Source organism: Kogia breviceps, chromosome 2, assembly GCF_026419965.1.
Source record: "Kogia breviceps isolate mKogBre1 chromosome 2, mKogBre1 haplotype 1, whole genome shotgun sequence".
In the NCBI taxonomy this organism is placed as follows: Eukaryota; Metazoa; Chordata; class Mammalia; order Artiodactyla; family Physeteridae; genus Kogia; species Kogia breviceps.
In genome coordinates this window covers 37,748,859-37,856,734 of record NC_081311.1, presented here as the reverse complement: position 1 = coordinate 37,856,734, position 107,876 = coordinate 37,748,859, and the positions used below count along the sequence as shown (strand labels likewise).

General features: G+C 40.7%; 2 protein-coding genes across 5 annotated transcripts; one reads left to right on the top strand and one right to left on the bottom strand.

Annotated features, from left to right (window-relative positions):
- Positions 1-4,523: 4,523 nt before the first annotated feature.
- STAMBPL1 (STAM binding protein like 1) lies at positions 4,524-50,564 on the top strand. Of its 4 annotated transcripts, XM_067025090.1 has the most exons (12): positions 4,785-5,224; positions 26,683-26,765; positions 27,006-27,064; positions 29,348-29,565; positions 31,872-31,947; positions 33,662-33,757; positions 36,110-36,467; positions 37,529-37,653; positions 39,602-39,739; positions 45,284-45,396; positions 46,891-46,990; positions 48,224-48,546. In XM_067025090.1, exons 4-12 carry the CDS (start codon positions 29,363-29,365, stop codon positions 48,278-48,280), a joined length of 1,266 nt encoding a protein of 421 aa, XP_066881191.1. In that variant the 5' UTR covers positions 4,785-5,224; positions 26,683-26,765; positions 27,006-27,064; positions 29,348-29,362; the 3' UTR covers positions 48,281-48,546. The 4 variants fall into 4 exon arrangements, with proteins under 4 accessions (XP_066881190.1, XP_058909276.1, XP_066881191.1 ...); XM_067025089.1 differs by lacking the exons at positions 27,006-27,064; positions 48,224-48,546 and adding an exon at positions 50,417-50,564 and having other exon boundaries at positions 4,524-5,224; XM_059053293.2 differs by lacking the exon at positions 27,006-27,064 and having other exon boundaries at positions 4,524-5,224.
- A 7,381-nt stretch (positions 50,565-57,945) lies between these two features.
- ACTA2 (actin alpha 2, smooth muscle) lies at positions 57,946-74,813 on the bottom strand. The gene is made up of 9 exons (XM_059054585.2): positions 74,524-74,813; positions 70,231-70,385; positions 68,378-68,506; positions 66,532-66,642; positions 64,398-64,482; positions 63,854-64,015; positions 62,200-62,391; positions 60,863-61,044; positions 57,946-58,234 (listed from the first exon to the last, which is right to left on the bottom strand). Exons 2-9 carry the CDS (start codon positions 70,357-70,359, stop codon positions 58,091-58,093), a joined length of 1,134 nt encoding a protein of 377 aa, XP_058910568.1. The 5' UTR covers positions 70,360-70,385; positions 74,524-74,813; the 3' UTR covers positions 57,946-58,090.
- Between the last annotated feature and the right edge of the window lie 33,063 nt (positions 74,814-107,876).

The following is a 107,876-nucleotide window of genomic DNA, read 5'->3' as shown; positions in this document are numbered from 1 at the left end:
TTTAATTTATTTTTTATTGAAGTATAGTTGATTTACAATGTTGTGTTAGTTTCAGGTGTGTATCTATACAGTCTTAATCTTAAAAACTATCACGGACTCTAGAGAGCTTTCATTTAAGTGAGTTATATCTATCCATTTTTTTACTATACTAGAAAATAATATAGAGAAACTCAAAATATTTATCAATCTATTAAAAATAATAAACTGATTACACATTAAACTAAACATCTCATTTTCATTACAATATAATGATATTTTTCCCAAACACAACAAAAACTAGTGAGAAAATTGGCACTGTTTTATATTATTACAAATCTCTTTCACATCTGGCTTCATAAGAGATGACTGGATTCTCACATTTGCATCTGCATTCTAGCTGTGGTGATATCATCCATGTAGCTCTGGAAAACTCCACTGCAAACTCATGAGAGAATGAAAAAAAAAGTCAAAGAATGGATTTGTGTTTTCATGAAAATAGTTTTGACCTTGCTGAGTAGACTGGATAGTTTTGACTGTCTGAAAAGATTTCAAGGGTCACTTCCATACTTTGAGAATTATCGGTATAAACAAAAGCAAACCCCAGAGTTTTAAGAACACATGTTTTTAAGAATATAGTAATTTCTGAGGCACATGCTTTTAAGTACACAACCTATGAGATGAATTTTTCTTCTAATAGAATGAGTTGGGTATTTTAATTCATTTTTCCCCTTGATTTTAAAGATAATCCAGAGCCAGGAAATTCTAAATCTGTGAAACAGAGAACAAGAACTCTGGTCCATCTGGTCTCAGCAAGGACCTCCTGTAAGGGTGATTATTACCCCCAAGGAGAACCATTTTATGTGCAAATGCTAAACAATTACAGGAGGGCACAAATTAATTTCAGTTTCTCAATCAATGTAAATTCAACACTGCCCACTTTCTCCTTGTACTGTCAGTTCCAACAAATAAGATTCTCTTAGGATGTCGACTGATCGGGAGAATAAAGACTACTCCAAACTCGTGGACTTTTGGGTGCCCCAAGGACAGTGGCAGACCTCCATGTGATGGCCAGTCAGAGACAAGAGGTTGCCTCTTTTTCTTGAATACCAGCACCCTGTGCTCATCCAGCTTCTCGGAACAGATCTATCTGTGATGTTGTGGAACAGGAGAAAAATCTGAGTGCTGACTCCCTGTTACTTATACAGTGAGAAAGGTATTAATGTTTCTCCACTTATCACATTTGGGAAATACTCAAATGCAGCATTACTTAATAAAGCAATTTAGAATGTAATGTCCTGTTTCTATATGTACCATCAACTAAACAAAAGACAGGGGAGTCCCTTAATTCATCACTCTTCTTTGTGAAATAGTGTGTCCTTCATTTTTTCCTCTCTCTTCTTTATTCCTACCTTTGTCCTTATCTCAAACATTTATTATGTACCTATTTTGAATGAGGCACTGTGATAGATGCAACCTTATATTTTTCTGGCTTCCAATATTGTTTATTTTTAATTATTAAATATTTTTTTCCTTAAATAAGATGAAATCATGCCCTTTATAGGAAATTTAAATTACAGTAAAGTATAAAGAAGGCAATTATAATTGCCTATAACTAATCTCTAGAGATAATTTTTTTTTTTTTTTGCTGTACACAGGCCTCTCACTGTTGTGGCCTCTCCCATTGCGGAGCACAGGCTCTGGACGCGCAGGCTCAGCGGCCATGCCTCACGGGCCCAGCCGCTCGGCGGCACATGGGATCTTCCCGGACCGGGGCACGAACCCGTGTCTCCTGCATCGGCAGGCGGATTCTCAACCACTGTGCCACCAGGGAAGCCCAAGAGATAATTTTAATAAATTCTCCTAGATGCTTTCCCTGTGTTTTTACCTATTTGAGATTATATGTTTATGCAGTTTTGTATCGTTCTTATTTATTTAACATTGTATCATAAGCAGCTTCATCATAAACATAACTCTAATGCCCAAAGTTGGTGATAAATATCCCAGTGGAAAAATCTGATTCCTCATTTCAGATTTCCTTAGGATACATTGCTTCCTGGAAGTGGACTTACTCTGGGCAAAGGGATGTGTATATTTTACAGCTTCTGTTAACATACTGATAAATTCCTTCCCTGGCAGTGTATCCAAATTATACCACCAGATGAGGGGGCTCATTTCATTGCATCCTCACCAGTATTGATGGGCAATGTTTATTTATACACAATCTTTGTTAATATAATTGATAAAGGCAAAAAAAATTCTACTTTATTTTTTTTTTTTGGCTTCGGTACGCGGGCCTCTCACTGCTGTGGCCTCTCCCGCTGCGGAGCGCAGGCTCAGCGGCCATGGCTCACGGGCCCAGCCGCTCCGCGGCATGTGGGATCTTCCCAGACCGGAGCACGAACCTGTGTCCCCTGCATCGGCAGGCGGACTCTCAACCACTGCTCCACCAGGGAAGCCCCCAAATTCTATCTTTTAAAGGGATTTATATTGAAATAGAATCTTTAAAAGTGCAAGCAAAATTATAGAACACTTTAAAATTCTCTAAGATAAAAGATGTATAAATATTTCTGTGCCCACTTTTCACTAATTCAGTTAATGAAAGGGAGGCAGAGCTTGGATCAACCCAACCTCACCGTGTCAGAGTTCTCATGGCAAACACTAAAACCAATTCTGGTTAACTTAAGCATCAGAGAAATGTCTTGGAAGGCCATTACATAGAATACCAAAGAGACAGAAAGGTTGGAGAATCCGGCTCATGAAACAGGCAGGGCAGCTTGGTAGCTGGAATCAGAACAGGCCACACCACCCAAGCAGCCCACTTAGGACACCACTGGTATTGCCATTGGACAGTCCTACCTCTCACTACTGGCACTGCTGTCTATGGGCACGAAAGCTACTTCACAGATAATGGTATTATTTCTAAAATGTCCCTTTAAATCAGACTGCAGATTCAGAGACTTGGGTAGGAGACTCTGATTGGCTGAACTTAGGTCACATGATGCTAGCAGCTAAGGGGAGGAGACAGTGAGTGCTGAGCTATTTTGCCTTTTCTGAGAGTTTGGGATTCTAGGCAACAAGACTATGATCAATGACCACTATAAATATTTATGTGCATTCTTTGTTTCATAATACTTTTTAGCAATCTGATTAATCTTTTTTCTTTTTGGCTGCCTAGGGTCTTAGTTGTGGCACGTGGGATCTTCATTGCTGCACGTGGGACCTTTCATTGCAGCACAAGGGCTTCTCTCTAGTTGTGGTGCACAGGCTCCAGAGCCTGTGGGCTCTGTAGTTTTGCAGCACGCATTCTCTCTAGTTGAAGGCGTGCAGGCTCAGTAGTTGTGGCGTGCAGGCTTAGTTGCCCTGCGGCATGTGGGATCTTAGTTCCCTAACCAGGGATCGAACCCGCCTCCCCTGCATTGGAAGGTGGATTCTTTACCACTGGACCACTGGGGAAGTCCCTGATTAATCTTCTTAATTATCACTGAATTTTAGATTGTCTAGTAGGTCATGAGATTATCTAGTTCTGAACTACACACTCAAATGTCTACCATATCCTGTCAGGGGATGGGGCATATAGGAGTGGTGGGGACTGGGGAAAACTGAAGAGTATCTTCCCAGTCTAAAGGATACACCTACTACTTAGTTCTAGCTGATGGCTGCTAGAACCCACCATGAAGCAAAAGTTGCCAGTCCTTCCAACTTGCCAGCACATGCCCAAAGTCTGAATTTTTGTTAAAATTTAGACTCAAATTCAAAATTAGAAAAAACAATGACACCATTGCTTCTTAAAAATCAAGGCTGCAGGCTGCCTGTAATAGTCAGACCTCTCCATTTCAAAAACCAGTGTAGGGAGATGAGGCCTAAGAGGGTGAAATGCCTTAGGCCAAACAGCTCATTTGGTGACAGAACCAGGGCTAGAAGTTTGGTCTCCTGAAGAAAAGCAGGTTAGAAAAAGTTTATGTTCCATTACCTCTCTCTGCAGTCACTTCCCTCTCTTGGAAGTATCCTCCCAACCAAACTCAGGAAAAGTAAAAATATGTCTGCGTTTCACCCAGACATATATAATGTATATGTATAATGTTTACACATTCAGAGATTTACACATTAAAAGCCAATAGGAATAGCCTTTGGTGTCTGATCAGGATTTAAATCTTAACTTCTACAACTTTCTAGGTGGGTCACCTGGGACAAATTACCTTGCTCTTCTGTTCCTCAGTCATGGGAAAAGTAAGAGTGTCTTTTATAAGGACTGTGGAGAGGATGAAATAAGATTTCATGTAGAGTGTCTGGCTCCGTGCCAGGACCATACTAAAAACACTGCACATGATAATAATATAATCCAAAAGATATCATAAGAGCCTGCATTACCCCAGGACACAGAGAGGGGAGAGGGGAAGAGGACTAAACTGTTTCACGGTGGGGGTGGGTTATGGATAAATCTCAAAGTGGAATTCTTAATACGGTGTAAGTGGGATTTTCACCAAAACCCTATCCTTCCTCTGACTGCGATGCGAGTTCACGGTCAAATCCTGCTGTATCACCTCACGTGTGCACTTAAAAAGCACCCGCTCTGGTCCACCTCAGTGAAACTGATGGTGGAGCGAAATGAGAGTTCAGGTGGTTCTGGTCTGAGACGGGGACAGGCAGGGTTTCAGAAGAGAAAGTCGCACCCGATTGTTTCACATTCGCTCTAGGCCGAACCGCGGGGACCTGCTTCCACCCGCGAGCGTTTTCTGCGGAACGCGGGAGGCCGCCGCCGAGGAAGGGGCGGAGGCAGAGGCGGAGGCGGCACCTAGGGGCCGGGGCAGAGGAGGCCGGGACCATCGCAGTGACAGTTTATTTTCCTGCGGCGGTGGCATCACGGACGGCTGCTGCAGGCTCGGGATCGCCAGGCCTGAGCGTGGGTTTTCGAGGGAGCTCTCTGCGCTGGGCGCTGGGGAGCTACGGCAGCGAAGGGGAGGAGGAGGAGGAGGAGAAGGAGGAGGAGGAGAGGAACGCACAGAAGCCAAACGAGTGAGGGTAGCTAAGCTCCATCAGTCCGCAGAGAAGCGGAGGAGGGTCAGCCGAGTGAAGGGAGCGGGCGCCTGCTCGCTGGGTGCCCTATCACCCTACTGCAGTGCCTTCTAGCAAAAGCTACCGCGGCCCGGGCTGCAGCGGCCAGACGGATGCCAAGGCCACACAGCAGGCGCGGGGACAGCTGCTGCAGTCGCCATCCCACGCGGGCTCCGGACATCAGGGGCTGCTGGTGAGTAGGCGCGCTCGCGCGCGCGCGTGTGTGTGTGTGTGTGTGTGTGTGTGTGTGTGTGTGAGAGAGAGAGCGCACACCGGCACAGGCGAGTGTGCACGCCGGGCGCGTGTGCCCGGTGGCCTGGCGCGCGCCGGCCCCTCTTCCGCTGGCGACGTCCTGTCCCAGGCTTGCTCCGCGGGAGGAAAATGCGCTTTGAGGCCGCTCACTTCCTTCCTGCCAGTCCTGCGGTCGGCTGCCTCCGCCTGCGTTGCCTCTGTCCGCCCCCCAGCGGGCTCCGAGGGGTTAGTTTCACCTTGATGGGGAAAGCAGGAAGCTGTGGCTGCTTCTGGGGCCAGGGTGGGACGCCGGCAGTGATCTACCTCCACGCGGGTGTTTCTGGTTTAGGCTTGGGTCGCGGCCTCGGAGATGGTGTAGGCGTTCAGAGAGACCCCCGCATTGTCTTTGGGGGTGCGTGGTGTGGGGAGGGAGGGGGCGGCGGTTGGAAAAACAGGCGTCCTTGCAGGACCGTGTGTCATGCCTTTCTAGATGATGCTTACTGTTAGCCTTTTATGAGCTACTGTTACGCCGTTTATGAGCCACTCATAAGGCATTTTCCCTCACCTGAATAATTTGTAAGCCTTAACGGAGAGCCTTTAATGAAATGCACAAAGAAGTGGAATGTCACTAAAACATAATTTTCCAGAACTCTCTGAAACAGCCCACACCAATGATAGCCAAGAGCCTAAGGTGCTGTAATTACTGAAATTTAAAAATAAATAAATAAACAATAAGTAATTCAGGAAACAGAACCTGATCGAGAGGATTGAAGAAAAGCTTAAGTGTCTTGGTGGCTTGGGGGTGGCCTTCTGGAAGTCGGTGTTTGAATCTTTGAATCTTTCAAAGTAAGCTCCAGAGAGCACAGTGCTTTCCAAACATCCTGCTAATCACTGAGAATAAAATGAAATCCTAGGTTTTAAGGCATTTCTAAGTTTATAATGGATATCACCAGGATGCTGATTTATGATCTCATGATTCAAGGCCCTGTCAAGGTCAATATGGCAGATTTGTTTAAGCCACTATCTTCTACGCTTTTCCAGACTTTGTTTCAGTTGGCAGTCTTATGTTTGTGGGATGGATGCTAAAGGGGATGGATGCTAAATTGAACTTCAAAAAGGTACTCTGTTTTAAAATATGTATGTATAAAAAATGTACTCTGTGACTCTATTATTGTAGACATTTTATAGCTACACTGTAAATATGTTTCTTTTTAATACTGAGTCAATGCCTTTGGGAAGGCACTGGGAAGTAGGTTCCTCTTGTTTACCGTTTGCTCCATTGCATCTTCATTCAAAGGCATGAAATGTTATTAGAATCTCCCTGGAAAATGAACAGGCTGCTTGTTTTCTGTTCAAGCATATATACAGCAAATTGCTTGCTTCTTGGGAATCTGCTCTTGAATATACTACTTCACCTGTAATTTATGTATTAGCTGTTGGTTCTTGGGAATTTTAAGAAGAAACTTGTTGTCTTACACTCTTTTGTAACATAAGCACCATTTAAATCAGCAGGTAGAGAATCCAAGTCCTTTACCCATATTGTGGTCTTCAGGGCCAGTTGCTTGCATACTTTTGCTCTGTTTTATAGGACTCATTCCCATTGAAAGGCTTGGGAGGGAGAAATGAGAGCATCGTGGTCCCAAGGGTGTCCTCAGCAGAGAGGTTATTTCCTGGAGAGGAGACTGTTTTGGGGATTGGCTTCTGAGAAGGACTGATAAAAAATAAAGAATTGTTAGTAATAGTTACCTCTGTTTACTTTTGGCACAAAGGTCTTAACACAGTTCCATCACATTCCTCCGTCAAGGACTCTAAGACCCAAGCCTACTTAACAGCTTCAATCCAGAGAGCGAGGTTGCCTTTTATAGAGAAGCAAAACCTGGTAACTCTTGCTCAGGATCTGAGGGGTAGAAGAAATAGTAAATGCTGCCCAGAAAATGCCAGGTGCCTTCAGGGAGGATACATTTACCAATTAGACACACTTATAAACCACTGGATTTGTGATTCTATCTAATCCTAGCATTTTCTTCTCCCCCCTGTGAAAGATTTAGGAGTAACTTCAATTGAAACTATGAGAAATGACTCATGGTCATCCTTGAAAATATGAGTCAGTTCTCTACCCCTGAGGGCAAATGGATCTCAACTGCCCATTAAATATTTGTTAAATGAATACCAATTCTAGAATCTTCCCAACCTTACTACATCACCTCTTCTAGTATTGATTATTTTTAGCCATAACTTTATATGAATCATCAAACGTTTCATTAAATTGGAGCCAATTGATATAGTCAACTAAGACCAACTTCCTCAACTGAAGGAACAATAACGATTCCGCTAAAACAAAACAAAACCAAACAAAGAAAAAAACACTGTATTGGTACTTACTGACTTGCTTATTTCAGCTATCTGAACATGTGAATTGTCCAGTTGGATGTGTTGAGTGTACATTCAGAAATCCTGAGTTGACATCGTAATGTTCAACTCAGGAATGATCTAGATGTAGCTACATCTGGATATGCCTTTTGTCAGAAGTTAGTTGCATTTCTAAGCAAATTAGATGAACTTCTAGTACAATCCTTCATCTCCTCATGTTGAGTAGAAAAGCCAGTTAAACTTTTGGCAAATTGCTAAGTCTTCAAAGTTCATATTTGATTTTCTTTCTAAATTTTAAATTAAATCCATGTTATGTTTGTCCATTGATGTGGTTGGCTTACAGACATTAATTCTGACCACTGGCTACTTAGTAACTTGTATTTATTAAAAGCAGCCAGCCCCTTGATATAAGCACCAGTAATTCGTATGTTTTGATTAGCTCTAGCTAGCCTTTCAAAATACTCTTGGAAATGAGTGCATTGTATGATCTTGAATATGAAGAGTGTTATGCCTTCCTTTTTTTTTTTATTTTTTTAAATAGTTCTGACTTTCCTTCCCCAGTCATTGGAGGTTTACCCTATGATTCATGATCTAATTTCAGAATGAACGATTAGAAAGCTGACTGAAATTTGTCTGGATATTAACATTAAGGTGCATATAATAATGCAGATTTTTCTCTGATATTCTTTCCTTTTTGTCCTCCAATCAAGCTTGTTTCATCCTGAATAAAAATCAAATGAGATCCTTAAACATTTAAAAATGTTTTCCTGTTGGGCTGTGTCCAAAATAAACAAATTTAAAAATCGCTTATTACTGTGGTGAAGTAACACAAACACTACTGCTATTCTCTGCATACTGAAACATGGCCATTCTTATCAAGTATTCATTTGATAAGTAGGCACCTGAGCACTTGAACCAGAGTTAAAGGCATGTTCCTTCCATGTCTTATTAAGGCCCTTGAAAGCAAGGGGGTGGAATTTTGATTTAGATAAAGTAGCCAATTCAAGGTAGGTTCCTTGAAAGGAGTACGTATGAAAACAGAGCACTTTGGCAGTTGGATGGGGAGTGAGTGGGTTCACAGAAGGAAAGAGTGGAGGTGAAATCTGCTGTCAGATAATGACAGCCTGACATAAGATCCCAGAGACACTGAGATGAAGAAGGGAAAACTTCAGACAGCCAGACATCAGGATTCTTTGTTTTCTGTGGAAGAGGAATAGTAAACCTGGGGCATAGTGTGATCACACGCGTATTCCACATCCACGGAACACTTCACCAGTTGATCACAGCATTCTTTCCTGCCGAGCCCTGGTGCAACCTCAGAATCTTGCAAACGTTTGACAAATACTTATTAATAAATACTAGTTGTTAAACATGTGCTATATGCCAGGCACTGTACTCAGCCTTTACATTTGTTATCTCAAGGATGATGGAGTGGTTAGGAACATGAATTCTTTTTGCCATTTACGAGTGGTGGGGCCTTGGGTAAGTTACTAACTTCTCTGAGCTTCAGTTTCTTCATCTTTCAATTGGGATATTAGTTTGTGTCTCATAAGGTTTGGGGAAGGATTAAATGAATAAATAGGTATAAATGAAAAGTACTGAGAAGTGTCTGGCACAAGGTTAACTGCTACATGTATTAGTTGTTACCATTGTTATTAATTCATAAAACAACCTTATGGAATGGGTGCCATTTTGCAGATTAAAAAATTGAGGCACCAAAAGGCTAGGTAAATCACTCAGGGTCATAGGCTGGGATAGAGTGAGAGAGCTGGGCATCAAACCCAGACAATCCGACTCCGGTGTTTGCTTTCCTAACGTGTGTGTATCCCTGATCACATGCCAGGTGCTGGGGACACTAACTGGGGAGAGAAAAGTGGGGGCTTGTCCTAATGAGATCCGGGGCTCCAGTCATTTCCACTGCAGAGTTTGTCATCTCCTGTATAGAATTAGTACCCAGATTATTGTACAAAACTTTTGCTATTTTTCCTTGATGTTTTGGTATTTTGTAAATGTGTTTCATTAAATACTTGAAGAAGGGGTCCAATTTGTCTTTTCACATATGCTTTAAAAATAGGTTATTTTTTGGTTTTGCCTAACAGTTGACATATGCAATACATATTATATTCATTTGTAATATTTTTCCTTGTACCTAGTGATCCTTTGCAGGAGGCAGCAGGATATGTCTCCCTAATATAATGTATAATATATACATTATATGTTTTATATATATTGTGTGATGTAATATTATTTAACTATATAATATATATTAGATGCATTTTATACAGTGTATGTCATGTATACATAATATAATGTATACATTATATATAAGGTATGTATTATAAACTATATACATTATACTACATACTATATGTAATATAATATATACTGTATAACATATTATATTAGGGAGACATTTACGTTAGATGTAAAGAATCACTGGAGAAGAGAGATGTTACAAATGAGTATATGTACATTATATTATTGGAAAGGTATCAGTATTCTGAAAAACTTCTATGCCATCCACTTTTGGCCACACAGAGTCTTATATATCTCCCATTCAGAAGCCATGGTGAAGTTATAATGACATTTCATAACCATTTTTATTCAGAATATTTAATAGAGTAAAAGCAGAGTAAATTTTAGCTGTTCTTTGAATTGACATAATTACATCTAATTATAAAAGGCCAGACATTTTTATTATTGGACCTGCCATTAACATTATATTATACTTCGACTACACCTCAAATAAAAAAAAAAAATAAAGAGAGGCCAGATTTTAATTATAGGTGGGAAGACTGCTGTAGCCACAAAGAATCAAAAATTCTGAATTCTTCCAGAACTTCTTTAGCAAGGAGTATGTCATCATGGATTTCAATATTTTAACATTACATTAGTCCTTATAATTCTTTATTCTCATAAATAAATTTCAGAAATCTATAACTAGTATTGTTTTTTTCTAAGGAGGCAAAAACCTTTCTTGGTCTTGTGTAAAGTTCACGGATACTATTTAGTTGAGGAAAATTTTTTAAATCTCATTTTTAAAAATACAGTCTGCATTGTTTGATTTTACCCTTTTGTGCAAATTACATAATTATTTAACTAAAGTCCAGTTGCTTTTAAAGGAACTATTTTAAAATTTTGTGAGTTTAAACTTGATTAAGTTTGAGTTTTGGTGAATTTGGTCTTTTGTTTTGATTTTAAACTTTTGCTATACTTAGGTTTCAGTGCTTTCACAGTAACTGAACCAAAGATTCAGCCCAGGCTCATACAAGAGATAGCTGTTCAGGGACTCATCACAAATTATTCATTTTGATTGCTTGACTTGATTTGACTCTGATTTGTTGGAAACAGGAGGCCAGTGATGACTCATTTTTAACCCTTCCAGTCGCCAGTTAACGCTGCCTGCCTGTTTTGCCTTTGCAGGTACTCAGGGGGAAACTCCACTGTGGGTCTTTTTTGGGAGTGTTACATTTCAAACTTGAGTGGCTAGGACAGTAATCAACTGTGCACCTTTTCATTAAAGGCATAAAGAAAACTGCAGTCGTAATGGTGATCAAGTTTAAATTCAGCTCATCTAAGGACCCTATAATTTTATTTAACCTGTTGCTGGAGCCCTGTCTTTTAACACCGGAAGTATGCATTTCAACCACTGAGAAGAAATGTGGAGAGGCCTTTATGCCTGTGGGTTCATGCTTCAATGTGCTGATAGATTGACTTCAGTTCTTTTTCCAATCTGTTTTGTTCTTGAGAGGTTGGTTTATAAACTGTTCCACAGGATAAATTTTCTTTAACAAGAGGAACAATTGGAAGTGGTAGATGGAATGAGATTAGAAAAGAGAAGCCTGGAATAAATCCTTCATACGTTCCTGTGTTTGTAAAAATGGGGCAGAGAAACTTCTTACTGAATCAATATAGTACTTTAAGGAAAAAAAAGATGAAAATCACTTAGAATCATTGGTGGGTGTGGAACTTTTTTTTGTCCAAGTATTGAAAAGTTCAAGAAATTCAAATGTGGCTTTTGAAAGAAATGTAAATGACCATCACTTTCTTATGGCATCAAGGTTCTTTGTCTTTTGTCAAGTATAATATTATTGAAAGACTTAGAAAGGTAACTAGGGCAGTGCATCTCAAACAAGTCTCAAAAAACCAGAATGACTTCCGTGCCACCCCCGTAGATTATTATTCAGTAAGTTTGGGCGGGGCCTGAGAGCCTTCTTTTAACACCCTTTTTGGAGGATTCTGATGCAGGTGGTCAATAAACCATACTTAGAGAAAAACCTATTTAGGAGCGAAATCTAATTTTATATGCGAGTTTGTGCTTCTTTTTTTAAGCTTTATGCATTTATTCCTCTGATTCTCGTATACATTTTTATGGAATAACATATCCATCAAGGCTGCCTTGGAGTTTTTTTTTTTTTTTTTTTGCGGTACGCGGGCCTCTCACTGTCGTGACCCCTCCCGTTGCGGAGCACAGGCTCCGGACGCGCAGGCTCAGCGGCCACGGCTCACGGGCCCAGCCGCTCCGCGGCACGTGGGATCCTCCCGGACCGGGGCACGAACCCGCGTCCCCTGCATCGGCAGGCGGACTCCCAACCACTGCGCCACCAGGGAAGCCCTTGGAGTTTTTATAATGGCATCCAACACTGTGTTTAATTTTCTTATTAATACCTGTTTTCAGGTGGAAGAAATCAGAAAACCACAGAGTTTGCAGGAAGGAATGCTGCACCTCCTTCTGAAAGGCAGACGTTGGGATAGCGCAGAGAGGGTTTGATCAAAGAGAAAAGTAGGGGGAGACTTATATATTGGGAAGCAGTGGAAAGCAAAGTCTAATAATGCACAGCACTGAGGGCCAGCAAGGGTGGTTAGACCTCTTCTGGTAGACACTAGGTTATCAGTTGCTTTTTCGAGCAGGGCACTAACCTGAGGCAAACAAGCCTTACTCTTGTGCTAGGGACCCATGGTACGTGGTCCAGAAGAGAGGATTAAGGAAAGGCAGAAGGGAGCAGGGTGAGCACTTGGGGGCTTGAATTTGGCAGGACTGACTGAAGGGTTCATGCAGCGGGGTTCTCCCGTGCTGTTTTCCTGAAGCTCTATAGCCAATAAACTGCTCTCTCCAGCAGCTGCGTGTTATGGTTTGTAACACCAAGGCTGCCCAGTCATCAGGCTGGGTAGTCTCTCTGGGTTTAGAAAGCCCTTGAAATAACTGTTTCAACTACCGCTACCTTCATAACATTGTGAGGCAGGTGTCTCATGCTAGACAAGGGCAACAGACTCAGGGAGTAATTGATCAAAATCCACACATCTAGAAACTGGCAGGGCTAGACTTCCAATCTGCAACTACCTACTGACAATTTATAGGCTTTAAAAAAAAGTATAATTTGTCTGATAATGAAGTGATACATACTTGTAACAAATTGTACCGAAATGAATAAGTTAAATATGAAATCCTTCATGAGTTCATCCTTGAGAGAACAGCTGAGAAAAAATCCAGTGCATGTTGTTCAGATACCTTTCTTGCAAATGCCAACATACATTAAATACATATGTATTAGTGCTACAAGGTGGGAGTCATACGTTATGTGCTATTTTACAACTTGCTTTTTTTTTCACTTAATGCTGTAACGCGGACAACTTCCTGGTTCAGCATATATAGATGTAAGTCTTCTCTAATGGCTTCATCTCCTGCAGAGATTCTTTATTTCAAATAATCTCCTTTTGATGGCTATGTATTTTAATTTCCAAAATTGTAATATGTTTAAGCCATGCTACAGTGGGAGCAAATGTGTGTGTGAGTGTGTGTGTGTGTGTGTGTGTGTGTGTGTGTGTGTATTAGTGTATTATTTGGGCAGGACAGTCTATGGGGGAAACTTAGAATTGCTTGGTCAACAGGAATGTGTATTATTTTATTTAATTGCCAATTTTTCTTCCAGTCTTCATCAATATTAAGTATGACCAATCATGTAAATTGTATCAATCAAATAAACGGAAATACCATTTCAAATCCATAGTTTCGTACTTACTAGTGAAATTAATATTTTTCACGTGCTGCTTAGCCATTTATATTTCTCTCATGACGTGTTCATTCCGTTTGCCGATTGTTATTCAACTTTGTATCTCTTTCTTACTGTTCTGCAAATATGCCCTATAGTTTAGACATAATCCATATTGTATATGTTGCATATGATGCGAACTTTTTTCCTTTTGTTGTCATTTTACTTGTTGAGGGGATTGTTAAGGTACTAACTGAACATTTTTAAAATATTTAATTTAAAAATAATTTCAGGGACTTCCCTGGTGGCGCAGTGGTTGAGAATCCGCCTGCCGATGCAGGGGACACGGGTTTGAGCCCTGGTCTGGGAAGATACCGCATGCCGCGGAGCAACTGGGCCGTGAGCCACAATTACTGAGCCTGCGCGTCTGGAGCCTGTGCTCCGCAACAAGAGGGTCCATGATAGTGAGAGGCCCGCGCACCGCGATGAAGAGAGGAACCCGCTTGCCACAACTAGAGAAAACTCTCGCACAGAAACGAAGACCCAACACAGCCATAAATAAATTAATTAATTAAAAAATAAATAAATAAATAAAAATAATTTCAGAATTCCAGAAAATTGCAAAAATAGTACACAGAATTTCTGTATATCCTTTTTACCCATTTCCCCAAACATTAACAGCTAATATAATCACGGTAGTTATCAAAATCAGGATACTAACATTGTTACAATACTATATTGTCTAATCTACAGATCTTTTTTTTTTTCTTTTTTGCGGTACGCGGGCCTCTCACTGTTGTGGCCTCTCCCGTTGCGGAGCACAGGCTCCGGACGCGCAGGCTCAGCGGGCATGGCTCACAGGCCCAGCCGCTCCGCAGCATGTGGGATCCTCCCGGACCGGGGCACGAACCTGTGTCCCCTGCATCGGCAGGCGGACTCTCAACCACTGCGCCACCAGGGAAGCTCTAATCTACAGATCTTATTCGCATTTCACCAGGTCCTTCTTCTGGTCCAGGATCCCATACAGGATCACACATGACATTTTTTGTCATGTCTTCTGAGTCCCTTTTGATCTGAAACATTCCTTCAGTCTCTCTGTCTTTCATCATCTTGACACTTTTTAAGAACACTGGCCAGTTTTTTTTTGTAGAAAATCCCTCAGTTTGGGTTTGTATGGTATTTCTTCATGAGTATATGACCAAGAGTGTGACTTAGTTTGGAAGTGGTCGAAAATATCTGCCTGAGGAAGAGATGCTTAAACTAACACTGGAAAGATACAGAGGAAGTAGAAGTGTGAAATGAGAGTGAATAGAAGGCTGGTGAGTTGGCAGCTGGATCAGAGCCAGCTTTGTGGGACCTATTAAAGATGCATGATTTTGACAGTGATGGAAAGCTATTAAAGGGTTTTAAGTGAAGAAATGACAATATCTGAATAGCATACCTGTTGTATGTAGAATTAAACAAAGGGGAGCACGATGGAAACAAATGGACCAATTAGAAGGCTATTCTAGCGATGCAGACAGAGTAAAGGGTGACACAGATTAGGGTACTGTAAGGAAAGATGGTGAGAAAATGCAGATTTGAGAGATATCTTGGAGGGTGACTCAGCAACTATAAGTGGTAGAATGGATGTAGAGTTGAGGGAGGGAGGAGATGCATGGTGACTGTTTCCAAGTTTTGCCAGGTTGTGTGTAATTGGGTGTTGATGCCATTCACTGAGGTACAGGAGAAGTGTTCTCTGTTAAAGTCAGAAGCATCACCATCTCCACTTCCCTTAGATGCCAACATTTACAGTATCTTTGCCTACTTACGTTCCTATATCCCGGTCTGTCCACTTAACTTCCAGGTTCTATGTTTTTTTTCCCCTCAGAATCGCTCCCAATAGCTATTTATCCTTCTACATTCTTTTTACCACTCTCAGTCCAGTCCTCAAACACAGTTGCATACTTGCCTCCTCTCTGAATTGCCTATATCTCTTCTCTATGTAAGCTTATCCATCACACCCAGACTTTTATTTTTCAGCTTCATTGAGGTATAATTAACAGAGACTACTTCAATTTAATAAATATGTACTTAGTTCCTCGTTTGGGCAGATCACCTTATTGAGCAGAGTTGAGTATTAAATAAGAAGCTAAGCAAAATTGAAGAGATTCAGGGTCATTTTGCCTAATGATAAAAAGAATCGGTATCCTTGTCATACTCCTTACATAAAAATAAATTCCACACAGATCAACGGTATTTATTCAAAAATAACTAACCATAAAATTACTAGGAGAAAAGATTGGTAGACATATTTTTAAAAATTTTTTATCATCAGTCAGTTTGAAGACCTTTAAAAGAATGATGAAAAATCCAGATATCATAAAAGAAAAAAATAGATCCGTTTGACAGCCTAAAATTTTGTACAAAAAATTAAACAACCTTCAACAAGAACTCCAACTAAACTAATAAACATGGAAAGAAGGATAGAAATAGAAAATTCACCATTTTCAAACACCACAGTAATAATCACTTCAGAAAAGAATAATCTTTGGATGCTAAAATGAATGGGCAAAAGTATACTTGCATATTGGCAAAGTAATTCCCTATAAGACACTTTGTAATTACAAAAGGAAAAATTGTATCTTTACAGGGGAGAAACATGGCAGACATAACTTAGGTGATCAAAGTAAACCTCGCTGATAACAGGGCAAATCAGTGTCTCCTGATGTACCGAGAAGGACACACCACCACTTCTGAGATATTTTTGCCGAAAAATACATAACCACCTCTGTTGTATTTTGTACTTGTAGCACTTACCACAGTTTTAATGATATATTTGTGCAGTTAGTTGTTTAGTATCTTAGTACCTCTGTGCTCAACCTCCTGCCTCTAGCAGAATGTCAATTTCATAAGATCAATATCCTCTGTGTCTTTGCTCACTAGTTCCTAGCAGGAAGTAGGAGCTTCATAAATAATGTTGAATAAATGAATGAATGAATGAATTTACTTGGAGCTGATACATGTGGGAAAGATATACAGTAGTTATTAGCCTTGGAACTATTGAGTGAGAAATCACAGTCGGATCCTCTGGTGAAAGTGGATGGAGTGAAGACGCAGTGCTCAGATTAAGCCTTAAATGAAGCCTTGAAAGAAATGTGTCCCATGGAATAAAAGAATGTTAAAAGACAGAAAATTAATAGGTAAGATGCAAGGTGAGGGACGTGGGAGGAAAAAGGAAATACCTTTACTTCATTTAGAGCGAAGCAGGAGTTTGTTCCTAAGTAGGTACTGTTCACCTGATCAAGGCAGGTATTTAGGGGGTTATTTGTAACTGTCTTAGAGCAGTTTTATCTGATGCAGTGAGTCTCAAGTTTCAATGTGCATAAAGATCTCCTAGGCTGCTTGATAAAAATAGAGCTCTGTGGGGCACGCTTTGCAGAAATTCTGACTTGATGGGGCATAGAAATCTGTTTCGTATTAACAACCACCCTCCTCCTCCACTGAGTAATTATGGTGCAGGTGGCCCAGGAACCACACTCAGAGAAAACTTTACATCAGGGTAGAGGGGTGTAAGCTGCAGGGAAGGAAAATGAGAAGGAAGTGAGTGGGGTGAACAAAGAGAAACAGTGGATGGCCACTTGCTAAGGACTTTGGCAGTATAGGTAGGGGGCTCTTTAAACATTTAAAAGTAACCTGCCAGGGAAAGTTATGAAGGGACACAGCCTGTTTTGATTTTGTCCACCTCGTTGAAGAGATTGTCTAGTTCAAAACCAAAAATGTGACTGCAGCTGACTATTTTTTTTTTTTTTTTTTTTTTTTGTGATATGAGGGCCTCTCACTGTTGTGGTCTCTCCCGCTGTGGAGCACAGGCTCCGGACACGCAGGCTCAGCGGCCACAGCCCACAGGCCCAGCCGCTCCGCGGCATGTGGGATCTTCCCGGACCGGGGCACGAACCCGCGTCCCCTGCATCGGCAGGCGGACTCTCAACCACTGCGCCACCAGGGAAGCCCGCAGCTGACTATTGAAATATGTTGAACAGTTAGAATATTTCCTTTGGTTGAGGAACACTGGAGAAGCAGTGTATGAGAGGTATTCTGGGACAGCTTTTGCTTTTGAAAGTAGTGCTGGACTAAATTCATGTCTTTCAAGCACTGCCCTTAGAAAATTTATGAAAATTAAATAAAATTGATTGATAATGCCCAAGGACTGACCTCATCTCTGGGCTTCAGACATCTGGCAGGCAAGAAGATGATGTTATTTTAAAAATGTATTTCTGACTCACTATGCTTCATTGAATTAGATAACTTGTGGATAGTATTTTCTTTTTTAACATCTTTATTGGAGTATAATTGCTTTGCAATGGTGTGTTCGTTTCTGCTTTATAACAAAGTGAATCAGCTACACATATACATATATCTCCATATCTCCTCCCTCTTGCGTCCCCCTCCCATCCTCCCTATCCCACCCCTCTAGGTGGTCACAAAGCACCCTGAGAGCTGATCTCCCTGTGCTATGCGACAGCTTCCCACTAGCTATCTATTTTACATTTGGTAGTGTATATATGTCCATGCCACTCTCTCACTTCGTCCCATCTTACCCTTCCCCCTCCCCATGTTCTAAAGTACATTCTCTAACTCTGCATCTTTATTCCTGTCCTGCCCCTAGGTTCTTCAGAACCTTTTTTTTTTTTTTTAGATTCCATATATATGTGTTAGCATACAGTATTTTTCTCTTTCTGACTTACTTCACTCTGTATGACAGACTCTAGGTCCATCCACCTCACTACAAATAACTCAATTTCATTTCTCTTTATGGCTGAGTAATATTCCATTGTATATATGTGCCACATCTTCTTTATCTATTCATCTGTCAATGGACACTTAGGTTGCTTCCATGTCCTGGCTATTGTAAATAGAGCTGCAATGAACAGTGTGGTACATGACTCTTTTTGAATTATGGTTTTCTCAGGGTATGTGCCCAGTAGTGGGATTGCTGGGTCATACGGTAGTTCTATTTTTAGTTTTTTAAGGAACCTCCATACTGTTCTCCATAGTGGCTGTATCAATTTACATTCCCACCAACAGTGCAAGAGTGTTCCCTTGGCTAGTATTTTCTTAAAAGCAAATTGCAATAAAAAGGGAAATATGTTCAAGTGGATATTAGAGTTTAGTGGCTTATGGGTGGCTTATCTTTAGAATGCATAATTTCCAGGAAATTTTAGTATTTCAACAGCAAGATAACACAATTAAGCTCATATGAATCTATCTTGGCAAATTAACGGAATTTCTCACCAACACTTCAAATTCATTTTCCAAATGTTTTATGCATTTTTAATTGTTTTAGGAAGATATTAATTGAATCACCCCATTTAAAAAGCACAACAGAATCATAAATTAGTATATTTATGAGCATATGAAATGCCTTTTGAATACCAGAATTTATTTTATTTTTTTTATTGAAGTATAGTTGATTTACAATATTGTGTTAGTTTCAGGTGTGCAGCAAACTGATTCAGTTATACATGTATATATATTTTTTCCAATTCTTTTCCATTATATGTTATTACAAGTCATTGACAATAGTTCCCTGTGCTATACAGTAAATACATGTTGTTTACCTATTTTATATATAGTAGCATATATCTGTTAATCCCGTACTCCTAATTTATCCCTCTCCCCCCTTCCCCCTTCAGTAACCATAATTTTGTTTTCTATGTCTGTGAGTCTGTTTCTGTTTTATAAATAAGTTCATTTGTATTATTTTTTAGATTCCACATATAAGTGTTATCATATATTCTTTGTCTGGCTTACTTCACTCAGTATGATAATCTCTAGGTCCATCCATGTTGCTACAGAGGCAATTATTTCATTCTTTTTTATGGCCAAGTAATTTGAGTACCACAGTTTAGAATTTACATTAAAAACCAGCACATATTTTGAATTAATCGAATTCAATTCAATTGATCGAATAATTATGCATTTGAATTTCTTAACCTCATATTCCAAGTGGTCAGTCCACAGACATCGAATCACTCTGCCTAAGAAACAAGTGGAGGGAATGGATGCCCTTTTATTTCTTTGGCAGGAAGAAGACTATGAAACAGATGTAATGCTGAACTGAAGTCTCATTTCTGCAATAAATCCTATCACTCTTGTCCAAAGCCCAAGGATTTGACCTTCCCCTGATTTCACCATCAGCTACTAAATATTAATTGCCAGCATCGCTGTATGACTACGAGTATGAACTTTGGGATCTTACACACCTAATTATGAGTCCTTGCTCCACCACTCACTTAAGTTGCTTGCCTAGTCTGGGCTCAAGTTTCCTCCCCTGTAAAATGGAGATAATGGTCATTATCATTTACTGAGTGCTTCCTGACACCAAGCATCTCGCTGTTGGTTTCACAAGCATTTTCTCACTTCACCTTCTCAACAGGTCTTTCCTTAGTTACTGTTATCAACCCCACTTTGCAGTCTGGGTAGCTGTGATTCTGCAGTTATCGCTTGGAGTCAGAATTTGAACCCATGTGGTCTGACCGTGGAGGCTGCATGTCTAATCTCTAGACTCAGCTGCTTCCTATTTGATAAGGCTGTTGTGGGGGCTGAGAATGGAGGTCAATGCATTACTTCAGATAATGAGGGAAGGAAAACTTTTGGTTAGTATATAATTAGTAACCAATTACTATAATATAATTATGATATTATATTATCATAATAATATAATTATTATTATGATAGCTCTTTTGCTGAATTAAAGGAGATATACATAGTCCTACCTCACCCGCCCAGAACTCAACTTGCTCTTATGTTGAAGACAGTAGAGGAAAAAAAAGGTAAAAAAATGATTTTTGAGCAGCCAAATTAGAAATCATGTAGCAGTCACTGTAATCAGCATATAGTTTATTCACAGGAGATCCTTTCAGACCCATGTCCAGTTAAACTTTAATTTTACAAATAAATTTAAATTATTTTATCAGTAATCAAGATAGACTAAAAGGAGAGAAAGACTGAAGTCAGAGAAGTTTAGTAAAGAAGTTGTTTTTTAGGTGATTTTCTAGATGAAAGCAAATTAGAAATGGAGGGAAGCATTGCTGTTGGCAGGTACATTGAAATAAAACTGTGAATCATGAAGAAAGAGTTAAATAATATTTATATTTTAATCAAAGAAGAATATAATATCATAGAAATATTTCCTTCGAAAATTGTTAAATCTCACAAAATTCTTCTCCTTCTTCTTCTTCTTAATATTAGTATTAGTATTAGTATTCAGAATTACCACTTTCACCATTGGATTCACATAGGTAAACATTTCCTTATGTTGCCAGAGGAATCCTGTATCAATTAGGCAGCAGATTACAGAATCCTAAGAGTGCCTTAAACAATGGTACTTATGTCTTACACAGTAACAGTTCAGAGGAGAATGGTTTCAAGATAAGCTCAGCAGCTCTACAGTGTCTGCAAGGAGCCAGGCTTCCTGCACCCTCCACCTCTGCCATCCAGCTGGATCTTAGGCTTGACCCGTCTGGGTTGCAAGATGGCTGCTGCATTTCAAGTCTTACATGAAGACACATGTCCAGCTGATGAAAAGGCACATATTCTCCAGACTATCTCTTTTGTTAGAAATGAAAGTATCTCAGAGTCCTCCCAATAGATTTCTCCCTTCTGGTCCCATTGTCCAAGATTTGGTCACTTGCCAACTAGTCAAGTCCTGAGTGCCAGGGAGTCTGGAAAAGTGAATATCTCTAGGGAGGCTGAGCCCTGCTGGCAGGAAGAAGCGGGGGTGGGGAGAGTGGGCGGCTGTTGAATAGACAACTGACAGTGCCTGTCAAAGACTAATTGCAATGAAACAAGTAGTTAAACATTAGTCATCTCTGCTATGTATAATAGAAGCCTATGTCATCTTACTTTTCTAACCATTTGATGTGAAAAGGGACTGATTTTCTTTGAGTTTTCTACTGCATGCCAGGAACTGTAATAGAATTTGTGTGTGTGTTTTAATGATCTTTATTTAATTTGGTCATGCTGCATGGCATGCGGAATCTTAGTTCCCCAACTGGGGATGGAAGTGGATGCCCCCTGCAGTGGAAGCGTGGAGTCCTAACCACTGGACTGCCAGGAAATTCTCTTTTTTGTTTTTTTTTTTTTTTTAACCTCATGTAAGCTTCCACTGAGTTCTTCTGGAAGGGTGTTGTTTCCCCGCATTTAATAGATGAAGATAAAGTACACAAAAGGGTTAAATAAGACACCATAGCACTCCCACCTCACAAGTGGTAGAAGCTGGTTTCTCCTACACATATATAGCCCCAAACCCTGAGCTGCTGGGTTAAGGGTACCCAACCATCTCATCCTGGCGTCAGAATAAAAATTGTACTGCACTATGAGAAATAATTCTTTTATGGCCCAAAGTGCGACTTGATTGCCCTCAGGGTAGCCTCGACTTACCTCAAAGTAAATTAAAACATATATTAGGCATGGCGATTTATTTAATAATCTTTCCTGTAGCAACTGCATTCTTGCTGATTGATCTAATCTTAACCACACTGCTGAGGTATGTTGAACTTGGGATATCTTTCTAGGGCTAAGAGACAAATACCTGATACCTAGCAGGTACTTACATGTAGTACTTACGAGTATATAAAAAAGCCAATAAAAACTATTTCTAATATTTGGATCAAGTTTCATATTTATCCTATCAATATTTTAGTACAAATCATGTTATCATCTGGGTCACAGCCCATGATAATTGCTGATTTACAAATATTATATAAAAATAATCTCTTGAGTATAAAAAAATAATCTTCGGTTTTAATGTCTGAATCCTTCCAAATGAACAGCAAGGATGGGCTTAGGTCCTTTTTTTTTTTTTTCCTGAAGCAGGTCCCAATCTGTAAGCCTCCTGTGACTCAGGAGATGCTCCTTTCTTGCCTCTGTCATTTAAGGCGTGGCAGTGACCCTTTAACCTCCTTTGATCTAAATCAGATTAGGTCACTGCAGCCCACAGTCTAGGTTATGATCATTTCCTTTATCTCCTGCTAAGTAAATTGCACCATGTTCTTCCAGGAAAACCTGAACTCTAACCCATTGGGGAAAAGAAAGGCTGCTTTTGGCCAATTAGAAAAGAGACTACAGCATGTGGCATGAGGTGTTCTGGCCTCTCTCATCTGCCGCCCCTGCTTCTCTACTTCCCTATAGCGCTCAGCCTGAAAGGAGTGCCAGTGAGAAAACGACACGTTTGGGCGATGGTCTCATTGGCTGTCCTGTGTGCCCGGTCTCTCAGGAGACTTTCCTTCCTGGTTAGTCTTTGTATTCTGGAAAATCTGGCTCTGTGTATACAAATAAGTCAGGATTCTGAGCTTAGCCCCCCCCACCCCCACCAAAAAAAAGTATTTAAGAAAAAAAAAGAAAGAGGAGGAAAATTAAGGGAATTAATAATTAAGGCTAAAAAGGTCACAAAAGAAACACCGTGTTAACAGGTTAGATATTGTCCTCCTTTGTTCTTGGCGTTACTTGCTGCTGGTTTTAAAGGGCAGAATCATAGAGCTGCTTCCACGTTTCCTTGGGGGCAGTTGAGACATAGAGATATCCAGGCTATGTATCAACTAAAAAATTATATTTTTATGTTAGAAAAAGAGAATGGGTATTGCAGATTATATAGCAGTCTGCCACATTTGCTCTTGGGGGTCTTGGGTTCTGTGAGGTAAGGTATCTCTTATTGTGCCCTCAGTTTTCTAATTATTTTAGTGAGACCTTAGTAGTACAAATGGAAGGTGATACTTGACCATTATTTTTTCATCTTTTAGATTCTCATGGCCCACTATATTTCTGGTTAGATTGAAGTAGCATGGTGAGGTTTGGTTTTGTTTGTTTGCGTAGTTGATCTAGAGCAGCGGGTTTTCAAATTTTTTGGTCATAAGACCACTTTACACTCCTAAAAATTACTAAGGCGCTAAAAAGCTTTGTTTCTGTGGGTTTTATCTATTTATATTTACCATTTTAAAAATTGTAGCAGACATTTACAAGAAGATGCAAGTGAGCATAGCCATTAACTTGTACCCTATGGAACTCTCCACTATACAGATGGATGGTAAAAAAAAGCAAATAATGTTTTACTAATATTACAAAAATAATATTGACCTTGCAGACCCCTTGGGGACGCTGTATCACACTTTGACATCTACTGGTCTTGAGAACATAACCTGTTTATGCTGACATTGGTAATTGTTTATATTGCAGGGGATAAGTGCTAGGACTGCAGATTGCAAAATAAAGGAAATAAGGCAGGACCACTGCCACTGAGTAGTTAATGATCCAAAAAGAAGCAGTTGACTGACCAATGTATAAACTTCTTTCTTATTAGATTTGAGGGGAGTTGGTTTCTGTTTCTGAATTGTAAATAAATTTGTGTGTGGGAGTTAATAGAGTTAAAGAGAGATTTAACTATTGGTTTTCATCTATAGGAATTTAATAAATTCTGGTGTTCAAGATACATTGAATTAAGCATTTTATATGTCTAGAAGCTCATTGCGGAAAAGTTGGATTTTTGTGCGCACTTACCATTGTTTTTGGCCGCCCAGCCCTGAATCTACCTTTTCTCACCTGGCACATCCCACTTTGCCTCCTATGGAAGTGTGAAGTGCTAGATATTTACATTTTTAACCACTGTTGCAGCCTGGCTGCAAGCATGTGACCTAGGTTCTGCCAGGCAGGCACCTCCATCTCATATTTTGAAATAGAAACTAGTGACATGAAAAAATATGCGGCACCCCACAGGTGGTTTCCTGGACAGCAGCTGGTGTTGGTGATGGAAGCCGCTGGCACCCCCTCCCATCAGTGACAGGCAGCAGACCAGTGCTGCTGTGTGATTTGGGGTCGTGTTGCTGGGTATGTAGCCGCCAAGCCCAGTTTCTCTGGCCTTCTTGGAAATTTGTGACCTTTCCATTATCATTCTGTGGGTTCAAGAGTCAGTGCCTTTGCTTGCAACTAAGAATCCTGCTTGATCCATTCTCAGATGCAGTGTCTTTCAAAGCATTGTTTGGAAGTCTCCTGTATCGAAATCACCTGCACCACATCCTAGCGATGCTATTGGTGGGCTTAAAACTAGGGGATCCAGAATCCTTTTGAGTTCCAGGAATCTGCATTTTAAACAAGTCTCAGGGTTATATGATTTTAGAACTGCTGTGCTAATGTTTCCAACTTTTTAAATTATTTGTGCTCTGTTTAAGGATCTGAGTAACCCCTAAAAGAATTCATTCTTGGCTTTTAGGAGACCCTAATCAATGAGTAACTAGTATTTCCTTGTCCTCTTCTCTCCCCACCCAGCCTCAAATGCCCCATAAGCCTCTTTGTTCTGTCTCCTTAACTCTTTTAGCATCTTTTTTTCCCCGTTTTATTCTCACCAAGAAGTGGTAATTCCCCCAAAGGGATTGCCTACATTCAGTGGTCCCAGGATTAATTTGGATATTAAAACTACACTGTGACTGGGGCTCTCTGTAGGTCCTTTCTTTCTTGGGCATTTCTGCAACCTGCAGGCCTACAGCTTGATGTGTACTCCAGGGATCCCTGGAGAGGATGAAGGGGAAAGAGCATAACACAATAAGTGACTTTCCTTGGAAGGATTTTCCAGCCATGGATTCAGGTCAGAAAATAGCACGGAAGGATTGAATAATCTACTTCTGAAGTTTTCGAGAATCACAGAATGTTGTAACTTGAAAGAGTGTAGCTTAACCCCCTCATTTCATGACTGAGGAACTGAGGAGAAAATATGTGTTCAGCGTCGCATAAGTGATTAGTGGAATATAAAAGCCGACATAAATTTAGAAGTGGGAAGTGATCATGCATTGCTCGAACTAAACTAGCATACAAAGGAAGGAGACTAACATATATTGAGTGTTTATTTGAACTTGGGTACATTCACTTAACATCCCTGAGCCTCAGTTTCCTCAACTGCAAAATCAAGATTCTAATAATAGCGGACATTGATATGATATTGACTATGTGCTGGGAACTGTTCTAAGCACTTTATGTGCTAAGTCATCTAATCCTTACCACAACGACAAGACATAGGTACTATTATTTCCCCCCTTTATTCAGGTGCACAGAAAGGCTAGATATTTACCTGCAGTCACCCAGCTAGAGTATTCATTTTCTATTGCTGCATTGCAAATACCCCCCGCCCCAGCTTCATGTGTTAAGACAACATACATTTATTATCTCACAGTTTTGTGGGTCAGGAGTCTAGGCATAGCATAACTAGGTCCGCTGCTTGGGGTTTCACAAGGCAGCAATGGAGGCATCGACCAGGGTAAGGATCTGATCTGAGGCTTGGAGTCCTCTTCCAAGAGCACATCATTCTTGGCAGAATTCATCTCCCTACCGCTGTGGAACTCAGGATGGCTGAGTCTTCCAGGTCAGCAGGAGAGGTCTCCCACTCAGGATCATCTCCCTTCTGATTAATTGAACCTCAAATGATTTAGGGGCCTTAATATATCTGCCGAATCTCTTCATCTTTGCCATGTGACAGAATATAATAAACATGGGAGTAATCTCCCATCACCTTTGCTATGTTCTGCTGAGATGAGAAGCCAGTTACAGGTCTTGGCCACACTCAAGGGGAGGGGATTACATAAACCTGTGGATCCCGAGGGGTGGGAATCACAGCACCACCTTAGAATTTTACCTACCACAGCCAGTAAGACTTAGTTTAAGCCCAGATGGGCTCCAGGTCTGAGTCCATGCTCTCAATCACAATGATCTTCCTTCTCCTTTCGAAGCAAGTAAATCCACTTTATACCCTTGCATACATAGTGTTCTAAGTAAGATAACACCCAGCAGATTCATACTGGGTACTAGGCAATAACTAGTTCTCTTCACACTTCCTGTTTTAAAAGTCTGCTTCAAGAAACCTTATAACCACCTGCAGTTTTGTATTTTCAGGAAGAGATTTCCAATAGTCTCAGATTCTATAAGTTATTTCAATTTGTTCATAATTTTTCTGAGGCAGAAATAAGCCTGGCATTTGGGATTTGAGACTTGAGTTCTCAAGAAATAACCATAGCTCTGCGTTTTGTCTTTGAAACAGATGAAGTGATTGAGAAGAAACAATAAACACCATCATTTTGTAGACAGGACAACATGGATCAGCCGTTAACGGTGAATTCCCTGGTAGGTGGCACCAACTGATATGTTACATGTGGTCCGAAAACCCAAAAAGAAGAACAGAAACACACTGAATGTGAAATGAGTCACAATTACTTCAAGAAGTTGAGCACTTGCCGTTTTCATCCATCTGCGTGGTCCTCTCCTTTGAGGAAGTGATTAATAAAACCATCTTTGCTAGAATTAAAAAAAATGCCTTTTTTTCCATGAAGGTGTGAAATTTTAATTTATCTGGTTCGATTGCAGGAGTGTAGTCCTTTAGCACAACACTGGGGAAAAGAATTTCACAGATGACATTGTAGCAGGTACTTCAACTTCTTTGTGCCTCAGCTTCTTCCCAGATAAAAATTAGAGGCTTACCTTGTGTGGTAATGACCAAGGAAATAATTTTCTATTTAACACCTAGATGCTGCTTTGGGATCTTTGTGTAAATGTGTGAATACTTGAAACTCTCATCCTTTTCATCTTTTCCCCTTACAGCCAACATAGTACACACCTTCTTGAGCTACATCGTAGAAGAAATAACGTGCTGGAGAGGAAAGAACAGGAGCCTTGGGATCCCATGAGATTATTGTGTGTCCCAGATCAGTCGCTGAATGTGAATATAGGAACGTTATATAATCTCCATGGCCCTGTTTTTGTACTTTGTGCCTTACAACTTCTGGAAATCGTAGTTTTCATGTTGCCAGCCTGTCCTTGGGGCTTGCTAAAAGAAAGCTGTCATTACCCTCCCCCTCCTCCCGATGACCCTCCCAAACCCACTCACTACCCCTGTAGCCCTGGGAGCAGCGGTATACTGAATACCCTATACACACAAGGCTTAGCACCAGAACGTAAAGAAATAGAGGGCCTGGTTCTTGCTCTGAAATAGGTTAGTGTTCTCTCTCTGAGGAAAACGTCCTTCACAGATGCTCAGTTGCTTTTGAGAGTATGTTTGAGGAGCAGAAAATTGTAGGAACTTTTCATTTTCTGACCCCATATTGTCAAGGCACTGTGGGATAACAAAGGCTGACCCATTTCCACCTCTGCAGAGGAAGGAGTCATCCTTATGGAGTGCCTTGTGTGTTTTTCTAGAACATTATGTAGGAATAATTAAAATGTTAGTGGACATGTCAATGTAAAAATGAACACTAAGACTTTTCCTCTGGAAAATTTATTTACATCTAAGAAGTTCATACGCAAATGAAACACTACAGATTGATGAAGAGTTTAGGCTATTTCCCAGTTTATCTCTGAAATCAATTTTAAACTTAGGAAGGATAGCACCATTCCCATAAAGGGAAAATGAATCTTATTTTTTTTCCTTCAGATGAAAAGATAATTATAATCATGTTGCTCCCTGTCTCTCTTCCTCCTTTATTTGATACATTTATTGGTTATCATCTGTGTTGCAGGGAATATACTACATTCCAGAGGACAGAGATGAGTGTAAAATGATTCCTCTCCCTCATGGAGTTCATAAGGAGCCAAAAATACTTGTATACAAATAATTAGAATTCAGGGTAGACTGTATAGTAATAAAAAACAGACAAGTTACTTTCGTGCACACAGGAGGCTAGAAGTCTGCTTTAGAAAATGCCCTAATTTCCATAGATTTTTTTTTTCCCGGTAACTTTCTGATATCATTGAAACATTTACCTGTGGTCAAATAACAATATTTTTGGAACACAGTCAGGATTATTTGTTTACGTGGGGTTTATGGCTGCTTTCACACCAGCGGAGCTGAGTAGCTGCCATGGAGACTATATGTCCCACTGAGCCTAAGAAACTTGCTATATGGCCTTGAACAGAAAAAATTTGGCTTTTTCACCTTTGAGAAGCACTGACTTTTTGTTGAAGAATTGAATAATTATCCTGAATGTATATGTTCCATGTTTTTTCAGATGTGTTATAGATGTTGTTTTTATTAATAAAATACAAATGTATTAATATCACAGACTTTTTTTTTAGTAATTACTATTATTTTCTCAGTCAGGGAATAATTAATGGTGTAGTTACTATTATGTCGAGCTCTGAGAGTGTCTTTATGTTAAAAAAGGGGTGGGGGGAATGGCCATATGCTTGAAAAGGTTTTTCCTGGAATTATTGGTGGGGTTTTATTCACTTGGTAAAGATACAGGGAGGCCCTGAAAGCTACTTATAAAACCAGATGGGTTTTGGAATAGAATTGAATCCTGATAGTAACTTCGAATCCAAGCCATCTCTTGGAGGCCCTTCAAGTATAATGACATGATCCCTACCCTGGTAGGAATCCATCTCTTGGCTTGCTTCCGTGAGAATATAAGGGTCAATGATATTTTACCTAAAATTACCTAAACCATTTGCATACCCAGGAACTGCGACATCATTGTAGCTGAAACCTATAAGAGGTCTTAGTCCAAAAGAGTGTATGTTTACCCTGGAGATGTGTGTCTTTTTGGTGTGTAGACCACATGTTTAAGCAGAAAGACTTATTTTTATCGTATCATTAACTCTTAAGAGAACTTTCCTTAGGTATTGATGTCAGGTACTTAGTACAGAAAATACATGTATAATTTCAGTCATGTTCATTTCTTCTTATAACCAGAGATTCAAATTCGACTTTGCAGAAAAAGTTAGCTGCGATGCCGGACCACAGGGATGTTTCCCTCAGCCCGGAAGAGCGAGTCCGCGCCCTAAGCAAGCTGGGTTGTAATATCACCATCAATGAAGATATCACTCCGCGCCGCTACTTTAGATCCGGAGTAGAAATGGAAAGAATGGCGTCCGTGTATTTGGAAGAAGGAAACTTGGAAAATGCCTTTGTTCTTTATAATAAATTTATAACGTAAGTGTTTTATTTTGGAGGTCTTCGAATTGAGAAAATTGGGGGAAATATTTACATGGTATTTTGGTGAGATAGCTTAGATGCCGGCATGTTTTCATATTCAGACTGAATTTACAATCTCCCGAAGCATGAGATGTCCAGGTTTTTAAGTTACCAAGTAATGTACTCAAAGGCAGCCTTACACCATCTCTGAGGCTTAGGGGTGAATGATCAGGGATGGGGCGAAGCTCAGAGATGTCAGACACCTTTCAACAGGCCAGCGCAGTAACGAGCATGCCCCTTCCCTCTCTTCACAATAAAATTTCTTGTTTTGTGTCATTCTTCCTTCACAGGAATGCAAGCTTTATGAAAGCAGACATCATATTGTAGCTCCATCTACAACACCTGGAATGTGCCATTAACATTTTAAATATTTAATTTGATGGGTTGAGACTAGGGGATAAATTGACGATCCTAGGAAGGAACTGATTCTGGGACAGAGTGTAGTAGTTTCACATTGTAGTTAGTATTTTTTTAAGGCAATTATTTAGCTGTGTAAGAATTGTATGTACAAAAGAGCTTCCAAAATATTGTATGAAAGTGGCTCCATCAAAACAGCCATGTAAAAATATCACACTTTACATTAGATAGATATTTGTTAGTAAGATATCATAGTTTGAACTAAAAGAAATGGGATTTGGGCTTTCCATACCAATTTGCCAGCTTACTGATTGGGAGACTCTCCTGTTACCAAAAATTATTTCATCTGAGCTGAACCCCTTATTTTTGTTTTAACTGGAAATCACACATTGATTAATTGTATTAGTTTAGCTGGGGACTTGACCTGAGAACATTCGAGAAGCTGAAAAGATCAACCGTTTTAAATACTGCATCCATGATTCTTCCATGGGCGAAATTAAAGGCAGTTAATATGGTGTTCAAAGTGGGCTCTGCACTTTATTCAAGTTAATTAACTCTTGGAAATTTAGAAAATAGTTGGCAACATTCATCCTACCTGGGAAAAATCAAGTTTCTATCAAGTTAAGCAATAGCTATGAAATTGGACATTATAAACTGTCAATGATAGAACACATTTTCCATTTTAGTTTCTGAACTATAAGTTACTAATCGATAATATTTTTTTCACCTTCTTTTGGGTTTTGCACACACACACGTAAGTGTGATAAAGAGCCACTACACTCTGAGTTACTGAGTAATCAGAATATTTGAATTCTCTCCTGTCATTAACTGTATGACCATAGGTAATTCAGTTATCCTCTGTGAGTTCAGTTCCTAATCTACATAAATGAAAGACTTATGGGTGAAAATCTCTGAGGTCTCTTCTACTCTAAATGTCTATAACTTTATGCTACTTACAAAAGCCTTAGGCAACTGACACACCTTATGTAGTCTCTTTAGGCTTTAATTTTCTTATTTGAGAGATAAGAGTTATAATACCGTTCCTCTGTATTCTATAGATGAGATGATGAGTGTATGTGTGATTTGTAAACAACAGAACATCAGTAGTTATAAGGTATAACATATTCGTTGATCAAAAATAGTATTTGCTCTAAGAGCTTTTCATTCATTTAACAAATATTTATTGAACGTTCATTATGAGAGGGACACCATTCTACAGGCTAAGAATACATCAATAAGGAAAAAGCAAAAACAAAACCAGAATTTCCTACCCTTGTGGAAGCAATATCTTCACTTTACCTGGAAGCAATGTACCTGGTTTGCTGTACTGATTTCCTTTCATTTTTATTGTCCCTTGTTCCTCAAAAGGTGATGAAAAATAATTAACTCTTAATTAGCACCACCTAATCCATTAAGGATTCTGGCTGACAGTTGTCTGAGTTATGAATTTTCATTTAAGAGTTTTTAATATAGACACCATGGCACTACTGATTCATCAGTGGCCCTTTGAGTCTTTCAGTGGTGAGAAGGGGTTACATCCATCTTTCCAAACTCTTAACCTTTTCACATGATCCTCAGTGTTGCCAGCATTACACATAAGTAAAATGATGCTCAAGTGGGATATAGTGCCGAAGACCCGAGAAAAACCAAAGTGATGTGGTCTCTTCAGGGAGCATCCCAACTTTAACCCTCTTAACCTCAGTGCTTACTTTGCTGAGCTTAACTACCCTGTGATGCCAAAATCATACTTGGGCCAACCTTCGATGGAAAGGCAAATGGAAAGAATATAGGTTAAATAATGTTATTAACCATGTCCTTTTTGAAAAGGAGGCTCATTCTCAAATTAGAAGCCATCATTGAGCTTTTTCTGTCATATAATGCCAAGGACGTGTTTTCTTTTTCTGCAGTTTGTTTGTAGAAAAGCTTCCTAACCATCGAGATTACCAGCAGTGTGCAGTACCCGAAAAGCAGGATATTATGAAGGTATTGTGGGATAGACTCTCCCCCGGGGGGTTCAAATGTTCCACAAGTATCCATTATGGATTTATCCCCTTCCTCTCCTCCTCTGTCTCATCCTCTCACGAGTTTAAGCACAAAAGATTTATTCCATTAGCTATGATGTTTCGATCTCTTCCTGGACCTTTAATCATCATTACTGTGGGATGTCTACTTGAAACGAGAAAAAAAAAAGAAAAGATCAAGAATGTACTTAATCATCTTAAGACGTGAAGAAGGAATTATTTTATGATTCCTCCCAGAGATTGAGAGAATGGTTGTCTATTTCCCCATACCTATTTGAGACAGTCATTTTGACTGGTTTTGATTATTCCATACAATTCTGAACCCAAAACCTATTTGAATATCAGTGTTGATTATTAAGGCAGCCACAAAGTTCTAGCCATTCTCTTCTTATAGTACTAGCCTATGAGACAGTAAAGTGTTTAGTGAGTGGCCTGAAATATTCCAAAGGAAAAGGAAGGTTGTTGAAATGTATTTATTTACCATCAACGTTTGCTGCATATATAGTTCCAAATATCTTTAGCTAAGAATATATCCTTTTAGATAACATTTTAAAATGTTTTCCATTTATTTGTCTTAAGTAGTTTGGATTGATTTTATATGATGGAAGATAAAACAATGTATACAAAGTCAATCACAGTATGAAATTTTAAATTACTCTCAAAAAATATTTTACCACATAACAGAATAAAAGCTTTCTTACCACCTGTGTCAGGCCTGGGGGTGCCTGTAAGCAGAACACAAATTTTTGTCAAATGGTCATCTACATTTAAAAATTTCTGTACACTATCTGAAGGGTCATTCATTATCAGGCCTTTGAGTAGCATTTCCCTTCAATTCTCTTGTTCACGTAAACTCAGAAAATTCTGTATGGAAACCAAGGTTTTAGGCTGCCAAGGTGACTCTTTTACTCTAATTTAGAGTTATTCTTATTTTTACTTGTAGGGAAAGAATTCTCTAAAAGCATATACATTTTCTGTTTGTGCTTGAATAAATGGATGGATGGATGGATGGATGACAAAAGATTGGCTAGAGTTAGGAGTTTTAGTACTAATGAGGCCATTAGCTAGTTGTATGACACTGGACAAGCCTTTCAATCTCTCTAGGCCTTTGTTTCCTCATCTCTACAAAGGTGGGTCTGGTGGGTGCTTGGACTGTATCAGATTTTCCTGCATTATGAATCACTGGGAAATTGTTTGAGATCCAGATCCCAATCCCTTCTCTAAACATGTTGTCTCAGTAGGTCTTGGGTTAGGCCTGGGAATCTATATTTTTATAAAAAGTGCCTCAGCTGCTTTTTACAGTCTGTTAAACCTAGGGACCCCTACTTACGGTATTCTCTGAGGTCCCTTCTAACTATGATGCCATAAAATTTACCTACCATGGCATGTGCAGTTATAAACCCACTGCCTAAAAATGAGGTACCTACTAAACAAAATGCTTATTTAACCAGTAAAGTCAGTAAAGGTTTTACAAAGGGGATAATTTTTTCTCTTCTTTACTGAAAAGTTATATTTTATAGCCCTAGAAAAGATTGATTTTTCCACAATCATCTTTGGTTACTTGTGTCTTGATTTCTAATGCACATACCAGCTGTTTTTCTTTCAAAGCTGATGATCTGAAAGCTGACTATACTGAAAATCCCACTAATCAATATGTATGTATATATTTTTAAAAGAAACTGAAGGAGATTGCATTCCCAAGGACAGATGAATTGAAAAAGGACCTTTTAAAGAAATATAACGTAGAATACCAAGAATATTTGCAAAGTGAAGTAAGTTCAATTGGTATATTTATTGCATGACTGTTTTCTGTGCAAATATTTTTTGAATTTCATTTTAATGAGTTTTTCAAATGTCATATGCATTCAAATTAAAAATTAAAAATACAGTGATGTAAAACCCATAAAAAATTCATGTTGATATCCTGGTTAAGCATTTGCACCAAAGATGTGGTATTTTTATTTCCTGACAACATCTAATAAAGTGAAGCATTAGAAAATAGACATCTTACGTGATTTAAACAGAGCTTTTTGACCAACTCTTGCCAATGTAATCTTGAACCAGATGGCTGCTCTTCAGCAATGAAAGGAGACAGTAAGAGAGGTAGGTAGAATAGTATATGGTTTCTGATGTGTCTAATTATGTATGCCTTGGAAATGTGAATGTGATTCTTAAATATTATAATCAGTATAACATCCAGATGGATTAATGGCTAACCATATGAGTGAAATGTAATCATATCACCAAGGGGTGATGGCTCCTGGATTCTTATTAAATAGAGAGTGAAAATGAAAATGATGTCTGAGACTGAAGGGCATCAAAAGAAGAAGCTGACCAGTCAGTCTATAAGATACTCCAGTTCAACACTTGAACTCTTAATGTTTACAGCATAATGATAAAGGTTGTTTTGCTTTTTTTGTTTGGCTCTGTGTTTATGTGCTTTGGAAGTTGTCACTTTTACTGACTCTCGTCCAACCTTGTTACCTTGGAGTGTGGTCACAGGCCTTCTCTACTTCCTTTCGTATGGCTAGAAGGCAGGTTTGAGTGAGCTGTTTGCACTGAGTGACAAGGAATGTTGAAATGAGAAGATTTCCTCCCGTGTGGATACTGATGATTTGATTTGAACTATAAAAGATAAAAGTGATTTTGGCAGCTTGGACAGAACAGCAGGAAGGGATTTAACTTAACTTAACAGCCCAGTTAAGTTCCCTTCCCTACTCAGCAATGTGCATACTGGTCCCCTCAGGAGCTCTCTGGGAGGAACAGCCTCAGCAGTTGTTACCTGGTCTGCCTTTGGTGACACCAATTACTTCATAGTCCACAGTAGGATCCCAAGTATATGACATGTAGACATCTTTGGGGGACAGAATGGCAGGCTTTACGCCTGGGAGAGATGAACAGACACACTGATAAGCCTTTGCTACAGGCAACACTCACATCACCTGGGAGCCTGTTGGAATGCAGATTCTCAGGCCCCGCCCCAGACCCGCTGAAGGCCAGTCTGCTCTGTAACAAGACCCAGAGTGCATATCAAAGTGTAAGCTGATATGCTGTAAGTTTACACTGCTGTGAGCTCTGTCCCCCACCCCACCCCTGCCTTATAGTAGCTCCCAAAGTCTAGTTTTCATCAAAATTATTTGGGAAGCTTGTTAAAGATTTATTCTCTGACTTAATAATGCCTGGATATTTTTGTTAAGACTGGGGAGCTTGGGAATCTTCATTTTTAACAAAACTCCTAGTGGTTTGTTCTGATAGAGTTGATTGGACCACCTTCTGAGAACCATTGGTTAGTGATTCCCCCTTCTCCATAAAGTTGCAGCAGTATGAGTTATAGAGTCAAATGCAAAAGGTTCTAGGGTGGCACTGTCCCACAGAACTTTGTGTGATGATGGAAATGCTCTATTTGGCACTCTCTGATATGGGAGGCACTAGCCTGTGGTACTTCAAATGTGGCTAGTGAGAACCGAGGAGTTGAATTTCTAATTTCATTTCATTTTAATTAAACTTAGATAGTCACATGTAGCTAGTGGCTACTATATTGGACAGTGCAGTCCAGGGTGATATAACTATTTCTGAGGTATGGTCTGATCAGTCAGGCTGTGCAGACAATCCTGACTTTGATTTACTAATATTTAAAAGCACAGGAGGGGGCTTCCCTGGTGGCGCAGTGGTTGAGAATCCGCCTGCCGATGCAGGAGACACGGGTTCGTGCCCCGGTCCGGGAAGATCCCACATGCCGCGGAGCAACTAAGCCCGTGAGCCATGGCCGCTGGGCCTGCGCGTCCGGAGCCTGTGCTCCGCAACGGGGGAGGCCACAACAGTGAGAGGCCCGCATACCAAAAAAAAAAAAAAAAAAAAAAAGCACAGGAGGGTGGAGGGAACTTGATTGTCCTGGCCTGTCTCTGGTAAAATATGAGTGGATTTAGGCTGCTCCCGTAATCAGATTAAGGGGCTTTTGCCACGATGTTATATATTTTCCTGGCAGTCTCAGGAGTGTCCCTGTGGGCATATCGCAGTATCTAGCTGTGTCTCTCCGTCTGCTAGAAGATTGAAACTGTCTAATCCCAGTTTGATGCTTTTGCCTTGGAAACTAACCTTTTCTTCTGGCAACCACATTTTTTTAGAACAAATATAAAGCTGAAATTCTCAAAAAACTGGAGCATCAGAGATTGATAGAGGCAGAAAGGAAGCGGATCGCTCAGATGCGCCAGCAGCAGCTAGAATCGGAGCAGTTCTTGTTTTTCGAAGATCAGCTCAAGAAGCAAGAATTAGCCCGGAGTCAGATGCGAAGCCAGGAAACTCCAGCACAGTCAGAGCAGATTGATGGGAGTGCTTTGTCCTGCTTTTCCACACACCAGAACAATTCCTTGCTGAATGTATTTGCAGATCAGCCTAATAAAAGTGATGCAACCAATTACGCTGGCCACTCGCCTCCCGTAAACAGGGCCTTAAAGCCAGCTGCAACTCTAAGTGCTGTTCAGAGTAAGTGAGGAAATGCACCCCACAAGACATGGAATCCCCTCTAATGGAACCGTATTTCTGTGACATCTGGGAGGGGTCTCCTCATTTTATTGTTAGTTGTGGTAGTTCCCCTACATGATGTGATGTGAATGACAATAGCACCTGACTTTTGCTATATGTAACCTCAGAATTCAGGAAACGTGATTTACCCCCTGGTAGAACAGAGACTCCATAATAAACAGCACTGTATTTGATCGTGGTACAGAGATTTTAAGAGAGCAAAATTCCGAGCATTTTTTTTTCCTTTCATGTATTTTGACCAAGAAGCACTGAATCCTAAAGGTAAACACACTGGAGAGGAAAGAAGATGCTGGAAAACTTGTTTGTTCAGAACCTTGTTTAGTCATTAAATTTAAATATTTAGCATTTCCCTGGCCCGGGAGGATCTGTACACATGGGTGTTAACCTCCAAGGGGGTTATGTGTTTCTGCCAAAAGTTAGTGCTGCCTGGACTGCTACATCAGTGCTGGCAGCTTTCCGAAACCAAACGGGAAAATTTCCCAGCAGACACTGTTAAGTGGAATTTATATTTCCATTTATTTTGAAAGAGTTGTGATAAGCAACCATTTTATAAATTACTCTACTGCCAGTTACTTCCAAAAACATGGTGCTTTTACCTAATGATCACCAACTTTCATAAGATATAAGTAACACATGGCAAACACACAAAAAGATTTATCCTACCACTTATAGAATATGAGATGTAGTCTATGCAGCCTATGCACTTTGTGCCAAAAGAAAACACACACATACATGTAAATAGTTGATATAAGGCACAGAGGTGTAAAAGTGCTTGCACCTTCCCACTTGTGTTTGAATCATTTATATGCAAGGGGTAATTTTACCTTCCTTCTAGTCAATGTTCACTTTTACAAGTTTTAAAATGAAATACAGAAAGTGGAGCACCTGATTATTTCATTTTTGAAATTTATATTTACCTGCAGTCACTCGCTAAAAACAGTTTTGAAGGATAGGATGTAAGGTTTGTTCCTTTTGTTTTTTCTCCCTTTTCTGTTTCTTAGATTTAGTGGTTGAAGGACTGAGATACGTCGTTTTATCAAGAGATCTTTGCCACAGATTTCTGCTCCTGGCAGAATCTAATACAGTGAGAGGAATAGAAACCTGTGGAATACTCTGTGGGAAACTGGTATGGTCTTTGTTTCATATCTTCCCTGCACAGGATACTTTCAGTAGAGCTGGCTTTCTTGTGATAAGCTGAGCAGAACAAAAGCACCCTAAGTTTCGTAAACATTGTGAAATTAACCTAATATAGATTAATTTCGTAAAACTACTGTCATTATTAATGGAATTATCCTTCTAGAAAATGGATTGTAAAATTTCAGAGATACTATAAAAGTTTATTGTAAAGAACTAATCAAACCGTAAGTTAAATCTTTGTTTAGGAAAAGGGTGGCTTTCAGATTTTCAGATTTCCAGAACCATCTAGTTTTCTGGATCAAATTTCCGTTGCAATTGTTAGTTTCACATATACTCCTATAATTAACTCAACCTGCTTTTGTCTGTGGTAGGTATAATCTTGCCACCTTTTTTCAGATACATGCAGAATAAAGCTAGGGTTTTGTTGTTTTCTTTAAGGCAGCAGTTCCAACAAACTGAAATCTTATAGCACAGGTCATATTTAAGTATGGAAGATTTTATCAGAAATAAGTGATGAAAGACAATATCAGACTAGAAGGAGATAAAAGAGAGAATATACATTTAATTTCCTACTTCAAGAAAGAGGAACAGTGTTTCTTTGGAAGTGCCTTTGTACCCTCTGTGGGGTATCAGTTTGTATTTCTAAGTGCAGGCACATTTTCATCCCTAAACATTTACTTGGGAACTGTTATTTAACTGAATAAGATGTTTCATTCAACACACATTCTCCTACTGTATTCCAGTGTTGAATCATCACGTTTCCCCCAGGGCAGAAGAAACACAGGAGACAAGTAAAGGGGAATGACCTGCCATCTCCTCTCCACAGCCACCTTCTTTGCCCTGCAGGGGGCAGTATGCTATGGATGCTTCTTCCCCAAGACCACATGTTGTACTTAGTTTGATCCACTCATTCATTGATTCATTCTTCATTCATTCCTTCATCAGACAGGCATTCAGTCGCCTACAACAGCTTCAGTCTTTGCCACATGATGCTTAGAAAGAACCAGAGAGATGATTAATTATAAATGGAGCTGGGTGCTCTCAGTGGAAGTGCAGGGAATCATGGGAAGGTGTAACTGGGAAACCCTGCCTGGGAGGGTCAAGAAGGGGTTCCTTGAAAGCCGTTGTTTATACTACATACGTTTAGAATACATACAGTTAGCCATAAAAGGAGGGACTGGGATGGAGAGAAGTGTTGTAATCAAGGCCAAAGGAATAGGGCCCAGTTTGCAGAAGTGCCCTAAGACTACAGACAAGATGGTGCTGTGCAAGGATGGACAGCTCCTCACCACACAAACTTCTTTTTTCTGAGGATCCTATCACTACTTTACAACCCTCTTCCTTTCAAGTCTGATCTTTTACCTAAGGGTGGGGCAATTTGTTTTTCCTTTCTCTTTATCTGATTGCCAATCCAAAACATTACCTTAATTATGAAAAAATCCCAGTGAATTCCACCCCTCCCATAGTAGAAGAAAATCGTAAATCTTCACGCAAAATTAAATAACAATTAATAAACTAAAAACAAGACCATCAACCTTCACAAACCTTAGAAATGTCCTTCAGTCAAACCACAAAATTATTTAATTAGCATCTCCCCACCAAATAAACCTGCTGCTGTTTTGTTCTGATTTTTTCCATTGCAGATGTAATATAACACACCATTATTTATTAGCTAAACTTCCAGGGAACAGCCCAGGATGCTAATTCCTATTTATGATACATTTTATATTGTGCAAATGGGTTTCAGCCTCCAAACAACTGACTCTCAAATTTTTGGCAGATGATCCGTGTTCAAGCATGGGGCTTTGTTTTTGAATTGCGATGGGTTGGGGTGGGAGATTGATGATGTAAGCGGTCTTGTCAAAACATTATACTTCCTACTCAGGCTTTTTTTTTCTGTCAGATGCTTATTATTCTCTTTGCTATTTGTTTTTCAGACGCATAATGAATTTACTATTACCCACTTAATCGTGCCAAAACAGTCTGCGGGACCAGACTATTGCGACGTGGAGAATGTAGAAGAATTATTCAGTGTTCAGGATCAACACAATCTCCTCACTCTGGGATGGATCCATGTACGTTTCACCTTTTGGGTTTCAGTTTATTTTATTTTTTTTTTGGCGGGCTGTTTTCCTTCTGGAGGAAGTTTAGCTTAAGAAATAGTTTCTTATTTTTAAAATTTTCAAGTGTAATAAATGTCATCGTTTTAAAGCATTTTCTTCAATGTTAGGCCGTGTCTACATCTGTCAAATCCAGATTTGGAGAGGGCTATAGTATGCTTTTTCCTACCATCCCAAGTTGAAAGAGAGATGAACATTTGGAAATCAGCTGACTTGTTTTGATGATTTTATGTAGTCTAATGGAGACCTAGGCAGGTTTTTAACTAATATGATTAGACAATTATTAACATTCTCTTTCCCATGGCTGTGGGTCTAAAGTAAACTATTTTAGGAAAATTTCTGAAAAGGTCTCTTTTAAAAAGGTGTTTGTACATATCAAACAGGGACCTTACCCTCCACTTCACCTCCCCTACAGGCCAAGGATGTATGCGTCTCTGTATAAACAGCCACGGAGTAGGGCCAAAAACATTGGGTTCCAACATCCACCAGGCCACCATAGGAGCAGGAAAGGCCTTACAAATCAAAAGACATGAGTTTAAGTATCAGCTCTGCTAAGAATTCACTATAGGAATGTTGGCAAGTTATTTAAGCAATCTGAGCATCAGCTTTATCATCCATACAGTGGGGACCATAATAATGGACTTCATGTGATAGTGAGATAATGTCAGTGAATTTCTTAGCACATTTTTTCTAGGAACTCAGAGTATTGTAGCTTATGATATTTGGTGATGATATGGTACTTTTCCTATCCATGGTTTCATCTATCTGGGGACATTTTTCCATTCAGTCTCTCACATCTGGGCCTGGGGTAGGAACAAGTCATCTCACGGCATGAGGTGCTAGTCAGGGTTTCCTGGGCACATCCTAGGGACCTCCAAGGGCCTCTGAAGAGTGAGAGGGAGCCATTTCTTATTTTACTTGCTTTATAGAGAAGTATTGAGGAGGGGCAGGGCACACATCCTCACCCACACCTCAACACACACACACACACACACACACACACACACACACACACACACACACAGTCACCAAGCTTTTGGTGTTTTGTAATTCAGAGGGCAGAGGAGACTAGTCCTAGCTCCACCTGCAAATTACTGTGTGCCTGTACAGTCCTTCGATCAGGACTCCTAGCGTCCTGTTTCCAGGTTCCCTCATTGATCCAGTTAGGGCTAATGAATGCCTTCTTTCCCTCACCGATTTGTGTGAGCTATAAGCAACATACTAGATGTGAAAGCCCTTTGAAAACTATAAACCACCTCTCAAATACAAGAAATTATTTATAATGAAGACTTTGCAAAAATTTTCTGTATGTCTGTTTGTTTTCCTTACCAGTATGCACCTTACTGTTTGCTTAGAAATTGGGTAATTTTAAAGGCATTATTTAGTTTAATGTAATTTTCTGTAACAAGAATGCATTTTAAAGGAAAACAAATTGTAGCAAAGCAATTGTAACATAAACTGAGAAAGAATGACAGTTAAATTACACTTATATTGAAAAGTCAGTTTTAGTTTATCTCATAAAATATTTCCCAGATCAGAAACAAAAGATTTTCCCTTATGACATGTACATATAATGTATGCAATAATGAAGTCATTTAAATAATGAATTTAGCATAATTTTAGAATCCTAAGACTTTGCTTTTTCTTAATTTTACCATGTCAGATTGTTGTGGTTCAATGAAATCAGTAACATGTTTTATTTCTAAACTTCAGTGGTTGTAATGACTTTTTGTGATGTTTTTTATTGGCATAACAATAGCAACAAATTCCAGAGCTAACATTTTTTGGATATAAATTGGTCATAGGAAAGAAAGGTTGAATCAGAATCAGACGGATCCGGATTTCAATTTAGACATCTCAGCTTAACTAGCTCTATGCCCTTCAGCATGTTATTTACTCTTCTGCTTAGCTCAGTTTCCTCATCTGGTAAAATGGAGATAATAACAGCACTCATCTCATCTTGTAAAATTAATTCATGGAAAAGTGATTAGTTCAGTGCCTGCAGGTTATTCAATTGTGATAAATGGCATCAGCTGCTGATGTTGTCATCATCGTCATTACCATCAGCATCATTTTTATCTCCATCGAATCGGGGCATGGGATTAGAGCACCATTCTCCCATGGGAGACCTGTCCTTATTGGAGCTGGAGTGATTCCTCTTGGCAGAAATGAAGGACTCAGAATATCTTAAGGTGCAACACAAAGACACAAAACAGAAACAATGAAAGCAAAACAAAAACAAACAACAGAATGTCTTTCGCGGGCCTCTCACTGTTGTGGCCTCTCCCATTGCGGAGCACAGGCTCCGGACGTGCAGGCTCAGTGGCCATGGCCCACTGGGCCAGTGGCCCAGCCGATCCGCGGCATGTGGGATCTTCCCGGACCGGGGCACGAACCCATGTCCCCTGCATTGGCAGGCGGACTCTCAACGACTGTGCCACCAGGGAAGCCCCAGAATGTCTTAACAGTGTGCATTCAGTCTGGAAATAAGTTGAAGGGAGAGTGATTTGTCTGTTTGACAATCTGCTTGCTGCCTCCATAGCACTAGAGCTTCTTTGAACACTTCTTACTATTTCATAAAGGCATAGAAGGCTCTATGTATGAATAGAAGGTCTTCACTGAATCAGGTAACAGGCAGTCAGACCCTCCCACTCATGCCCTCACTAAAGATTTGGGCTTTAAAAGTTAATTTCTATTCTTCAGTTGATCTAGGTCTTTGCAGACCAATAGTTGTTTTTTCCCTGCCAAACATTTATCTTTCTATAAGTAGGTATCAATGGATTTTACCTTCATTTTATTAAATAAAGTAGAAAGGGGTTTTGAAATCTTGCATTTCTTCAACAGATCATAGTTATGTGTAAAGGCATGAAGCGGTTTCTATGGGCCTATGCCCTCTAGTTAATAATGACAACATGAGACAGTCTCTTCAGTAAGACATGCTGGCAAAAGTGTAAAACAGCTACATGTAGAAGAATGAAATTAGAATACTCTATAATGCCATACACAAAAATAAACTCAATATGGATTAAAGACCTAAATGTAAAAGGGGATACTATAAAACTCTTAGAGGAAAACATAGGCAGAACCCTCTCTGACATAAATCACAGCAAGATCTTTTTTGATCCACCACTTAGAGTAATGAAAAAATAAAGATAATAAATAAATAATAAACAAATGGGACCTAATTAAACTGAAAAGCTTTTGCACAACAAAGGAAACCATAAACAAAAGGAAAGACAACCCACAGAATGGGAGAAAATATTTGCAAATGAAGCAACTGACAAGGGATTAACTCTAAAATATACAAACAGCTCATGTAGCTCAATATAAAGAAAACAAGCAACCTAATCAAAAAATGGGCAGAAGATCTAAATAGACATTTCTCCAATGAAGACATACAGATGGCCAAAAGCACATGAAAAGATGTTTAACATCGCTAATTATTAGAGAAATGCAAATCAAAACTACAATGCAGTATCACCTCACACCAGTCAGAATGGGCATCAGAAAATCTACAAACAGTAAATGTTGGAGAGGGTGTGGAGAAAGGGAGCCCTTCTACACTATTGGTGGTAGCGTACATTGGTACAACCGCTATGGAGAATAGTATGGAGGCTCCTTAAAAAACTAAAAATAGAACTACCATATGATCTAGCAGTCCCACTCCTGGGCATATATCTGGAGAAAACCATAATTCAAAAAGATACACGCACCCCAATGTTCATTGCAGCACTATTTACAATAGCCAGGACATGGAAGCAACCTAAATGTCCATTGACAGATAAATAGATAAAGATGTGGTACGTATATACAATGGAATATTACTCAGCCATAAAAAAGAATGAAATAATGCCATATGCAGCAACATGGATGGACCTAGACATTGTCATACTAAGTGAAGTAAGCCAGACAAAGACAAATATCACATGACATCACATACATGGAATCTAAAAGAAAATGATACAAATGAACATACGCAAAATAGAAATAGACCCACAGACAGAAAATAAACTTATGGTTACCAAAGGGGAAAGGGGGAGAGAGATAAATTTGGAGTTTGGGATTAACATATACATACTACTATATATAAAATAATCAACGAGGACCTTTTGTATGGCACAGGACACTCTCCTCAATATCCTGTAATGACCTATATAGGAAAAGAATTTGAAAAAGAATGGATATCTGTATAACTGAATCACTTTGTTGTACATCTGAAACTAACACAACATTGTAAATCAACTATATTCTGATATAAAATAAAAATGAAATTTAAAAAATGACAACATTACAATAAAAAGCAATAACAACAGCAATCATAAAAGCTAATGATTTTGATTCCTTTCTCTGTGCTAGGCACTGTTTTAAGAATCTTACATGGATCATCTCATTTAAGTTTCATAACAATCCCATGAAGAAAATGATTATTATCCTTATTTTACAATTGCTGAAATAGGCATGAGGAGGTTATGGAATCTTTGCAGTGTCATACAGCTAAGGGAGCTCATACAGCTAGAGAGCGATGGAGCCAGGACCCAGCATGATGGGAATGTTGGATACATGATTTAAGTGGTCGCATCCCGTTTTCAAGGGTGGTTGGGGTTTGCTGTGAATTACAAATCATGTGGGTGCACGTGTTTGTCTCTCCTAAACACAGGTCTGTATATAGCCCCAAACCTGGAAGACAGCTCTTTTTTTTTTTTTTTTTTTGCGGTACCCAGGCCTCCCACTGTTGTGGCCTCTCCTGTTGTGGAGCACAGGCTCCGGATGCACAGGCTCAGTGGCCATGGCTCACGGGCCCAGCCGCTCCGCGGCATGTGGGATCTTCCCGGACTGGGGCACGAACCCGTGTCCCCTGCATCGGCAGGCGGACTCTCAACCACTGCGCCACCAGGGAAGCCCAGCTATTTTAATTTACAGTCTCCCCTTCCCTCCCGTCATGCGAGATGAGTCCCAAACATCTTCAACACCTTGGAGAGCTCTGTTCCCTCATCTGTAGGGAATGGGGATCCATGAAGGGATACCAGCATAGTGTGGACTGTTCAGCGAGACTTTTCCTTTTGTGTCCATGGTGTTGTGTGTAAGTATCTGGGTTTCCAGTCACGGTTCTTCTCCTTGCAAGTAAGTTCCTTAAAGGAGTCTCAGGATCCTCGTACGTAAAACTGAGACACTAAGTATCTCCCAGATGAGTTGTGATGATTAAATGAAGATCTATGTAAAGGCTTTGGCAAATTTTCAGTTTTATGTTTCCCAATAAGCACAAAGTATGTAAACACTCCCAAGAACCTCTTCTCAGAGTCGTAGTTATTCCATAGATGCATAAAGGGAAGGATGATGTCAGCAAGACATTTTCAGAATCCTCATTTGATTAATGATGGTAAAAAAGAAAAAGCAAATAAGGAGAGTTTGTTCTTGGCATGGGCTCTGACTTTGGCCAGCACTCAGCTATTGATTGTCAATAGGATGGTCCAATAAGAGTGTCCTCTTTTCTTTTTATAGACACATCCAACCCAAACTGCGTTCTTATCCAGTGTTGATCTCCACACTCACTGCTCTTATCAGCTCATGTTGCCAGAGGCCATTGCCATTGTCTGTTCACCGAAGCATAAAGAGTAAGTGTGACTATTGAGAGGGTTCAAAGACCCAGGCTTTGTCTGGGTCTGCTAGGTTCAAGTGTGTCCACACACCAGGTTGTAGCACTTGGATAAGTAGGCAAACCATGCCCTTGGGAAGAAGAGATTGGTGCCTGCTGGCTTCCATAACTTGTAGGTCTGCCATCTTTTGCCTTTTAAGGTCCTTTCTGTGGTAGAATTACTGGTTTTCCTTCTTTACATGACCTTGAAGTGGATAAAGCAGATGTTATTCCAGTTTGCCGTCTGAGATCTTAGTTCTATTGTATGATTTCTGCTGTGAGAAAATTTCCAGCCTTGGGGAATTCCCTGGAGGTCCAGTGGTTAGGACTCTGTGCTTCCACTGCAGGGGGCACCGTTTCCATCGCTGGTCTGGGAACTGAGATCCCACATGCTGAATGGTGCGGCCAAAAACAAAAAAAAAAAAAAAGAGAGAAGAAAATTCCCAGCCTTAGCTTAATTATCTCCAAAAACCTTCCTAAATTTGGAACACAATGACTATCATAGCATGATTATGAGCAGAGGAGTCAGACAAACTGATATTGGAATCCCGGTTTGATACCTGACCACTGTGAGCCTGTCTCTTCATCCCTGATACTTATCCATCACAGATTGATGTGAAGGTGAAACTAGATGATAGTCCACATTAAGGGCTTACTTAGCATAGTGCCTGACACCACAGCCAGCAACTCAGCAAACATTTTCTGCAGCTATAAATGCTATTTATTTCTCAGAAATATTGCAGGTTCAGTTCCAGATCACCACAATAAAGCAACTGACACAATAAAGTCAGTCACATGAATGTTTTGTTTCCCCAGTGCATATAAAAGTTATGTTTACATTGTAGACTATTAAGTGTGCAGTAGCATTATGTCTAAAAAAACAATGTACATACCTTAATTTTAAAATACTTTGTTGCTCAGAAATGCGAATTATCATCTGAGTCTTCAGCGAGTATAGATCACTGATCACACTTTACCATAACAAATATAATAATGGAAAAGTTTGAAATATTGTGAGAATTACCAAAATGTGACAAAGAGACGTGAAGTGAGCAAATGCTGGATAATGGCTCCAGTAGACTTGCTCAATGCAGAGTTGCCACAAACCTTCAGTTTGTAAAAATGTAGTATCTTCGAAGTGCAATAAAGTGAAGTACAATAAAATGAGATGCACATGTATTAGAGAAATTAGAAATATCCATCACCTGTAATTTCCTCCTATGGGGTCTCAGCTTTTCTCCCAAGGTCTCACACAGCAGTTCAGGCACTTGGCAGTAGCATTGGTCTCTTCAGTCTTCCTCTAGGCCGTCAGCACAACACTGGTTTAAAAAAAATCACTGTAAAATTTTTAGTTTGTCGTTTCTTTCTCCGTTCCATTTGAAGAATATGTATGCTTGTGCCATTCAAATGAAAGCATCTGGAAAGCCCAAATGATCCTTAATTTTTGTACCATTTTTTTCACTCTGAAACTTAGCACCGGCATCTTCAGGCTCACCAATGCTGGCATGCTTGAGGTTTCTGCTTGTAAAAAGAAGGGCTTTCATCCACACACCAAGGACCCCAGGCTGTTCAGTGTGAGTAGACAACGTTGGTTATTTTTTGCACATAGTGTTTATTTTTCACCCCCTCCTTTTTTTTTTTTTTTTTTGATTGAAATACAGTTGATGTAATGTGTTACTTTCAGGTATACAATATAGTGACATTTTCATACCTTATGAAATGATCATCATAAGTCTAGTAACCATCTTTCCCCATACTAAGTTATTAAAATATTATTGACCATATTCCTTATGCTATATATTATACCTCTGTGGCTTAAAAAGATGTGATATATATATATATATATATATATATACACACACATATACATATATACACAATGAAATATTACTCAACCATAAAAGAAATGAAATCTTGCCATTTGCAACAACGTGGATGAATCTAGAGGGTATTATGTTCAGTGAAATAAGTCAGAGAAAGACAAATACCGTATGATTTCACTTATATGTGGAAGCTAAAAGGCAAAACAAACAAAACAGAGTCATAAATAGAACAAATGCATGGTTGCCAGAGGGTTTGCAGGTGAAATAGGTGAAGGAGATTAAGAGGTAGAGACTTCCAGTTATAAAACACATAAGCCTCTTTTTTTTTTTTTAAGGAGAGAAATAGTAGCAATATAATATAGGATAAAACACTTTATTGCTTAGTTTGGAATTTTCTTATCTCATAAAATTAATCAATCTTTGTATTTTCTTCTGATTTCTTGTCATTACTATTTTACTTACAAAAGAATGACAGTATTTCTGTAGCAGAGTTGATTAAAAGTTTCCTTTCCATTTACGTATCTGTGTGATACTTAAACAATTAACAGTTTTCTCCAGGGTCCCAGCAAGCAAATGATTATTAAAGAAAATGATACTAAATGTGTCCTAAATTATTTCTGCTTGATATGGCCAAATTAGTTTCTCATAACAGTTCAATGAAAACTGTAATCCTATTTTTTTGATTAGCTTTGTATAGCCCCAAAGTAACATTGTTTGAGTACATCTTTTTCTGTTTGCTTGACTGTTCCCTGGCTGTGACATCAGAGAAACAGTATTTTGAACTTAGAATTTATTTAAAATGAAAATTACTTGCACCTTTTGTAAACATTTTCTTGTTGTTGAAAATGAATGCATATGATTGTATTTGTTCTGAGTGGAAATATTTTTAAAATTAGAAACATTTTAAATTAGGAAATTCATACTCCTTCCCTAAAGAGAATCATGCTTAACATCATGAGGTAAAGCCAATTTTTTCTTTCCTAGATATGCAAACATGTGTTGGTAAAAGACATAAAAATAATCGTACTGGATCTGAGGTGATATGTTCCGAAGATTAGCACCGTCCACGCCAGACACTTACCCATGGACCTGTGGTTGCTGGATTTTCTTAAGATGTTTCCAGAAATGACTGACATTTTATATTTATACATTTTAGATCAGAAAGTTTGATATTTATTACTTTCGCACATTTTGAAGCTTTCTTTTTGGGTTGCTTTGTCTCAAGAGAGGTTACAATGGAGTTAAATCAATACCTATCATGTGCCCAAATACTATGACCAGATAATAAATTGTGCCATAAACAACAATATGTCTGGAATTTTTAAACTTTTTTTTGATGTATAGTGGGTGTACAATATTACGTAAGTTTTAAGTGTACAACATAGTGATTCACAATTTTTAAAAGTTATACTGTCTGGTAGTTTTAGAGATCTCTGCATGTGTTTTCAGAGCTTTAGATGTTTTGCTGTATTATTTTTATTCCTGTAAAATGTAGTTCCACATAAGAAATTCTGAGTACCAGGGTGTTTCCAAGACAGGCCATATGTTTCTGAGACTTTTCCCTGCGGTGGTCGAAGAAGGATGTGAGAAGAAACACGGCTGCAGACAGTTGAGCCCATCGTGTGTTTTCAGTGTCAGCAAATCCTGGCTCAGAGTCTGTAGTCAATTTTAGTGTAGGAGACCAGAGCCCTGAGCTTCTACTCAGGGATCAGGTGTCAGAGGGCCTGAGATAGCCGATGATTCATTAACTTGATTTAGAGGACTAACAGCAGAGACACTTGAGAGAGGAATAAAAAAAGGCTCAGATGGAAATGTAAAGCCTATTTCTGTGAAAGTCAATAGGGATGACAGGGAGAAGAAATGAGGTATAGGAAGTACTGATAATTCTCAACCAAAAAGAATAAATAAAAGCATTTGGAAAGAACATTCATAATTAAAAGTATCTATATAAACCAAGGCACAAGGAATAGGAAGAAAAATATGTTTAAACTCAATAGGGTATCATAAATACAGAGTTATAATATGACCAAGGCTTGGAATGGAATTTGTGACTGGTACCCAGATACTGAAGGCATTTACCTGGATCAAAAGATAATAGATTAATAGAAGGAATGGGGGACTGATGGAGTATGTTGGCAAGTTGAATTGGTAGGAAAACATTATGAAGAAAATGTAGCCCAAATAAAAGGAGAGAAGAATGGAAGTCAAGCTAATCCGATCTAACCTTCCCTCTTCCCAATGTTTTGTGTGCCAACCTCAGCTTTCCCAGACTTTGCTTTCCTCCTGGCATTATATCTGAGTTGCCTAAATGATCTTGTTTGCATGTACTAGCATCCACTTTTTAGTTCAAGGATTTCTGTATTCCTAAGAGGAATATTCCCTGCACTCTGTGCTTAGACGAGATAACATTCCTCCCCCACTTGTCTCTTCCCTAATACAGGTATCATGTCACCTAGCTTCTACTCTAGTTCTCATTCATAAAGAGCCTACTGTGGGCAGCTCAGTGACTTGTTTCTGCCTATGACAACTTGTAGGCTTGGAGAGTTCAGGTCCCAGCCTCCAGAAGCAAGAGCTTTGCCTGCCCAATGCACTTGAGTCTATAGTCTCCGACAGCTAAGGTCATATTAACTCTGCGAGCCTGGCTCCACGGACAGCCCACTTTCCCCCGAATGATGCTGTCCTCAATGTCTTAGCACTTAAGGACAGCATGATATTCTGACACACTTGATCACAGGAAAAGATTATGTAATTTATTCAAGTAACCATGACTGTCAGGACTAGGGAGAGTTGAGAAATGAATGATATCCTCAGGGTGGAAACCAAAGATACAGTAGTAGACCAAGAGGATGTCCAATGAGAGGTATCTGATGAAAAAACTATGGCCATTGAATGGTACCTAGAGATAGAAAGGACTCAATTGAAAGCCAAGAACATTTGGCTTCTTAGATTTCTGGAGAGAATACAAAGAGCTACTCTGAGCATTCAGAGCCAGTTATATCGCTTCTGAATAGTAAATTAGAAGGGAACTCATTTTTCATTAAAAAGATATATCATATTCCCTAAAGGAGTGGGGCATTATCGGCATTTTTATTCCCTTGCAAGGGGAAGCAAAATCTCAGACCTGAGACGAAGTTCGAAAAGCTGCTCTTGAAGGGCGTGTGGTTTTCTTATTGCCAGGTGCAAACCCAACTAACCAGACTTCCCAGGAGGACCTTGTCAGAGAGCTGAAGGACTCCTGGAGGCTGCAAATCTATGACTCGCCCTGCGTGGAAGAATGAGTTCCTGATGTTCTGTGTCTGAAAGAGGAGCCATCAGAGATGTGGCCACGCCACCGAGGGCTGGTGGGCTGGCCGTACGCAGAGCCCACGTGAGTCACCGTGGAGGCCCGTATGAGTGTGGGTGTGTGTGTGAGTGGGTGTGTGTATGACCATAGCTGTTCCCTGGAAGAGCTTCCTCTGGAAGATCTCATTCCCAGCAGGCAGTGCAGCTCCCTCTTTTGAATATGAATCCATTCCAGGGCCCCAATTGCCACTTCCTTACCTTCGAAGGCAAAGATAGTTCATTTCTTTTCAGATTTGTGCTTCTGTAGAAAATGAACCAATTACGCCTAAGCTTCCTTTGTATTTTTTAAAAAAATTTTATTGGACTAGCTTCTTTTGTATTTTTAAAAAATTTTTATTGGACTAGCTTCCTTTGTATTTTAAAAAATTTTTTATTGGACTATAGCTGATTTACGATGTTGTGTTAGTTTCTGCTGTACAGCAAACTGTATCAGTTACTTATATATATATATATATATATATCTCCACTCTTTTTTAGATTCTTTTCCCATATAGGTCATTACAGAGTATTGAGAATTTCCTTTGGTTTTGAATGCTAGTCTGTTTGTACTCAGTGCCTGGCACCTGGTATGTATTTGTTATGGGCTGAGCTGTGTCCCCCCCAGAATTCACGTGTTGAAGTCCCAACCCCTAGTACCTCAGAATGCGAATGTATTTGGAGAAAGAACCTTTAGAGAAGTAATTGAGTTAAAATTTGGCCACTAGAGGGGGCCCAAATCCAATGTGACTGGTGTCCTTACAAGAAGAGATCAGGACACAGACACAGAGGGAAGGCCCTGTGATGACACAGGGAGAAGATGGCCTCTACGGGGAGAGAGGCCTCAGAAGAAACCAAATCGGCCAACACCTTGATCTCTTACTTCCAGCCTCCAGAACTGTGAGAAAATAAATTTTTGTTGTTTAAGCCAACCAGTCTGTGGTATTTTGTTATGGCCACCCTAGCAAACTAATATAATACTCAAAAAATATTTACTGAATTTGTTTTCTTTTTTCCTCAGAGATGGAATGGAAATGACTTTCTTTGTTGTCATGCAGAAATCATTCTCTTCTCCATAGACCTTGGAGCAAAGCAGGATATCTGTGGATTATTCTCAGCTGCTGAAGTTATTCTTGGTTTCTTTTTAGTAGAATTTTACTTGTGGAAAAAATGGCATTATATTTGAGATACAGTATCAGTTAAGGCCACATCCTAGAACTGGTTCAGTATCTTTCCCCCCAATTCATCCCCTGCTGCACCCACTTCGGTCATGCTGGAAACTGCCTTATTATAACGGTTTGGACTTATATCGAAATTTCTGTTGCAAAACCAGCTACAGTTCTCCCAAATGTGGAAAGCAGATGTTTCTCTTCCAGCATGTCTTGAAGAATTTTCTAGCAAGCGAATGTCTTCTGTGAAAAGGATGCTTGAGAAATGTCATGTATTTGGCAGAGATAAAGGAAGAAAAGTAAACTTTCAGCTCCTTATTCTTAGAAGACATTAGCTTGTTATTTATTGTGAAGACACCAATATGCAAAGAACTCTTCTCTGTTTTTTTTAAGAAACTTGTTTCCTTTTCTAACATCTTGGCTCTTCACAAGGCAAGAATATATTTTTCTTGGGGGCAGCTGACAAAAACTTTAGTTTAGTTAGTCTGGGGAGATGCAGAGGATGAGGAAGAGAAAACAGGAAAATGGAGAAGGCCCCTGGGGGAGAGAGGGTAGGATTAGAATACTGTAGACCGCAGGCCGGCTTTACTTAATTTGTTTGAAGTCAATGTCTTGGACATTATCTACACCAAAAGACATTCTAAAACCAAATGGAGACAAATAGTTTAGTTTAGTTTTGTCCTGTTTTACCTCTATCAAGGAGGATTAACTATTCATCTGCATCGAGTTAACCAGCGTTGACTGTGAAAAACTAAAATTGTGCACTCAAATTAGTCATTGTCTGGGTGCGTCCCAGATGTATCAATGTAATGAGTGGTGAATCTGTATTCTTGAGTCCCAAGAGGATGTTTAAAATTCCTCTCTTCAAATTTTCAAGAAAAAGCGTTTATAGCTTGTTCAAAAAATAAGCTCCATTTTGTGTCCGTCTAATATGAAGGCTGATGAACAAGAAAAATAAACAACCAGAAGAAATTTACTCTATTCTTGACTTCGGGCAAGGTTTCATTACCTACAGAAATGAGGTGTGTGAATTAACTGATGTTGCGGGTTTTCTTCAGCAATAAAGCTTTGTACTTACTGACATTTTTTCCAGGGCAATGCATAATTTTAATTTTTTTATTAAAAAGTAATGTATTGGGGTGAAATTCACATAAAATAAAATTAACCATTTTAAAGTGAACAATTCAGTGACATTTAGTACATTCACAGTGTTGTACAACCATCACCTCTATCTTGTTCCAAAACATTTCTATCTCTCCAAAGTGAAACCCCTTACCCACTAAGCCATTTATCCCCATTTCCCTCCCCCAACCCCTGGCAATCATCAATCTGCATTCTGTTTCTATGGGTTTTTCTATTCTAGAGATTTCATATAATTGAAATCATAAAATATGTGAACTTTTGAGTCTGGCTTCTTTCACTTAACGTAATCTATCCACATTTTAACATATATATCAGTGCATTCCTTTTCATCCATTGTATGTGTATACAATTTGTTTATCCATTCATCCATCAATGGACATTTGGGTTGTTTCCACCTTTTGGCTATTGTGAATAGCACTGCTATAAGCATGCATGTACTTATTTGTTTGTACAAGTTTGTACAAGTGCAAACGTGTACTTCTTTCAGTATATGTTTTCAATTCTGGATATATATTTAGCGGTAGAATTGCAGGGTCACATGGTAGTTCTATGCTTACCTTTTCCACAGCAGCTAAACCATTTTATATTCCCACCAACAATGTACAAAGTTCCAATTTCTTCACATCCTTGCCAACACTTATTTTTTTTATTATTATAGCCATCCTCGTAGATGTGATGTGATATCTCATTGTAGTTTTGACAGAGCAATACATTATTAAGTTAATTCTTTTAAAGCCAACTTTTAATAATAAAATCAGAGGTGATGATGAAGGCACCTGAGGTTTCTAGAACCCACTCTCATCACAGTCTTACTGTTGTGGGTGACCAGTCCCAGGCCTTTTATCAAGTTCACCAGCACCAAGTTCAGAAGCAGAATTTTATTTTATCAAGGATGGTCAACTATTTGGGCTGCAACCAACTAGAGCCACAGTAATAGCGCTCTAAAATACTACTTTGCTTTTCATTAAATGCAGTGGTGTATGAATTCACAAGAATATTACATCAGAACATCCATCTGAAATCACAACTTTTTCTGTTTTTAAGAATGAGGGCTAGTTCTAAATTTGAAGGATACGATTCACCTGCTTAATATATTTAAGTCTGAGTAGGTGATGCCATTTCGTAAAGTAAGGTTGAAGTTCAATGATTTTAGGCCATTTCTTAAGGAGTTTTAGATTGTAGCAGATGCAGAGAGATCTAAAGTGGGGAGGAAAGAAGTGATCCAAGGAAAGGACTGAGGAATAAGGTTCAAAAACTGAATGCGCAGGGAAAGAAATAGAAGACATGATCTAAGAGGAATATGAGAATGTGAAAAGGACATCTTTTGATTTGGTGTAACTACAGTGCTTTTTCTCCAACAAGAGGAAACTTGCTTAAGGACCCCTGAGCTTTAGGCCACTGAAAACTGTCATGAACTACTCTACAGAGGAGCCTGTGTCATATCTGTTTTCCTTGAAGATAACATGTTACAAAACCAATCAGGCAAATGGTAATCATTTATATTCCCTTCCATCTTTAAGGGGCATGAAGTTGCCACATAAAGAACAGTCTGGAATAGCCGGAGCCATCAGGAACAAATTAGAGTGAGAGATGGTGGTTTTAGGGTGTTCGTTTCCCAGATACATTTCTGAAATTGAGATGAAGAATTGATTTAACCTGTAAGAGAAAATGCTCGGGAATGGCAAGTGAATCGGAGATAACAAAGTTCTCACTCAGCGTTGCCTTAATAGCTTGTAATCGGTGTCTGATTTCAAGACAGACATTTCACAGAGAAAATGTTATGAACTCTACTTTGGAAAATTATAGTCAAGTATAGTCGTACTTCTAAAGTCTATGTGTGGGTTCAATTCTTTGTGCTCTCTTTTCTGCGCATGCAGCATCCTCTCCCATCTCTGGGCCTCTGCCTGGAACACATTCCCTATACGCCTGCTTTTTTTTTTTTTTTGTGGTACGCGGGCCTCTCACTGTTGTGGCCTCTCCCGTTGCAGAGCACAGGCTCCGGATGCACAGGCTCAGCGGCCATGGCTCACGGGCCCAGCTGCTCCGCGGTATGTGGGATCTTCCCGGACCGGGGCACGAACCCGTGTCCCCTGCATTGGCAGGCGGATTCTCAACCACTGCGCCACCAGGGAAGCCCACGCCTGCTTTTTTTCCTAGTTATCTCTTACTCTGTAAACCTCTGCTTAAGCACTACTTCCTCAGGGAGGCCTCCCCTGAGGTCATAAGAGCTCATACCCCGTATATTTCCACTTTTGTAATCCTCACGATGCACCCTAGCTATTTGTTTAATGTCCATTTTCCCCACAGATTGTAAGTCCCATACAGACAGACCTTGTTCTTTGTATCTCTAGTATGTCCCCTTCAAACATTACCTGAATTGACTTGGTTCTCCCAGGAATAAACATTACTTAAACATCTGGTTTTCATTCTCTGATGCAGAAGAACCACGTCCCCAGCTGTCCCATCTCCTTCTCTCTTTTTTTTGTCCGATCTTTTTGAATAAGCTTAGTTGCAGTCAGTGAGTGTATTGGCCCAGACAGCCCCCTCCCTTGCGGGAACTGCAAATTCTTTTCCAGGTTGTATGTTTGAAATTCTGCTAAAAATACTCAAGCTCGGCCTGACTACACAAATGATGCCGCACAGACAACAGAGAATTATTCCTTTTGAAAAAAATAGCGCTTCCTTCTGTCCATATGCTCGCAGCAAAGTTTGCATGATGTGGATCAATGTTATTAAAAACACATGTCATCTTCAGGGGCTGTCTGGGCCCGTTCTGGGAAAACTGGTGGTCATAGGAGAAGTGTTAGATAGAGTGTGGTTTGCTATTGTTCGGGGAGAGAAGAGGACTCATGAAGCAGCCAAACCTGCCTTGTTGCTGGGTTTACCTCCTCTGGAGATTCACGTGAGGCTCATCAAGAGATGCTGCCACCTGTCCAGTCCTCCAAGTCATGGGCATCTGTGGCATGAAGGGGAGGAGTTACTGATCTATGACTGGGAGAAGGTGCTTAGGCACTGCGGCTGGGTGCTCACAAGGAAAGAACATTTCACTAATGCACATTCGGTGGGTGGTTCAGGTTTTCCTGATTTTTGCCTCGGGCCACGCCAGTTTCCAGATGAGACCGTTCTAAACGCCCTTTTCTTTACCGGAGAGCTCGCGCCCTCTGGTGGTGAATGTGAAGTACAACACTACAATCGTAAGTTCCTTAACCACTCTTGCCTCGGTTGCTCCATCCGTAAAAAGGCCGTGAGAATATCCAATCCATAGGGCTGTTGTAGGATAAAATGAGATCCTAATATAAAAGGCTTGGCAGGATCTGGTCATGACAGTTACTCAGCACATGCCAGCTCGTATTATTTGTAGTATTAATTAATCTTAATTGGCTGAAGCTACAGGGCAGAGGAGACCAGGGGAGGCTTGGATTTTCTGGACCAAACAGGCATTAAATCTTTGACTCCGAGGTCTTTGCAGTGAGATGCTTCCATGGACGGAGATCAACTCCTAACTCCCAAGGACAGCCAGTGGCTGCTGACCACACTCAGATGTTTATACCCAGGAGGACCCCCAGCCGGGGAGCTGCGAGGATCCTAAACAGCCTGGGCAGAAAAGTGCTTTGAGACAAAGACGCTTAAGGGCAGGGAAAGTATTTTTATACATCTTTGTACCTCCTGGGCCAACTGGGTAAAAGAGAAGTTGGCAGCTCTCCTATATAATGATATTAAGGGAAAACTTCTGTTTCTTCCTCTATAAAATGTTTGGGATTAACATATACACACTGTTATATAAAAAATAGATAACCGGGACTTCCCTGGTGGTCCAGTGGTTAAGACTCCACACTTCCACTGCAGGGGCCACAGGTTCCATCCCTGGTCGGGGAACTAAGATACTGTGTGCCGCGTGGTGCGACCGGAAAAAAAAAAAAAAAAAAAAAAAGATAACCCACAAGGACCTACTGTATAGTATAGGGAACTCTACTCAGTATTTTGCAATAACCTATAAAGGAAAAGAATCTGAAAAAGAATAAATATATATGTGGGTATAACTGAATCACTTTTCTGTACACATGAAACTAACACAGCATTGTAAATCAACTATACTTCAATAAAAAATTAATGTCAAAATAAAATAAAATGGGCATGATAATAATATTTTCCCCAAAGAGTTCTGAAGAACAAAGGAGTAAAGACATGTGTGAATCCCTTAGCGGTGATGATTGACACCAGTGGTCCTTGGAAAGTATTGTTATTTTTCCCATCCCTTCTGGTGTGAAAGTAACTGTAGTATCATTTTCAGAGACGCATATTGATTAGGAGAAGGGAAACAGATGATTTAGATATGTAGTGAGATTTTAGAGCACTGTTTCTGTTTTTTTTTTTTTTTTTTTGCGGTATGCGGGCCTCTCACTGTTGTGGCCTCTCCCGTTGCAGAGCACAGGCTCCGGACGCGCAGGCCTAGCGGCCATGGCTCACGGGCTTAGTTGCTCCGCGGCATGTGGGATCTTCCCGGACCAGGGCACGAACCCGTGTCTCCTGCATTGGCAGGCGGATTCTCAACCACTGCGCCACCAGGGAAGCCCACTGTTTCTGTTTTTTAAAAATCTATGTTTCCCCTGGTAAACTTAAGTCATACTTTCTTTTAATATATATTTAAGTTTAATATGTTATATATAAAAAGTCATGTATATGTGAATCTATAATTTATGTATGTATGTGTGTGTGTACAAGCACACACACACACACAGAGTTGTTTTATTTTCACCCCAGGCTACAGTCAAGAAGTCATAGAGAGCAAAGTTATATAATGACTCAGCAAGTTGTGAGTCAGTGTGGATTATCCTGTTGCTACATTTTAGCCCATGTTTATGTTTCTCTCCTGCGTGTTTTCAAATTCTTCCCACTTACGGCATTGGTTGGCACTTCCCGTGTTAATGTGATTCTACCCTTTCCTGGGAAACTTACACATCCTGGTTGTCATGTCCTCGGCCGCACCACTAGAGGGAGCCACTCTGTAATGGGTGAGGTCAGCCTAACAGAAATAACGTGATCGGCCTGGTGCTGATCAGAGGCCAAGGCGACAGGTTACAGGTAACATACTTCAGATTTATTAAAAAACACATAGGTAACAAGGCGGAGCTTTGGCTAGGAATGATTTGGAAAAGAATTGAAGGCATTATTCCACAGAACATTCACAGTGTGTGCTAGAGACGGAGAGCAGGGAAGTGTTCTAGAAGCATTTGCGGTGGACGATGGATGGCCCGGCCTCGTCGTACTCCTGTTTGCTGATCCACATCTGCTGGAAGGTGGACAGAGAGGCCAGGATGGAGCCGCCAATCCAGACAGAGTATTTGCGCTCGGGAGGGGCAATGATCTGTTGGTCAGGATGAGGAAGAAGGGCCATTAATGCACTAGAACGGGGCCTGGGCATTCCAGCATGGTCCGAATTTGGTGGTCCCAGCTGAAGTTTCCTGGACAACAGGGACAGTCTTGGCTGTTAGATGCTGAACCCGAACCTGAACCCTAACCCGTGGGGTGTGAATAAGTTGTGGATTTAGAGATTCTTCAATGAGCACATTCGTTTTCCCAGCTTCCTTTTACACAATCTATTCCAAAGCATCTATGACACCCCTGCTGCATTCAGTCTACTATTGAGCAAACTGGAAGTTGGTCCCAAATCCTGCATGGCCTCCACTTAAGCCCTGACAATGTCCCTGACTTCCATAAACTGTTCTTCAGAACTCAGCACGACGTAATACGCTCTGTGGACAAAAATACCAGCAACTTCAAGGAGAAGTTTTGATTGTGCCAGAACTTAGCACACAGGAACTTACCAGAGACCTGATTAAGTACACTGAGATGCACTGTTTAACACAGAGGGGCCCAAGCGTCCCCCACTGGGATGAGCATTTCCCTGGGATAGGTCCGAGTTAGGCTGCATTGTCTGGCCCTACCCACTGCATAGGCCTGGCACGTAAGGACATGTTGACGTTTCTTAAATCAATGAATGGTTTAGGCTCAGAGAGCAGTGAAATCGGGCCAAGGGTATGTCTCCCTACAGCAACTCTAAAAATAGCTATAGTTGAGTAATTCCAAATTCCATATCAGACTTGGATACTTGGGTAGAAATGAATATGGACACTTGGGCCAACAGATAAGGTATTTCTTTTTTTTTTTTTTTTTTTTTTTTTTTTTTGTGGTACGCGGGCCTCTCACTGCTGTGGCCTCTCCCGTTGCGGAGCACAGGCTCCGGACGCGCAGGCTCAGCGGCCATGGCTCACGGGCCCAGCCGCTCCGCGGCACGTGGGATCTTCCCGGACCGGGGCACGAACCCGTATCCCCTGCATTGGCAGGCGGACTCTCAACCACTGCGCCACCAGGGAAGCCCGATAAGGTATTTCTGAAACGGTGGTGAAAGGGTTTAATTTCTGTTTATCCCTTGAGCTCTGGTTGAACATTTATTTTTAATACAAGTAGCTGATATTTACTGAGCACTTACCGTGTGCCGAGCACTGTGCTAAGCATTTTACATGTACTATCTCATTTAATCCTCATAACCACTTTGAAGAGTAAGTGCTGAATTACTCCCATATTCCAAACGAGGAAACAGAGACTGAGAGAGGTTTAAGTAATTGACCTTGATCACACCGGTTGGTACATATCAGACCCAGTGTGCAAACCTGGACCCCTCCCAGGTATTTTTTTGTTTTGTTTTAGAAATAGCTTTTCATTTTCGTATAATTTTAGTTTTACAGAGAAGTGGTAAAGACAGTGCAGAGAGTTCCTATAGACCACCCCCCACCCCCATTCAGTGTCAGTTTCCCCTAATGCCACCATCTTACTGTGCCAGGTTTTTAACGGTTTGCTACCATCACACTGGAGCTCAAAGTTCTACATTCACTTCTATTCAAGACTCCAAGTTTGAAGAACTAGAAACTACCCAACTCTAGCTGGGTGTCTGTCATATGCCCCCAACCTAGGTTGGCTTTGTCAGCAGCCCTAGCAGCTGGTTTCATGTCCCTCCCTCCAGGGTGGGAAGATGAGGAGGTAAGTGCCAATCGGAGGGGCATCCGAGAATCACAAGTCCTCAGAAAACAGTCTCTTTCCTCTTAACCCGCAGAATTCCGAGCCTCTAATGTGGAGAGAGAGCATGCTTCCGCCTCGCCCTTCCTGTTATGTTAGCTGCAGACGCTTTCAAAAGAGGAGTGCAAACGACAGAGAACTTGTCTGAAAACCTCTCCTGTGTGTGAACTGCCCCCAGAGTACCCCTTCGCCTGATCCCTGGGACGTGGACCAGCCTGGCCTCCTGATTTCAGAGTGATAACAGCCTTTTGAGAAGTCACCAGCCACATGTAAGTTTGCCTCCAAAGAACGATGGCCTTTTAATCTGAGTTTCTTTGGCTGTGACTCAAAACTCACACAGTGTAGGGGTTCTGATGGCTCAAGGACTGAGCTTGGTCATCCTGGGGTCATGCTGCACTTTTGAGCACTTGTATCAAAGGGTATGTCAGACAGAGAGATGAAGATAAAATTCGAATTCCTGGCCACTGAGATGGAGTCACATTTAGTACTGGAAGAAGAGTATACACTATTGAATCTACAGGTTTTACACCTCTTCAGAAATAAGTCTTGCTCATCTGTAATATTTGGAACGCTCTATACATGACATGCACTATTTTTGTGATGAGGAAAAACAACACAGTGTGTATTTTAGTGAGATATGGACACACGGGGGGCTCTAAAGACCTTCACTGCAGCTGCTGAAAGTAGCTGATTGACAAGGATAAGTAGAGATTAAATGTTGTACAAGATAATTCAACTTCTTTATGAACTGAACTGACCTACATCGTTTAAAGTATGGGACTTGTGGACTTTTAACCACTGCCTAGCTCGAAAACCCGTGAGTGCATGTGACCGAGATGTAGCCTCTGAAGAGTCCTTCACCTCTGGTTGTAGGGCTGGTATTGCCAGCAGCATACATGGGTCCGTCACTGAACTGTACCTTGATCTTCATGGTGCTGGGCGCCAGGGCCGTGATCTCCTTCTGCATGCGGTCGGCAATGCCGGGGTACATGGTGGTGCCCCCGGAGAGGACGTTGTTAGCATAGAGGTCCTTCCTGATGTCAATATCGCATTTCATGATGCTGTTGTAGGTGGTTTCATGGATGCCAGCAGACTCCATGCCTGGAAAAGAGACACAGGCCATGGTCCTTGGGTGGTGAATAAAGCCCAGGTTGACGTGGAAGACGATGTGAGCAACTGGACCAAAGCCAGGCAGGCATGATGCTCCGGGAACCGGCCATCTCAGGACCCAAAGGTCCTCGAATACCCCATGTCCTCCTATCTCTTGTCTAGGGAGGAAGCCCTGCCTCAGCATCTCTGGGAGGGTGGGGGGCTACAACATCATATCCCTAATTTTTAATAGACTCACTACTAGAAATGATTCAAACAAGAAGCAAAGTCTTCAGATTGCCAGCAGAAGGTTCCACGCTGAGCCAATGTTTCAGCCGTTGCTCAGAACTTTCCCAAGTCTCTCTTTGGCTGCTGCCTTGTTCTTACTCCTCAAAGCTATATGGTGCTGAATCATCCAAAAAAAAAATGCTTCATTTTATTTGGACAAAGACTTGCTTTTCTTCAATCTTTGCAGTTTTGTGATCTAATACTAATAATGCTTAGTGATTAATTACAGCCAATATCTAATAAGCCTTGAATGCTCATTTCGGCCAAGTCCTGGGCTAAGTGCCCCCCCACCCCCGCCACAGCTCGTGTAATCCTCACAGCCACCCTATGAAATAGGTACTATGACAATCCTCATTTTACAGATGAGGACCCTGAGACTTCAAGGTCCAAGGTCATGAATAGAGAATTAAGACTCAAACCCAGGCTCACCCCTCCCAGAGCCTGCCCTCTGTAAACAACTATACTAACCTGTCTCCCAAGGTCAGTGCTAACGTAGGATTTGGCATTTCTGTTTTTCTCTCCCCCTATTATTCCCAAACTCAGCATTCAACCTATCCTTCCCATCCATCCATCCGGTGGCTCCGCTGTGTCCTAAGCACAGAGAGTATCTGATTCTTTCACTGTAAACCACACACCAAGAATGCTTTGGGCTTGACTACAACATAGACAATGTTTTCTTAAAAAGAAAACTCCTTTTCTGGCCTCCTTAACCCTTAAAAATGTGACATCCTTTCCTTTGCCCTGGTTTAGAAATGCACTTGGTTTTGTGGCCCCTGTCACATGTCCCCACACGCAGAAGGGTGCTGGGGGCTGAGGATTGGCTGGGTGCAGGAGGAGAGGGTGGTCTCCCCAGAAGCAGGGGCAGGGCGTGCTGCCTACCAATGAACGAGGGCTGGAACAGGGTCTCTGGGCAACGGAACCGCTCGTTCCCGATGGTAATCACCTGCCCGTCAGGCAGCTCGTAGCTCTTCTCGAGGGAGGAGGAGGACGCGGCAGTGGCCATCTCGTTTTCAAAGTCCAGGGCTACATAGCACAGTTTCTCCTTGATGTCCCGGACAATCTCACGCTCAGCTGTCAGCGAGATACAAACATGGTTTGCACAGGCGGTAAAAATCCACCTGCCCTACTGCAGGCTCTCCGACAATGCAGGCTCCATCCACAAAGTGTATAAGTTCGATATTACATTCTGCACCCCCAAATCCATCAGGGCAATTAAATTATAAGTCCACTACGGAACCGCTTCTGTTCCCAGCGGAGTGCCTCACACAGAAGGTTCTTAGCAAATATTGTCTGGAAGGTTCAGGACAGGATGAAAATGAGCTGGCTAGAAACATGCAAAGAGCAGGAAATCCTTAGTACATTAACTTTTTTGCACGATTAACTAATGAATCTCCATTATAAGTGCTTTATAACAGTTTGTTATATTGGATTTTCAGTTGACCAGGAAGACGTGTGCCGAAGCCACCCCTTAGAGGCCCCTACAGTTTCAGAAAGCTCCAGAGACCCGTGTCATCTGGGCCAGGTCGATTCTAGCTCAAACCCTTGGAAAATTCATCACCTTCCAGAAAGAGGCAGGCCTTGGCTCAGGACAAGTCCCAGTTGAGAGGGCCCCAGTGGTGCATGGAAGAAGTGGGTAGGCAGACAGCTTTCAGACTCCCGCCCTCTGAAGTTCTAAGCTATTGGTTCCATCTGGGCCCCTGGGAACCTTTTGGAAGCATCTTGGAATTCTTCATAGGCAGTAGAGGAGGAACAGAATTCACTCAACTGCCTACTCCAAAAGGAGATTTTAACATCTTCAGGGCTCAAACTTGGAGTCTAGAATAAGCCTCAGGGATGTCCAGAAACCTAAACATTTGGACAAGACCAAACTGGCCAAGGGAGGGCGGGCAGCCAGGGTCAAGGGCACAGAGGACGTCCCGACATCTCTAGTACAGTCTGCCTCCGGGCAGAGGAACACTAGTTTATAGTCTGAAGACAAATGTGTCGCTGCCTGCGGGTTGATATTAATAGTCACTAACAAGTGCTGCTTGCTTCCTCGGGGCCAGGAATTCGACGTGCATGATCTCATTTACTACTCACAACATCCCTGTGAGAAAGGGTCTATGATTACTCCCATTTTACAGGTGAAGAGGCTATGGCTTAGGGAACTTGGGCATCTAGGCCAGGGTCACACAGCTAGTGAGTGAAAGAATTAGGACCCAAGTCCTGCTGAGATGTCTCCAAAGACCACCCATCACCATGTCATACCATCTTCAGTCTCTACGTGTGAATGGAAGCCATTCAAAGACGTTCAAACAGTGCAACTCTGACTAGCTCATAACACCAGATGGTTATAGCTGTTCTTCTTGAAGAAACAGTATAATCGTTTAGCGATTTCACATAGCAAACTATGCACTGCTTTGCCCTGGGCATTAGAATCAGGCCTTGATACCTGCAAGGTTGCCTCCCATTGTTTCCTTGGATAATCACCAAGTCCGGCAAGAACACCCCGCCGCCCTTACACCCCCCTCCCTTTATCTCCCGCAGGCCTCACCTGTGGTCACGAAGGAATAGCCTCGCTCGGTCAGGATCTTCATGAGGTAGTCGGTGAGATCTCGGCCAGCCAGGTCCAGACGCATTATGGCGTGCGGCAGGGCATAGCCCTCATAGATGGGCACATTGTGGGTAACACCGTCTCCAGAGTCCAGCACAATGCCTGGGGGACAGTTGTACACAATAAAAGTCACCAGGGCAGCTGGTATGTGATCACTTACTGGTCTAGTAGAAGGGGCATTTCTAAGCCTCTTATTTGAAAGGAAGGAAGGCATTTGATAGGAGAAGTGGGGCAGGGCTGGATAAAGAAAAAAAAAACAAACAAACAAGAGAACAGGAAGAGGGAAACAATAGGAGAAGTCCTCCTGGAAATACAAGTTAAAGGGCTTAATTTTAAAGGTGAAAAGAAGACATCTGAGGGCTGGAATTAACCCTGTCAATTTGAACTAAACCCCAATCCATCACAACCCGCATGTTTATGAACCATTAAATCCTGCAACTGATGGTGTATTCAACTGAGGCTCTCACCCCTCCCAACCACCTACCAGTTGTACGTCCAGAGGCGTAGAGGGACAGCACCGCCTGAATAGCCACATACATGGCTGGGACGTTGAAAGTCTCAAACATGATCTGCAAAGCAATTCAAAGAGCTGAGTTAGTGACGCTGCCAGTCTTACCAAGAATGCACAAGACAGCATCTTGTTGAGGAATGCAGAGGGCCCTCGTGGTTCTGGGTAGAGGAAACTAAGGTAAAGGAGGGCCAGGGCAGCCGTGGTTACTAGTCAAGGAGAAATGAAGGTGTAAATGAAGAAACCATTATACCAGAGGCCTGCTGGCACGGGGAGGGGGATACATGACCAGCCAGGTATAAGGAGGGTCTAGCTTCTGACCCCGGCCCTGGCCCTGACTTGAACATGACCTGGGAGAATTCACCAAACTAACAGCTGACTAATGTGGGTTTCATTCCAGGTCTCTTGATTACAAATGGAAGAGGAGTTTGGATGAGAAGAGTTCTGAGGGTCCTCCAGTGTGAACAGTCCAGGACTTAATACTGTTATCAAAGCCAAAAGAAACAAAAGACAGAATCTACACTTCTGTGGTGTATGAAAGAGCCCCCCCCCCACCCCCGCCGCCACTTTTTTTTTTTTTTGGCCACGTGGCTTGCAGATCTTAATTCCCTGACCAGGGATTGAACCCAGGCCCTCTGCAGTGAAAGCTCAGTGTCCTAACCACTGGACTGCCGGGGAATTCCCGAAAGAAGCCTTTTAAACCTGAAGCTCAGACTGGTTGAGATGAGCCCTGTTCTGTGATCTGAGGTTTGTTTAATCTGTTCCACTTTTTTATGTAGTTGCTGGGTCAATGCCAGCCCTAGAATCTGAGGCCACTCTGGGTGCAGTGAAGGAGCCCTGATTCCTGGAAGAAAAGAACCGCCTGCTGGTAACAGAGAACCAAGTGTGAATGTCAATGTGGCAGCTCATGCAGTCTAGGGACATGATTAGAACCAGAGTCCCTCCGGGTCAAGCATTAGAAATCTGTGCCCACGGAGATGCCCACAGACCACCATTTCTCCATCTGCAAAACTCTCCCTGGTCTATTCACCAGAGTGAATATCTAGCATCATTTGCTAGACGGCCATAATTCCCAACTATATTTTTTACCATTCACAGGAAAAATAGCCCCCATAAGAAACAACATCTCTTGATACATGAGCATTTCCCAGGAACACAGATATTCCCCTGTAAAGAACAGCTGCTAGTGTGTTGGTGTAGCGCCTAGAGCTCTTCCGAGAAAAAGACCCTGCAGTATTTACATTTATTATTCTCCGAGGTCAAAAGATCATGGGCCAAATCCAAGCTCTGCCAGCCACTTCTAGCTGTGTGACCTTGGGACAATCACCTAATGTACTTGAGCCTCGATTTCTTCATTTATATTATCAGCATACGAATAGCTCCTGCTTTACATTGTTAAGATTTAAACAGACAATGCGTATAAAATGCTTAGCCCAGTGCTTAACCATAGCAAGCATGAAATTGACACTAGGTGTGTTTATTTAGCAGCTCATCCAAACTGGAAATCTTGTCTGGCTGGTGGAATGGATGGTCTCCTGATCCAAAACCTTTGAGCTTCAGACAGGTCACAATAATGACAATAATAACTATTTGTTGAAGGTTATCATACGAGGTACCATGAAACACATTTAGCATTTACCTCCTTAATCTTCACATCAACCCTTTGAAAAATAGTAGTACTCATATTACTCCCAACATATGGACAAGGAAACTGAGGCTCTGAGAAATCAAGTGGATTCTTTAAAGTCACATAGCTGAGTAAGTGACAGATCGAGTTTTCAAACCGGGATCTGTCAGACTCCGGAACCAAAATTCCCCATTTTATGTTATCCTGCACTTTGAAATGACTTCTCCTTAGAAGGCTTTGACCTAACCATGTCACCTTTTCAGTTAAATCTCGGAAGTTTCCTGTTGCTCTTGGAACCAAGGGGCCACTCCTGCAGTAAGGATGTCAGTGCCATCAGAGTGCTCCTGGCCTTTGGAATCTTGGAAAGTTAGCAGCCTGTGAGTGGACCGTCGGGTGGACCTTCTCGCTGCGGTCCTGCACAGCCCCTTTAACACAGGACTTTCCCCAGACACCAAAGTGCTGGGCCCTGGAGTGCATATTTACCTGGGTCATTTTCTCCCGGTTGGCTTTGGGGTTCAGGGGTGCCTCGGTGAGCAGGGTTGGATGCTCTTCAGGGGCAACACGAAGCTCATTGTAGAAAGAGTGGTGCCAGATCTAGCAGGGGGGCCAAGGAAAAGCACAATGATGTGAGGCTGTAGGGGCACTGCAGTCCTCGAAAAGAGATCTGAATGGGCTAATGAAACCAGGTCCAAATAAAATGCTAGAAGTACTCACTATGTGTCCACATTTTTACAGATGCAGAGACTGAAACTCAAGGACTCTAAGTAACTTACTGAGGTTTCACAGCTCGTAGGTGAGTGAGCAAAAACGCAAACCCAGGACTATGAGGCAGGATGGAGTAGTGGTTAAGGGTACAGGCTCTGGCATCAAACCTGGATTCAAATCCTGGCTTAACCACTTCTGGGTTATGTGAGCTTAGGCAAATTTTAACCCTTCTCAGCCACAATGTCTCCATGGGTAATATAAAAATAATTTGTATGTCTTTGTGAGACTTAAGTCAGGGAACCTAGAGTTGCTATTTAGCCCAGTGCCTAGCCCAGAGTAAATGTTACTATTATTCAACTATATCTTCTTTACCCCCTATTTCCATTTCAGTTAATATTCATGGGCAAATGACTTAGAGTAGCAAGTAAAAGGACAAATGAATGAATATATGAATGGATGAATGAAGCTGACATAATTGCCTAATTGCCACTTTTAATATTTGAGGGGAATTTTCCTCCCCTCCATTCCCCTCTTTGCTCCCCAGGGCTGAGAGAAGCCTGCCTCGGTCAGCACACTCTGGACCTTTCGTTCATGGGTGGACATTTGCCCTTCAGGTGTTTCCAAAAAAAGCCAGTGCCTATTTCTAGCAAGTCCGTGTGATGTACTTTGGACATACTTGTGTTTGCTTCATGGTTGAGCAACCTCTTTATTTTTTTTATTTTTGAGCTGTTTCTTTTTTTAATTTAATTTTTATGTTATATTGGAGTATAGTTGATTTACAATACTGTGGGAGAGAGAGAGAGAGAGAGAGAGAGAGAGAGAGAGAGAGAGAGAGAGTGTGTGTGTGTATGTGTGTGTGTGTGTGTGTATGGAGCTGACAGATATATAAAAGTCCAGATGTTCTGCTTCTAATATATTTGCTGCATTTTAAAAATTTAAGTCAATTTCTCATTATTTCTTCTGCTTTTTCTCTGATCACTTGTGTTTCCATAATGCCTAATAACAAACATCAAAATCCTAGGATTTAACTCTTCTCCTCATTAGCTCTTCTATATGGGTCTGGGAGATAAAGACTTCACTTAATGCAACACAGGGAGATACTTTTAAAAAGATTTATTTAAAAATTTTTGTCATGTGCTTGGGCTTCAATATGTTGAGGGACGCTCAGGAATGTATGAATGTATAGTTTTCTATAGTGAAAACTAAAAATATATACATATTTTTTAAATGTTCAGGGTGAGTTAATGAAAAACTTTGAAGAATGGGTGGGTGTAGGCAACCCTTTGTTCTCCTGGCTGCTACTCATATAATGCTTGTCCTCGGAGGGCAAGCCAGTGGACTGAGCAATAGTCTATTAATTCCCACCATTGTCTAAGGACTACTATTCTCATCTGCAGAGCTAGCTCACTCTAATTGGTTTATAAACCCTGGTAGGCAAAGGATTTGCTTTTTTTTTTTTTAAAGACACAGTTCAGGATTTTTATTTTTCCAGTCAGTAATAATCTAGAAGGAACATTGTACAAGTAAAAGTACAACTGGGCAAAGTGAGCCAGTTCTTTTCCCCAGAAGTAGCAAGATGTTTGGAATCAGGAGCCACAGGAATTATGCATGAATCTCCCGGTACCTTTTCCATGTCGTCCCAGTTGGTGATGATGCCGTGTTCTATCGGGTACTTCAGGGTCAGGATTCCTCTTTTGCTCTGTGCTTCATCACCCACGTAGCTGTCTTTCTGTCCCATTCCCACCATCACCCCCTAAAAAAGGTTCAACACATCACGAGCCGGCCTCTCTCAGAACTTGTGAACTGATTACAGTCCGAACACAAAGGGTTAAATCCTTGCGATAGAAAGTTCCTTCCGGTACCAACAATGATATGCTGAATCCTATGGTCACTAAGTTCTTTTTTTTTTCATAAGAGGGTCAATTTATTGGAAATGTATAATAATTCTAAATGTGTATGTACCTAATAACAAAGCTTAAAAAACATGAAGCAAAAACTGACAGAATTAAGGGCTTGATAGACAAATCCACGATTATGGTTAGAAATTTTAACACCTTTCTCTCAGGACTATATAGAAAACTTACACAAAAATTCAGTAAGAATCTAGAAGATCTGAACAGCACTATGTCTAATTGACATTCCTAGAATGCTAAACTCAACAACTGCAGGATCACATTATTTGCAAATGTACATGGAACATACATCAATACAGAACAAATGCTGGGCCATTAAAGTTCTTAAGAAACAGCCTTAGGTGATTGGAAACGGGCCTGAATAGTTCTCTCAAATAGCAGAGAACCCTGGGGGTAAGGCAACTTTGTGTCATTTATCTTCTACATCCCTTGATGAGCTCTCTTAGGGCAAAGATTGTATCTGTCTTGTTCGCCACTGTGACAAATTGCCCGGCACATATACGACACTCAATCATTATTTGTTGAATGGATCTGTAAAATTTTACGTGTTAGTTAAATGGCATTTTGCCTCTTATAAATCCTTTAAACTGTACTTTTGAAGTTGTCACCTACTCAAGAGTATATCTAACCGTTATAAGCAAAAACATTATTTCTACAAATGATCACTTTGTGCTTGATTTCTCATGGATAAATTCATACCAATCAACACTGACATCTGCCTAAAGTAGTGGGATGTATTTTTTAATCATTAAGGTGAAGCTTTAAAACAGAGAATTCTCATGACTAAAATTTAAAATTGCACTGGAGTGACTTAAAATTGTAAAACAGTCATGGCTACTATAGTTCCATAAGTAGTGATTTATGCAAAATATCTCCATCCCAAAAGTTCAACAAAGGGACAGAGTTCATTCATGGGGAGAGGCTTCTATTATTTGTTCTTGTGAATCTATGCCAAATTGAAAGCTTAAATATCAATCAGATAGGCTCAATGTGCAAAATACATTTCTGCTGTAAAGGAGAATTTCTGAGATGAAACTCTCAGTTTTTACCCTGTGGCTGCCATCAACATTTTGTTTCTACATAATGCTATGTAAAATTACCATGTGGCTGTCCACATGTATTTTGTTGACAGCTAACAGATGTAAAATTACATTTGGTAACAATGCTTATTTTCATCTAACATTAGCTTCTGTGAGAGTGAGTGACCTGGGCTTTTATTTTAGTTTCTTTCCAAAGAGTAGCTATGGAATATATCAGATAACCCATAAACTCATAAATATTTCTGATGCTGATGACAACGATTACATTTAGACAAAAAGGATTTATGAAAAAGAGTCAGTCTTTGTATCTGATAGACACCCAATAGATAATCTATCAACATTGTGTATTAAATTGGCACTTATTTCTAGACGTCAATCATCAGAGGTACATTTTTAACATGGTTACATAATTTCCGGGCAGAGAGCAACAGACAATCTACGAATACCCATAGCAGGTACCAGAGACATAGAGGGACCAAATCTATAGCCTTGTTTCTCTCTGTTCCAGAGAAAATTTTCCTCACCTGATGTCTGGGACGTCCCACAATGGACGGGAAAACAGCCCTGGGAGCATCGTCCCCAGCAAAGCCAGCCTTACAGAGCCCAGAGCCATTGTCACACACCAGGGCGGTGCTGTCCTCTTCTTCACACATCTTGGCTGGAGCTACGACACAAGGTCCTGCAGGGAACAGGGAGGAAGGCACCCAGCTGTTATCCAGCAGTCATGGCCCTTAACCTGACCACTCCCACCTTCCAGGCTGGGTTGAGACCCCTCCTGTGTACTCCTAGAGCGCCCTCCGCTGATTCTTATCTAACACAGCATTTATCTCAAAGTATTTTCATTAGACTGAAAACTTTTTATAACGAAAACTCTGATTTCCACGTTCATACAACAGGTCTCTAGCACCGTGGCTGGCACGTCACATGTGCTCACAAGCACTTTAAAGACTGACTAAGTAAGTGAATGAATGAACTACTGCAGAGCACATATGGAATATCTGACCATGAGATCAGATATTCACAGGGACAAGTCATTTGTTAAAGAAGTATCTGGAATTTGCTGTCTGTATCCAACCCTCTTCACATTTTTCTAGATATGTTATAACTTCAAATTTTTTTCAAAAACGTAGATTTTGAGGAATGGGCAGCATGTGAAAATTTGGAAATATTGAGACATTTAATGTAAAATGTTTAAAAGAAAATTCTCTTTTGGATCCTGAGGACTTTAAATTTTACCCTTGGAAAAACATTAGAACCAATCAAAACTTTCTAAGAAGGTGATTTAAATTTTAGGCGCCACAGTTATTCCATTAATAAAAACCACTGCTACCCTGTAAGTCCAACAAGCCAGGGTGAATCCAAAACTTTACACATCATGCAGTAGAATGCTTTGTTGCCATTAAAAAAGATAAATAAAAGGATAAGTTACAGGTATATTTTTATGTAATACTAGGTTAGAGAAAGTAACATTGTACGATCCCATTAAATATGTATCTTTATGCACTAGAAAAAGATTAATCATATTTACCATGATGTTGATGGGGGTAATTTTTGAAGTGGTCGGTTTTCTAGGTGTTTTAAATGATCATCCCTGGGTTCTGTAATATTTTCTAAATAAATTGAGCGTGTATTCTTTTAGTAAGAAAACAATATTTTAAATATCCCATTGTTAAGCTTGGATCCTACGGCAAAATTTGGAAGGCTGGAGCAAAAGTAACAACTTAAAGATCTGGGAAATTGAAGGCTTATTAGAGAATGTTTTCATTTAATGCCCTCGTTTCTCAAATGAGAAAACTCAGGGGAAGTGATTTACTCAAGGGCACATAGGGCCTTACAGGCAAAGTTGAACCAGAGATCAGGTCCCCTTGGCTACCCTTCAGCTTTCAATCTAGACCCCTTCCATTTTCTAAGCAGAATTAGGTGAAAATAGTCTTTAAAGAGAAGGACACCCAGAGTTCTCTGCCTGACTTTGAGATGATAGGATTTCAGGTTCAGGAGGATTCCTCTAAGTTGGTGAACTCATTGCACCCCAGGCCTAGATATAAAAGGCAACTCTTTTAAGGAAATTTCTGGGATGTAAGAAAAGAATAAAAAGCATTACAGTTTGAGTTGTGCCAGACCATTCCCATAAAACAAATGCTCCATCTTTCCAAATGCCTAGAACTTCCATGGCAGCGTCTCACGCAACATAACCCTTTGCAAAGAGCATGAACCTCAACTGAGAGGACATATCTTAAAACCCAGGACATGTACTATTATCGCCAGCTGACAAACCAGGAAATCAAGACTCAAGTTGGAATGATTTGTCCAAGATCCCCAAACTGGTAGAGTTAGGACAATAAAGATTACAGCACATGATGATTATAGGCTTGGATTCTGGAGTCTCACTCAGGATTTGAGTGTGGCCTTCACCGCTTAGAAGCTATGCGACTTAGTAAGTTATGTAACATCTCTAAATCAGTTTCTTTATCTATGAAACAACAGTAAAATCTGTATGTAGCACATAGAGTTCTTATGGGGATTAGATTTTCTAAAAGGCATTTAAAATAATTTATGGTGGCATATACATTATGAATTCTCAATAAATAGTATTTTAAAATGATTAGCATCATTATGTGATTATTATCATTATCCAGATCTTTTTACTTCTAGTCTTTGCTTTCTCTCCACACTCCCTCTAGGCCTACCACAGAAACCTTCAACTTGTGGATTCTACTTGTAAGAATGGAAAATGAGGTTTATCAATGGCCGACTCTTTCTTTTCCCACCCTTCCCTTCCCTTTCCAGACACTGAATTATGTTTGGCAGTCATGTGATTTGGCTTCCTTCCTAGCAGATTAAGAAGCAAAAAGAGAGAGGAGAAATGTAAGAGCGAGAAGGCAGAAGAAGCAGTCGGAGGCCGAGGCATGTGTCAGAGGCTGTCAGCGCTGGATCAGCAGCCTCTCTGGATGTGCTAAGCAGACTTGCCAAAACAAAAGTAAGGGCTGAAAACAGGATAAAATATTTGGAATTAGGAGGCTCTAAAAATGTGATGGTGTGGTCACTATGAATACATATATCCTTAATAACCCTATCCTTGGACAGGAAGGGTTTGGGGGAGTGTTAGAATGCACTGCAGACAAAGTAGGCTTAACACTCAGCATCAGCACGCATGCAGAAAATTTTTAAAAATCTCAAAATTTGGTAAATGTGAAAGAAAAAAAAATGTCCAGGAAGAATTTTTAAATCTCGAAAAGGAGCACTGTCGTTAGCGAAGTCTGTGTCCCCAGAAAGGACCCGGCTGAGTGGTTTGCAACTCTTACCTAACCAGATGAGCAGCTGGGTTTGGAGCAAAGCATTTCCTAATTAGGTAAAACACACTCGAAAGGCTGCTTTTGGAACAGCACCCGGGTCAGGGGGTTTGCTCTAACTGACTCGAGTGCATCTCGTGCCAAAAATGAGGAGTTAGTGGGAGGGGAACGCTCCAGGTCCCAGCTCGACAGTCTTGAAACACAAACCATATTTAGTCATGAATCACAAAATGGAAGGAAAATCTCAGTGTGAAAACTCCAGTCCGGGCTGAAGCTGCCAACCCCTGATTTACAGCAAAAGCAGCCTGTGGTAGCAGGGCTGGCTCCGGGTCCCGCCTGGCTGAGAAATGCAAACCAGACATCGCACAGGCTGAGACACAAACAGCTGTCAGACGCACACCCGGCTCCCTCTCCTATTCACAGAGATTCAGCCAGGCTCCTGCTGCGCTCTGCTGCAGACGACCAACCAACCGAGACGCATATATCTTTTTTTTTTAAAACATCTTTATTGGAGTATAATTGCTTTACAATGGTGTGTTAGTTTCTGCTTTATAACAAAGTGAATCAGCTATACATATACACATGTTCCCATATCTCCTCCCTCTTGCATCTCGCTCCCTCCCACCCTCCCTATCCCACCCCTCTAGGTGGTCACAAAGCACCAGCTGATCTCCCTGTGCTATGCGGCTGCTTCCCACTAGCTATCGATTTCACCTTTGGTAGTGTATATATGTCCATGCCACTCTCTCACTTTGTCCCAGCTTACCCTTCCCCCTCCCTACATCCTCAAGTCCATTCTCTAGTAGGTCTGTGTCTTTATTCCCATCTTATCCCTAGGTTCTTCATGACCTTTTTAATTTTTTTCTTAGATTCCATATATATGTTAGCATACAGTATTTGTTTTTCTCTTTCTGACTTACTTCACTGAGACGCATACATCTTGAAGTGTAAGCTCACAGTTACACTCAAGAGACTTTCCCACAGAAGACACTACCAATGAGAGCCAGAGGAACCCAGATGCAAATACACAAAGAGCCAATATCAAAGGCTAGGCAACTGACCTGGGTTCAATTCTAAAATCCACTTCCAGATACCGTAGCTGCACCAAAAGTACAGTCCAGTGAAAAGTCCCCACACCAAATCTGAACCACAAGCAGATACTGGAGTTTCCAGTGCCTAAATATAAATCATCATGTAACTTACTGCAGACAGCTTGACTGCGTCTCTGAAATGCGCTGCAAGACCCAAGCTGTTGGTTTAGTATAAACAGATGTTGCAGGTGACACACATAGATTTCATTCCATCTTGCTCTCCCCACCCTTGCCCACACCAGGCTGCGTCTTAGCTTGGATTTGAAGGTTAGATAATTAGAGCTAAAAGCTACAATCGTGTTAGTAGTACAATCTTCATTCAAAAATCTCAGAGTGTGTGAGCCTGGTCAAAATCCCCAGACATGACATCTGATTATACTGGGGAATGTCAGAGCTGCCGGAATCTAAGTCACACCCCTGGGCCGGTGCCACTTACCCTGAAAGTGCTTGGCTGGGCTTCTCTCCTCTGGCTGGTGTTCGGGGAAACTGAACGCCGAAGGGTTATATAGCCCCTTGGTCTGCTCCCCTCCCACTTGCTTCCCAAACAAGGAACAGAGACAGACTTCAGCCCTCCGTTCAGTCTAACACAACCATATAGGGACCTCAGCACAAAACTCTCTAATCTGGGTGGCCGGAGGTCTGGGTCTCTTTCCCCGCATTCCACTTCTCTGCTCAAGAAAAGGCAGGCAGCTCAGCTGCCTGTGGGAGATAAACACCCCAAGCCTTCAGAACAATTGCTGAAATGCCCAGAGATACAGAGTGAGCCTCGTGGGGCACAGGCAGGCGCAGTTCGCACATTCCTCAGGAGATGCCAGCCGGCTGTCTTGCTAGCGTTTCGGGTCATTTCCTCGTGAACCGAGCACAGAGAGAAGCAGCCTCTGAGGAGTGGGGACTTTAAAAAATTCCCCTAAAAACGGGGTCTGCAAGGAAGAAAGAGATGCTGCAATGGTCCATAAGTTTAGAGAGGGAGTGAGAACTTTGTGGTCGTCAATGCTGGGTTTATGAATCAAGTCTGGGGTGGGGGGCGGTGATGGAAGTAGGAACTGAAGTGGAGACAGGGTTGAAGGCCCGTGTTTTCACAGAGGCGCTTGGAAGTCAGCACGACCTTGACCATTTTGGTCCCCTGGTTCGTTAGCTGCGTCTGCTAATTTGTCCTGAGCGATGTAGCAGCATGACAGGGGCTGTCCTGCAAGCAGAGTCCATGCAGGCACCTGTCACAGAAGCGGTCTGAGTGCAAAGGGCGTGTTTAAGGGAAGCCTCTCTGAGCCTCTTCTTGCCCCGCTGACGCACCTGACAGGTGACAGAGATAACAGGTGACCCAGGCATTCCTCAGAGGAAGGTAGTGAGTAAACACCAGTCTGACCTTAAGCTCTCATTCCCAGGTGACGACAAATAACTTCAATGGTTTTACATTTGCCTGCTCCTCTTCGCCAAGCCAAGGTTCTAACTAAATTCATGATAGAAATATTTTTGACGGCTACCACGAGTATTTCTGCTGACATATGAGAAAAATCCCAGGATGAATGTCTCTGTTTTACAGCCGTGGCCAGCCCTTCACCCATGTTACTCTGTCTGACCTGTTTGATTTATGGTACACACACACACACACACACACACACACACACACACACACTTATCTTTGAGAAATTGCACCATTGATGATTATATAATTACATGGCTTAAGACTAAATGATAACAGATTGCTCTGTATTTTTCAAGGATTTGTCAACCGTTTCTAGTTTTTGTCAACCAGAAAACACAATTGCTTTATGGTACACACACACACACACACACACACACACACACACACACACACACTTATCTTTGAGAAATTGCACCATTGATGATTATATAATTATATGGCTTAAGACTAAATGATAACAGATTGCTCTGTATTTTTCAAGGATTTGTCAACCGTTTCTAGTTTTTGTCAACCAGAAAACACAATTGCTTTATGGTACACACACACACACACACACACACACACACACACACACATTTATCTTTGAGAAATTGCACCATTGATGATTATATAATTATATGGCTTAAGACTAAATGATAACAGATTGCTCTGTATTTTTCAAGGATTTGTCAACCGTTTCTAGTTTTTGTCAACCAGAAAACACAATTGCTTGAATGTTCAAACTTGAAGACTATGCAATATAACATAAAGTTGGGCATTTGGAATGAATCTAGTGGTTTTTATCACAGGGAACACGTGAAGCAAAAATTCCGTATTTTCCTCATTGGGAGGGCAATTTGAGCGGAGGTAGGGTCCCCGCCTCCTCCCACTTCTGTCTCAAACAGTGTCCGTGTGGTCCCTGACAGTTTATAGAATGAAATGTTTCTTTAAATACTGAAAATAAGAGTTTTGATGTTCACCTTTCTGATTCTTATGTCATTTTCTCCCTTGATTCTACTAGTATGCATTCACAGCCCTCAGAGCAATCAGACTATGATGACACGAACAGACATACAAGACGATGATTCAAGGTTTAGTTTTTCTGACAATTTTTTTTCCTTTCTCCTTCCTTCCTTCCTTCCTTCTTTTTCAAAATGTATGACACTAACCAGGGAGGACCTCTAACTGAAAATAAATTTCTGAACCAGTGATTAAATGGTCTCATTGTCTGGGTTTGAGATTTATACTTTCATACCACATCCAAGTCTCCTCAGTGAGAGAAAGCGGCACTGGATGAGTGTGTGTGTGTGTACAGAGACATCTCCGGTCAAGTGGCCAGATATCTTCTGGGGCTCTCAGCCATGTATCCAAGACGTTATGGAGCAATTAGAAAAACAGTAGTGTCTGATGACTTGGTTGCCATTCAGGAAGACTATAAAATAAATTCCAGGCTATAAGCACATTCAAGAATCATGCCCAGGGCTTCCCTGGTGGCGCAGTGGTTGGGAGTCCGCCTGCCGATGCGGGAGACGCGAGTTCGTGCCCCGGTCCGGGAGGATCCCGCGTGCCGCGGAGCGGCTGGGCCCGTGAGCCGTGGCCGCTGAGCCTGTGCGTCCGGGGCCTGTGCTCCGCAGCGGGAGGGGCCGCAGCAGTGAGAGGCCCGCATACAGCAAAAAAAAAAAAAAAAACAGCACACACCATCTTGGTAGCATTATCTAATGATGATTTATTGTAGATTCCTTGAGATCTGGGACAGTTTTAATCCTCTTTAATCCTCAGTCCTGAGCTGAGTAAGCAGTGAGTGCTCAATAATTGCCTAATGATTTCTTGATTAATCTTTATCTCCAGTATCATGTGGATTTCACTTGGCTGTGTCAGTATTGCCAAACGGCCATATAATATGGATGTCTGGCCAGGAAAATGATTTTCTGCTGCAGGTGAAAATTTGGGCTGTAGAACTTGTTTTCTCTAGACTGATCACACCCATTAACTATTTTGTTCAGCTCATAGAATTCATTTTGCCTGAGGAGACTCAATGAGAGCAAGGCATCCTTTCTGTTTCTAATTCTCAGAATTCTCCAGGTTCTGGAATTCTCAGAATCAAAGGCTGAGTTCTCCTAAGACAGCCCCAGCAGACAAACTCACCCAGCCCGTGCTGGCACAATGGCCGTTCCAGTCACATCTGCAGGGATTTGCTAGATTCCGTTCTGTTCTTTGCTTGAGCAAATCAGAATGTTTTTATGGCAAATTTGATTTGACACCTCCAATGGGAAGGTAAATGCAGGTATTTGGGGGGTATGCTAATACTCAGTAGATGGTGTTTATTTTCACAGTGCTCTTATTTATTTCAAACTCTGAGCAGTTTGAAGGAATGTCCCATAAGAGAAGACACTTGGCACTCTAAATGTGAGAGAAACAACCTGCAGCATAAGGAGGAAATGCAGTGAAAATCAGCCTTCAGTCCTTGTCTTTGTACAAAGGCAAAAAATTTCAGAGCAAAACACAAGGGAATTTGATTCAGAGTTCAAGTTCTAGAGCTACCACTAGCCCTGTGTCCTCTCTCTCTCTCTCTTTTTAAAAAACGTTTTATTATATATTGGAGCATAGTTGATTAACAATGTTGTGTCAGTTTCAGGTGTACAACAAAGTGATTCAGTTATACATATACATGTATCTATTCTTTTTCAAATTCTTTTCCCAATTAGGTTGTTACAGAATACTAGGCAGAGTTCCCTGTGCTATACAGTAGGTCCTTGTTGGCTATCCATTTTAAATACAGCAGTGCGTGCATGTCCATCTCAAACTCCCTAACTATCCCTCCCCGCCACCAGCTTTCCCCCCTGGTAACCATAATGTGTCCTCGCTCTGACTCTTAGATTTCTTATATGAAAATAGGGTCAATAATCATATCTTATCACAAGGTGGTAGTGGGATGTGAAGAGTTAATAAATGAGAAGTGCCTGGAATACTGCCTCACCCGTGGAGAGCACTACGGAATTATTAGCTATTATTATCATCCAGTGTTCTATGAGGGAAAGTTAGATCCAGAGGTGAGACAGTTTCTCCGACAAAAGAAAGCACAGACTTCAACTTTTAACCAAAAGAATGTGACACTCTGTGTTAGTTTCCTTTTGCTGCTTTACCAAATTACGACAAACCTGCTACAAACAACAAAATTTATTATATTACCGTTCTTGAGGTCAGAAGTCCAAAATAGGTTTCACTGGTTTAAAATCAAGATAGTTATCTTTCTTCTGGAAGGTCTGGAGGAGAATGTGTTTTCTTGTCGTTTCTATTCTAGGGGCCACCGCATTTCTTGGCTCATGGCCCCTTCCCCTATCTTCAAAGCCAGCTTTGTAGCATCTTCAAATCTCTCTTTCTGGCTCTGACCATCCTGCCACCCTCTTAGGAGGACCTTTGTGACTACATTGGGCCCTGCTGGATAATCTAGGGTAATCTTCATATTTTAAGATGATTAACTTAATCACATCTGCAAATTCACAGGTTTGGGGGATTAGGATATGGACGTGTTGGGGAGGCCATTATTCTGCATATCTTATATGTTTATTCAATCACACACAAATGTATTTCCTGTTGCACATCAAGGCATTTGTAACAGTTTCTCAGATAAAAAGAAAATTTCCACCAGTGACGTTGACATTAGATATACTTACTAACATCCAATAGACGTTTAGAGATAATGCACAAGTCCTGTGTCAGGAAAGGGATCGGAAAACCCTAAAGCTGTCTGTCCACAATGCCATAGAGGCCAACGAGGAAAGTGGAATAAACTTGTTCACTCCTTTAAGCTTTTCAGAGTGTCTAGACTATGTAATGTAGTTCAAGATGTATTCCAGTGCTTTACTATATTTTATTTTATTTGTAAAAGAAGAAAATGCATTCTGGCTTGCAGAACAACACCCTGTTAGATTTTGGAGGCAGAACAGCTTTTCATATTCTCGTTGTCACCAAAAGATAACTTGGGAAATTAGGGTTAATCATGAAGGATCGAGAGCTCCACAAGCTGAGTTGAATTCCTGGAGGAGAAGGACACTAACATCCCTCCGTTAACAGCACTTATGTTTTGCTTGTATCTTCCTCCTTATCTACCCCACTCAGAAGTAGTATGCTCCAACATTGCCCCAATAATCCTGAACAATGGACTTTTCCACTAACAAATCAGACTAGCTCACAGCTTAGGGTCTCTGCTCTTCCTGTTCCTCTGCCTGGAACAGTTTCCCCACTTACCGCTCTAACTCCTCCCTGACATCCAGTTCTTCTGTCATGCTCTACGCAACCTCCTCAACTCAGCTAGGTGTCACTAAGCCCCACTCAGCCTTCCCTACCCCCTCCACCTTCCATTTTGGTTAAGTGCCCCTCCTCTGTTTGCCCATTACCATACCATGTTCACCTTTCCTCTGGGACCCACAGAATTGCTCTTCTATAGTGCGCCTAAATTCCAGGCTAGAGGGCAAAGACTAAATGCATTGGAGGGCAAAGACTAAATTGACTTCATCTTTGTGTTCCTAGAGTCTAAAACATGCAGTAAGTGTTTCTTGAACTGAACTAAATCAAGCACGGGAAAATGCTTAACAAACAGTTTTTAAACAATGAAGGTCAAAGCTATTCGGAGGAGAGGGTAAATAATATCAATTAATATTTATCAGACCTATATTCTCTACTTACATGAACTCATTTAATCTTCACAGCAGCCATAAGGGACACGGTTATTCCCCTTTATAGGTGAACAAATGGGGGCTCAGAGAAATGAAACATCTTGCAAAAGCCTTCATAGCTAGTAAGTGGTTGAACAGGAATTCACACCCAGACACATCTGTGTTTGACCAGAGATTGAGTTCAAATATGTACACAGAAGTGTGGGTAGTTGCCTGGGTGTTAGCATCCACCAAGGTAGAGGGCAGCAAGAGGTTAAACCATCGTGCCTAGGCAGGTGACTTCACTACTCAACAGTCATACCTCATGAAATCCTGGGCACATAGGACAACACTTCACTAACTGTTTCAAAGGAGAGAAAATGTCCCACCATCAGCTCCTCTCTTCTACCCTGACTAGACTCAAACCCCCTAGATTCCTACCGGTTGAAGCTCTCCTTCAAAGCCCTGGATGTCAAGGATGACTGTCATGATTTGCCTGGGACATGGGACTTTCAGTGCTGGGGAAAGTTCCGGGTGAACCAGGACAAGTTGGTTACTCTATTCTTCACCGGTAAGAGTGGCCTGTCTTATGTGTTACTCGTAGGGCATCTTTAGGGACAATTCCTCTCAGAGGCTCTTGGGGGAGACCACAAGTATTCCCTTCACAGCAGTGACACAGACCAGCACTGTCCAACAGAACTTTGTGCAATGATGGAAATGTTCAATATCTGCACAATCTGCTAGAGTAGCCACTAGCCACATGGACTATTGCTCACTGAAATGTGGGTAGGAATTGAATGTTTAATTTTATTTAATTTTAAATAAATGTAAAATCCACACGTGGCTAGTGGCTACCATATTGGACAGCAGGGTATAGAAAGTGATTTTTAAACTTGACTAAATCACTAAGGGGCTTTAAAAAATCCCAATGCTCAGGCCACACTCCCAATCAATTAAATCAGAGCATCCACGATGGGATACAGGCATCCAAATTGTAGCCAAGGATGAGAACCTTCAGAACAGACCAGGGTTCTCAAAGCATGGTCTGTGAATGGATTGCATCAGAATCAATAAGAGAGTGTGTTAATCATACACATACCTGAACCCCCTCCCACCCAAACACACCTCCTAAATCTTAATCCCTGGGGAAGATCCCAGAATACATTTTAAGTTTTAGAATAGATTTAAGTTTACAGAAAAGTTGTGAGGATAGTACAGAGAGTTCTCATATACCCCACACCCAGTTTCCCTTATTATTAACTTCTTACATTAATCTGGTACATTAGTCACTTGTCACAATTTATGAACCAACAGTGATACCTTGTTGTTAACTAAAGTCCATACTTTATTCAGAGTCCCTTAGCTTTTACCTAATACCCCATTTTGTTCCAGGATCCCACCCAGGACACCACATTACATTTAGTTATCATGTTTCTTCAGGTTCCTCTTGGCTGTGACAGTTTCTTAGACTTTCCTTATGTTTAAAGACCTTGACAGTTTTGTGGAGTACTGGTCAGGCATTTTGTAAAATGACCCTCAATTGGGAATCATCTGATGTTTTTCTCATGATTAGACTGAAGTGGTATGTTTTGGGGAGGAAGACCCCAGAGGTAAAACAATGCCATTCTCATCGCTTCATGTCAAAGTACATGCTGTCAAGATGACTTATCACGGTTGATGTTCATCTTAATCCCCGGGCTGAGGTTTGTCAGCTTTCTCCACTGTGAAGTTACTCTCCTCCTAACCCCTTCCACACTGCACACTGCAGAAGTCACAGTGCACAGCCCCCACTCAAAACGGGGAGCTCCCCTCCATCTCCTTGAGGGCAGAGAATCTACATAACTTATCCAGCATGAAATCTATTTTTGATAGGACCCCCAATGATGCTTATCCAAACCAAAATTTGGGAATCACTGGGCCGAAGGGCAGAATCACCTGATGTCCTGGGGCTCCTTCCAGCTTGATGATTCTCTGATTGTCTGAGTGTGGATGACATGGTGGATGGTTGGATTTGCTGGACTTCTGTGGAGACTGACTGATAGTCACTTATTTAGTCTAGAAACCAAGTCTTGGATCCTCTAGACACAAAACAGGGGATAAATATAGAATTGTTGATATTACCAGAGTGGAGTGTTTTGGAATTGGAACCCAGCATGCTGGAGGAGCAAAAAGCCATACCAAGGAGAATGTATACAGCGCTTTGGACGGGAGTGCTAGACACTGCTGAGGAGTCAGCTAAAGAAGAGTAAGTATCAGCTACATCAACCAGAGGAATGGTGTCATGGGGGCCCAGGATCCTGGGGTATTTAAGGCTGTGGGAAGAGGGTCACATGGCACATGTGCGGTACAGGGCACCTCAGAGCTACAATAACATTAACAGCAACAATGATGAACATTTATTAAGCTACTGGCATGTATCAGGCTTCAGTTGTACTACGAATATATCCATTCTTTAAATTAGGAAACTGCAGCTGAGTTTAACCCAAGGTCACACCATTACTGAGTGATGGATTTAGGATTCAAACACAAGTGTGTATGACTTTGGACCTGAGGTTAAAGCAAAGGATTGGGTCAGCTGTATGCTTAGAGGAAGGAGTCATTTCCAAAGTTATCTGAAGGACGTAGTACACATACAACAGGTGAGAAGCAACCATGCTCCTACTTGGGAAGTACCTTTATGAAAGTCACTGACTTCAGAAAAACGATACAGGGAAGGCAAGCTGAAGATGAAACCAATAGCAAGAGTTTGGGCACATGAACAGTTGAGAGAGTTTATGGTGTAAAAGGTAATTCAGAGACTCATTTGTCCTTAACAGAAGCCTTGAACTAGTAACAAACTCCTACACCAAGGGGAAAGTCTTTTATGATTGCTGTTTATAAGCCAGAGAAAGTCTCTGCAACCTGGATCCCAGTTTGGCTTTAGCAAACTGCAGTTAGAGACTCAACCTGTTGGTTTCTTAAGGCATTGATCCGCAAAGTGTTACATGTTAATAATCAAGGGGAAAATGGCCGGTGAGAAACCTCATGATGGTGAGGATTGTGAGTGGCCCAGAAGCCTGGCCACAGACAGGAATGGCCCTGCGTACCCAAGAAGGCTTAGTCAAAAGAAAGGATCTTGGGGAGACATGAGATTTGCCTAATGGCCTGAAGTGATACGAGGGAGGAGAGTGGGTGTCTTCATGTTCCTTGAGAAAATATAACTAGCAACTATGGGTCACGTCTACAAGAAAACAGATTTCATTCCCCCTTACCTAGAAACTTAGGTTAAAATTTCTAACAGCCCAATAACACGGAGGACAAATTGCCTTATGGGGTAGAGAACACCTTGTCCATTGAATTAATTAATTGGAAGCAAGATGGTTTCAGGGCTATTGTAGAATGGATTCCTGTACTATGAGGGAAATTTGAAGAGATTTTTAAGTACCCAGTTACTGTTTGGCTCTCCAGTCTCTCGCTACAGTATGAGTGACACCGTACTAAGTTTCTTGGATGAATGATACTGGCCACCTCTGTTCCTTAAAAAATGAGAAAGATCAATAATAAGAATAATATCTCCTGTTACAAATATGCAACATGCAGCTATTATAGTGTGATCCTTTCCCCAATTTGGCTGATTTACACACCTCAGAAGAAAACTTAGTTCAGGCAAGCCGGGAGTAGCCACAGTGCAAAAGAAAGACCTCTGATATGGGAATTCCACAGTTCTGAATCTGCCACCAAGAAGCTACTGTGACTGGGGACAAGATCTCTGCATCGCCGAATCTCAAGAACTTATTTCTGAAATGAAAGTTTGAGCTCTTTTGCCTCTCGGTTTTCTTCTAGTTCTGACATTCTCTTCCATATCCTCTTTGCCTTTATCTTTAGGCAGTGTTTGCTAGATCTCAGTGAGAAAGTACTAGGCATTACCATTCGATAAAAATCACAAGCTTGGAGACTAGGCTTTGCTGATGATGCTTCAGAAGATATTAACAACAGAATTAACAACAGAACAACTTCTGCACTGATTGACCTTTCCACTTCCTAATTTTTTTAGGTGTGCACAATCTTATATATGACATTTTCGCCATGTGTCGGTCATCTATGTCCCAAAATCTACAGCAAGTTTTGCACATCTAAATGCCTGCAAAAATGACTGAAAAGGTCAAATGATAACTTTGATGAACAGGGAACCCAGGTATCCTGTAAAGGGGTCCTCCCCCAGTCAACTCTCATCTGTTGTTGATATGCTAGTTCAGAGTTGCTTGCTTTTCCACTTTTTAAAAGAAGGCAAATTGCAATTTTTATGGACAATCTCCTGATTTTTAAATGATGGCAATTAATTCACATTAAGAAAAAATTTCAAGGAGGCTAAGGCAATCCTTTCTGGGGGACTTCAGTTTGTAAACTGAGGTACAAAATAATAACAACCAGTCCAATCACAATTCCAGTGCTCCCTGGGACTCCACCCTACAGTATTTCAATAGATTATTAATTTTTTTTTTTCTTTTTTGCAGTACGCGGGCTTCTCACCGTTGTGGCCTCTCCCGCTGTGCTCCGGACGCGCAGGCTCAGCGGTCATGGCTCACAGGCCTAGCCGCTCCGCAGCATGTGGGATCTTCCTGGACCGGGGCACGAACCCATATCTCCTGCATCGGCAGGCGGACTCTCAACCACTGCGCCACCAGGGGAGCCCAGATTATTAATTTTAAAAGGGGAGGCGCAGAAGTGTGAATTGCTATCAAGGGTTTGTTTAAAACAATACATGATACACAGAATAGCAGGCAAAAGGGCAACAAATCCAGTGAAGGAGGTGGTCTCAATTAAGAATATTTCATATGTACATATAGTATCTACATATCTTGTACCAATAGGCCTCTTTCCTTCTATGTTGCTGTAAGAATTCAACTATCAGGAGAGCAAGAACGTTCAAAGGAGGCTTCCTTCCACGCCTCCCATTTGCTGCCCCCTTGCAATTTCCACTTCAAGCTTTACAAATATTTTTTATGTCCTGAGTTTCCTCTTTCCTTCAAATTTAGACCGTTCTGCCTCAGAGCCCACATGCATCCACTTTTCAGAGCCTGAGATACCTTCCTACTTCTTATTCTGCTAAATCAGTTTCCTGCCTTACTTCAAAAGCCTGCTCAAATAAAGCTTCTTAGATTAATTTTTCCACGTGGAGAATGTTTATCACTCCAGTGATTCCCTCATTACATTTCCTTGTTAGAAGCCTGTACATTTTCTCATGTGTGCCCTGCGCATGCCATTAGGTTGCCAACTTTTACAGGCAGCCTGTGTGTTCATTATTCCCCGAGGGCACAGAGCCCTTCCACACAGAGTGGGGAACCAGGAATGCAGTTAAGCAACTTCCTATTTCCCCCCCAAACCTTAAAAGAGCTGCAATGACCATCTCAGACATTGAAAATAACAATGTTATTTTCAGAAAGTTTTCCTGAAGTATTTTCAGAAAAGAACAGATAAGATGCATACGATAAGGAAGTGCTCTGGCTCTAGACTTTCTTTAGCACATCTCGGGGTTATTACAACATTCTAGCATTGCCCTCTTTTTCTTAAACAGTGTGGCTGTCTAGTATCGCAGCCTTAGGAGGTCAGGCACACTAGCTGTATCAGGATACACCCACTACTGAAAACCAATGCCCCGGACAGAGCCCTCAGCCAAGCAGGCTGGACCAAGTTTCGGAGGTCAGGTTACTCAGCAAAGCAGCCAAGGGTGGCCGTTAGGCTTCTCTTTGCACTTCTGCTGCAAGGGGCAGATTTTTCCAGGATCACTGAGCAGAGGATCTTTTTACTAAAGGAACAACAGACTCATTGGAGGAGTCTCTATTTTATGATACACCACTGGTTTGGGTTGACTTACTGCTAACCGATTATTAATCACCACTATAACTGGTCTCGGGGACAGCCTTACAAAAAGTAAGGCTTAAAGGTAGTTAACCAACGCATTTCCCATCCCAGTCCTTGAAAATAGTGAGTTAGAGCAGAGTTTCTTAAAGCGTGGCCTAAGTTTATAGAACCTTAGCCATTGGAATTACTCATTCGTTTCTCAAAATGAACATTCCTGGGGTTCACCTGAAACAGATTCTTTGGGGTGGGACTTGAAGATGTGCATTTAAACAAGAGCAATCCAGAAGCACCGGAGCAGAGTGTAGGGAGATAATGTGACATAGAACTATCAAAAGTGTAGGAAAATTGTGTAGGTCGGTTCATTATTATCATTATCATCTCTAGTTAGATTACAGGTCCCAGGCGCATGTCTTCAGAGAGCAGACACAGAGACAGGGGAAGGCAACTAGGCAAGACCAGAAGGCTTTGTCCTATTTTAGGCTCTGCCACTAATTGTCTGTGTGGCTTTGAACAGTTCACTAACCCCTGTGGCCTTGGTTTTGTCATCCATAACTATAAGTGTGTGGCCCTATATATTTTAATGTCCTTTTTACTTCCACTTATCTCTGATTGAAATATTAAATCTGAAAATATACAGTATAAACTGGTCTGATGGCATCTATGAGGTAATAGGCTAAAGAGGTTGAGAATTTTCACAGAAGGCAAGTGTGACCCAGATACAGTGGCTGAAATTCTGCCCCAAGAGCTGGTACCTTATTATCCACTGGCTGTGTGTGACTTGCACCCCCAGTCTCCTCATCTGCAAAATGACAGCAACACTGGCTCAACCGCTGCACCGGGTTCCTGAGCTGGTAGAATTTACAGAAAGACATAAACTACTCGAGTGTCTTGAAAACTCGAAAGTGCCAATGCAGGGGGCATATTATAAGCTGTCACCTAAAGGAAGATTAATTCAGCTGAATATCAGGTGTCCGGAGATGCTTAAACGTTTGTTGTCCAGAGTGCCATGGGAATCTTTGGAAACTTAGGGTTCTGTTAGATGATCCTGAGGTTTGAGTGAGATGATTCCATAGAGAGTAAACGTGGCCTGATTGCCACCGAGCGAGGGCAGGCTGTGTGCTGAGATCGGCCGGGAGCTTACACAACTCTCTCTCTCTAGCATCAGACACACTTTTAGCCTCTAGAAAAGAAAGCGAACAGGGAGGGCCCTGTGAGCTATCTTCGGATGCTTCAAGAAGTCTAAATGCTACAATTTGGAATTCAAAGCATTCACTTCCTTTTCCAACAAAATTGCGACCCTATAGGGTAATTTCAGGCTGAGGAACTCCCAATTCTTTAAAACCTGATTGGAATTTGAGATCGTTGGAACAGGCCAAAACTCTCACTGTATGTGATGAAAAGCTTCATAAAGTAGGAGAAAGCATATGGGTTTAGGAATTAAGCTGGCTTCAAACACCAGTCAGTTGTGACTCAAACACAACCTAATTTGAGTCATTAGGCAAATTATCCAGCATCTCAGCTCTTCAGTTTTCTCATCTGTAAAACTGGAATATTGTAACATCTACTCCATCAAATTGTTGTGAGTACTGACAGGAGAACGCAGTGGAATACTGAATTCTGGTGACTTTCAATAGAATGTTCCTCAGCACCGTTCCATTCTTACATGCATTTGATCACAATCCACATTGCCTGAACCCAAATTGCAAACGCAGCACATCTTGGCAACGTTCAAACACAAACAAAAATAAGCCTAAGAACCCTTGTTTCTTAAGCTTTCAAAGATTAAAGATAAATGTATAAAGTAGAACAAATTGTTTCATAATTTTCTTATCATAGGCCATGTCTTGTAAAGGCCAACAACAACAACAACAAAAAACGGCTGAATCTCTGTGAATACTTCAGCCGGTCCAGAAGCCATGAAGCTTCACATCCCTGAATCCAGTTTATTTTATTTTTCTGGTGATATATCTGATTACCTTATGCATTTATTCTTTTTCTTTTATTGAAGTATTGTTGATGTACAATGTTATGTAAGTTACAGGTGTGCAACCTAGTGATTCACAATTTTTAAAGGTTATACTCTGAACCCATTTTAATCATCACTAAATGAAAAAATAGGAAGATGGTTGACAAGTCTTCCCCTATCCCCTAACTTGGGACCTTACTAGAAATAAATATAAATTTGAGTTTTTAAAATGGATCTCAAGATTTTATTGGTATTATCATCATACTGCAATCTTATATTTTATCCAGAATTCAAACTATAGTGTCCAAATAACAACTGTTTTTGGTGTATTTTTTTGGTGTAACATATAACAATAATTGAGATTTTTCAGTTGTGACCTGAAGGTGTGGCATGGTCCTGACAGTTCTTCAGAAATAAAGTATTCAATTCAGTAGGGCTGTATATATAATTATTTGTGGACAGTTTGAATGTTGTATAGTAAATCTATACGTAAGTCTTTGAAAACTTCTAACTCAGATATGTTAGATTTAGCAACTCTCATTTATCCAGACTATCTGACTAATCACAATATTTAATTATGTTTCCATAATGGTCACATCTATGCATTAATGAAATTCTTTATTTTGCAGTAATTTTCTTATATGTAAAATAGGTGATTCCTCACAGGCACAGGAACTCAGGAAGACTTCAGGCAGGGTCTTTGGTCACCTTGGGTTTAAAATTCATAATAGAGCAATAAAACATGTTTGTTTTCCTGAACCCATGACAACGAAGACTTTACCCAAAAACCAGCTGTGGATGCTGGTAACACAGGCACTCCGCTGACCTGAAAGAATGCAGGCAGGGTCTGTATCTTGTGCACATATTTGTTGATGGAGTACTTTTTTGGTAGAGAGGAACAAAAAATTCTGGCTTCTTCAGAGAACTGTATGCAGGCAACCCCTCCTCCAAAAGTGGTCAAAATACCACTCGGGAGAACCTTGACTTTATAAGGGAAGGCAGCTTCTGAGTCACAGAAAGTCTTTTCCTGCTTAATTCTCACTGGCTGGCCTGGAATGAGGCTCTGCTAAAAATGTTTCAGGCAACTGCTGATTTAGGAATTTCTGTCCTCTTTTCTAGTAACGAAATGTGTATGTGTTGTGGAAATTCTACAGATCCCTATACCTCATTCACCCCTTTTAAAGTCTTTTTCTTGGAAAGTGGATGTGGATGGAAGATTTCCCAGACATACAGAAGGAAAAATTTCTGTCCATCAGAACTTTATATGGGTTTGGCATTTGGTGGTAAAACACTACATTATTTTATTTTTTTTCCCAGTCTACATACAGATGGAAAATGTGTCTGGGTAGAAGTTCCTTCTGAATAAAAAGAAACATCCCAGAAAACATAAAGGTTTAGGGGTTTGGAAAATTATTATCTACGTTGCATTAGGATCTTTTCCCTCACATTGAATGGTACTCAAGACAATTTAAAAGTAGGATCTTCTTGATCGTTGAACCAACAAGTATAATCCTAAGTGATGGGAGTGGGGGAAAATTGGGACACATTATTTCCACAAAATTAAAATAGCTTTTTCCAATGCCCTGTTTGCCCTACCACTTCTCTCATCTCCCAAAAAACTTTCTTGACTTTAGTGTCAATATTCCATCTTTTTTTTTTAAAAAAAAAACTGCTTTGTAAGAAACAAATATTTCCACATTCTGGTATGTTTGGGGCATCAACTGTGTCTAAATCCATGTTGTAACCTGAGCTGTCACTCTGCCTTGACCAGCCCAGAATGGCGTATTGTCTTATTGTGCAAAGGAAACTTTCAGATCTTTTGGTTTCATCTCTCATCATCCTTTTCTGGCTGGTTTACTCCCACTCACATTTTTCAGATCTCTGAGATGATCAACTTGTTGGAAGCCTTTCCTGAACACCACACTCCCTCCCAACTAGATCTCAGTATGTACTTTAAGAGCACTCAACCTTCCCCTCATAGTACTTATCAGTATTTGTGATAGTGTATGATTCTTTCATTATACCCACCTTTCTCACTAGGCTAGGGCAGGGACCCTGACTGTTCACCACGGTATCTCCAGTGTCTATTAAGTGCCAAGGGCATAGCAGGTGCTCAGTAAACATCTCTCACGCGAATGTTGGTAAATGATCAACTCTGCGTGGACTTTGATGATGAATGAATGCCTCTAATCCTTCAGGAAATAGGCACTTTTTGCAAAATATGCTGATAGCAGACCACAATAATAACTAAAGAAAGATGAATTTAAATTCATTTCTAGTCATAAAACGGTGTTTTCAATATTCAGGGAATCCATAAATTCCTTATGTTTAATGTTAAAATGCAGGATATGATGCTTAAGAAAAATTTTTACTTTTATGTAAAAAAGTAAAGCTTGCAGCTTACCAGCTCTTTCTCCACTCACAAAATCACCACTCCATTCAAGTAGATCTATTTCTCCAAGAAGTATCACTCCAGTCTCCACTTCCTATTCCACTATCCAGAAACACTCTGAAATCCCAGCAAAGTCTTGCTGACCTGACTGTCCTCTTCTCTGAGTTCCCTTTTGAATGCAGCACATTGCTGAGTATTGTCTGACTTCCATCCCCACTTTTATCCCAAGGTTTTCTTGGAGCTCAGGCCCCTGCTCCTAAGAGAGGGCATTCAGTTAGGAATGCGGGGACCATCTGAATAGAGCTCGTTCTAGCTAAAAACAACTCAGCCCTACCAGTGGGTACTAGGGGCTGGGAAGAAGGACATCATACCAGAATATTAATATTGCATTTGGATAGTCCCGAAATTCGACACTTTGCACAGCTTTAGAATTTTCCACTTGGTATTTATGAATTCAAAAATCTGACAAAGAGGTATGTCTGAATTTGTGTCTGACACTGGGATTTTACCACCAAAACACAACAAAATGTAATGACAAACTTTGTCTTCTCTTACTCTTATCCATATAAGGGCAAATAGTAGACATATTCTGGAGTGATGGAGTCTGATTTTTAAGCTCTTCTCAGACAACTGTGGATTGGGGCAGGAAAGGGTTTTCCAGAACACCTAAGCTGGAGAAGGCAGGCTCCAACCAAAAGACAGAGACTTGTTGAATGGACACAGAAACAAGGCCCATATATATGCTATCTACAAGAGTCCCACTTCAGACCTAGGGACACATACAGACTGAAAGTGAGGGGATGGAAAAAGATATTCCATGCAAATGGAAATCAGAAGAAAGCTGGAGTAGCAATTCTCATATCAGACAAAATAGACTTTAACATAAAGACTACTACAAGAGACAAAGAGGACACTACATAATGATCAAGGGATCAATCCAAGAAGAAGATATAACAATTGTAAATATTTATGCACCCAATATAGGAGCAGCTCAGTACATAAGGCAAACGCTAACAGCCATAAAAGGGGAAATCAAGCGTAACACAATAATAGTAGGGGACTTTAACACCCCACTTTCACCAATGGACAGATCACCCAAAATGAAAATAAATAAGGAAACACAAGCTTTAAGTGACACGTTAGAAAAGATAGACTTAATTGATATTTATAGGACATTCCATCCAAAAACAACAGAATACACTTTTTCTCAAGTGCTCATGGAACATTCTCCAGGATAGATCATATCTTGGGTCACAAATCAAGCCTCGGTAAATTTAAGAAAATTGAAATTGTATCAAGTATCTTTTCTGACCACAATGCTATGAGACTACATATCAATTACAGGGAAAAATCTGTAAAAAATACAAACACATGGAGGCTAAACCATACAGTACTAAATAACCAAGAGATCAGTGAAGAAATCAAAGAGGAAATCAAAAAATACCTAGAAACAAATGACAATGAAAACACGATGACCCAAAACCTATGGGATGCAGCAAAAACAGTTCTAAGAAGGAAGTATATAGCAATACAGTCCTACCTCAAGAAACAAGAAAAATCTCAAGTAAACAATCTAACATTACACCTAAAGCAAATAGAGAAATAACAAAAAAAATAAAAAACCCAAAGTTAGCAGAAGGAAAGAAATCATAAAAATCAGACCAGAAATAAGTGAAAAAGAAATGAAGGAAACAATAGCAAAGATAAAAAAATCTAAAAGCTGGTTCTTTGAGAAGATAAACACAGTTGATAAACCATTAGCCAGACTCATCAAGAAAAAAAGGGAGAAGACTCAAATCAACAGAATTAGAAATGAAAAAGGAGAAGTAACAACTGATGTTGCAGAAATACAAAGGATCATGAGAGATTTCTACAAGCAACTATAGGCCAATAAAATGGACAACCTGGAAGAAATGGACAAATTCTTAGAAAAGCACAACCTTCCAAGACTGAACCAGGAAGAAACAGAAAATATAAACAGACCAATCACAAGCACTGAAATTGAAACTGTGACTAAAAATCTTCTAACAAACAAAAGCCCAGGACCAGATGGCTTCACAGGTGAATTCTATCAAACATTTAGAGAAGAGCTAACACCTATCCTTCTCAAACTCTTCCAAAATGTAGCAGAGGGAGGAACACTCCCAAACTCATTCTGCAAGGCCACCATCACCCTGATACCAAAATGAGACAAAGATGTCACAAAGAAAGAAAACTACAGGCCAATATCACTGATGAACATAGATGCAAAAATCCTCAACAAAATACTAGCAAACAGAATCCTGGCAAAAATATTAGTAAAATATACTAGCAAAAATATTCGCACATTAAAAGGATCATACACCATGATCAAGTGGAGTTATCCCAGGAATGCAAGGATTCTTCAATATATGCTAATCAATCAATATGATACACCATATTAACAAATTGAAGGATAAAAACCATATGATAATCTCAATAGATGCAGAAAGAGCTTTTGACAAAATTCAACACCCATTTATGATAAAAACTCTCCAGAAGGTGGACATAGAGGGAACCTACCTCAACATGATAAAGGTCATATATGGCAAACCCACAGCCAACATTGTTCTCAACGGTGAAAAACTGAAACCATTTCCACTAAGATCAGGAAGAAGACAAGGTTGCCCACTCTCACCACTACTATTCAACATAGTTTTGGAAGTTTTAGCCACAGCAATCAGAGAAGAAAAAGAAATAAAAGGAATTGAAATCAGAAAAGAAGACAGTAAGGCTCCCACTGTTTGCAGATGACATGATACTATATACAGAGAATCCTAAAGACACTACCAGAAAGCTACAATAGCTAATCAATGAATTTGGTAAAGTAGCAGGATACATAATTAATGCACAGAAATCTCTTGCATTCCTTTACACTAATGATGAAAAATCTGAAAGAGAAATTAAATAAACACTCCCCCTTACCATTGCAACAAAAAGAGTAAAATACCTAGGAATAAACCTACCTAAGGAGACAAAAGACCTGTATGCAGAAAACTATGACACTGATGAAAGAAATTAAAGAAGATACAAACAGATGGAGTGATATACCATGTTCTTGGATTGGAAGAATCAACATTGTGAAAATGACTATACTACCCAAAGCTATCAATAGATTCAATGCAATCCCTATCAAACTACCAATGGCATATTTCACAGAACTAGAACAAAAAATTTCACAATTTGTATGGAAACACAAAAGACCTCGAATAGCCAAAGCAATCTTGAGAAAGAAAAACGGAGCTGGAGGAATCAGGCTCCCTGACTTCAGACTATACTACAAAGCTACAGTAATCAAGACAGTATGGTACTGGCACAAAAACAGAAATATAGATCAATGGAACAGGGTAGAAAGCCCAGAGATAAACCCACACACATATGGTCACTTTATCATTGATAAAGGAGGCAAGAATATACCACGGAGAAAAGAAAGCCTCTTCAATAATTAGTACTGGGAAAACTGGACAGCTACATGTAAAAGAATGAAATTAGAACACTCTGTAACACCGTATACAAAAATAAACTCAAAATGGATTAAAGACCTAAATTTAAGGCCAGACGCTATCAAACTCTTAGAGGAAAACATAGGCAGAACACTCTATGACATAAATCACAGCAAGATCCTTTTTGACCCACCTCCTAGAGAAATGGAAATAAAACCAAAAATAAACAAATGGGACCTAATGAATCTTAAAAACTTTTGTACAGCAAAGGAAACCATAAAGAAGATGAAAAGACAATGCTCAGGATGGGAGAAAATATTTGCAAACGAAGCAATCGACAAAGGATTAATTTCCAAAATATACAAACAGCTCATGCAGCTCAATGTCAAAAAAACAACCCAATCCAAAAATGGGCAGAAGACCTAAGTAGACATTTCTCCAAAGAAGATACACAAACTGCCAACAAACACATGAACGGATGCTCAACATCACTAATCATTAGAGAAATGTAAATCAAAACTACAATGACGTATCACCTCACACTAGTCAGAATGATCATCATCAAAAAATCTACAAACAATAAATGCAGGAGAGGGTGTGGGGAAAAGGGAACCCTCTTGCTCTGTTGGTGGGAATGTAAATTGGTACAGCCACTATGGAGAACAGTATGGAGGTTCCTTAAAAAACTAAAAATAGAATAGCCATATGACTCAGCAATCCCACTACTGGGCATATACTCAGAGAAAAACATAATTCAAAAAGACACATGCATTCCAATGTTCATTGCAGCAGTACTTACAATAGCCAGATCATGGAAGCAATGTAAATGCCCATTGACAGATAAATGGATAAAGAAGATGTGACATATATGCAATGGAATATTACTCAGCCATAAAAAGAAACAAAATTGAGTTATTTGTAGTGAGGTGGATGGACCTAGAGTCTGTCATACAGAGTGAAGTAAGTCAGAAAGAGAAAGACAAAGACAAATACTGTATGCTAACACATATATACGGAATCTAAGAAAAAAAAATGTCTTGAAGAACCTAGGGGTAAGACAGGAATAAAGACATAGACCTACTAGATAATGGACTTGAGGATATGGGGAGGGGGAAGGGTAAGCTGTGACAAAGTGAGAGAGTGGCATGGACATATATATACTACCAAATGTAAAATAGATAGCTAGTGGGAAGCAGTCGCATAGCACAGGGAGATCAGCTCAGTGGTTTGTGACCATCTAGAGGGGTGGGATAGGGAGGGTGGGAGGGAGGGAGATGCAAGAGGGAAGAGATACGGGAACGTGTGTATGTGTATAGCTGATTCACCTTGTTATAGAGCAGAAACTAACACACTATTGTAAAGCAATTATACTCCAATAAAGATGTTAAAAAAAAAACTAAAAAACAAAACAAACTAAAAATAGAACTACCATATGACCCAGCAATCCCACTACTGGGCATATACCCTGAGAAAACCATAATTCAAAAAGTCATGTACCACAATGTTCATTGCAGCACTATTTACAATAGCCAGGACATGGAAGCAACCTAAGTGTCCATCAACAGATGAATGGATAAAGATGTGGCACATATCAATGGGATATTACTCAGCCATAAAAAGAAATGAAACTGAGTTATTTGTGGTGAAGTGGGTGGACCTAGAGTCTGTGGTACAGAGTGAAGTAAGTCAGAAAGAGAAAAACAAACACCATATGCTAACACATAAATATAGAATCTAAAGAAAACTACCTAGAGGCAGGACAGGAATATAGACACAGATGTAGAGAACAGGCTTGAGGACATGGGGAGGGGGAAGGGTAAGCTGGGATGAAGTGAGAGGGTAGCATTGACATATATACACTACCAAATGTAAACTAGATAGCTAGTGGGAAGCAGCTGCTTCACACAGGGAGATCAACTCCGTGTTTTGTGACCACCTAGAGGGGTGGGATAGGGAGGGTGGGAGGGAGATGCCAGAGGGAGGGGATATTGGGGATATATGTATACATATAGCTGATTGTTACACAGCAGAAACTAACACAGCATTGTAAAGCCATTATACTCCAATAAAGATGTTAAGATAAAGAAAATAACCCTTCCATTGCACTGATCTAATTCAAGATTTTGGTTCTCAAATTCTTTAATTCTATAGTTAAAATACACTTCCTCTTCAGTGATTTGAAAATGGATAACATTATCTGTAATGAATGCTGAAGTCATTACGATTCAGCGACATTATGTTAAAATGTATTATTTTTAAATGTATGCTAAGTATTGAGACTGATTGTAATTTTAAATGAATACAACTGTGTTCTCTTGGAGTTTTAAAATGTTTATTCATAATTAAGAAATTATGATAGAAAGAAAATGTTGAACAGAATTCCTTGAAAATATTTCATTAAATAAAGCAAAATGTAAATGTCCAGGCACTTGGGTAGAATTGAGGTTTGAAAATTAAATAATTATTCCTTGTATCAAACATTATTAGACCCTCTTAGAGGCTTAAATCAATACCATGTTTGTAGAAGAGGTTTACATTGAGATGCTTGACTCTGGTGTAGGGAATTTTGCCTAGGCCCCCTAGATTCCTTTGAATAAGCAGCAAAATGTTCTCCTCTGGATCCCAAAGGAAAAACTTATTCCAGACATCTTTGACATTGAATGAACTAACACTTTATTGGACTGAATTATTAAAAAGCTAAAAGGAGTCTTGACTCACACTTTCACATAAATAGGTGAAGCTGAGAAAACATAACTGTGAATACACTTGTTGGAACTCTACACATCTGCACGAGGCTGTTTTCTGTGGACACTGGGAGAGCTTGTGCACACCTCGTCTGACCTGTTAGCTAGTGGAAGAAGAGAGAAAAGACACTGTTCTATTGGTACCAACCACAAAGGAAGGAAGAAATGAAAGCTGTCAGGCTTGTGCTGAGAGCTAGTCATCAGTCAGGCCTGGTCCATTTGCACTAAAGCTCCAGCTCACCCTACCGCCAGGGAACCTCGAAGTCCCAGGGTATCTGGGGACCACACTGGGAAGGGGATTTTTTTTTTTTTTTTTTTTTTTTTTTGCGTTACGTGGGCCTCTCCCGTTGCGGAGCACAGGCTCCGGATGCGCAGGCTCAGCCGCCATGGCTCACGGGCCCTGCCACTCCGCGGCATGTGGGATCTTCCCAGACCGGGGCACGAACCCGTGTCCCCTGCATCGGCAGGCGGACTCCCAACCACTGCGCCACCAGGGAAGCCCTGGGAAGGGGATTTTATTAAAGTAGGTCTTCTCTCCCATGAACACACAGTAAATTGTGCTACTCCTGGCAGCAGCTTCTCCATAAATCCTTCTATGGTACCTGAAGCTATTATAGAAGCAACCCTTTGTCCTCTTGAATCTCTTAGCAATTTTGCCTTTCTTATACTAATAATAACACTAATAGGAACTAATATTCATCAAGAAATGACTATGTGTCAGATTCTGTGCAACATCCTTTCCATGAATTACCTCTACCTTCATAACAAGCATATAAAGTACTTTCTGTTGTTAACATCTTCTTTTTACAGACCAAACGAAAAGCTCAGAAAAACTAAGTAACTGTTCCATGACCACCTATTCAATGTTTGTGGAGTCAGAATTTGACTTCCAGAATCCATGTTATGAGCCCATAGATTATACTGGCTGCCTCTGTTCTTCTAGGAGACAGGACCCATGTCCTGTCCATCTCTACATCCTAAGTCTTCCCTTTCTCCTGCAGCTGCAAAGGTAGAGACTTGCCCAAAATGCAATACATAGTTTTAGAATTAAAGCCCAGAAGTGAATTAGTCTTCAGTTTCACTTCTGGGTGAGGACAGAGGCTTGTTATTACTTCCTCATTGAGGGACATGAAAGGGTCATGTAGCAATGTAAACTCTTTGGGTACAGAATTGAAAGAAAATAAGTTTTCTCCATATAACTTCAGAATTATAAACCAAGTGAAAACCAAGCCGTGGTTGATAGTCAGGGTAACCTAGTAAGTTCCCCTTCTCCCTCACCCTGTTTAATAAAGCAAATCTGTTTTCACTTGGCCACCCCACTGTATACACCCAGAATTCCACCATCTTCCATAAGACAACAGAAGAGAAAGGCCCTCTGATACAAGTGAGCCTTTGAAAGCAGTCAGTATGGAAAATGTGGTTTGTCCAGACAAAAGTTTCAGTCCTAAGAAGATACCAGCACCAGACACTCCCAGAGCAGACCTGAGGACACAGCATTTTCCTTGTCCTGATGCACATCCATACTAAGCCATACTTGTCCTTCTGTCTCTTCTGTTTATTGCAGGAAAAGGTAGGATGACCAGAAGAAGAGAAAGGAGAAGAATAAAAAGTGCGTCAAAAAGACGGGCACTGGTGAGAAATAAAACATGCTATTTTATGTTTAGGAACACAGTCCAATGTCTGCAACACTGGAAAACAGAGAAAAATGAGCACAATTCAAATTATACATTCTTTAGCTGCTATTAAGCCAGTTCTAATGGGCTGCACTGGTGTGTGTGTGTTGGGGTGGGCTACAGAGAGGGAGGAGGTGAAAGCTGAGATAAAGGGAAGAAAAATATGGGGTCAGTGAGTTTCCAGGCTCTGCAGCAGAGAGGTTTGGCAGCCTTGGCTCCTAAGGAAGCCAGGCCTTGTGATTCATCACAGACCAGATTCCTGCTGACTTCAAAGAGAGATGTTCATGAGGAGAAGATGCCAGCTTTCAGGAGGGAGGAAAGTCTGGCCAAGTAATTGTCATGAACCCTTAAAATGTACGCTCCTCACCTTGAGATGATATTAAACTCTGGTTAGTGTAGTAGTCATAAGCCTAGCAAAGAATGGGAAAGAGAACATAATGGTCTCAAGCTGAGGCCTCTCTCTCTTTCCCTCTCTGTCTCTCTGCTTTTCTATGTTGATGGTGACATTGTTGTTTATCTTAACATGTCTGCAAACGCTGAGTTTGGGAGAAGGACAGCATGGATGTAATTATTTTGATCTTTCTGTCAAAAATCAGGACAAAATTAAAACGTCATTCAATCAGAAAAGGTTAAAGGGGCTTGACTTTATCATTTGCTAGCCATCTGGTCTACAATCAAATGCCAGGTGAGGCCATGCAGAAACAGCAAAAGCCATTTCCAGTGTCTGCGTCCTCATCACACACCTCCTCACACAAGTAGAAAGTGCTTGGGAGACTTTGGGGGTAGACCCTGACAATACAGAATGGTGAAAGTTACACTTCCTACTTTTAAGGAGCTTCAAATCTAATTATGGAGATCGACAGACAGAAGCAGCAAAGCAGAGTTGCAAAGTCTGTGGGTTCTGAAGACATCCAGATGGGCCCACAGACTAAAGAGGGCTTATTTCCACTTGAAATTTTATTTTATGCTTCATTTTGTTCACTGCCTCCAATTTCCTCACCTTTATGGTTTAGATGAAAATTGAAGAGCTCAGTTTTAGGCACATGAAGAGGTTGAGGTGACGACTGGAAAATAAGAAGGAACGTAACCTAAGTCAGAGCATGAGGTAGAGATTTGAAAGTCGTCTGGAAAGAGGTGATGGTCAAAGCTCTAGGGCATCTTTGAAAAAGTGAGGGGAACAGAGGGCTGAGGAGAGCATTCATATAAGCAACAGGAGGCCAAGCATAACCAGTGTGAAGATGGCAGGGTAGGGGGAGGACCAGAACAGTGGTGTCTGGTGCACCAAAGGAGATAAGTGTTTCTCAGGCCAGGGGAGGCCAGGGCTACTATTATAATCACTCTGTAAAATCCATGAAGGCAGGGACCACACTTGGCTGGCTCATTGCTATTCCCAGGGCCTAGTACAGTCCATGCCACAAACTAGATACTCATTGATATTCACTTAATTAAGAAGATTGTTGGGATCCAGACTTCAGCTCAAAGCCTCTGTTCAAAGACAGTAGAAAAGGATGTCCTTCTCTCAAGCAACTTGTTTTGTGATTAGCAATGTGTCTGGTGCCAAATAAAGTCAAGTCCATTTATAAGGCAAAGATAAGTAAGAGTGGGGTAGTTCAGTTTCAAGTTGATGTGGATTTATCTGAAGTGTAAAGTTTTAAAAAGAGATAATTTTCACAGACTCCAGTTATGAAACTCAGTCTCACTCAGTCTTCAGAAGTGCTGAGAGGAACCCTCTTGCACTGTTGGTGGGAATGTAAATTGGTATAGCCACTATGGAGAACAGTATGGAGGTTCCTTAAAAAACTAAAAAGAGAACTACCATATGACCCAGCAATCCCACTACTGGGCAATATACCCTGAGAAAAGCATAATTCAAAAAGAGTCATGTACTACAATGTTCATTGCAGCACTATTTACAATAGCCAGGACATGGAAGCAACCTAAGTGTCCATCGACAGATGAATGGATAAAGATGTGGCACATATATACAGTGGAATATTACTCAGCCATAAAAAGAAACGAAATTGAGTTATTTGTAGTGAGGGGGATGGACCTAGAGTCTGTCGTACAGAGTGAAGTAAGTCAGAAAGAGAAAAACAAATATTGTATGCTAACACATAAATATGGAATCTAAAAAAATAAAAATGGTTCTGAAGAACCTAGGGGCAGGACAGGAATAAAGACACAGACATAGAGAATGGACTTGAGGACACGGGGAGGGGGAAGGGTAAATTGGGACAAAGTGAGAGAGTAGCATTGACATATATACACTACCAAATGTAAAATAGATAGCTAGTGGGAAGCAGCCGCATAGCACAGGGAGATCAGCTCAGTGCTTTGTGATCACCTAGAGGGGTGGGATCAGGAGGGAGGGAGGGAGACGCAAGAGGGAGGGAATATGGGGATATACGTATGCATTTAGCTGGTTCATTTTGTTATACAGCAGAAACTAACACAAAACTTACTGTAAAGCAATTATACTCCAATAAAGATGTTACAAATAAATAAATAAATAAAACGATGAAAAAGGAAATAAAGTGCTGAGAAAGTTCTACATTTGGAAAGGTCACAATGGGGTGAAGCAAGTCAGGGAAGGCTACGAGTTTTCAAATTTGCCTTATGAGAGAAGTGGGATTTGGATTGTCAAAGTGGAGGAGGAGGGTCCTTACAGGGGGGCAGTTTGGATGACAGCGTGGGGAGAGGGTGTGGGGAGGCCAACTGCCAGGAAGTCAGCAAAAGCAAAGGGCAAAGACAATACGCCATCAAAGAGGGAGTGGGGTCAGTTGACAGAGGGGTAAGACTGGAGTTCCAACCCAGCTCTAACATATACTGGCGTGCGATACTCAGGCAAGTTACTTAAACCCACCACGCCTAAGGTTCTTAAGCTGTAAAATGAGGATAATCTTAAATAGTAAGATATTAGGATCAAATGAGATTGTGCATAAAGCACTTGCTAGTGCAGTTAAACTCTTGATAAATGTTAGTAATGTGTCAATCATTGGGCTGAGAGAGGAAATGCTTTCTTTGAAGAAATTGTCCAGTGCTTTAGCCTTCATCATTGTGGTTTATGAACTTTCACTATACTGACAAACATGGAAAGAAGATAGGAAATTCTATTTTGCATGAGGGCTAGACTAGTATCTAAGGAAAAGAAAGCAAAATGAAGAGATGCAATCCCACAGTGTGGGGAAGCCCCAAGGGAAAGCAAGGGAGGGATACTTTCTAATTCCATCCAATGTCTACTTTGTTAATAAGGCCACAAAGAGGTAGATGGGCAGAGATGGGAGACATGAAGTCATAGGAAGAGGGAACTGTGAGAGAGGTAGGAAAGGTGAGGTGGGGAAAAGGGTAGGAAAAACATAGGCAAGGTATTTTAGACCCTTTCAGAAAGAGTCCCAGAACCAGATAATATATGTTCTAGTCTGTGCTCTGGTGTATGCAAAGGTTTCCGATTGGCCCCATATTAAAAAAGAAAAAAAAAAAAAAAAAAGCAAGAGGCAAACTCTCATTCACTAAAAAGGTGGTAGATATCAAGGTATTGTGCAAAGAGCATAGGCTTTAGAGTCAGACAGACCTGGGTCCCTTTCTTGCCTTGAGAATTTGATCAAGGTACCTGCTTATGTGAATAAGAAAAGAATGAATATATGTATATGTATAACTGAATCACTTTGCTGTACACCTGAAACTAACACAACATTGTAAATCAACTATACTCCAATACAATAAAAGTAAATAAATCAAAATTTTTTAAAAAGTTAGTCTTTTCTCATAGACGTGGGTAGAATTAAATGAGATAATATATGGAAAAGGGTCTGATGCATAGCGAATGCTCAGTTAGCTAGTATGTGCTGGCTCAGGAAGAGGGCAGCACACTGTTAAATGTAAGAAGCAATTCTTTGGTTCATATCCCAGCTCTACAATTTACTCACTATGTGACAAGTGCAAGATCCTTTACCACTTGGGGCCTCACTTTATTGCACCTATATGATGGGTATAAGAAAGACCTATCTCTTGGGAATTTTATTAGCATTAAATGACATGATATTTATAAAACCCTTAGAAGAGTACCTGGCTCATATTAAATGCTCTAAATGTGTTAGATATTATCATTAAAAGGTAATCAAAAGCTGCACGTGTACCAAGTTTAACATAAAAAAATTTTTGCATGGGAGATCCAATGTGGGCTTTCTAGTTTTTTTTTTTTTTTTTTTTTTTTTGAGAAGGGGAAAGTAAGACATAAAAGGCAGAGTATGTGGCACCAAACTGTAAGATACATGTCCCCATGACAGAAATAAAGAAGGCAGAGATTCACTGAGGGGGGAATTTATGGACATTTATGGTCATATTATTCTGATTGGCTGAGGAGATCAGCAGGCTTCTTGCCAGTTTTCTTTCTGCTCACAGAAATAAAAGCTCAGTGTGTTTGAAAATGAACTAAGTTTTTTTCCCCCTTCTTTCTCTTGATAGGAAGGATTTATTTATGTAGTCAGGGCAGACTTATTTCTGCTAAGTGAAAATTTGGCGTAGGGAGTATAAGAATAAGCTAAATGGAAACCGGATAAAAATGTTTATTATGACATTATTTGGTTTCTTGACTTCCCTACATTCCCTACCTAATACCATAAAAGAAATCCTCAAATAATAATACAGCTGGTCAAAATGTTAAAAGTGGAGTCAGCTTGTTTGTATCTGTATGAGATCAGACAACTGGACGGATGGCTGGTTTCCCTGAGCTGATTACCTTGCCAACCCAAGGTCCTCTCCAGCTGTGCCATCTACATCTTGTGGGAGCTTGTGAGAAATGCAGAATCTCATGCTTCTCTTCAGACCTACTGCATCAGAATCTGAATTTTAATAAAATCACCAGGAGATTTATCTCCATATGAAGGTTTGGAAAGCATTGAGTTAGAGTGTGGAGTTATGGCCACATAATCTTAATCATTACAGTCTTCATTTCAATCCAATTGACATGGACAAGAGCTATGATTCTTAGAAGGGGCGAATGGATATAAAGACAGCAAAATTTCTTACTTGATAGAATTGCTCAGTGCAATAAAGAGTACCCTTAGCTCATGAAGTCTTAGGAAATAAAGCCTGAAATTGAAGAAAATAAAATGATAAAAGTATGACATTTATCAATGGGAAACCATGCATTCAACAGAACCACAAAACAATCAGGTTCTGTACTTGCTAAGAGAGTTTATGTCTTGATCATAAGGCCATTGATGTAACTTGTTTGAAGAGGAAGTAGATTCAGCATGGACTTCAGAACTTCACCTCGGCTACCTCATAACAATGTGACTGTGGGTAAGTTGCTACAACAAGTTTCTTATCTATGAAATGGGATGGTAACAGGACCTACTTCATGGGGTAGTTATGAGGCTTAGATGAGTTAATAGGAAGGCAAAGAATGCACAAACGTCTGTGTTAAGATTAGTTATTATTAAGCTTTAGACATTACTCTTAACGTCTGTTTATGTATAGCTGATTCACTTTGTTATACAGCAGAAACTAACACACCATTGTAAAGCAATTATACTCCAATAAAGATGTTAAAAAATATATAATTAATATTATTGGATATTATCATGAATAATACCTTAGTTTTGTTGGATTTCACATTCCTTTCTCCTTAAAAAATTCTCCCCAACATATTTTCATGGTTTAAATAAAAATAAGTTTGAAGAAAAATTTTAAAGCCCCTTGGATGACTTGGAAATTCCAAGATTTCAAAGCCAGGTGAGTGGGCGACGCCTGCTTTGTATCTTTGTTCAGTCTCAGCCTCTCCAAACCCAGCAGATTCATACCCACTACAACACTTGGGAGAGTCTTCTAGAGAATCATCCTTCCTAGAAGGTGGTGTGTATATGGGAGGAGAGGATGCTTAGAAATTTAAAACAATTCTAAATCATACATCCATGACACCCTCCTTTTTCGGGCATTTCTCATTATGGGTTTGAACAACTTTATAATAATCACTGAGGCACATCACAAAGCTAGTTATTAAGATCTTTGTTCTTTGTCAACACCCATGTAGTGGACTTGAACCAGCAAATGAACCACAGACGTAGCACAAGCTGGGCGTACAATCTGCATTTAGTTCTTCATGAAACCTTTGCGCCTGTCTCAATGGTCAAGTCACATATGAAGAGAGGGACCTGATCAGAGCCAACAATAGATGATCATGAGAACGAGGAGCCTGAGCCAATGATTTCTTTTTATTTCTTTTCCAAAAAGTTTAAAATATACTGTTTCCTTTGTGGAGAAGCCAAGATGAGGGGCTGCAGGCAATGTTTATGCTCTCTAACCTGGTGAAGAAGAAAAAGCAGTACAGATAAATAAAAGGGCACCAATGTTGGTAACTTTGGGCCAAGGCCACATGGGTTGTTACCTATGAAAGGTGTTGGTGATCCACGTAGTCTTGAGAGGACATTTGCCTACTGCAAAAATTAAAGTAATATTACAAAATGCAAGACCAACTCCCAGACAAATCATTATCACTGCAAGCCCCTAGGTTTGCCAGGTGAGAAAATTGAGGCTGAACGAGGTTAAATATTATGCAAAGCTTCTCACAGCTAGTGAAGTAACTGAACTAGGATTTAAATCCACGGGTCTATCCTCCTCACTCTTCTGTATTAGTTGACTAAGGCCACCTTCTGCAGAAAACCGTCTACTTCTTCCTTCTCTCCAGGTGCTCTGTGCTCTAAATTAGCCTCCTGTTCCCCTATCTCTCCTCTAATACCTCACTCTGCATTTTCTCTCTAGCTTTACAGGACTTGCTGTAACCCTCCCCTCTTCCCTAACCATCATCTCCCTTGACCTGTCACTCAGCCTGTTCTAATAGGGAAAGGTTTGTGCCCTGGTGGAGGGTTGCCCCCAATCACACTCCTCCAGCACTAGATGGGGCTTAACAGGCAATGACTGTCCCTAACCCCATGCTGCTCTGACATCTCTTGCTGTTGACATTACCTAGAGATGGGCCTGAGGCCCAGGTTTGCTGGTCTTTTCTCTGGCTGTCATTTTGGAGGCAGAGAGGAAGGCTAAAGCAGAGACTTTCAGGTCTTAGGTCAACCTTTCCAGAAGTGTAGTGGTACCCTTACCATGGGTGGTTTGGGAAACATTTTTAGTGGTATGCAGGCAAATATTTTGTTTCAATGGTTGTGCATTTATTTTTATAGATACCTTCTATCTTTGGTAAGGAATGCTGATTTTCCATTTATAGTTACAAAGTAATGCTTTGTTTTTAAAAATAAATTACTTAAGAAACAAAGCAAGTTGACTTAAAATATATATTGGTTAAATGAAAGTACAGATATGGCAAAATGTAGACTGAGGCTCAAGAAATATAGCCTTAAAATAAGCTTTGGGCTTCCCTGGTGGCGCAGTGGTTGAGAGTCCACCTGCCGATGCAGGGGACTCGGGTTCGTGCCCCGGTCCGGGAAGATCCCACACGCCGCGAAGCGGCTGGGCCCGTGAGCCATGGCCACTGAGCCTGCGCGTCCGGAGCCTGTGCTCCGCAACGGGAGAGGCCACAACGGTGAGAGGCCCGCGTACCGCAAAAAAAAAAAAAAAAAAAAAAAAAGCCTTAAATCTCATCTGCCCCAGACCAGATTAGCACTTCTTGAAAAGTGGTCCCCGCCTTTCAGTGTGTCGGTTCTGAACACCTTGGGTGGGCCCACTTTTCGTGTGTGGATTCATAGAAAATCTGTGCTTTCAGGGCACTCAGGGGAGGAGTGCCCAAGTGGATTACAAAATCAGGCCCTACAGAAGAGCTGTTTTCTCCAAGTACCTGCAGCTCAGGGTGCCCTCTGTGCCCTAGCCACTAAAGTCTAAATGCTCTCTAGTCCATTGTCTTTTTCAAGTTCTTGCTCAAGAGGTAGGTTAATATACCAGTTTTCATGGCGGAAGACATTGGGAGATTGAGTAACTTGCTCCACATCCCAGGGGCCAAGCTTTCCAGCTTCTGTCAGCCAGGCTCCAAGCACTTTTCCTTGGAGAAAAAGGAGAAGTACCTTCCTGTACCTTCGGGCCCATGAACACACTCATATAGGAAATAATACAGGAAAGTAGTTGTAAGCTACTAAACTTGTCTTTCTTTCTACCTGAACTGTGACCCCAATTAGCAACCTGTCCTGTGACGGCACCTCATTTAGGAAGAGCAGTGCCAAAGCAGTAAGTAGTATTTATTGAGTGTGCTAGGTGCTTTGTATACATCATTTCTTTAACCCTGAGAGAAATAAGATGTTCTTTGGGAGATGAAAATGTCTCTATGATCAGCTTCACAGATTACATATCCAAATCAAAACATTCCCTCTTCTTTCTTCCATTTCCCAAGAACTCAAATATATTTCTATTCATGGATGGAAACAGTATTCAACTTTCTTCATCACTTGGCTGATGTGGTATCTGGTGCCCTCTAGCTATAGAAAAATTCTTTGGTAGAAGTGAGTCCCTAGATCTTCGGCCATCTCTACAGGCTTGTTTAGGCCTTTATCCTTACTTGAGCCTGAAATTGCAACAGTCCATTTGTAACAACTAATTTTGATAGCAGAGAATTTCTTACACTGATTATAAGCTCTGATGACATAGTAGTGAAGATTCTTTTAGCTGTAAGAGTATGGCTTAAGCAAACACTGAGAAATGTACTGAGCCAGGTAACTGTGGGTAGTCTAGGTTTCGATTTCAGGACTAAATCACTCCAGGACTCAGGTGACAGTAGTTGGCTCAGCCTCTCAGTGTGGTTTTCTCTCAGCGTGGGTTGACTCTGTCTTCAGCTCTGGCAGGAACGACCTCACCAGTTCCACACTTCAAATATTTCCACTCCAAATGCAGTGGAGAAAAAAAAAAAAGTTTGTGTCCCACTGTTTCCAGGAAAGCTTACAACAGAATGTGATATGCTGGTTGCCTTAACCAAGTGGGATTCCCTGTCCTCCTCCCCCCTCACTACATACACACACAGGCCCTGGAATTGGTGTCAATGCCACTGTGATGGTTAATCCTATGTTGATACATAGGATTATGTGCCACTTTGACTAGGCCACAATACCCAAACAGTTGGTACTATCAGAGGTGTTTCTAGGTGTATTTCTTGAATGGGATTAATATTTAAATCAATAGACTTTGAGTAAAGCAGTTGCCCTCCATAGTGTGGGTAGGCCTCATCCAATCAATTGAAGGCCTTAAGAAAAGGACTGATCTCTCTTGAGAGAAAGGGAATTCTGCCAGCAGATGGTCTTTGGATGAGAACTGCAATTCTTCCCTAGGTTTCCAGCCTCCTTAGACTGGCCTGCACATTTTGGACTTGCCAGCCTACATAATCACATAAAACAATGCCTTACATCTTTCTCTCTATATATATACATAGGCCTATCTATCTATCTATCTATCTATCTATCTATCTATCTATCTATCTATAAGGTGGATAGATAGATCTAGTTATATAGATCTTGATATCTGTCTATATATATCTTATTGGCTTTGTTTTTCTAGAGAATCCTGACTAATACAACCACCCACATCAAATAGCTAAGAAGAGGGAAGAGGAACAAAGGCAACTTAGAAATGCTATTACCAGGAAGAAGGGGAAAAGATGTAGGATAAACAATCATGAATGTGCACTGCAAGTGGGGATTATTAAAATCAATTTGTTGCTATTTAG

What these genes read in the sequence shown, in the direction of transcription:
- ACTA2 (XM_059054585.2), bottom strand. Translation starts at nt 70,359, where the DNA reads ATGTGTGAAGAAGAGGACAGCACCGCCCTGGTGTGTGACAATGGCTCT. An exon ending in CGCCTCTGGACGTACAACTG is followed by an intron (nt 64,016 to 64,397) that starts GTAGGTGGTTGG and finishes ACTGTCCCCCAG; the next exon opens with GCATTGTGCTGGACTCTGGA. An exon ending in GTTCCAGCCCTCGTTCATTG is followed by an intron (nt 61,045 to 62,199) that starts GTAGGCAGCACG and finishes TCTCTTTTCCAG; the next exon opens with GCATGGAGTCTGCTGGCATC.
- STAMBPL1 (XM_059053293.2), top strand. Translation starts at nt 26,736, where the DNA reads ATGGATCAGCCGTTAACGGTGAATTCCCTG. An exon ending in CGTTAACGGTGAATTCCCTG is followed by an intron (nt 26,766 to 29,347) that starts GTAGGTGGCACC and finishes TCGACTTTGCAG; the next exon opens with AAAAAGTTAGCTGCGATGCC. An exon ending in AAGAATATTTGCAAAGTGAA is followed by an intron (nt 33,758 to 36,109) that starts GTAAGTTCAATT and finishes ACATTTTTTTAG; the next exon opens with AACAAATATAAAGCTGAAAT.